The sequence below is a fragment of the Leptosomus discolor genome, chromosome 19, assembly GCF_034619465.1.
Source record: "Leptosomus discolor isolate bLepDis1 chromosome 19, bLepDis1.hap2, whole genome shotgun sequence".
Classification (NCBI taxonomy): domain Eukaryota; kingdom Metazoa; phylum Chordata; class Aves; order Leptosomiformes; family Leptosomidae; genus Leptosomus; species Leptosomus discolor.
This window is the reverse complement of record NC_141409.1, coordinates 12332153-12446107: the sequence shown is the minus strand read 5'-3', so window position 1 is coordinate 12446107 and position 113955 is coordinate 12332153. Positions and strand designations below refer to the sequence as shown.

The window sequence follows — 113955 nt, the reverse complement described above, 5'->3', positions numbered from 1 at the left end:
TGAAGGACTATCACTGTGCATTTAAAGTGGTATCTCATGTTGGAATAAGAGATACATTCTCTATTTTGTTAATTTATTTTTTAGAACATAATGACTGCTTTGGACGATAAACTGCTTGGTGAGAAGCTCCAGTATTATTACAGCAGCAGTGAGGGTGAGGATGAAGACAGTGAGAAAGAAGATAAAGAAGGGGAGAGCACCGTTCCTGAAAGCATTGGGGAAGTAGAACTTAGCAGCGATGGCAGTGCAGTCAACACAGGTATCGTCATATCAGACTAATGGTTTTGTAGATACTTTGTTTATTGGAAGATTCATGTGTTTTTCTAAAAATCCTTTTTCAAAATGAAAGTCCTGTTTTTATGCATGCTTTGAGCCTGATCATTTCCTCACGGTAGTCTGACCTTATTTTTAATAGCCAGTTCTTTAATGTTGGACTTCTCCTCTGAGAGACTTCAGCGTTGTGGCCAAAGCCGTTAGGCTTTGCGTACCAAGCGGAGGTGTACAGTGTGGGTGATGACACAGCGATGTCTCTCCTGTCAGCCACACCGTTGTTAACGGCTAACGGGTGGGTGCTGAACGCGTACCCGAGGAGTAGAGAGGAAGTGGCCAGGCTTTCCCAAAAGAGTGTTCTCTGCTGCCACTGACACAGTACAAGCCTGTGTGGATAACTGGTGTCATCCAGAGGGTACTTCTTACGATCTTAGGAAAGACTGGCCCTCTGTGTTTTATCAGTTTTCTCTAAGAATGATGAAAAATCTTCTTCCTTCACGTTTTTCGCCTGAAGGAAGAATGGCAGAATTATGGTACTAAACTGGCGTGCTTTGAGAGGACCGGGAAAGGTGGCTGCACTGGGCTGTCTGTAAGAACGAACACTGTCGTACGTCACAAGCTGTACAAGAGCGTTGGCGAACTGACCTGCGCTTTCCCGTCATTCTTTTTGTTCTTAGGAAAAGCCACGCCAACGGTAGGGGAATTCCTGGGGGCTGGTGGTTCTATTTCAAGAGCACAGATATTAATCTTTGGAATAATCTTTGGGATAGTTACGAGAGCAGCCTAGTTAGATAAAAACTTTAGTCTTCTTAGCAAAAAACCCCAGATACAAGCTCAAGGACACGTAAATGGTAAATTACTTCTTTTGTTTCATTTCAACACTTTGCGCCATATACAAACAGTTTATGACAGGGCCGCTGTTTTACTGCTGACGTACAATTTATTACTTGAATTTGAAATTATAGGTGTAATTTTACTACCCTTTTATACGAAATGCCTACATATTTAATTTCAGGTCCCAAAGGAGTCATCAATGACTGGCGAAGATTTAAGCAGTTGGAAACTGAACAGCGGCAGGAGCAGCGCAGAGAAATGGAACGACTCATTAAAAAGTTATCCATGACGTGTAGATCTCACTTAGATGAGGAGACCAACACGCAGAAGCAGAAAGAGCTTCAGGAAAAAATCAATGGAAAGGTACCGTGGCACAAAGGAGTTAAAATGCCACTTAAATGTTTAACGTTTTCAGTTTTGTCCTTTGTGTACGTGAAGGAGAGCTGTTATGTCAGCAGAGATGTGTCGTTTCTCCCTAGCAATCAGGAACACAGCAGCGGTCGGAGAGGTGCATTATAACTCTTTGCCAGGTGGTGTCAAGTTTAATTATTTTGCATTTTAGGGGTATTCCAGGACCACTGCGTTAGCCTGTGTTAAGAAATAAGCAATTCAGCTGCTATACTGAAGAAGCCCAGATCCTTCTCCCAGATTTCCCTTACCTGTTTATCAAATAAGTCAACTTCAGGGGATTAATACGAAATGTTGTACAGCAAACCCGTGAATACTGCCTCCCATGGCTAAATGAAGAGTTTAGGAGACCTTACTGATTTCGCATTTAGTAAGAGGATGTTGAGAATTTAACCTTGACTTTGAGCTCCAGAGACAGAAGGCGTTGGAAGTGGGGAATGGTTTTGATAACTGGGCTGTATAACTGGCTCTTACAGTTCCAGCGGAGAAGTTACTTCTTAGCAGGCAGTGTTTCTTGCTTTCACCTGAAAGTTGGCCACACTGTCCTATGCCTTGAGTGATGCAAATATGTTTAACGTAGCGCGTGAACAGACACGAAGTACATAAACCCCTGTTAGTTCTGGTTCTGCAGGCAGGATAATGCATTTGGTTGCCGCAAGACGTTAACTGAAAAACTAGGAGAGAAAGCTAATGGAAAAGGAGCTCGGCTTGGGTCGGTCACGGTATCCAAACCAGCGCTCGTGGCTTAGTGAAAGCACAGAGCCAACGGTCACGTGAATGAAAGCGGGAGCGTGGAGCAGCCCCTTGTGTTATTAGTGCAGCTTGTGGAAACTGGAATACCCGGGGCTGAAACGGCTGTTCCCGATGGACGTGGTTTCTAATTAGATCAAAATGGAGTGTCATACAGAGGGTTGCACTTTGCTGTTATTAAAGATGAGTGACCCACATAATCCTTTTGATTTCAATTCTCATTATATAAGTGACCCATATAGTGATGCAGATCCTTTTTTGTGTATCTTTGTATGTGTTTTTTAGATGACGTTACAAGAGTATAACATGATTCACAACGATGAAGATGACGAGGAGTTTTTACAGCGGTACAGGAAGCAGCGGATGGAGGAGATGCGGCAGCAGCTGTACAGCGGGCAGCAGTTCAAGCAGGTTTTTGAGATCACCAGCGGAGAAGCATTTTTGGACACGGTTGATAAAGAGCACAAGAGCACACTGATCATGATCCATATTTACGAAGATGATATCCCTGGCACCGAGTCCCTGAACGGCTGCATGATCTGCCTGGCCGCCGAGTACCCGGCAGTGAAATTTTGCCGAGTAAAGAGTTCGCTGATCGGTGCTAGTGCTCGCTTCACGAATAACGCGCTGCCGGCTTTGCTCATCTATAAGGCAGGTGAGCTCATCGGCAATTTCGTGCGAATCACTGACCAGCTCGGAGAAGATTTTTTTGCTGTAGACCTGGAGGCTTTTCTGCAGGAATGTGGTTTGCTTCCAGAAAAAGACCTAGTGCTCCTGACTTCCATACACAACGCTTCCGCTTGTTACAGTGAAGACAGCGACCTGGAAATAGACTGAGCCGCTCACAGCAAGGGCCCGTAGGTGTAGTTGTACTGTGGGGTGCTCTTGGCCTAGGGATTGTTCTCTTTCTTCCGTAGTGTGGGTATTTATCTTCCCCTTCATGCACTCCGACTTTGGCTTGTTACAAAGTTCGTTAAGTATAACATAAGGAATTCCTAACATTTTCTTAAATTAATTGAATGAAGTCCACAGTAAAACAGGCTTGCTTTCATGCAATTCAAATGTATTTTACTAAACATGAAGTACTAAAGCAATTCAGTAAGTTTAGGGAATTGTGTATTGTCACCTCTGTTCTCCAGGTCACTTAGATTTTATTTAAACGTTCTGTTTCAGATAGCTGTGTCTGGTCAGTCTCCTTACAGGTTTCCTGGAACAGTGTAATGTGAATGCCAGTTGGATTGAGGTGTGGCCACCTGCTCACTTAGACAAGAATTGAGACTGCAAATAAAGTCGTTTTTAAACGTTCAAGACTTTTATTAACCTGGAGCTGAACTGCTGCCAGTTAACAGTGTGAGGTCCCATCTTCTGTTCCCCGATTTGCAGTCCCCTTTTTGGAAGTACCTTCTTCTTCCAACACTTGTCATCACATTTTAGTTCCTTTCTCACAAATAACAGCAGCTTCTGACTTCATACTGAAAATTACTTTTCACCTGGAGAGAGTTCTTCCTTTAACCTTTCCTGAGACTTAAATGAGAAAATCTTCTTTCAGTTACAGCTCTTAATACATTCTTGGGTTTTAAAATACACACCCTTAGAGTTCATAGTAGGCACTTCAGCAGAAAATGATCTCTGCCTGTTAAGAGAGAGAGACTGTCTGTTATAAAAAGCTCCAGCATATGTACTGAATAGCAGCAAGAGGAATTTTGTTGGCAATATGCGGAATTAGGACTTGAATAACCTCAGAATTTCGTATCTCTCTAAAATTACTAAATCAGTGCTAAAGTTCGTTTCTGTCTGCCTTCGTATTGTCTGCCTTCATATTATCTGCCTCAGCTAGGTCATCAGATGTATTTTTACTCTTAACAACTCCTGAACCTGACAAGATGACTGGATGGCTCGGTGGGAAGGCGGCTTTGAGCCAAGAGACCAGGTCACCCATAGAGCTGGTCAGCAGCAGGCCCCTTTTTTCACAGCTGATTCTCTTCTCTGGAGCTCAATACCCGGTTTCTGCACAGAGGGTTCAGCAGGATCAAAGACATCGCCACCATCCTGGTTTTTCCTCTGATGACAGCTTTTTGGGAGCATGCTTTTTGTGCCACACATCAGTGGAGTTCATGAACAGGAAAAAAACAACTGTTGGGGTGGGGTGTGAAACCTCTGTGGAGGCTGCGATTCTTCCGTCTGTCCTTCGCAAGAAATAGCAAATGGCAAAGGCCTCCTCAAAAGCATCACCGCAGCTGTTTCAGTTGCTCAGATCTTAAAAGTTCTCATCTTCCCCAAAACCACAGGTGACTCCCACTGCTGGACACGGAACAAAAGCCATCCCGAGCCCGTGTGTCTGTGAACGTTACTGCTACCGAGCGCGGCAGCTGCCGGTTACGCTTCCCTCCTGCAGCACCTTTGTCGGTACCATTTGTCAGGGATTACATCTTCATTAAGCTGTGTTTGTTTGGTCTGTTTGCGCTCTACTTCCTTCAGGAATCAGATCACAATGTGTAAGTAACTTCCAGGGTTCCTGTTCCATGGAAGTTCCCCGTGCCTCCAGCCAGGCCGGTGCTACGTAGCCGTGAGGGCACCTGCGTTACGGCGTTAGAAGCCTTGCATAGCCGATGCAAGCGTGAAAACCTCCGATGATGATGCAAAGCGAGGCTTTCCTGGCCAGGTTGTGCTGTGGCCGAACTGCTCCAGCCGCGTGCCGAGCCCAAACGGGCGCGTTGGATGTGGGCACTGTGCTTGGTTGCGGTCGGGTCGTTCTCTGCGTGCTTAATTGGGTATTGCCGTATATCTGCTTTCTCGCACGTTACTTATTTTGCTTGTTATTTTTTAATTTTGAGGCAAATAGACTTATAGTTACCTAAATATATGACCCAAAGTAATGCTGTGTTTGATGATTAAATTTAATGGCAAGTTTTGTGTCAGGCCCTTTGGAACACCGGGAAGAAATGCCAATGTCTCTGTGTAAGCCCTGGTTTCTTCATGCGAATGGATCTTAGGACAGAAGAAGAATTTGTAATTGTATTTATTTGAACTGTGTTTTAAAAAGTAGTATAAGCAGAAAAATAAATGATTTGTAATTAAAAAATACTGAATTGGCACAAATTGGAGCTGTTTTAAGGAAGCTGGCAGAAATCCAGATTTTAAAATGTGGTAAGAGATTATTTCTTCTCAGAATTTCAGAAAAAAAAAGCCATTAAAGTTATATGAAATTAAATCATTGAGCATGGATATCAGCACATTTAAGAAAAAAAAATATCAAAGCAGCTGTTATTTATATTCAGGGTGAGATTCAGTGAAGTCTGTCTTGCAGACAGGGTGCATATTCGCATCATCATAAAACCTAGCTTGGAGAGGGGGCCGGGGGAGAGCTGGCTGCTTGAGTTGCTTTGAAGTTTTATTTTTATAAAGTGCTTTTTTTTGCCCCCGTGGCAGCAAAACTGTAATAGGATCAAAACCTCTGCTGCTGCTCCATGTTGGATGGCCTGCAGCAAGGTGACTCCTGGTTAGTAATCTCCAGCGCTCAGGTATGTCATTGAGGGTTGACAGTGCCAGGAGCAAAAAGGAAAGGAAAAAAGGTCACAATCCAAGTTATCATCAATCTGGAAGAATGTAATAAGCACAAGGGAGAAAGGGGTAGAGAGAAGATGTGCTATAGTGCTGCTTCTCGTGCTCGGCACAGGCAGCCCAAGCGTGAGGAGGAAGGGGAGGCTGGAGGTGCTGGCACTGCTGCTGGTGCTTCTGTCCCTCCTTCAAGCTAAATCCTTCCAAACCGACCAACTGGCAATTGTGTGCCCTAAAAAAAAAGCATTCTTAATGTGCAATAAACAATATAACAGAATAAAACTGATTTAGAATAGGTTAGTTACTAATTTGTAAGTGTCTGTCTCCTACCCATTCAATACAAATGAAACCCACAACTCCCAGACACTGTAACTGTAAATGTTTTGGCTGAAGCATTAGTCTTGCTTTATTTGTCTCATTTTAGACGTGATCCTGACCTGCAGATTAAGAATTGGGGTGTTTTGGTATGTACATAGGGGCGACTAAAGTGAAAATGAAATTGTATGAGCACCTACATAAAATAAACATGTTTTGAAACGTTCAACTTTGCATCAGGAGCGTCAGGTTCTTGGTTTGATCCGGGTGCCTCTCCTTCCCCCAAAGCCACTGCACTCTGCCACCGTCAGAGCTCGCAGCATCACAGAACGGTTTGGGTTGGAAGGGAGCTTAAAGATCGTCTAGTTCCAACCCCCAAACTTCCTTTAAGTTGATGCATTCCTGACGAATGGCTTGGTTTCGAATAAAGGGTGCTTTTTAATTGTGCCAAAGATGTTCCACCTCTTCTCTGAGGCAGCAGCTTCCCCAGCCCGTAGCACGGTTCTTGGCAGAAAGCCGATGGATTGTGAGTGGTTTTCAGTACTGCGCGGGGCTCTGGCGCGGCGGGCGGCAGAAACCAGTCCACTCCGAGGGCTGAAGGGGCTGCACCCTCGAATATTTTGTCACTAGACCTTCTCTTGCCTTGGCCAAGTGTTCTGCGTGCTGCTGGACACCAGCTGCGGTTGGGACAGGGTCGATTTGCCCAGCCGCTCTCCCTGGCCCCTGAGCCGCAGCGCCGTGTGCTCCTCCTGGAGGGGCTTCTCTCTGCTGGGCAGGCAGCGCTGCAGGGGCCTGGGCAGCAAACTGCGGAGAGGGGCGTCCCGAGGCAGGACGGGGCTGGGAACCCAGGGGGGCACCAGCCTGTGAGTTTGTGCCCCTTGACGTCTCCCGGTTGTTCCTTCCCCCACCTCCTCCCACCAGTAATTCTGCTTTTTTGTAGCGCATCTTGACGAAATCGGTCTGAGATACGAACACAGCGTGTGAAAGGCCAAGGGAGCCCTGGTGCAACGCGGCCGCGGTCACCTTGGCCCGTGCTGGCAGAGCTGTGCAGGCGTCGCTCACGCTTTAGCACCTTTCAGCTGCAATTCTGCCAGTATCTGAAAGCCACAAACTTTCTCAAATCTGTTCGCTTCAATGGGATAAGAGAGCTCAGAAGGAAAGCGGCTGATCCTGGAAAATAACGGTGTTTTATCACCTTTAAATGTTTTCAGCCATTTTTCACCAGTTGTAAGTCTAGAATACGTCTGTAAGTTAGCATGTGGTTAAGGTCTAACAAATAAGGCTTCCTCCTACTGAAATGGTATGTGCTCTGTCCTCGCTGTCTGTCCTTTTTCTGTCCCGTTTTCTATCAGCTACTTCTCAAACATAGCACAGACGTGCAGGCACGACCCAGCTGGGTTTGGCTCTTCTGCAGGTAGCGGCGCTCTGGTCGGTTTTGTGCGTCACCTCGGCTGCAGCCCGGTCTGGTGTACGCGATACACCCTTCAGAGCAAGTAGGTACATGCACCAACTCTAAGTCGTCTCTGTGTCTGATTTTAATCTTCAAGAAGTGCTATAAATAGGAGTTGGAAAAACACTTGTCATGTAGGTTACATTGCCTCGGGAAATGTTTTGTTTTGGAAAAAGCAGCCTACTGCAGAGAGGGCAGCCAGGAACGATGGTTTTTACAGGAGGGTGTAGTTCTGCATCTGAGAGGAGTGTAGAGTCACCTGGGTTTGTTCACCTTTGATGATGTTCCAACGTAAACAGCAGAATTTGGCCACAGAATGCGAATGCACGAGGAAACGCAGAGAACTGCTTGGTGAGGGCAGGAACGAAATCACGGCATGAGCTTATCGTGGGCGTTTAATCATGGGGCTGACCTGGGTGCCAGGCAATAAGGGGCAAGATTTAGGAAAGAAAAGTTTATACTGATTTTTTTTTTTTTTTTTTGGCCTCCAACTTCCTCGGACGGGGGATTGCTTTTCCATTCGGCCTTAGGGCCCTACTTATTTTTGCCACCGTGGGGTTTAGATAACTTTCCATCATGGATCTCGATCAGGTGCAGGGCTGGAGGGGTGCGGGCTGCCCGGAGAGGGAAACCCTGGAGCAGCTGTAGCCCAGCTGCAACCTCTGCCCTTCCCTCTAACCGTAGGGACCACCTGAGCATTGCAGACAATTGATTTTCCTTGTACGATCTGCTCCGGTCAGCAATAACCTCCTGCTTAGTAAATCATTGCTTAAGAGGTCGCACAACCACAGACGGATGATTTCATCGCTGCTCCTCGCGCCGCATGAGTGCAGGCAGCGCCATCCTCCCCCGTCCGTGTCCGTCCCCGCGCGGGCAAGCTGCAGCTGGGCTCCTCGGGGGCGCTTGTTTAAAAACTCAGAGGATGTCCTGCGAGCTGTGTTTACCGAGAGCTCAAACAAGAGCGCACGTCTGGCAGCACCCACCTCCGCACCGTCCCCAGAGCTCGCGGTGGCGGGGGGCACCCGGAGCCCTTGCCTTGGCTGGGTGACGCCGGTGGATGCCTCAGACCGAACACCGTGTTTGGAGGCAAACTGCTGTCCTGCCTCGGAGGCGGCTGCGCGTTGTGAGGGACGAGCTGGTGAGGATGTGAGCGATTTCTGCAAACCGCCGCGGCTGGAAGCCCAGCCAAGAAAATGCAAGGGCTCAGCGGTGCTGGGCTGGGGGAAGCTCCACGTGCAGGGCTGTGGGTCCCCATGCTCGGGGAGGAAGAGGTTTCAACAGCGTGTTGGGTGCTGCGCTGGGGTTGGTCCTACAAAGAAACAATTTCAAAGCTTTTCCCACCAGCAGGAGGGTGAGGTGCAGGAGGGAAATGCTTTGCTGTCCTGGACTGTGCCGTGGGGGAGCTGGTGGCACAGCTGGAAGAGACATCAGGTTTGCTGGTGTTGGCTCAGCTGAGCTAGTTCCTGGTGAAACATTCCTCCTTGGTGACAGAGAGCATCCAGGCAGCCCTCTGCGTGCCTGATGGGCTCTCGTACGCTTATCGGTTGGTACCAAAGCAGCGCTGGCAGCCTTCGATAGCTACAAACAAAAGCAGGATGTTTGTGGTCTAACTGAAACGAGCTGAGCTTGTGCCTTTAGCCAGACAGAGAAGGATGCTCGAGGCTGGAGTGGCTCAGCGCCGGGCAAGGGCAGTTGTACGCACGTTGTGGAAGCGTGCTTCGGCTGGCTGGAGACACGGGGCGCGTGGATCCCGGTGTGGATCTGAGACATGCTGACAGTCCTTGGATGACGCATTGCTCCCCATTTGCTGCTGTCTGCCTTTATTTTGAGTGTTGCGCTGCTGGCTGAGTGAGGGAAGCACAGTGAGGGTCATGGTCCTCGGGGGGGGGGGGGGGGGGGGGGAACAGCACAGGGTACAGCCGGTGGCAGGGCAGACCCTGGGGGAGAGACCCCCACTGCTGCCACGTAACAAGCTGTCGGGAGGTGTTGGTCGTTGTGGTACCTGGGCACAGCGTCACCGCTGCGTGCTGGGTTCCCGCCCCAGAAGGGGAAAGCTGGGGAAAGGAAAGTGTGGGGTGGGAAAGGACTGTGTCCTCCTCTTGGCTTTGCCACTCAGCGCTTCGGCGCTACACGGTGCTGTGGGCTGCACAGGAGCGGTAGGACTGGGGTCTCTACGTGCCAGGACGGCTGGGCAGGGCACAGGCAGGGCAGGGCCAACCCAGGTGAGCACACAGCAGGCAAACCTGCCCGCTGCGCCTTCGTGGGTTGGGGCTGCCTCTCTGCCTCCCTGTGTGCCGTTAGAAGACTGAAATCCAGATGATATCTGGTAAAACCACCTCATTTCTGAAAGGTTAAAGACAGTGACTGAGAAGGCTCTTGCCTTGGGGGTCCCTGCTTGCAGAAGTTCCCTTGCTATGACGTCCTCCTAATGCATCCCTGCCAAGGCACAAGCTCTTTAATTCTCCCTGGTTTAAAATTCCTGTAACACCTCCCTATAACCGGTTTTATTATTGCCTGGAAGCGCCTCACAACCCCCTCTTGAGGAATTTGGATCATGACATACTTGGTTTACCAGGGATAAAAAAATCAGCTGGTGCAACCAGAAATGATTGAAACTTCCAGGGCAGAAGGTGGGACATCACAGGATCATCACTCCCTCCCCAAATGGCCAACACCCCCATCCATCCTCGTGCCCTGCTAGGGAATGGCAACAGAGAGTACAGAGGGGGCTGCGTCTGCCTGGAGATGTCATGTCTGCCTTGGCCCCAGGTTTCGGGCCAGCGCCGTGGACCAGGACTCCCTGCCCTAGTTCTCCTCTTGCCTCCCATGGCTTTGTGTGGTGGGCAGACGAGCAGCCAGCAGTGCCCAGGGTGGACAACCCCACAAGGAGGGTCTGGCCGGGAGCAGCGCAGCCCCCATGGCCTCATGGCATGAAGTCACCCTGCCGGGTGGAAGTCCTGCCGGGATACGGCAGGAGCCCAGGAGCGGTCCCCTCCTCCGGCTCAGCACAGGAAGAAACCGCAGCCATCTGCTCTCTTACAGACTGTGGCCATTTCGTGCTCACAAAATACCGGGCCAGCAAGATTCACGTGTGGATAAAGACTTTATGGGACAGCAATACATCATGTTGGACGTAAGCGCTGTGTTGGCATCAGAGCAGCGCAGGGCTGTGGGGTGGTGGAGGGCAGCACAGCTCAGACCTTCACAGGAGACTCAAGCTCAGAGATCCCCCACCAAAGCACCTCCTAAGGAGGAGGGTTGCTCCATTGATTTCTTCTGATGCAGTCGGCAATGACATGGCACAGCACTGGTGGGCTCGGCCCGCGCCGGCTGCGTGGCCCAGCCGTGTCCCAGCAGGGACACCAGCCTTCCAGCAATGCTCCCAGGACTTCTCCTCTCCCTCAGCTCCTGCTGCCTCCTGAGTGTCCTGCCCTCTTGCAGGGCCTGGCGCTGGTGAGACAAAAGCTTGGAAACCAGCTGGAGGAAATCTGAGGAGTTTTTAAAATCATTTATTATTTTAAATGTCCATTTTCCTGGAGGTGAACCAGTATCTGATGGGGATCAAGGCCAGTGACGGTGGGTGCCAGCTATATGTCATTATGACGGTGAGGGTTGACATCTGCGTGTGTTTCTGGAGCAGGACAGAAGCGAGCTCTGTGTGCCTTGGGGACGCCATTTGCTGAGCTATTAACGAAGGAAGTGTAACGATCGTAGGATGGAAGAGGCTTCATCGCTGTTTGCACAGAAGTAGCATCTTGCTCCAAGCAGCCCAGCGTGGGCAGCCGGTGGTCCGTGCCCGAGCCCGAGCCAGCAGGAGGTCTGGGAGGTCTGACCTGATGCTCCTCCCCTGGTGTCCTCCCGCAGAGACGTTGCTTTGGTTCCTTCTTGGCTGTGCCTCAGTGATGCCCATCTGCTGGGCAGGCTGGGGTGGACGGTCCGGAGCGGCTGCAGAAGTGGATCAGGGCAGGTTCCTGCTGCAAGCTCAGCCACTGCTGGGCCAGCGTGACCACAGCAGCGTGTCCCGCACGTCCCTCTGCGTGCTGCCACCTGCCGCCTCTGCCTCCCTCGGGGAGCTCGGCGCCTTCACCCGGTGCAGCAGAGGAAGGACTGCGAGGGCTCCCCACGCTCTGCGCTCCTCTGTCCGGCGCAGGGAAGCTCTGCAGAAGAGGGGCTGCTGGTGGCCTGGTGCTGGAAAGCAGTGGGGGTGGAGGGTGACAAAGCGCAGGGGAGTCCAGAATGTCCCAGGGAGGCGGGCGTCCCCTGGGGAACCCCAAAGCTGGCTTAGTGCAAGGTATTCACTAGCAAGAGAATTCGTTCTGCTGAGGACAGCAGTGGCAGCCACGCTCCTGAGGCACTCAAGCTTTTCACAGAGCTGATACCAGCCTCTCCTTGGGGGCTGGTGTGGAGGACACCCAGGATGGGACCATCTTCTGTCCTGCTCGGCACAGGGGTGGGCAGGACCCTGTCTCCCCGCTGCTCCCTGCAGAAAGCAACAGGATATTCAGCGCGAGGCTGGGAGCTGGGCTCAGCCGGTGCCTGGGCAAGGGCAGTCTCTACCTGGGTGGGCTGTCCTGGTGCTAGAGCTCAGTAGATGATCCACCACCTCGAGGGCTGCCATTTTCTGCAGCATCCGGAACGTGAAACGCCACGTATGGGCACTTCTTCACGTTGAGGCACACGAGCTTTTCGAGCGATGCTGTCTTAACTATCTCGAAGCCAGTTGCTCCGCCAAATGTACTGGGTTTCCAGTACTCTGGGGAGCAGATGGGGTTTCCAAGAAGCCCCTTCAGGGAAAACGGAGCTCCGATCTCCACCATGCTTTCCCCAAAAATACCATTGGGTTGGGGTTTCTCGAGCAGCAAGCCCGGATAAAACTCCAGAGCATCAATGTCTCCATACAGCTCTTCCAGCTCTGACGCCTTCTCTTCCTCTCCTATATCAAGTGAACATCAGAGTGATTTTTTAGCAAGGGAATCACCCCCAGCAAGGACTGGTCTTGCTGTGAGTAACAGGAACACAACAGCTCCCACCACCCAGGCAGCAGTGAGCCTGGGTTCCAGGCCAGGCACTGCCCTCTGGACCACTCGTCCAGCCCTGCAGGAGGAAGGACCCCTGCAACCAAGGCATCAGCCCTGTCTGTCCCGGTGTGAGGGTCACAACTAGGCACGGCTTGGAAGGGCAGGAGTGGCTGCTCTGCTGAGCAAGCCCAGTGGTGGGGGAGCAGCTCGCGGTCTCGTACCCTGCCAGCAGGCGCAGAGCATCTGCACGGCCCCAGCGACGCCCCAAGAGCTCCTGTGGCAGCGCCGCAGCCCTACCTGTTAGCTCCTGGAAGGACTTGTAGGGCTTCATGCCAAACCTCTTCCGATACTCATTAAACGGCTGTAGCCTCAGCTCCCGGGATTCCTTGATGACCCCAACAGCCACCTTCAAGACATTGGCGTTGATGTTGTTTCCCCCACCGATCTGGAGGGTGAGAAGACAAGGAGGAGCACACGTAAGGCACAAGGCAGCACCAGCATCTGCTCCAGGGGAGCCACCGCGCCAAAGCATCCGTGTCCTGGGCAGGGCGTAATGGAGACCAGCAAGCCACCGCAGCAGCAAGAAGAGGAGGAATCACTGGACAGTGCCAAAACCCCAGCTGTAGAGCAGCTTGGGCTAAAGTCAGTCCTGTTCCCAGGGCAGGTCAGGGAATGGTGCACGAGAAGCCCCGGCTGGATGGTGACCCAGTGGCCTGGAAGGAGAGATTACGGGGATTTGGGGTCACAAGGAGAACCCAAACACCCAAAGAAGCAGCGGGTCTGTGCCTCAGCCTTGCTGCTTTGCCCAAGCAAGGAGGATCAGAAATGCAGATGTAATTGCTTAGAAGAAAACATCCATGTGATGGCAGCAAAGAACAGTGCCAGGCAAGCTGCTCCTGTGTCCAGGCTGCTCCACAGCCCGGTCTGGGCCAGGAGATCCCAGCTTTCCACAGGCTGCTGGCATCACCGGGATGTTTACTACAGAGAGCAACCGAATGGGGCTGCCAAGGCCCGGCCTTGCTACGGTGCTTGTGGGGAGGATTCCTGACACGGCTGCCAGGTGCTGCCCTGGGTGGAAGACTCTATGTGTGACATGAGACCCACTGCCAAACGGGGGTGTTCGTTACTGCTGTAATGGCACCGCCTTCACGGTACGCCCAGCATCCCTCCTGCGGTCCCACAGCTCCGGCACTGCCAGGGAGGGGAGAGCAGGACCTTACCCTTCCTGCAACCTGCTTGGAAAAGGACTCCACCAGTGCCTCCACGCCGTAGTCCATGAGCATGGAGGTGTTGTAGAGGAACTGTTCGTAGCTGTACTCTTCCCCCTGGATGACGAAGGCGTCGGGCATCAGCCCGTGCCAGTGATAGAGCTGGTTGAACTCCGCTGCGATGCGGTTCCGGTACTGGAACTGCGTCCCGAAGAGCAGCTCAGGGTCAAACTTGAGGCTCAGGTAGTACCCGCTGAGGTGCTGGACATAGTCTTCTATGACGATCTTAATGGTCTCCCCTGGCAGGAGGCGAGAGAAGCAGCCGTCAGCTGGCCGCAGCGGGAGCTCCTGGCTCTGTACCTGGACAGTGTTACCCACGTGCTACGGCAGCAGATCCCAGCACCCATCCACCACTGGGAGCTTTCTGACTCCAGGCTTGTTGAGTTGGTTAGGAATTTTTCAGGGAATGACAATTTTCACTGGCAAAGGTCAGGCTGACAAAACTGAAATGGCTTCTGAGGAGGCTGACCTTGACATGCTGCTTAGAGATAATGTGGTGACGCAGCTTTTTCCTGGATTTTGGTCAAAAAAGGCTTTTCATGAGATTATAGGAAATTTAGAATGAACATTAAAATGAACTAATTCAAAATTTGGATGAAATTATTCAAAATTAATTCTTTTGATGGACCAAAGCCAGTTTTTGCTATACGGACCAAAGCAAATGATCCCCAGAAGGCTGCCAAAGAAACTCCTCCAGCCTCTAAAGCCAGCCTGGCCACCAGCCTCAAACAGAGTCCAACCAATACCCAAGCCCTGGGAGCTTGCCCTGGCGGGTGGGCCATGGGGCTCCGTGGTGCCCATGCCCTGCGGCGCTGCCAGTCCTCACCGATGAGGATGAGACGAGCCGTCTGGAAGAGCTGCTCGTCGCTCCAGGTGGGATGTTCCCGTTTCAGGATGTCGCAGACCCGGTTGTGCTCGCGCAGCCAGAGCGTGGCGTACATGCTGAGCCCCGGCAGCAGCCCAAACACCTCCTGCCCCATCGCCAGCCGCTTCTCCTTGGGGATGGCAGATGGGTAGGCCATGTGGACTGGAGCATCGGTGACCGTGGGGGGGTACACCTCTCCATCCACCACCTTGGGGAGACAAGAACAGGATGGCAGAAAGGGAGGAGGGGAGAAAACCACCCTGGTAGCAGCCTGCTCGGCTGGGACCTGCCTCCTGACAGGCACCACGGCCCCTCTCCTGCAAGTACTGAGCAGGACGGTCACACCGCCCTCATACAGCCCTGACAGCGGGATGCCGGCTGCACTGAGAACAGCTCGACCCCAAAGCTCTTCCCTCCAGCCAGCAGCTGCTGAGGGGGGCTCTGGCAGCACTCCCCATGGAGCACCAGGGCTGGGGGCTCCTGATGCTCCTGGGAGTCTCCCCGATGTGCCAGAGGGACGTGGGCTTCCAATACCCCTGAAGCCCAGGACTGAGATGTTTCGGTCGTGCCGGGTGGTACCTGGAATTTCAGCTTCCCGTCTCTGAAGAGTCGCAGCTGGTGCTGCCGCTGCAGGTTGTCCCCGTACAAGTGCCCAAGATCCACCTGCCAGGAGAGCGCAGTGTCAAGGCTGCTCCGAAAGGCCGTGCATGCCCCGGTCCCCCTCCTCGCTCCGTGCACGCCCCCGCGCTCCCCTCACCCCGTGCCCCAGCGCCTTGGTGAAGCCGCGTCCCATCTTCCCGGATGTCTTGAAGAACTGGTGGGTGAAATGCTGGGCGAAGAAGGCAAACATCAGGTTGGTGCCTCGGGGATCAGCTTCAAACTTGTGCCGCAGCAGGAACCTCTCCGCCAGCAGCTGGGGGTCGGGGAGCTGCTGCTTCCCTGCGAAGGACGGAGGTTGAGCGCAGATGCCCCGCGCCGACACGGCTGGGTACCGGTGCTGGCTGTGGGGCTGTCGGGGAGCGCTGCCGTGTCTGCTGCAGCACCAGGCACCGACTCATCTGCATAGACACCCTACAGCCCTCTGGCGCAGGCTGTGACGTGCCCCAGCAGCTCAGCCTGAGCTGTCCCAGCAGCACTTTGGATGCCATCAGGTTCCTCCAGCCCATAGGGCCAGCTCGGGCAGGACATCGGTAGCACCTTGCACTGCTGGCTCAGGCACAGGTGGGTGGGAAACACCGAAGCTCCACCGGGTACGGACCCAGGGTGATGCTCCGGCGACTCAGCCCCATGGCACCACGCGGTGCCGGTCCCCCCGGGCCAGCCCCGTACCTTTGGTCCCCATGGGCGTTGGGCAGTTGTCTGGCACGGGCGGGAGGATGCGGGTGTAATAGCTGACGTTGGCGTAGGCCTCCCAGCTGATGTAGCCGTAGTCAGAGTTGAAAGTGGGGGGGCTGGGGATGAGGTTGGCACGAACTGAAAGGAGAGATGGGGGTCACCACTGCGGGGCCCGGGGCATCGGGCAGCACCTCGTAGGCTCTGCCCCCGGACCCTGCCCACCCGCTCGGTGCTGCCGGACGCCCTCCCCTCCCCCTCCAAAACCCAGAAAGGTACAGGCAGCCTCCGGAGGCACACAGGGGTCCCAGCCTTTGCTCCGAGCCTTTTAAAGCCCGCAGTTTGCTGCAGGAGAGGAGGGCTCACGCTAAGGCGCTAAGTGGATTCTTGGCTGACGAGTGAGATGACGACCACAAAGAAATGGTAAACCCAGCAGCTGGAGCCTTGCAAACGTGTCACTATGGCTCCAAGGGCTGGAACCTAAATATTTATGCGAAGTGATGAATGTGGGGACAGAAGTAACAAGGGCTGTATTTCCACAGGCTGCTTTCCGTGCGGCTGCTTAAGAGCCCCTTGGCCCAGGGAGCGCAGCGTGCCGGGTCGCTCGTGTTGTCCAGCTGGCTGGCAGCCCGGTGCGCCGCCGGGGAGGCAGGGGCCGCCAGCCCACCGACCCCCTGCGCCCCGCTGCCGCCTGGCCGGGCAGCCTCCTCCAGGCACGGTGATGGGGTGATGGGATGACTCTAGCCTGGTGCCCACGGGAGAGGCTCAACATCACTGCAGCCGTGCCACCCCCACCTCTGCTGATGCCTGGGGAGCCCCTGAGTCCTGCTGTAGCCCGAGACCCGCTGCAGCCCCTCACCTGTGAGCACGAGCCTCATGAGCGTGTCCCTGACGAAGGTGCCGTTGATAATGTCCCAAAACCACTTGAAGTGGGTCAGGATGAAGTGGTAGAAGGCAGGACTGGGCTTCAGCAGGTCATGGAGGCGCGTCCAGAGCTCGGCTGGGGGAGACAACCAGGCAAATCGCTCGCCCTGCTAACGAAGCCCGCTAACGGCCCTGGCCCACCCGCACCATCGCTGTGAGCACGTGCTGCAGGCACAGCACACGGTGCGGGGACCCGCAGGTGCCAGAGGTCCTCTGGGTGAGAGGGACTTACGGGTGGTGCAGTTGGCCCCGAAGTACCCCGTCCGCGTGCAGTCGCACTCATATCCTCCCAGGTCAACCCTCACGCACACCCCTTGGTGCTGGCAGGGGAAATAGCAGCAGGGGTTCACTGCGGAGAGAGAGAGAGATGTCACCGTCCATCCACGCTGCCCCCTCCCTTGGGGAAGTTCACGTTGTCTGAAACACTCGGGATTGCCAAAGGAACCACTTGCCCCCCCGCGGCCACGCACCGACGGGCTGTAGCTGCCGGGGCTGTGCCCTGCCCAGTGCCCCACGCTACCATGGGGACACATCACGGTGGTCTCCTGCGTGGCTGGGGCCATAGCTTCGTGCACAGGGGGATGCTGTGCCCCTGGAGCCCCAGCGTGGGACAAAGCAGTGGAAACACAGCACCGGTGTTAACAATAATGGCAATTGTCAGGGCTGAAGTTTGCTTTGGCAGGCGGCCCCTCCGCTCTCGCCACCCCGAGCGGATGAAAAGTGCTGACTGCCGGGCTTGCTCCCCCGGCTCCCGCCCAGCCCCTTCCTCTGCCCTCTTCGCACCCCAGCCTGCAAGTGCAAGATAAGGGCCCCTTCCCGCCTGCCCCACAGCGGCGGGACCCCATGGCACAGAGGGAGACCCCCCCCCCCCCCAATATAAAGCAGCTCCTGGCGCTGGGGCAGCACCAGGCAGCCATCCGTGCCAAGCCCCTCCGGTCCGCCCTGAGGCAGGCAGCGCTTTGTAACTCCACCATTCGCAGCCCCTCCAAGAGCAGCAAAACTCAGGGAACAAAGAGAACCGAGAGCCGGGGTGGCCAGAGACCCCTCTGCCTTTCACCAGCCCAGGGACTGGGCTGGCAAGTCGGATGTCCTCTGCTGCAGCTGCCTCCCAAAAAGCTCACTGGTGGCAACCTCAACCTCGCCGAGCTGGGTCGGTCCCTGCAGACCAGGGATGGAGCTTTTGTGCCGAGAGAATAAAAGTGCCAAGAGACAAGACCTCCTGGAGCACACCTGGCTGAGGGTTTCGGTGCAGGACAGCGGTCACCAGTCCTGCTGGGACGCACAGCGCTTAGGGACAGGGGTGCCACCAACACACAGTGCTCGACTCCAGTGTCACTGGCTGCAGGGATGGGGATGGGCAGCGCGCCCTGAGCACCAGAAGGGACCGAGAGCCGTTCCTGGTGTGCCCAGTGTCATGGCTGATGAAGGAAGGTCTCCCGGGTCCACTGGCTGCTCCACACGGTCAATGAGATCACCAGGCCCCCCCCCAGGTCGGACCTGTTTCAGATTCTTCTGGAATTTGGGAACAGGTTCCAATGCTGGGGTGGAGGGACAGGCATGCAGAATAGAAACCACATTTTTTCCAGAGGAAACTGCAGCTAAAAATTAACATCTCTGAAAAATAAAGCTAATTTTGCGAAGTTGCTCAGTCTCCCAGCCAGCCACAAACTTGGGGCAGGGCAGGGGCTGCCCGGGAGCCTGGAGCTTGGCCAGCAGCTCTGCCCTGGCTGCACTCAGCCTTGTGACCCCAAATCCCTCACATCACACGGGCTGGTTTGCGAGGACGTTTTCAGCTCCCAGCCCTTCCATCAGACCCCCTTTCCTCTCGGATCTCTTCATGTCTCCAGATGGGAGGCAGCAGGCGCATTCTTATTTATCTCAGATGAATTAAGGTCAGACCACCCATTTGTTTTTTTGCAAGACAGGAACTTTTGCAAAGGGGGCCATGTTGCAGTGCAGCTGGAGCATATTCCGGGCTGTTCCTGCGTCAGTAGCTCTGCACTCAACTGCGCTGCAAACTCTGCAAACACCCAAAAAAGCAGCCCCGTGCCATGCCCAGTGCAACCCAAGGGGATGTGGGGCTGCCACAGGTGCCACAGCCACGGGGCCAGGAGGATGCTCCATGCCGCGGGCTCTGGCACGGCAGCTCGTGTCCTGCCCCATCTCTCCAGCTGACGTGGGGAGTCAGGAGAAGTTCACTTTGCCGGGGCTCTCACCAGCGCGGGGCTCGATGGTACGTCGCGGCTGAGCACTCCTCCGAGGCAGGTTTGGCAGCATGCGCCGGGCTTGGCTGAGCCGCCTTCTCCTGTGGTTCACAGCAGTGTCAACCCCGCAGGGTCCCGGAGGTGGGGTGGGAGCGGCATGTTCCAGCCAAAAGGGTGGGAGGGGGATGGAGCGTGCCCCGGCCTGTGGCAGTAACCCCCCTCGCATCCTTTCGGAGCCTCCCTCCCGCAGCGGCTCCGTGCTTCTCCCCACCCTGGCCAGGAATCCTGCGTCGGCCCTGCCGGGATGGCTCCAGGTGTGGGGAGAGCTGCTGCCAGCCTCCGGGCTGGAGCACAGCCCCCTTCGTGACGGCAGAGCCGGTGAACATGCTCCATCACTGCTGAAAAATGCCAGATTTCGGGGACAACATCCGCTCTCTGAACCGCAGCCAAAGCAACCTGGGGTGAATCATGGCCGGGCTGGAGCCGGGCTTGCTCAACGGGACGTGGCTGCGCAGCCACAGGCTTTGAAGGCAATGAAAGGCTCACGCACTTGTTTTTCTGATTCAGGGAGGTTTCCTCGGGCCCGCGAGCTGTTCACAGCACACGCAGTGCAGCCAGATTGTCATCTGCAACCACTTCTGGCGGCACCATGAGCGAGAGCAGCGCGCCAGGGCTGCAGCTGCGTGCCACGTGGGGCTCGGCGATCCTCCTCCCTGCACCTGAGCCGGGCTGCCGGCCCCAAGGATGGGCTGGGGGCGGGCAGGCTGGAGCGGGGGGACGCAGCCCCAGGGCTCTCGGTGTGGCAGCAGGTTCCCCTGTTCAGCTGGGTTGAAGCTCCATCAGCCCCGCTGCAGAAAAGCTGTGCTGGAAGGAGGTGGTTGACCACGGGTGATGGAAACAGGCATGCATCAGAAGCGGCTCTGCCAGGGGTCCATGCCCGCCCTCGCTCAGTGGGATCCATGCCAGTCCTGCCCTCTGGCTGGAATTCGGGCAGACAGCGATGTTTGGGTGCCGCCGCACCTCCCGTTTGCCAGTGGGTGAAACGGCGAGAGCTGTGGCATGGCTGTGGACAGGGCGGTCAGGTTTATTGTGCAAGAACACTTGTAGAAAACTACAGCCCTGAAGGCAAGCCAGCAGCCAAGTGCAATATCTGCAGGGGAAACTGAGAAACACCATGGGACCAGCTTGGCTCCGCTCACGGCCAGAGGAAAATTCTACAGAGAGCAAACATCACAGCTCAGAGCCAGGGCACAGCCAGCATGGAATCAAGCAGAAGTGCTCTAAGCAGCAAACACCAAGTGAGCAGGAGATCCCAGCCTCAGCCCAACATCCTGTTATTTGGTCTTCGGGAGCAGATCCGAGGGCGAGATTAGGGCTGTGGTCCTCCTGGAGCAGCGCTGGGGAGGAGCGGGAGCCCAGCCACTCTGCTGACAGCGCCTCGGGGCACAGCGCAGTTCCCCTAATTCCTCAGTCAGGTATCTCCCTCCCTAATTAAGGCTTGGAAGAGAGCCGTCCTTTCATGTATATCCAGGTATCTTTTTTTGGTTTCCCCTCATGTAGTGAAATTTGCTTTGATCCTGGTGTGCTCCAGGGGCTGGTCATGGCTGCACCATCCCAACGTGCATTTATCCCAGCTGCTTCGGGCATGTGGGTCCCCAGTGGGTCCCCAGGCCCTGTCCTGTGCCCAGCAGGACACATGGATGCTGCTCCCCACTGTCCTCAGCCCCCAGGAGGAATGCCTCAGGGAGATGAGACCCATGCTGGGAGATGGCCAAGCCAGAGGAAGGACAACACAGCGGCTGTCCCTTGCCTGTCCCCACTACCCATGGTCCAGGCCAGAGGGTGACAGCCAGGTCCATCCCTTGGGGTCCCTCCTTTCACGCAGACATACCCAGTGGGCCCCACAGTGGGGTGCCTGCCACCTCCCCAGCACTGGCCCTCCTCCTGCAGCGCTCGCTCCTGCTCCTCCTGCTCTGTCTCTGCAGCCTGAGGCTGGGAAGCCCAAAGTGCTGCAGGGTGGCTTGGCCACACTGAGGGCACTCAGCCCCACTGTCCCCAGCGGGTGGACCTGCCACCTCCCGCCAGGTCGCACCCCAACTCCCGGAGTCCCCCGCAGAGCAGGCACGGCCGCCTTCTGTGCAGGCACGGCCATGGGGCCTCAGAGCAACCCCAGGCAGGGTTCCACTTTCATGGGGAATGCTGCTGAAACAGCAAAGTCCCCACCTCAGGGTCATTGCCTCTGCACAGGAACAGGACAGAGAAGTCCCCCCTTCTCCCTGCGGGACAGCTGTGGCGAGGGGGTGTGGGCAGTGGGAACGGCAACATGGGTCCCTCTGGCACTCAGCGCTGCCTGCTCAGCCCAAACCTGCTCGGTTCAGGGCGCTTCTCCCCTGGTCCCACTTCCCCTGCAACGTGCGTGGGGGGTGCCTGGTCAGCCCCACGCATTCAGCCTGTGCACATTTTGGGGGCTTTGGGGTTTGGGCATGTTGCTTCCCACAGCAGTGGGTAAAGCTGGGCAGGCTGCTGGAGACAGGGTCACCACCGTTTGCATCGCAGGCGGCCGGAGCCCCGCTGAGGGGCGCAGCCCATGTGCCTGGGCTGGTTTTGCTGAGGACATGACTTTAGCGAGGAACTGTAGAACCTGAAAAGTGCCACAAGCTTCACGCTGAGATGGTGTTTTCCTGCAGGGGGGAAGGTCATTTCACGGAAGAGGGATTGGAGTCAATGCACTGTGAAGAACCTGGAGGAAACTGCACTCCAGGGGCTGGGGACAGAGCTGATGGGATTCCAGACGTGGTTTTATTTTGCAACACGCTCCGTGGACGCCTGCCATCAGCACTGTTACTCCTCGACATTCCTGGGCGCACGGGCAGCCTGAGCCCACCGCCGCTGTGCCAGCATGCGGTGACCCGCTGCGGCACAGGGACACGGGATCAAAATGATGGCTCAGGCCACCGGAGCCTTCCCTGCTGCTCCCAGCCCTCCATCCTCACCCCCAACCTCCAGTTTCACCTGGTATGTGTTTGGGGAGAGCAGGGAAGGGCGCTGGCTGCCAGCACCCATGGGGATTGCCCCCCTTTCTTTCGAGAAGCCCCGTCCCAGCCGGGAGGCTGCAGGCAGCAGCTGGGTGCTGCCCCTCAACCTGGTGGCGGGGCCACCCTGGGGTGGCCACGGTCCTGTCCTGACCCCGGGTCTCGTGGGACGGCGGTGGGCTTGGCGGGACCCCAGCTCTGTTGTGCGGCCGCCCTCGGGCCCACGACGGCTCCTCCGGCCGCTGCGTGTGGTCCTCGCACGGCCCCCGCGGGAGGTGGAGGGGAAGTTTGTTATTTTTCATGGGTGATTTTGCTCGGCGGTCAGGCGTGACGGGCCAAACCCTCCAGCCCCGGGAGCTGCGGGGACGCTGCCTCAGGCGCTGCCCTCGGGGCTCCCGGTCGACGGTGCCACCGCTCCCGCCGGCTGCCCCTGCCCGCCCTGCCCGCCCTGCCCGCCCTGCCTGCCCTGCCCTCCGCCCCGGGCTCCTGCCGCCGGCCCCACGGCCGGCCCCCGGCAGCGGCGGCGGGGCGAGGACCAGCCCGGAGCGACGGGCACGATCCCGGTCGCCGGGACCCGCCGGAGCGCGGTGCCGCCCCGCAGCGCTGCTCAGGGGTTTGGGGGCAAACTCCCCCACCTCTCCCGGCGACCACCCCCACTCTGAACCTCCGGGGGTCCGGGTCTCCCAGTACTGGACCCTCCGGGACCGGGTTCCCACGCATCCCCCCGGTACCGGATCCCCCAGAGCCGGGTTCCCCCACGCTCCCCAGGTCCCCTCGGTGCCAGATCCCCCCCCCGGTGCGGGATGTCGCGGCGCCCCGCGGTACCGGCTCCCCTGGGTCTCTCTCCCTCCCTCCCGGTGCCGGCCCCCGCCCCGCGTACCGGAGCCGTCGGTCGCGGCGCTCCCGGGGGCGCAGAGCAGCACGGCGTGGGCGAGAAGCAGCCGCAGCCCGGACCGGGGCAGCCCCACGGCCGGCGGGGCCCGGGCCCGGCACCCACCACCCATGGCGAGAGGCAGCTCCGCCGCGTCCCGCCGCCGCTCCCGGCCCGGCCCCGCCGCCCCCGCCCCCGCCGCGCCTCCTCCCGCCCCCGACGGGACGGGGCCGCCTCCGACAGCTCGGCCCGACGCGGGGGGGGGGGGGGGGGCGGCTGCCCCGACCCGCGCACCCCCACCGGGGTCCCCGGACACGCCTTGAGCCCCGTGTTCCCCAGGAGCCACCTGCCCATCCCCGGGTCCCCCCGCGTCCCTCCCAGTCCCCACCTCCCCCGGCATCTCCATATCCATCTTCTGCTCCGCATGTCACCCAGCATTCCCATGCCCAAGCCCTGGTCCCCAAGTCCCCCTGGTCCTCACAACCCCCAGCATTCCCATGCCCATGCCCTCGTCCCCAGGTCCCCTGGTCCTCACAATCCCCAGCATCCCCACGCACATGTCCTCCAGCATCCCTGTGCCCACACCCTGGTCCTCATGTCCCCTGGCATTCCCATGCCCATGCCCCCACCCCCATATCACCCTAGTCCTCACATCCCCCAGCATCCCTGTGCTCGCACCCTGGTCTCCGTGTCCCTCAGGACCCCCATGCCTATGCCCTGACCCACAAGCCCCCTGCCTGGGTCCCCGTGCCCTGGGGTACCCTGTTACAGCTCAGGCAGCAGCACCATCCCCGCAGCGTGGCCACGGGCTGTGGGCCCAGCTCAGATTCCTCTGACCCCCTGTGGGAGGCTGCCCCAGCAGTGCTGCCCAGCTGGCGCCAGGAACTGGGCTGCCCACAGGCGCCAACAGCCACAAAAGCTGAGTTTATCAGCGAAACCATCGCTGGGTGTTTCCTGCCTGGCCACTTTGCCCCCCCCCAGTGCCAGCCTGCCGACAGCAGGGACAGGATCAGGCCAGCCCAGCCCAGGCAGGCACCAGCCACCCCGCAGGGGAGTGTGCCCAGCCGGGAGAGGCTCTGCGTGTGGGCAAGAGCACAATGGGCTGCACACCTTGCTGGGCCAGCCGCAGGACGGCCCTGAGCCTGGTGGCTGTGGCTGCTCGCCCTCTCCCACGCTGCTCTGCAGCAGCGGCGGAGACCTCGGCCATGGGCCTGGGTGTATTTCAAGATTATCTCGGGTTTTGCTGTCACCTCCTTGCAGAGCAGCAGGAAGCCCCGGCAGGGCTGGGGGGGTGCACGGTTCCTGCGTGGTTCCTGCGCTCTGTGTAGAAAGCGGCTGTGCGATGGGGACGGGGCAGGAGCGGGGCTGTGGGTGCAGGGGTCACACTGCAGGGCTTTGCTGGGTTTCAGCAGCAGGGAGGGAGGGTCTCTGCAGGGCGAGCGGCCTTCACAGGTGTCCAAAAATGAGCAAGGGCCTCGGATCCAGCTTCAACGGGCAAATGCATCGACACAAACATGAGCTCAGCGGGCTCTTGATGCGCTCTGGCAGGGTGGGGACACTGGCTGCCTCCCGATGATGAATACATGCTGGGAACGAGGGGCAGGTTTTGCTGTACGCATGCAGTTCGGTGTGGTCAGCGTGTGCTGGGGCCAGGGCTGCTCCTGCCTGCTGCAAATCTGCCCGCGGGCAGTGCCGTCCCGCTGGGCACTGCGCACCCGGCCGCTCGCCCTGTCCTCTGGCCTCCGAGAGGAAAAGTGGCTGAGCCGCTTGGCGGGGCACCAAATATAAAGCCATGGCAGGCTGGGAGTTCAGCGCAGAGGGACGGATTTCGGCAGGGCATCGGGATGGTTTCAGCAGGAGTGCAGGGGGGGGACGGTGTCAAACACCCGCCCAGGTGCTGCCCCGTCCCTCCCGCCCCGTCCCTGCGTGCTGCAGGGCTGCAGGAGCAGGGCAGCGACGAGTCCCCCCACCTGCTGCTGCCACCGGCCCCGTGGTGTTGCAGCCCCACAGAGAGCAAAGCGGTTTACTGTGCGGGTGTGCGTCTTTCCCTTCCATCCCCGCCGGCAGCACTGCCAGCCCCAGCTTGGGCCTTTCTCCTCCCTCCCCACACCCAATGCCCCGTGCTGTTGGCCGCAGCATTGGATCCTGGCAGAGCCTGACTCTCCCACACCCACCTGGGCCGGCCCTTGGGGATGTCCCAGCTCCAGGAAGGCTCCCGTGCTCGCAGCTCTGCTCTGAGCTGCTCTGCTCTTGTCAAATTTTAATAATCGTTCGCTTGCACAACACGGGAAACAGCCGCAACAGCTCCAAGGCCGGCTGTCTCGCCAGGGCTGCCGAAGAGCTGCCATGGAGGGGCTGCCCCCGAGCTGAAGGGCCTGACCATCCTGTGTACCCCCACCACTCTTGGTGTCTCCCCTGGTACCCAGACCCCTTGCTCCAGGTGCTTGCGCCACGTTGGGCTGCTTGGCACAAACCCAGCAGCTCCCAACCTCCCTACTGCCAGCCCCGGCTGCCAAAAAACCCATCCCCTTCATGATGGCTGCCTGTCTGAGCTGCAACCCAGGCTGTCTGTCCTTGTTTCCCAGGATAGGAGCCAGCACCGGGTCCCCAGATGAGTCCCTGTCCCCAGCCAGGGCAAGGGCAGGCGGTGCTGCCTGGGCATCGCGGTGGGACTGCGGCCTCGCAGCCTCCCTCTGGGCAAGCATGAGGCCACCCAGGGCATGTCCAGGGGTTTGCCAGGGGCTTGGCAGCGTGGGCGCTGGGTCCAGCCAGCAAACGCCCCGACACCGCTCTGTAGCAGCCAGGGGAAGCTCCAGCACGGTGCTTCCGAGCCCCAGGTCTGCATCACTGCCGCGGTCCTGGGGGAAGGCAGGAGGAAACCAGACAAGTGCAAAGGTTTCCTTTGGCCCGATGAAGCCCCTCAGAGGCTTGAGGGAGGCTCTCGTGGGGCACCAGCGCCAGCAGCTGCTGTCTCTGCGGCGTGCGCAGGGCAGGAGGAAGCGGTTGCTGGGCTGGTGCCAGCGCGGGGGAGCACCGAGCCGAGCCCGCTGGGTGCCGGCACCGCTCACGCCATGGCAGCTCACCCTGGCCGGGAGCATGGGCACCATGGGGCCCTGCACCAAGCACCGCGCAGGAGATCAATGGGCCAAGGTCCAGCCACGTCTGGTACCCCACCAGAGACTTCCCCCCTCCTCCCCGCTGCGGGGAGGGGGCTCTGTCCTCAGTGGTCCTGGCACAGGGCTGGGGGAGGCGAGTGGTGCAAGGGGTCTCCCCCAGCCTCTTGATCCCAGACCACGGCCTCACAGGCAGCCCCACTGTTACCAGTCACGGAGCCAGAGGTGGACTGTGCGTGTTCCCAAATTGCACAAACAGCCCAGAGTCTGCACTGGGAAAATAAGTTCACACCAGTGGCTTTGGAAAGAGGAAGAGCCTCCCTGGGGCCAGGGGGGGATGCGGGGCTGAGCGAGGTGTGGGTGCTGCTCCTCTGAGTGCCGGGCAGCAGCGGGGACGTGGCCTTGCCCTGGCTCCCAGGAGCGCTCCTTGCCGACCAGCTGCCGGTGGGACACGGCAGCAGGTTGGATGGCCGTGCCACAGAGGCAGCCCTGGGGTGGTCAGGCTTTGGCTGGATGGTTTCAGCCCTCAGCACCCAAAACCTTCTCGGAGGTGGCCAGAGCAGTTCCTGATGCCCCAAGGTCCTCCCTGCTCTCACCGTGCGGTGCCGGGGCCTCGCCATGCCTTGTGCCATGCTCTCGGTTGGCCCCGTGCTGGTCTCACGCCGCTCTTCCACTTTTGGCACCAGCGGCCGTAGGCGTGAGGGCTGTGGCTTTGCCCCTTTTCCTCCCGTGGCTTCCCTCCTCCTTCTGGAGGCATCGCCAGAGTTTTGCTTCCTTTTTCTTCCCCCGGCCAGTGCCGCGATGGGGATCCCACCCTGGCCCCGCTCCGGCTCTGGGTGTCTTGGCGCTGCCCTGGCGATGCGCCGGTGCCGGACCGCGGTCTCTGCCGAGAGGCGGCAGCGGAGCAGGATGGGTGCAGGAGCCACCGCGGGGGTCTTGCTCCGGTTTGGAACAGGGAGGGGAAGGGCGTTTTTTGGGGGTGCGCTGCAGCCGCGCTCGGGTGCACCCCAAGCCCCTCGGGCGGAGCCGCGGCTCTGCCCGCGCCACGCGAGGCCTGAGACACCGGTGAGAGGCCGCTGCCACGGCGTGACCCCCTCCCGGCCCCCCCCCCCCCCCCCGTGTGGACACCCCCGGGCAGGGCCCGGTGCGGGCGGAGGAGCCGGCGGGGCTGCGGGAGCCGGTGCTGCCGGCCGCGTCCTCCCGTAGGGAGGCAGCAAAACACCGTCTATGGCAGCGCGGCGCCGGCCGGGGCTGCGGGAGGCACTGGGAGGCACTGGGAGGCACTGGGAGGCACGAAGCGCCTCTGGTCCTGAGCTGCTCTGCTTTGGGCCGCCCCGCAGCTCCTCTGCGGCCCCCCCCGAGACCCCCTTGCCCCGGGTTTGGGGTGATGATGCCCTCCGTGAGCCTCCTTGCCACCGGGGCAGGACAGCGGGACACAAGAGCCTGCGGGGGGGTCGGCACCCGAAACTCCTTCCCCCGTGTTTTCCCAGGGGTGCTGGAGCCGTGGGGACACCCGGTGCCACGACCCCACAGCCGTGGGGCAGGGGGCGAGGGGGCAGCTCAGGGAGCCCACCCCGGGCAGGCGAAAGGCCTGCCCCAGCCTGGCTGGGAGCGGGGGTATGGGGCAACTGGGCAGGGGCACCCCCATGGCTCCCCCGTCCAGTGCTCTGGGGGTGGCCATGGTTGGGAGGAGTGTGTCCCCACCATCCCAGGGGACACACATGGCCCATGGAGCATCCCCTGGCCTGACCCATCCTTGAGCATCCCTGAGAGGCTCCTTGGGTGGGATGTGGCTCAGCAGGTGGACCCTTGCCCATGGGCTGTGGGGGTCTGGGCAGAGAACAGGGAAGCTAACCCCCTCGTTTTTCTACCTTAAGGTTAAGAGGCAACTGGTGACAAGTCTCCCATGGGAAATGTCCCCGATAGCCACAGGAACTTCACTCCAGCACAACAGCACACCAGATGCTGGTGGCTGGAGACCCTGCACAGAGCATCAGCCTGGTCCCGTCCGCTCCGTGCTGGGCTCAGGGGGACTGTGGGGGTGCAGGGCCAAGTGGGACAGCAGCTGGGCAGCCCAGGGAGTGAAGCTCTCCCCGACGGCCAAGCAGGGCTGGCGGCCCCTTCCCCAGCTCTGCCGGGCACAGCGGCAGAGGACCCAGAGTTTCCTCCGGCACAGGGAGCTGACAGATGCTGTTTGGGGGGCTACAAATCAGAGCTGAAAAGCCGGGGCTGGACAGGCTGTCTGGGAACTCGTAACCTGAGCCCCAGGAAAGGAGGACTCAGGAAAGTGCTTTCAGCAATCATATTCATCATCTTCAGCTCAGACTCATTAGGCTCGCGGAGCCCAGCCCCGCCACCGCCAACGCCTCCCGCACGCAGATAGAGCCGCCGGCTCAGACAAATAAATGCTTCCAGCTTCCCGGTGGATGCGGCAGGTCAGGGAGCATCTGATGCCAATTACCCGCGGTGTAGGGTTCCCCGGCCGTGCTCGCCAGCACCATGCAGCGAGGTGGTTCCTGCGCTCTGGCCCTCCCGTCCAGGTCTACCCCGGCCATGGGGGTGCTTGGCTGCCTACACAGCCCCTCCAGCTTGGGGCAGCCCTACAGGTCACCCTCTGCTCCCTGTGCCGGGAGCCACGGGGGCAGCCAAAGGGGGAGAATTTTCATCTCCTGTCACAGGGGGAAGAACAGCCCTGTGCCATCTGTGTTTTGGGCTCCTCCGTCCTAGGGTAAGGGACCAGTGCAGGGATCGCCCACTCGAGCATTTCAGGGGATGCTTGAAGGTCACCTCACTGCATGGCCGTCCCCACCATGGCTGGCTGTGCGAGCACTGGGCACCAGCGTGTCACTGCTGAGGCTTAACTCCCCCAGGTCATTTCCTCCCAGGCTGTCCCTGTCACACATGCTCACAGCATGGTGGGGCAGGGACCCTTCCTCCCTGCTCCCTGGGTGCAGGACTAAGGGTGCAGCAGGTTTGGAGCCATCCTGGCCAAGGTTCTGGCAGAGCCCCGGCCACTGGGCAGCCACTTCACCAAGCGGTGGGACGTGCGTTGGGGCTGTGCACCGCCGTGTGACACCACGTGGGTGCCCTGCGCCCTGCTACGCCCACCATGCGTGGGTCCCAGCACATCCCTGGGGTGGCACATCCCCATCTCAGGGTCCGAGCAGAGGGAAGCCGTGGGAGTCTCCATTGCGTTCAGGTCCAAAACTACAGCAGGGCATGGAAACCCACAGGCAGGGCTGGGAAGGGACCCCGGGGTCTGGGCGCCCACCCCAAGCGGTCACGGCAGCCATGCAGCCTTGCTGAGCGCTGCGGCGAAACGGGCGCAGGCATCTCTGCTCTCCCAGCGGCTCTTAGGGGCAGCTGCATGTTTCCACTTCTCCTGGCTCAGGCTGTCCTGGATGTCCTTAATTGCCCAAAGGTCGGCATCCCTGAGCCTGGGGCCACGTGTCGGAGGGACCCTGGGCAGGAACCTGACATGGACGCGAGTCATTCGGGATCAATGCTGGGGGCCAGGAAATTGCAACGGACATGAACCTAAATATGCTGCACGTCCCCCCCCCAGGTAATCAGGGGCCGGGCCAGATTCCGGCTGACAGCTTAAATGCCTTAATTCCTTGGCCGCTGTGGTTCGAGGGGGTCCCGTGTGTCGTGGGCTTCTCCCAAACGGTCTCTGAGCTGGAGGTTTGTCTGTAATTGGAGGCATGCTGCATTCCCCTGAAAGTAGCCAGGTCCCACTGGAGGGGGGCTGCGGGAAGGCAGCAATTTCCCTTATGGAATTATTTACCTGATTAGAGAGTTTATTTTATCAAAATTGCTTCAGAATGGGGCTGCTCGGTGTGTCCAGCGCAGGGAGCTCCCCGATGGGGCTGGCAGCCTGGAGACAGGTAATTTGTGTGGTTAATGGGACTAATCCACCAGGCAATTGCACCAATAGATTTCACGGCTGCAAAGTGCTCTGTTCCCGTTAATTAAAAATCTGTTAAGAAGATTAGCACGTAAAGGTATCAAAAGAAACCCAAGAGTTTCTTTCCCCACCGGCTTCCAAAGGTGAGTGTGGGAGTGCTGGATTGCTCACATTAGCACAAAAATTATTCTTTTAAAGGTAAGGGCTTTGCATCCAAAGTAACCGCTGACAGTTTTCCCCGACTTCCCTACCAAGAGGTCCTTTATGTTTAATTATAGTTTGTTTAAATTAGCCCTGATTGTTTGCGTGGAGTGTTAGCTTAAATATATTTTGAACGTGTGGTTCCCCTGTGCCCTGCCAGTGCGGTGCGAGGGGGGCAGCCTCCAGCCAAGCCCTGTGCCCCGGCAGGTGCCCCCGCCGTGGGGGTGATGCTCGGGGCCAACCGGGAGGAGACGGGGGTCTGGGGAGGTCCGAACTTGGCACCGCCTGGTTGAGACGGTCCCGCCAGCGCAGGAGCCGGGGATGGCGGTACCCACCATCGGCAGGGGCTCAGACGCCAAACCCAGCTCTGCGCTGCGGTGGGCACCTCCCTGGCTTGGTGGTCTGCCCAGACCCCACCAGCGGCTTCTCTGCTGGCAGGAACCCTGCGCCGTCACCACCTGCACCCCGTGGACACCCACCTCCCATCCCCACGCTGCCGCTGCCGGCCAGCCCGGCACTGCTCAGCCTCTCGCTCGGCGGCCGGTGCCACTCCTGGCCTTTGTCCACAGCCAGACACTGAGCAAAACAAAAGCAAATTCCCCGGCAGCTGAAGGTGCCATTTTTATGGCTCGGCTGAACGAGGAAGTATTTTTTGATCTCTTAAAAATCCTGAATATTATCTGACAGTTTATCTTGTTTCTCCGCATCCGTGTCTTTGCAGCAACGCCAGCTCATTTACATGTGTATTGCGCCTGCCTCCACGGGTGCTGAGGTCAATTGAAACTCAAGAAAAGAGGAGAAATTTATGCAAAACTGTTGATTGCATTTGTATGTAATGAAATCATCCAATATTCATCTGACTATAGACTCTAATCTGAAAGGAGAAGTGAAGGACATAAGAGTCACTGGAAAGCAATAATGAGCTTCTGTAGTGATTAAAAAAGCACTTGAGCTTTCTGAAAATCCAGCCAGAAATCGTGTCTAATCAACACGGAATATAGGAGGCAGAGATTACATTGATACATTTTGCAAAGCTCACTGTTGAAAATGTATGCGAGCTGTAAACTCTGACATGCCATCCATGGTCTGTTTTATACAAATCCGGGCGGCACACAATCAGCGCCCGGGCTCGTCCCTGGCACAAAGCAATCTTGGTGTCTCTACTCGATGACTCACAAGGAGCGCAATCACATCTATTTTGAAGAGCAATGTTGGTTTTTAACTATGTCGAGAGCTTCCAGCTTCCTCAGAGTTTTTCCTTCCTTTCGCCTCCGCTTCACGTTTCCCCGCGGCCATGGGGTTCATTCCGGGAGGCGGCGGGAGGCCGGCACCCGCCCCGGTCCCTGCCACAACCGCCTTGGTGCTTCTCCCCCGGTTCAGCGGCTCGGAGCCAACCGAATTGTCCCGGCAGAGCCGAGTGCGGCCGTCCAGGCGGCCTCGGAGAAGGGTGCGTGTCTCTGCCCGGGGTGTGATGAGCGGGGATGTGCACAGGGCTACCACTTGTGCCAAAGCGCACACCCCCTCAGGGACCACCAACCCACCAGGCCTTGGCAACGCTCACCAACCCGATGGCGCCCCAAATCTACAAGTGCTGTTGGGAGAGGGCTCCCAGCCAGCTGCGGAGACCAAACCGTTTGGTGGCCAAAGCGGCGTCACTGACCTCAGATCCACTTCACACCCAGCCCAACCATATTCTGGCCCACAGTCCCTTTCCCTCCTGGGTTATTCGGTGCAGCTGGAGCTCCTTCCCCACCCACCAGCAGCATCAGCTGCAGCTTCTTAATCAGCTCTGGGTGCAATCCAGCCTGGAACCAAGGGAGAGGTTCCTGCTGGTGCTGGTGGAGGAAGCTTTTTGGCGCAGAGAGGCCTTGTGCTGCAGCTCCCGGGGTGGAGCAGCAGGTGATTTGTGCAGCGAAAGGGAAAAGCGGGATCTGCCCAGATGTGCCAGCCGGCTGCGGTCGCAGTGAGTGTCCGTTCTGCTCTCTCTTCTCCTGAGCGCTTTACCGCGGCCCTTGGTTAGTGCCCGTGCTGTGGCAGGGAGGGGGTGGCCTTCTGGGCCAGCACGCTGCTGTGCGTGGTGGATGCCGCTGCAGTTCCCTGCAGCTGGTGCTTTTGTCCGTTTGTCCTGCAGCACAAGGTCCCCCGGCGAACAGGACGGGCTGTGGTGGCGCGGCTCTGCAGCCTCATGTGCCGCCTGCGCTGCTCTGCTGGTACCGGGGGGCAGAGCAGCATCCGCGGGTGCTGCGGCCACTCCTGGCTGGTGCAGAGCGTGGAGGTTGAGGTGAGGATGCAGGAAAATGGACTCCCCCAACCTTCCCCCGCCATGGGGCTGTCAGCTGCAGCCCCTCGGAGAGCAGGGCTCTGCCTTTCTTCACACTGAAAAGCTATTTTTGCGCCTAGCTTTCCCAGTATGGCCAGCTCTGGACCTGTCCCGGACCCCCTCCCACAGCCTCCCCAGGACACAGGGCACGGCTGCGTCGGGGACAGGCAGCTCCATTGGCAGCCTGGTGCTGGTGTGGTTGTACCACTATGGTTTTTAATTCACGTGAGGTGGAGTAAGATGCTACAGGGTAAGGAAGAGCAGCAAACACTTGGGAAATTCCTCCATGCAACAACCCCCTGCAGCTCTGCTGCCCGCCTCCACCAGCCCACCCCTCCGCTACCCCATTGCTGCTGCCTCCGAGATTTGGGGAATGGGAAGAAGCCGGAGAAGCTCCTGTGGGCAGCCCCAGCCCTGCCTGAGGCTGCACTGGTGGCTGCTTCTCCACCTGCCCTGGCTTAGAGCAACACCCAACTCAGCAGCCACCGTTCCTGGGCAGGTACCAGGGAAACCCTTCAAGCCCAGGCTGTTGCTGGGATGCTGAGGCTGCAACAACAGCAACCCCCCCCCCCCCCCCCCCAAAACCTAGTTGATAAATGTCAAAAGAAATACAGTAATCGGCTGAAAGCAATTTACCGAGCCATGTAACCGCCCTGGGCTCGCCATTTTCCTTTATTCATTTATCACGGTAAGTGCTTTGGCCAAAATACACAAAGCAGAGAAATTGTTGACATGTGGGGCCCTAGCAGAGCAAATCCTTCATCCTCCTCCCCCTCCCCACTGCACACAAACTAACTTTTTGGGAGTTGTTTATTTAAGGACTGCAGAGCACTCCGTGCTCTTTGAACCCAAATGCCTTGGGAGTGGGGCTGCGGGGCTGGCCACCACCTTCCCTCCTCTTGCCATCGCCCGAGGCTGCGGGGAGGCAGTTTGCTGCTGTTGGGAAGTACCTGCTGGTAATGAGGAGTTGAGCTGCACAACGTGCTCAGCACCTCATTCTGCTCCTACCTGCGCCGCCCGCTAAAATGTGGTGCCAGTGGCTTGTTCTGCAATTGGTCAGGGAGGGCAGATGCTGGTTTTACAAAGTTCCCGTGTTGGCTTTTGGTCTTCTCGGTCCTGGCTAAAACAGCCACGCTGGCAGCACTGGTTTCAGTTCTCTGCCCACAAAGCCTAGGGAAGCCCAGAGCCTGTCTCCCCAGCCCACCCTGCACCAGTCAGTGCCGAGCTCCCCCGTGCCTTCCCGGTGGCCAGGCTGCAGGTAACTGCTGGCCACCGCAAAGGGCAAACGCTTCTTTTGGGACACGTGTACCCAAGGGAACACACCAACCAAGAACTGGCTGTCCCAAGGCTGCTTCTCCACATCTCATTTTGACTTTATTTTAAGCAGAAATAAATGCTGAAGTTCACGGCAGGACAGCGCAGGTTTCCCTCGCGTGCAGCCCTCGCTTCTGGCCGGGCGCAACGGGGCTGGCGCGCCAGGCGAGCAGGGCAGTCGCTCCTCCTGCGCCTCAGCTTCTCTGCGGGAGCCCTTCCAGCAGCCTCCAGTCCTCCTTCCTGCAATTTGATTTTTAATCTTAGTCCACCCAATTCTGTTGACACCTGGAGGAAGACCAGCGAGGAGGGTTTCCCCCCTCCCTCCAGTGCAGCCCAAGGCGGGGAATCGGAGCAGCCGAAGCACAGAGCTGCGCTGGAGGTCTGGCAGAGCCGCCGCTGCCCATCGCTCGGGGCTGCTGACTCCAGGCAGGGGTGGCTCTGGGGTGTGTGGCAGTCCGTTCTTGCTCGAGAGGGGAGTGTGTCCATGGGGATGGCACTTATCCAAGCAGCTCCTTGGTCTTCGCTGCCAGCAGCTTGTCCATCTCCGCTGCAGTGCTGTCTGCCATTTGCTGGATCTGTGGCAACACAGCACAAGTCTGAGTCGTATGGTAGGTGACGCGAGACTTTGAAGTGAAAGGAGTGACTGGGTCACCTCCTGAAACAAAGCCTAAAGTCCTAATAGAACCCAAAACATTGCTGGGGCAATAATTGGCTCTTCCTGGGGGCTCCCACCAGCCCTCAGTGATTCTGTGCCAGTGAGAACAGGGACTGAAGAGAGACGCACACACAGACTCTGGGCCAAGCTTTGTAAGTGCTTTGGTCAGGTCCTTATTTAACAGAGCGACTTCAGGGGCAGGCAGTTAGGGACCTGCTGGTGTTGGCACCAGAGAAGAGAGGGCTTATCTCATCACCTCCTGCAACCTTTCCACTATTAGGACTATCTAGGTAATAGCAGAAGTGCAGCCTTAGTACACACTAAGAATTCACACACCAAGTAACAGATCTGTTTATTTCTTGTAAAAAGAAATAAATGGTGATTGTTAAAGCCCTGCCCAGGGATCAGGTCTCCTGGTAACACGGGATGGACATGGCAAGCATGTAAACGGGACCAAAATGTGCATGCATGTATTTGAGTGAGTGCAGATAAAGGCTGGAGCACATCAGGCACCAGCTTTACAGGACTGATTGAGACGCACTCGCTCCCAAGGTCCGAGGTATACGACGACGACCTTTCCTCATGCTGAAAAATTTGGGTACGAGCAAAAATTCGACTTGGGACGCTACCTCTGCAAATGCAGAAAATCATCTGTCTGCTCTGGGAGAACTGCTTCCCAACAGGATTCAGTTACAATAGCATGGCCATTTTTCCTGCTTGCACAAATGCTCTGTATATCAATGTTTATTTTTGTGAGCACACAGAGAACTGTCCCGAAGCATTTGCAATGTATCTAACTTTAGCTGTTAATAAACAAACAGCTAAAAAGTAATAGCCTGCCTTCGGAGGCATCAACTCAGCAAAACACTTAGGCTTGTGCCTGAGTTTATGCCCAAGTAATTGACTTTAGTGACATCTGCTCTTAGGGAATTAGGCATGTGCTTAAGTATTTTCCTGAATTGGAGCCAAAATCTCCTAACAGATAATCTTGCTAGCTTTTTCATTAATAACAAACTGGAGCAATCCTCATTAACACCAGCTGTTTTGCAGTGGCCAGGCACTGTGTAAATACTGGTAAAGCTCCCCAAGTTCAGCTCGTTTGTGCAACAATCCCTCGTAGTACAAAAGCTTTCGGGGAACGTTTTTCTTCCTTCGTCAGCTTACAATGCTTCATACCATACATTCGGCTTTGAGATCGAAGCCCCAAATCTCACAAAGAAAAAACAAATACAACAGCCATTGCTGACTCCAAAAATTCAGCCCAGGGCCACCCATTCCCCAGCCTGGTTCTCGGTGCTGGAGATTTGTCAGCATGGGCTGGGACAAACGCACCACTGAGGTGTGAAACATCATGATATGGTAGAAGAGGGAAAAAAAAAAAAAAATTACCTGCTTTTCAAGCAGCCAGATGGTATCTTCAGAAACTTTGTTCTTGAACTTCTTTACCTGGTTGATGCTTTTGCTTCGCACCTTTCTCAGGGCTTCTTTGGACTTGTTGGTGGACTGCTTGGCAAGCTTGGCCAGGCTCTCCCTGTGCTCTCTCGTCACCCTAGCAGCAAGGGGAAAGGAAAAATAACATCAAGTGTAGCACTTATTTTCTGTGAGGGACTTGGGGTAAATGCAGAGATCCTCTGCTGTGGCACCTCTCCGACTGGCCTCGGCAGAGCTGCCATGCAGCACTGAGCCGGGCTGCGCAGGGACACCTCAAAGCCGCCTGTGTTACCGGGGAGCTCGCTCCGCATGGAGGCCCTACGTCGCCAGGGCAGAGGGACTTAACGGCTCAGGGTGTGTTTTTATCTTGCTTTGGGCCACCTGAGCCACCGGCCACCTCTGCGCAGCACCGCCAGGGCAGCACACCCCAGTGGAGAACGTCTTGGGCCTGTTTTATAGTTGTCACGGCGGTGTCTGAAAGTCATGCTGAAGTTTCAGGCTTTCCTTTTTTTCTACTGCCAAAGCGTCTGCGGGAAAGGGGAAAGATCCAGATCCAGACCTGAGAGATGGAGCTGAAAAGGGTAATCCTGCAAAGCCAGGAGGAAACCTCCATCCCTTCCTGAAGCTCAGCATCGTCTCCCTGCAACTGAAGAGCCTTAAGCTACAGAGTTTGTTCCACTCAACCTTATTCCAGCTCATTACAACCAGGCTTTTCCACTCAGATGATCTGAACACCTAGTTTGACAAGAAGATGATGCTGGACATGGCTAGCCACAGGTAACTCGTCCCAGGAGAACCTCAGCTCCTCCGTCCTCCTGATGCGGGGCCAGTTACCGCTGTGGTGCCACGTGAAAATCCTCAACTTCCCATCCCAGAATTAAAAACTGCAGGTGATGAGGGAGCCTGGCCATCTGACTAAAGCACAGGAATGGCTGACGTGTCAGCTCAGCTCTGGTAATGCTCCAGCACCTACAGCTGACCACTGTCAACATCAACTGCTAGTGCTTAACAATAATATTTTAATTATTTTCATGGCTATTGAAGTTTCCAGACCGCCTCAAGAATGAAAAACCCCGGTGCACTCACTGAGACTCGCTAGCAAGAGAGCGCCCGTCTGCTCGCGGGAGATATTGCAAAATAAACATTTCACAGGAGTATTTAGAAACTGGCTGCAACAGCCTGGGTCACCAAAACACTGAGGCCAAGACTCTTCCTGCAGAGAGCTCAGGAAACGTGGGGTGAGGGCTCCGAGGGCAGCGCCAGCTCTGCCCCTGCGCGGGTGTGCGTTACGGGGAGGCTGTGGGTGTGCGTTACGGGGCACCCTCAGCCCTTCCCGAGCTCGGGCTCAGCCCAGCGAGTCGCACCCGTGCCGACACCTTCCCTCAGCAGCCAGGTCGCCCCCAGCAGACGTCTGTGGAAAAAGTTATCTGTGTTTCACGGCGCACGAGGGAACAGGCTTCCCAGAGCCGATGGGTAATGACAGCAGTTTGGGATCGCTAGAAAAGCCGGCAGACCTAGAAAGCAGCGACCCAGCCCTGGCACCCACAGTGCCCCCTCGCAGGCAGCAGCTCGGCCCCCCCCCCGCCCCCCAGCCCATCCTGCTCCCTGCGGAGGGACAGACGGAGGGAGGTGGCCAGTGAATTTCACATGGGGCAAGAGGGTTCTGGTCGGGGCGGGCTCGAGCCTGGACCGAACGCCTCCTTAGAAGTGAGCGGGGTGACTTGTCGGTTCCTCCGCATCCCAACATCGATGCCTTTAGGGCTTCTCGTGTTCGGTCTCCCCCGCCGGAGGTCCCGCGGCACATGCGAAACCAGCAAAGCCGGCTCACAAACAGGGGTCTGGGTGAGGTCAGGTTCTCAGGCAGCTTTTTTGGGGGGGGGCGGGGAGTCGATGCCGGCTGCTCCACTTGGAGGAGCGAGCTGGAAATCTCTCCCATCTCCTGCTGGGTGGCAAGGCAAGCTGGTCCGCAGCAGGGCTGCCTCAGCTGTGGGAGACCGAGCTCGCCGTCAGCTACTCGCCTCCCCGCTCCCGCTCGGCTTTTGCAAGGGTATCACTCGCCTGCTCGGGGCTGCCGAGCCTTTAAGGAAATGTTTTTGTTTATGCAGCGCTGCCAGATTTCCTATGCTTCTTGGCACGGGGTCACAGCTTTCGTGCCTCCTTGTCTGTCTTTATTAACACCAATTTCTTTTTATCACTGCGCAGCGCTGTGGAGTTTCTCAGCGGGTTTTATGTTCCAGCCAGACTGTGTGTAAATTCTCAGCAATGCTACCAACAATGCCAGAAACGGACACTTTTTTAAGCAGATGCTGTTTCTGGTTAAGGAATCCATCAACACAAGCCAGGCCCATGGTTTCTAAGGACAGTTGTTTAATCCTGCCCCCAGATCTGGGACTTTTAAGCTGCTCTTAGACGTGTTTTCTTTTCTGTCTCGTAACCACTGCCCCTACCCCCTCTTTAAAGCCAAAAAAAGCGTGAAGCAAAGGCGGGGAAGGGGCGCCAGAAGTGGGGAACAAGGTCAAGGTCCCTGCCTGTCGCCCCTTCTGCTCTCCCCCGGGGGAACGCCGCCCTCCCCAGCAGCCCAAGGAGCAGCGGGCTCAAGTCCTGCCGTTCCCCCAGGGATGGTCCTGCCCTGCCAGGATCAGGACGGAGCCAGGGCGTTCAGAAACGCACACCGCCCTGTGGGTAACGTCTCCTCTTTTTCTGCTTCCCCCAGCGCCCCGTGGTTTAAGCCCTGCAGCCCCTGGATGCTCCTCTCCCCCGGCACGGCAGGAGCGGACCCGCAGCGAGCACGACGCAGGGCACCTCTCGTCTCCAACGCAAGACGTTTATGTGGGTAAGAGTAATTTCTGTATCTCAAACGCTAGGAATTTCCTGTGAACGAGAGGGACCAGTTAAAGGCAAGTGGGCTTAACTAAATACTCTGCATGCATAATTGCAGATAAACATAGGGTGCAACGTATATTGCTCAACAAAAAGCATGCAAGAGACTTGTGATGCTGAGCGATCCGGAACAATGCAGCTCAGAAACAGCTTTGGTGGGGTTTTTTTTTTTTTTCAAACGCAATTTTTTTGGAGTCCTTTCTCCCCATAGTAGGTATCTTTGCATATTTCTTAAAGGGCAAAGGAAAAAAAGCTCACAATGAGTCATTAAACTTTCAAATGAGTCATCTGGCTTTCAGTAAAACATGTGTAAAAATATTACTAATTTACAAACAATATCCAGTGTAACACAATGGGTCCAAAAAAGATGAATCTAAAAATGAGGCAATACCATAAAAGACACAAGGTCAGGTCAAATTCGGCCACGAGATCAACCAATACAAATGTTCCCATGGCTGGTTCTCTTTCTTTTTTTATTCCTTTTTAAACCCCCAGAGAATACTTTTTATACAAATAAATATTGCCTATGCAGAGCTAGCAACACAAACAGGCGAATGCCTTGGGGAGCGGAGGGGATGCGAGCAGGCAGCAGAAGTAAACACGAACGAAAAGAGTGTATTTTTTCTGTTAAAACTGCAATGCAAAAACTAAACTAATGAAATGGAGTTTACTTCTCAGTATTTATTCTAAAATGCTCAGCTGAAACACTCTCCAGCACTGAAGCATAGCTGGACCTGCATAAGGCAAAATATGACACATGTGTCCAGCCAACAGGTCACACTAAAAAGTGTTTTTAGTAACAGGTAAGGACAATTTCGGTTTGATTTTACTTTTACTGTGCCTCCTTGTGAAACAACCAATTGCTGCAGAAACAACATTGTCTCTTAATTTCCGATTTGTTTGCTCATTTTGCACACCTGGCATACTTTTGCCAATCCCGCTGCATCTGTCTGTCATATATTCTTTCAAAAACATCTTCAGAGTTGGGAAAATGAAAAACTTAGAAAACTAAGAGCAGTAATTCAGGGATATAATAGTAAAGAGAGGCCTCTAGCAGAATTCGATTATTTCTGCCCCCCTCCCCCTTTGCATTAGAGGGTTCTAAGAGGCTGAAACCGCCTGCTTGTCTTTTTGATAAGTGGACGAAACTCTGAAAGACCCAGCCGCGTCACTACAGAGCGGGCGAGCAAGACTGGAGGTGCCTGTGAGGGCAGACCCGCGGGGTGCATCTCCCAGGCCAAAAACCTCTTTTAACTCGGGACTGCCTGGGCTGCCAACCAGCCAGGGAGAAAGCAGGCAGGAGCAGCTACCCTTACACACCAGAGGAACAAGGGAGCACACCAGGCAGATCTTCCCTGGGAAGAGAAGACTCGTTTTCACTCTGCAGCACCGCAAAAGATAGTGACAGACCATACACATGTGTTTAAAAACAGTATTTTTTTTCTTTTTAAAGATTGGGATTTGCAGTTTTGGAGTTTCCTCCCCTGCAATTCATATTCAAGGATGACCCAAGTGCCCATTAACAATCAAACCACTGTGCAGCAACCCAGGAGCCTCAGCAATTATGAAGATAATGGTGCCCTCCTCCTCCTCTGCCTCCTCTCCTGAGGAATGGGGGAAGGGCAGGGAGCACAGGGAAAAGAAAATCAGCAAATAGAATGATAATGTCATTCCCTCTCCCCGACAGCAACGGAAAGCTGCAATTATACTTCTCTGATCGAAATGCTAGGTAAAACTCCATAGGATTTTTAAAGTAGGTCTAAAGCCCAAGAAATGCTTGGTTCATCCTTCCTGGGAAGTCACCTGCTCGCGAAACGCAGCGCATGGGCAAGGTGTTTGCGGGCACGAAGCCGCCTCTACCCTTTGTGCGAGCTGTTTGCAGCACCCCAGCGCCACGTAACCCCAGGGTGCGAGACCCCAGGAACCCGTAAATTTTCCCCGCACCGCCCAAACCCCGGCAGAGCAGCGCAACGGCCCCCGTTCCAGGCCGTGCCTGCGCCAGCGAGCGGCGCAGCGCGGTACGAGCGGAGCTGCTGGGAGGGCTCGCCCCACACAAGGGCCAGCCCGGTCCCGGGCACCGCACACGTGTGCGCAGGGGGGGAGTCCTCGGAGGGCACCTCTCCAGCTTCACCTGACAGGAATCCCGTGCACAGGCAGACGCCCCAGCACGCTGCAGCCCAAAGCACGGATCTCAGCAGGGATCAGCAGGATCGCTCCAGAAGGGCTCTCCTGATCCAAACCGAAGCACCGAGGCGGTGCCTTGTCCAAGGGCTGGGAGACACCCGCGACGGGCGAGGGAAGCGATGCTCAGTCCTCAGCCAGGAGCAGCTTTTCTATCAGCCCTACACCAACATTTCCACGCAGCCATCAGACACACAATGCGTATTTCATGAGGGAGTGGATTTTTTTTTAGTCGAAGCTATGAGTTTCCTCCCTCTTTCCTTCATCACTTTCTTTTAGTGCTCTCTGCAGCAAGATGCTGTTCACCCCAAATGCTACTGGGGCGCTGCGGCGTTACTGCTGCTCCATGCTGGTGTCATGCAAGGAATTTACAGCAGGGCAGCAAAGAATCAGCCCCTGAATTAAGGCAATGCGGCTTCGAAAGCCTTTGGCTGTCTCTTGCAAAGTGCTGCAGGCAGCTGGGACCAAGTTTCCTCCGCAGGGGGAAGATAAAGAACAAGACCAACCGCCAGATGCCAAAATGGGGTGACCTAGAGCTCAGACACTTGGAAGAGGTTCCACCAGATGCTTTTTTAGGGGCTCAGGTGTTTTTTTCTGAACCCAAAATACCGCTATTTGGAAAGCAGCAGCGCCACAACATCACAGTGAGCGTGCAGGCTTGCCCTCTGAAGGGCGCTCACTGCAACCTGCCGCGTTATCTTGCACGATGATGAACTCAGGCAGCCATCAGTACTCACTTAGGAACTGGCACCCGAATTATTGTCCCATCTACTTCTGGGTTCAGGTTCATGCCGCTCTCCCTTATAGCCTTCGTAGCTGCAGCTGTGCTCTGTAAAACAGATCAAAAGGTAAAGGGAATTAGGAAATAATCATTCCCATATGCCAGAACTCTGTCAATAGTTGGCAATCCATCTCCATGGAACATGGAAACATTTACTTCTGTTACCAGTAAGACCAGGAAGTTACATTGGTGCGGAGAGCTTTGATCAAACCGAATGGGAAACTGCGACTGTGCTCAGTATCGGGGTAGGGGGGCACGAAGAGAGGGAGGGGGGAAGGGAAGCAACAACAAAAGAAAACCATTTTGCTGCTTTGAAACTATTCGAAGGGTTTGAGGCAACGCAGAGTGAAACCGCAACAAATTCCCAAGGCAGAGCCTGACTGTGGCGAAGGAGATGAAAGATTCTGAGCATTTAAAAATTCCAGTTGACTGTTTCCCACTAGAAATCACACAGTGCCAATTTAGAAACGTTAACTAACTTAACCACTTCAGCACTACAACCTAACCACATTACATCGGGGCAGTAGCAGCTGGCTGAGAAATAGCGCCCATGCCCAGCTCTGTGTTTATTTTACAGCTTATTACTTAGGATTAACTTCTCAAAACTCCCCCACCGCCGGCTGACACTCTGCTCTGCTTAAAAGGTGGGGTGCGCAGGTTTGCCTGGGAACTGCAAAGCGATTAAAAGGCTTCCTCCCCCACCCCAGGGCGCTGCTGTACCTTTGCAGAGTGTCGGGCTTTGCGGTTAAATCAGAGTTTGGCCGGGAGCTCCCGCAGGGCTCTGCCAGGTTGCGTCGTTCTTGACATTGACAAGAACAAGACCGAGCGAGCCCGTGCTCTTGTGGCACTCGCGTGGCATCTCCTACAAGGCGCATTGCTATTTCTGATTCTCCTTTCCATCATTAACTTTAGCTCCAGGCTGCTGCAGTCGACCGTATTTATGAAGTTCTGCTTTTGTCAACTGAGGCACAAACTAAAGCTCCGCGTATTCGTTTAGGTCTCTGACACGTGACACCACTGAGCGAAATGAATGCTCTGCCAGTGTGTCTTGTAAGACATAGCTGCTGTCCTCTGGAACACGACAAGGGCAGAGAAAATGTAACCAAGATGATCTCAGCACGTTAGGAATGTAAATGTGTTATTCTATGGACAATGTTTGCTCTGCAGGAAGGAAATGCTCAGTAAAAGCTGTGTTGTTTAACATACATATTGGAGGAGATAGAGAAAATACCGCAATATTGCCCCCATCCTCTTGCAGCCCATGAAATAAATAGCCATGCTTAAAAAAACACAGTCCTGTTTGGTTTTCTAACTCTCAGGCAAACAGAATTTGGCCCTGCGAGTCCTTTTCTACGACCACTTTCTTTCCCAGACTCTTCAGGCATTTTTATTTGCTTTTCAATGCCATGAAGTACTGACTATATGCTGTAAATAATGACACCAAGTAAACGTGTCTGTAATGGTTTTAAAGAGTTCAGTCTACCCACAGAACGGTTACAGCATGAAACAACTGCATTGAGAGAAGCAGTTCAAGCGAAGGATGGTCCTTTGGCTCAGGAAGCAAAGGTAGGCATCGCTGTATGGTGCGATACGTCATTTCTCAAGTGCCCATTTCTCAGCCTGAGCTCCTGCTCGGACACGGGCTGAGTCACGGGGTGACCTCCCCGGCCCTCTCAGCTCCGGCACTCCGAGGGACCTCGGCGCACTCGCTGATGAGGGGCCTTCGTTCTTCAAAGCCATTACACATGCTGGATAGGCTCTAAGAAACACTTAGGCATCAAGTGCCTTACACTGACCTCCTCTGAGACTTTGCTGACTTAATTAATTGGGGAAAGCCTTTGGAAAATAAATAGAGATAAGCTTTGGCAAACTTCCAGACCCGGAGCGGGATGAATAGCTAAGCTCACGCTCGTTACTGCTCTTATCTGCCCGGCTCTGGCTCCGTGAGCCGGCTGCAGGGGACCACTCGTGCTTGATCCTGAGGTGGGATTCAGATTTGCTGCCTCGTTTAGGGGCAAGTCTAACTAAGGGCTCTGCAGGAAATTATAGGCACGTGGCAGGTCAAAGCACCCAATTCGGGTTCTGACCTGCAGGCGCTGCCACGGGAGGAGCTCGCTAACCTCAGCAGTGCCCGAGCCAGGCCCTGGGGCAGCCCTTAGCGCAGGCCCAGCTTAGTCCTACCAGGGAGGCTTTTCTGAAGCTCGTAGGCTACATCAGCAGCTCCTTCCATGAGCTCTCAGGGCGTGTCACCGGCCCTGGTGACAAGCAAGTGAGTTTTAGAGGAGTTTGACGGTGTCGCCAGCACAAATAGAGACTATTCCAACTACCCGCCTGGTTCTGCGCACGGCCACGTCTCCAGGAGGAGCTGAAATGGCGCAAACACATGGGGGCAGATGCGGCATTGCTTCCACATGTGTCATTCAGGGGAACCAAAGGAGAGCGTGTGTGCCCTCAAGACTCCCCGATGCCGTAAAAGCACGGGAAATGGGGAGACCTGGCGGGGCACGGCCAACCCAGGCACCCGCTCCGCGAGACGCTCCGCGCTGCTTCTCACCCGAGCTCTTGCAGATCCAACCGCGGGGAAACCAGTCCCCCCAGGCAGACCCCTCATACCGCGGCATTCATCGGACACTGACCCTGTGCCGCCGCAGGCGAGACGCTCTGCGGGCCAGGCAGGGCGGGAGAGTCGCTCGCCCCGTGCAGTCGGTAGCAAAACGCCGCTTCTGTTTGGTGTCAGCCGCGAAGCGACACGCAGCCCTGCCAGAGCTCTCAGCCCTGCCGGGTTTGACCGATTCTGTCCAAACGTTCCTTCGCTCCGCATCGACCTGTTTGCTCGCGTGGTGATTATCTCCCCTCGCGATGTGGCCTTACCTCTGGAAAACTGGTCATGTTCACTATAATGAGCTGCGGTGACTTCTGTGAGATCTGCCCCAGCTGGTTCAGCGGAAACTTCCCATCTTTGGTCACCACGACGATGTGATCAAGGGCCCCTCGAAAGAACCAAACACAGGGGAGTTTCAGTATGGTATAGCAGCTCACAGCCACGGTGAAGAAAAATGCGTACGCAGTGTCCCACTTCCCTTCTGGTTGGCAAAATACAGATGTTACAAAAGAAAAAAAACAACCCATGTTTATTCAGACTTCAGGTGCTGTTTGTGTTTATGCATCCCCTGTGGTATTCGCAAGCAAAATATTTCAACGCTGCTCTAAAGCACAAAAACATGAAAACAACGCTCCTGTTTGGTTTTGTTACTAGAACAGGAAAACGAAGGAAGATTGTTAAGAATTAAAAAGAAATTGTTATTTTTTAATTCTTGGAACTTAAAAAAAAAAAAAAAAAAAAAATGTTGTTACAAAAATCAAGACAACTATTGTCTTTAACTTAGCAGTGTTCTCTTAATCCCCTCATTTTTTCTCCAGGTCCCAAGAGGAGGTGTTGTATGCTGCCTAATATAAAGTATTCAGTTTCTCCCTGAGCTACTCTTAATCCGCTCTCTAGTTTCTGCTGCAAAACGTTAACAGGCCAAAAGGCACATGGGACAAGAGGTACTTTATCAGTGCAATTAAAAAAAATACCTATGGTTAAAATAAATAGTTAAGAGACTGAGCAATGCTTTCCAACTCCATTAAAGACTGAAGTGCCCCTGCCAGAGCTGGGGTGGTGAATGACTCAAATTTGGTCATTGTTTAATGTTAAATTTTATCCCTGAAACTCGATACTACTTACAAATATGTATGTTCAGAGAGTTACAGTAACTGTAGCTTAGTCAAATATATTCACAGTTCTTCCTAAAACACAAAATTCGCTAAGTGAACGAGGCTTGTAAAGGTCACTAACCACAAAGACGCACAGCAAAAAAAAGTTTGTATATGCCAGACACCAGCCTGATGGCAATTTCCAAAAGGCTAATTTAATGGCAATTGGATTTTTCCTGCCCTACCGCACCATTAGCTGACAACCTGCTTCTTCATCACATCTGCAAACAGTTCGGTTAGACACTTTTGACATCTCCCACTTACAAAAGCTACTTCCAGGAAGCTATTAACAAAAATGGATTCTTCCTGGTCAAGCTCAGGGTGCAGAAAGCCTTTAGCTGGGGACGTCAGGGTTGTAGTAATTGGGTGCCCAGTGAACAACTCAATGAAGAGAAGATCAATTTTGAAAAAAATCAGTAATCTCCGTTACTAGGATTGGTATCCACATGTACAGGCAATAGAGCATCATACAAGACAGTTACCAACCTGGTGAGGTTCTAACACTGAGATTTCTGCTGAAGTCCTCTTTCAGAGCTTCTACCACTGCCTGCATGTCTTCATTGGTTTCCTCCAAATTGATAATGTCCTCAACTAGGGCAGCACTGATATTCACTCTGGCTTGGCTCTGCCCTTTACCTTTAGCTGAAGATTACACACAAAATTAACTTCTATTTCTGACAACAGGTAGTTGTTGCATTAGAAAGCAGAAAGAAGATATTAACCCCCCTGTTAGATTCAGAATTGAGTCTAAGATAACCCGAAGTAACCGTATTTTTTAAGGAGCAAATAGCCCAGCACTGGAGCGCAAAAGCCACAATATATTTGTCGGTGACGCTGCGTGCACCGACTCCAGCCCGGACGGTGACGATCGCTACCGACTGCCGCAGCGCAGCAGCAGCAGCTCCATGGGGAGGGCTGGGCTCCCTACACACTGCAACACCATCAGGCAAACCAGCTCCTCCAGAGCAGCGCTCTGCCTAAGTCGGAGCAATACTGGTAGAGGAGGTAAAAGGGGTTAAGAAGGGAAATTCTGGGGGGTTGCAAACACCAGGAAAAAGGCTGCTGCCGTTACCTTTTTTGGTAGCTAGCTCTCTGGTCAGCAGCATCTGACGGACACAGCGCCTGCAGCCATCCAGGAGTGGGGCTGGGCAGCCCGCGGGAGCCAGCGGCAGCCCCCGCATCATCGCAAACGAGGAACGATACAGGAGGGAAGGCAGATGACGGAAGCATCTCAGTGCCATGGCCATCGATTACAGCTCTCCTGTAACTCCCCTGGAAAAGAGAAAAGGCATGTTGTCCCCCGGGGTGCCAAAAAGAAAATGATTCGGGTCTTAGCTGTCCCTGTCAGTGCAAGGTGACAGCTGAGCAACGTGGGCAGCGGGTCTGGGCGCACTGCAGCGACCAACAGGTACGTTCAGAGGAGGGGGCTCGGCGGCAGCCAGCCCGCACCCACGGTGCCTGCGCAGCCTTGGCGCATCTGGCCAGAGGGGCACGGGCCTGTGACACAAAAGCCATGCCTGCTTAAGCAAGAAAAGCTCGTCAAAGCACCCGGTATTCGCACATTGGCTGAGCAGAAATGTTAATTTCTGTCACACGAGGTTTGAGGCCCCAAAACCCTCCCAAGCTCCCCCGAATTTACAGGGTTTGCTTCAACCCGGGCCGTTCGGCGCTCAGGGACGTTACGGCAGGTGCGGCTCCGCGGTGCTCGGAGCTGCAGAAACGCGGACGGAAAACCCGGTCCCTCCCGGAGAAGGGCGCGAACGGCTGCGGGCGCCGGGAAGCTGCCGCCGACGGCCACCGGCGGGACCGGCCGTCACCGGCGGGACCGGCCTCCCCCCGCCCTCTCGGCCGCGGGCTCCTCCCCGCCGCTCCGAGGACGCTCCCGGGGGCGCCCAACCCCCGCGCTGGGGCACGACGATCGTCCCCCCTTCCCCCCCCGCCGCCCTCGCCCGGTGGCGGCGGGGACCCCGCGGCCATCCCGGAGCCCCGCCGGGGCCGCCCTGCCCCGCCGCACGTGCGCACAGGCCCCGCCCACCGCGGCCACACCCTCCCCAGCGATGCCCCGCCCCTTTCGCTGACCCTACTGCCTATTAAGGCCACGCCCCTCGTCTGGCCACACCCACCACGGCTCCCGCGCGCCCCGCCGGTGCCTTGTCGAGGGCCGGGCTGCCCCGCCCGCCGGACCGGGCCCGGGAACCGGGGACCGCGAAGGGAAGGGAGGGGGAGGGCGGACGGGGGAGGGGGAGGGGGAGGGTGGGGGTGGCCGCCCGCCCGCCGCTTCGCTCACCGTCGCGCAGCCGTGCGCGCTCCAGCCAACGTCATCGGCGCGCGCGCCGCGGCGTGACGTTACTAAAACGGCGCCAAGGGCGTGGCGAGGCCTGCGCGAGGACGGAGCGGCCGTGGCCTGCGCGGTCCCGCGGTGTCATGGTGAGTGCGGCCTCGGGGCGGCCTCTTTTCCCCCCCCCCCGCCCCCCCTTCCCGGCCCCCGCCCGCGTCCCCCTCCCCGCTCTCACCGGTGCCCTCCGCAGAGCCATGGAGCCGGGGCGCCAGACGCTGCCGCTGGAGAACGCCTCCATCCTCTCCGAGGGCGCCCTGCAGGACGGGCACCGCCTCTGGATCGGCAACCTCGACCCCAAGATCACCGAGTGAGTGACTCGCGCCCTCCCGGTACCCCCCCCCCCCCCGTCAGCGGGCCCGCCTCCCCCGGACCCCCATTCCTCCGGGGCGCCGCCTCCCTCCCGCTACCCCGCCCCCAACAGTGATACCGCCCCCCCCTCGCCCCGTTACCCCCATCACCGGGGACATGTGCCCCCCCCAGATCAGCAGCGCAGCACCCCGGGCAGTGCTGCATCTCCCCTCCCTGGTGTGTGTGTGTCCCCGGACGCTGGCGTTCCTGCCCTGTCCCTCCCCAGCCCTGGCTGCCCCCGAGCGCTGCTCACCCTCCGGTGCTGGGGGCTCGCCCGGGTGTGGGAGGGCTGACAGTTTGGGGGGACCCGCGCTGGGGGTGCCCCCGTGCCCAGCAGAGCAGCGCAGGCTGGTGTGGCGCACCCAGCTCTTGCCTCTGCCCCTCAGCGAGGGGTGATGGTTGCCCCACTCCAGCAGATTTGCCCACTGGTGCCGGCTCCCACGGCGCTGCGTGAGCAGCCTTGTGTCTGCTCGGTGCCAGCGGGTGGCCTGGAGCGTGTGTGTGTGTGTGTGTATGTGGGGTGTCTCCACGGCCACGCTGACCCCTCGGACCAAGAGGCTCAGAGGCAGGTGCTTAACTACGGCAGATGGCGGTTCTGTGAGCCACTGCACCGGCTGGAAGCCCAGGGGTTGAAAACACAGAGCCGTAGAACACCAGATTGGGAGGAACCTCAAGGTCCAACCTTTCTTGGCAAAAGCATCTTTGTTTTCTAGGGAAACGTTAGAATTGTAGGTTTGAGACTTTCTGGGCGACCAAGAGCTTTGTTTTGCTATTTTGGTGGTGTCAGCAGTGGGATGTAGGTTGAACGGAGGAAAGTTACTCGAGTAACTGAGTAGTAGTGACAAAGGGTGCGGTGTGGCTGGCTGCTTATAGTGGACAAGTGCATACATCGAACGTGTGTGTGTGTATGCACTTCGTGTTTTCTCCAGGCTACAGATAATTATCTTCTGAGCAAACATAATATTTGAACAGCTAAATTGTGAAGGAAATATGACTTACTGTCCCGTATTTAGATACTGTGCTGAGAAAGCAGTAGGTCGTATTAAAAAAAAAAACAAACAAATAACAAACCCCAGACAATGCAGGGTTTATACACTTCTAAAAAACAAGCATTTTTGATTAACTATTGCTTATGTCTGCCATGGAATACTTTTTCCTCCTGCTTCTTTTTGTGTGTGTGCAGGTGCTAGGTTTTTATTCTAAATGTGGTTCATCTTAACAGAGCGGTTTTCTAACAGCCTCTAAATGGAATCATTAATGCATTGTGCTTTTCAGCCATTCAGCTTTGGGTGGTTTCTGCATTAATTACCATTCTTATCCCACAGCTACGTTACTCTGGTTTGTCTATGTTCACTGACCACATAAAATTAGATATAGGAGTTCTTGGGCATGTTGTTTGCTGAGTCCTTAAAGACTCAGGGAACTGGGTTAGTGTGCAGGGAAGAATAGTGGGTGTTTGTAAGTGCGTTAGATCCTTTGCTTCCTGGGGTGATCGTTGGTGGTGTTTTTAAAGACCCTTTCAGTCTAGGCTGTTCCTCTGAATCTAGGCCAGACAAGTTAATAGCTTTATGTGGCAAAATTTACCATTTTGATAGCTCGGGGGAAATGAGTTTTGTGGGTTGCAGTCAGCTCCTTGCATGGACAGGCTGTTCCTTTTCAAATAACCTATTGCAGCTGCATGAATTCAACGCTGTGGGTATGGACACGGCTGCCCTGGTACCCTTGCTGCCAGGGACTGTGTCCAGGGCAGCATTGCAGCTGTGGACAAGGGGCTTTATTCCCTAGAGTCGTCAAACCTAGACTGCTGCCGTGCTAGTGAATGTTTAAAGTTTGCCCAGTGATGAGTGACAGTGCTTGTTTCTTATTTCAGGCTTTATAATTCTGTGTCTTGCTTTTGGGTTTGCTTTAAAAGCGGCTATTCTCTCCTGCAAACCATATTGTAATCTCCATTTCCTTGTGAATAAAAAAGAACAGAAAGTTCCTTTTAACACATTGTCAGTGTAGAGAGAAAGAGTGCGGTTCTATGTCGGGTCAGTAAGTTTCTATAAATCACCTTGAGCCTTAACTTTCTTATCCTAAGGGCTTACATCTCTGCTCATAGTTGCTCATCTGAATTATCCCTGCTGAGGTTACTAATCACATGACTAAAAACATACACCTGAAAACTGAATAGCTGTTTCTTCATTTGCTGCTTTTATCTGGTTTTTAAAGTGTTGCCTCTGCAATTTCTGTGTTAGATTTGTTTAAGACAGAGTAAAGTTGATTGAGTTGTTAGCAGGGTTAATAACTGGCTGTGACTTTCTTGAGCAGAAATGAGTTCAGAAAGTCTTGAATTAATCCAAGACTTCCATTTAAGAGAGCAACCTATAGCTGCAATCAAGCGCTAGGGAGTTAATAGGTAACGTACACATTTGAGCACAAGCTGCAGCAGTAGGAATTTATAAATGTAGGGCTGCCCGCAAATTACAGCCTGCCGCTGCTGGCTGACGGGAGGTTGTTGCACTCACTGAGTGACTGTGACTCAGATGGGAGTCTCAAAGGACCTTGAACGCTGACGTACCCTGTGAACTGGGTCCTGATCCTGTGCAACCCACTCTGGGCGAACCCACTCTAGCAGGAGGGGCAGGATCCCCTCCAGAGGTCCCTTCCAGCCCCCACCACGCCGTGATTCTGTGACCCTGTTCTCCGCGCAGTTCTGATGCCGAACGGTCCCTGCTGCGGGGCCTGCCGTGGCAGTGCCCGAGGAGAGCGGCAGAGGGTTGGTGCTGGGTTTGGTATCGCTGGGCCAGGACGCCGTGGAGCGCCCTCGCCATCACCGCGAGCGTTGCCTGGTGTAGCGCTTGTCCCCCCCCCCCAGCTGCGCAGCAGGGCGGGAGGTGTGCTGGGGCACAACCCTTTGTCCCCGTCCCCTCTCAGTGCTCCCACCCTGTGGGGGGAAAAACCCGTCCTTTGGTTACGCCGCCCAAGCGGAGCAGGACTGCCGCCTCTGCCCGTTGCTGTTTGTAAAGCCTTTTGAGACTTTTCGACCCTTTGGGCAGGCAAACGTTTCATTTCCAGCCCCACAGTTACACATACACGTTATGTGGTTTCCAGTGGCCTTTGAATGACCATTCATTTTCCAGGGGTATGAAATAGCGGGTGTCCAACTTCCTTGGCTGCTCAGCCGCTTGTCTACGATCCCATCTTGATGAGTCTCACCTAGAAAACAATGTGTGCGAAGTTGTTGTTACAGACTCCTCCTGGCTCCCAGTGGGGCAAAATTCTTCGCCATAATAGGTTTCGCATGTGGCCCGGTCCCTCTGCGGTATCCTTGGGACAGCATTGTTCAGAGGAAGCCTTGCCTGGGTTTGAATAGCGCTCGGGGTGCCAGGAGGAAGAGCGGAGGAAAAGGAAATGGGGGAGCTGCTGGTTTGTCTCGCATTCACATCAGATGACAGGAAGTGGAAATTGAGGTTGGCTGCGGTGAGCTGCGCGGCGCGGTGGGGCCACATCTGTGCGAGTGACTTCCAAGCTCTGCGTAACCCAAGTTGTTGCCATAGTAAAGCTTTTTACATGTTCTCACTTACTTTTTTTTTTTTTAAAGGCTTCTGGTTTTCCGTGGCAGGTCTGCCTTCAGTACTGAAGTCCTCTTGGCTTGGAGAACTACTTGTCAAGTTACTGCTAATGCCTTCACTGTATTAACAATAACAAATCATAACCGCAGGCTGAAACTTTTAGGTATATGAGACTTTGGTTCTGAGCTGTTCCACGGAGAGTAGGTGACCTGCAGTTGTAAAAATGGCACGCGTGGGTGGTGGAAAATAGCATTTTCATCCTGTACGATCTAAGGATTTAACTAAAATAGATGACATTGGTTGCTTCTAGACGCTTAATGAAATTTGTTTTAAAGCAACAACCACCACTTTGCTGCTAAGAAAGTATTATTTAAATGCAGAGATTCTCAGGAAAAAAAAAAACAACCCACAAAGTATCCCTTTTAGCGGGGCAGCGGCAGGGTTTTGTTAGCGATGAGAATCATCGCTGCCCTTCCACTGCCCCTGTAACTGCCAAAAGGGGAGCAGCATTCCGGCGGTAAGGATGGTATTTGCATACTGCTGGAATTGCAAGTGCTTTTTGTAGCAATATGTTTACAGAAACAAGCCTGAGGTGCGTGTACATATTTTGGAGGCTCTGAAAGTTCAGCATGTGGGGTTTTCTATACATCACGTCTCCAAAGTTAGTGTTTTTACTTGTACATCTGTGACTGCTTGTTGGGTAGCTTGAGGTGCGGTGGTGAAACCCAGCTGGGGTGTAACCAGCTCCTTTTTTTTTTCTTTTTCTCCCTGCTCTTGCTTTCTGTCTCCCTTGCCTTTTGAGCAGAGGCTGAGGGTCCGTAGGCCTCTTGGAAGATCGTTTGCTTTGTCTTTATTCTGAAGGATGTAGGAAGCTTTCCATAATCAATTACAATGTGTTTATTCCCCTGGGAGATAACTTGGCCCTTCTGTGCCGCTCGTCTGAACGCTCGCAGCACCTTCACCTCTTTCAAAGTGCATATCCTGAATGTCCACCGTGACCCATCCTGTGAGATGACTCACATTCCTGGAACTTTCTTGCCTGGCTCCTGAAGCTTAACAAAGGGCTAAAGCCTTTTTCAAACATCCTATCAGGCTTTATTAGGAAAAATGTTGTCTGCCCTTCCTATTTGGACTGTCCCTAAAGTTGCCTGGTGCATTTGCCTGTCTGGGGCCACTACTGACCGTTCATGTCTGGACAGGCAAGGTTTCATCCAGCGCCTGGTGCTCCGTGTGTGCGTTGGGTTGTCCTGGTAGGCTTTGGGTTATCCTGGAGCACTGAGGGTCCTCTTGCAAGCTGAAAATTTGGCTTAGACTACGTGGCTTGCTGACGAATGCTGTGCAGCTGATCGGGAGAAGATGAGTCCTGGCTAAGATGCCCTTAGACAATTCTTAAATGCTAGGGATGGGGTCAGGCAGTGAAATGGAAACCAACACTTTTTGGGGTCAGCTAGTGGTGTTAAACACTCTGATCCCAGGGAACCGAAAAAAGCTGCAAAGACCTTCCAGGATTAGATGTGGCCTGTACAACAAATGTGCTCCTTATTTTAAGTTGCTCAAATACTAAGCAGACAGATTTACTCCGGCTTTCCCCAGTTTTATTGGAAACAGCACGCTCCCCGCTGGATGGCAGGAAGATAATTGGCTAAATAAGTGTCTGACTTTGATGTGCATGTTGCTGAAAAGCTGTCTGAGCTAGAAGCACTGGCAGATTTGGCCTGGATGATACGGAGGTCTGTCTGGTGGCTTTTTTTTTTTTTTTTTGCCTGGTCTACTGTCAATTCCTGGCTGCAGTTTGTTCTGCTTATTCTTCTGTCTTCCTGCTTCCCCAGCTCTGCCAGGCGCGTGGGAGGGCAACCGCATTTCTGTGCGATCCGGCCGTGTCCTTGTCAGTGCGCTGGCCCTGCTTGGCACGGGGAAAGGACGGGGCTGGCAGTGCTCCTGCAGGGAGAGGGAGGGCAGCAGGAACAGCGGGCATCCCGAGGGAGGCAGGGTGCTGCGGACTGTGGGCTAGGGCTGCTTGTGCAGGGAGAGGGCTACAGCGGATGGAGCTTCACGTCAGGGCTAGGGACGGGACGCAGACGATGTTTATGCTTGATAGTAGGTGTGGTTTGGAGAGGCAGGAGGCAAAGCCCTCCCACACCCCTAGGGAGCCATTGTATGGTTGTCCAAAAGCCAACTATTAATAGATCTTCTGCCCTTCAGCTGGCACCGCTGGGAGGGAAGCTTTGTGCCTTGGGGTTTTAGAGCGGTGGCTGATAGCACAGCTTGGAGCTGTGGGTGCTGAAGGGCTGCTGTACGGGGCGCCCGCCTCTGTGGGTGTGTGGGGATGTGTGTAGGACACAACTGAACTGCTTCTGTTACGGAGTGTAGAACGTGTGTGTGTGTGTGTGTGTGTGTGTTCGGGGGGGTTCCCCTCTGTCTCCTCACTTTCAAGGTGATGAAAGGTGTCATAAATGTCTTCTCTCCCCTTCAGATACCACCTTCTCAAACTCCTTCAGAAGTTTGGCAAAGTAAAGCAATTTGACTTTCTCTTTCACAAGTCGGGTGCTCTGGAGGGACAGCCCAGGGGTTACTGTTTTGTGAACTTTGAAACCAAACAGGTATGTAGCTTTTATCTAAAATTCTGATTTAAATGATGGGCTTCCTTCCCCATCTTTTTTTATGTCAATGTAAAGCTAAAAGAGGAAGGGATACATTAAATGTCTTGTCTGCACAAACCCACAGGCTCTAACAGCTCCACTCTGTGACAGCCACTTTGTGACTCCTCCTGGAAGGAGCCATAGTGATTTCCTTTCTCCTCTGCTGTCTTTTCCTGAATCCTGCTTTCTAATGCTGGTCAGAAAGGAGCAGTTCTTTGGTCCACTTCTGTAGTGAGCTCGTGGGGTTTTACCCTGGAGACGCTGTGGTCCACACAGAGCCTTGGATCAGCCTGCCAGCCCACCCGAAATCCAGGTCTGCTCTGAAGGCCTTCTGGTTTTCCTTTTGGCTTCATGAATGCGCAGACACCAGCTCGTGTGGTGCTGCCAGATGTACAACATGACACATCTGCAGCGTCCTGGGGTGAACTGTCCCTGCCTGTCCATCTGGGGTCTTAGCTCTTGTTACAAATCAAAATTTCAAGCCATGCTCAGCTGCAACATCGGAGTTGTAGTTATTTTGTCATAATTCTGTTAGAATCGTTCAAAAGTGAGGGTTTGGAGATTGCTTGTGGTTGTATGACCTCACCTTTTTGTTGTGCAATTGCCGGTCAGGGTGTCAGAAGAGCCCTGGCACGGTGTGTTTGCTCTAGGAAATTATTCATAGCGAGGTGGAACAGCGTTGCAACAAAAATCTTCGGCTTCTGTGAATCAAGTTTTATGGGAGTGTCCCAACACAGATTCCACTGCTGAGCCTAGAACGGGACCAGATGGGTAATGGCCCCCGTGCACACGAGCAGGACCTGCAGTAAGCACGTGGGTGTTAGAGACGCGTGGAAACGCTGTAATGAGTCACAGTATTTTCTAGAGAAACGCCTGTAGTATAAACCTCCCTCAGAATGCTGTTCCAGTGGCCTCTCTGTTTGGTATTTTCAAAACTCCTGATCGTTTTCCCCATTTCCTTCCCCAAAACAAGTGAAAGAATAAACCAACGAGGCTGGTAAGAGTCTGGTTACTCAGCTGTTGGAGTCTTCCAAAGATATTCCTGGAGTGGGATACGATGGGATAAACCTTCTCTGCTGTCGGTTAGCTGTACTTACAGAAGGCTGAGGAACAAAGAAAAAAGGCTCTTTACATCTGAGTCAGTTTTGACTAAAGACTTGGTTTGTTTATTGAACTGTCTTCCTGTGCAGGAAGCGGAGAAGGCGATCCAGTGTCTCAATGGGAAGCTGGCCCTTTCCAAGAAACTGGTGGTGCGGTGGGCCCACGCGCAAGTCAAGGTGAGCTGCTTGTTGTGAATAAGAACTGCCTTTCATTTGCAGAATTGAAAAACTTTAAGGAACAATTCTTATCAAGGCTGTCTTAGCCTGGCAAGATAATTTCAGTCTGTTCAAGGAAATAACTCCCGTAGAAGCGGCGCTGACAGTGTAACACTTCTTGTCCACCTAAACTGTGCTGGGTTAGCTGTGAGTCGGAATAGGGCGTTTACTGATGTTCTTTGTAAGGGAACGTCTGAGCAGAGCGGTGGGAAGAGATTACCTCTGTACGTGTCCAGGGTTTAACTTTTCCCAAACTTAGTGAGTGGTTGGCTGAAAGTTTGAATCCTTCCCTTTGTGGTTTTTACTCCCTTTTTGGATAGGAGATGCATGGAAATTCGCAGTTACCGAGTGCTCTATTACTTTGTTCTACTTCTGAAAGTACTTATGTGGCAGCAGCTCTAATTACTTCTGACTTTAAAGCGACACATTTCACATCTAAGCTAAATATCCTTTTATCACTTACTCTGTCACATAAAATACCAAGTTTTTAGTATTAGCTTAGGCAGTACCTTCTGGAACATCCTTGGTTTACATTTTTAAAATTCTTGTCTTCTTTCTCTTGCGATTATTGGCTGCCTGGTATTTGATAAAGCAATTTATTTTGAATAACTTTCTTTGTAGATAAATGGATTTTGGGGGAGGCAGGGAGAGGAAGCCGTTTGTTGCTGTTTTCGTTTGGGTAGTTAGCTTTTAGCGTGCGTTGATTATCCAACGAGCGGCTTTCTAACTTTTCTCTTACCCAGTATGCTAGCGCAACTGTTTTGGATGCTGAAACAACCGAAACAGGTATCTTTGTTAGAGGAGACCATGCTGTTTTAATTATTGGCTTCAAGGGCTCCAGGCTCTTGTCAGCACATCCAAGCTTGCGCAAATCCAGTCTCCATTTCCCTCAGCTCTGTAGCTACCAGAGCGCCACGTGCTTCCGGATGCCTGAAGAATGATCAGGCCGTAAAAGGAGTTTGAGCCAGAGGAGTGAGCGTCTGCTCCGCCGCGAGGTCGGCGGGGTAGCTCGGTGCTGGGCTGGCCAGGGTATGGCGAAGAACACACATAAACAGCCCTTTGGTTTGCCTGGCGCGCTCTGATCAGTGCGTGGAAAGATTTCACACCACCAAACTTTTGCTTATTGTAACGAGTGTTTATTTTAGACAATACCAGCACCATGCTAAGTAGTTTTAAAATGAGTGGCCAAGGCTTACCAGACCCTGTCGGACTGAGCTGCTCTGCTGAAAAACAAACCTGACTTTATGCCAAGCGAAATAAGGAAGCAGAGTGCTGTGAATAGTTCAGGAGGCCCGTTGCCCACAGATGACAGACTTGCAAGCTGCTTTCTACAGAAAGGAGGTGGTTCCTAACTGGTCTTTTTTATTATTATTATTCCTTTTTTTTTTTTCTTTTATCCCAGCACTGCACAATTTTGTGCAGTCGTGTGCTTGGGTTACCTTCTGACTCTGCAAATATCTGTATAAAGAGCATAGCAATACAGTGCAGCTTAAAATTTACTGTCTTTGCTTCATGCCTTCTGTAGAGGGGGACCAGAAGCAGTAAGACAGGATAAGGTTTAAGGATCCGTAGTACAATGCACGTAAGCGTTCGGTATCAGAGTCTACGTTCTGTGTCAGTGCTAAACAAATGTTATGGCTGGGACTTGTTCCAGTGTTTGGCCACCAAAATCATTCCTAGCAAAAGCTTCACAAAGTCTGAGGTGATGTTAACCCGACTTTCAAGGGTGTCTGTGGGCAAATGCTCCTTTATTTGTAATTCCGGCTGACTTCAGTCCTTGGTCTCTTGTTCGCAGAGATATGATCACAATAAAAACGAGAAGATCCTTCCAATCAGTCTGGAGCCGTCTTCCAGCACGGAGCCGCCCCAGTCTAACCTAAGGTAGGAGAAGGGGTGGGCGAGAGGCGAGCAAAGCGTGGGAGTGGCAGGGAGCTAACTTCTTCAGTTTCAGTAAGATCTAGGGTGGTTGGCGTTGTGTTTGTGCTAAAATCCAAAGGTGGCAGAAGAGCTGTTTTTAAAAGGGCAGGGTGCTGCAAAGTTGCTCATTTGATGGGGGACGCTTCAGACTCGGAGGTTCATTTTCTCGTGTGTGAAGCTACTAGGGCAGTAGGAAGGAAGGGGGTCAGGAGAGGAACTGGGAATGTGTAACGTTCCAGCTCCTTTGGCCAGAATGTGCTTTGTGCTTCTTGATGTGGATTTCAGTGAGAGTTTTTGTACTGTACTAATGTGATTAAGCAAAATGCTTATGAGCAAGAGTTTCTACTGTAGTGGCAAAAGATTAAAACAAAATCGCAGGTGGCACTTCACAAAACTAATTTATTTTTCTTTTGCTGGTGTTGGGGCTGGTAGGTCTTCTCTGCGGGATGCGGTTAAAGCCTCCAGCCCCTCCGTTTACCTGAAGCGTGCAGCGCCGCTTTGCTCATTCACAGTTCTGTTGAAAGGGGATGTGATAGTCCCCTGTGTTCTGTCGGTGGAGCCCTGTAAGGAAGCAGGACTGGGGATAATTAATTTGCCTCCAGATAAAATGAGCGTGGGATTCAGAAGTAACAACGTTAGGAAGTGATGAGCAAGAGAGACTTGAGTCCTGCAGATATTTAGCTATGTTAGTGGCACAAAGGAGGTGTTCTAGTGAGGATGGGTGCTGCAAGAAGCCACAGCAGAGAAGGGAACATTCCTCTGGCTGTAGGGAATGGAGGACAGCGAAAAACAAAAGTCCTAGGAATTTGGGGTGTAACCTAGGATGGCTTCTCCTCTTGGGATAAACCCTGCTAATGCTGAAATAATGTTTCTTCCTGACCTAATTAGAGTCTGGGGTTTTCCCATCCCGAGAGGTCTTGTAGCTGGGAGGAAGTCTGGCTTTCATTTCTCTGCTGTTTCCAGCAGCCTCGTCTGAGCTGCGCTCTGCTGCCCATGCTCAGACCTCTCGAAATGACATCACTTTCCATGAAGTAGGGAGCCTCGTGGTGTACTTGTGTCGCTCGGTGTCCTCAGGAAAGTGCTGAGTAGGTGCAAGGACCGTGATTCTGTGGTGCTGTGAGAGATCTTGGGGGAGCAAATCCGTGCTGAGGACGGCAATGAAATAGCGAGGGCTTTCAGCAGTGGGTTCCTGCCTCCCAACTCCACGCTGCTCGTGAGTGCAGCGGTGGGGGCTGCCCGGCCCCTCCTCGTGTGACTGGGTGTTTGCGTGTCGTCGGAATCTCTGGGTTGCTGTAGTCTGATTCCGTGTGAAGATCAAGCTCAATTTCTCTTCTGCTTTCCCTCTTTCCAGTGTCAGTGCGAAAATAAAGGCCATTGAAGCCAAGCTGAAAATGATGGCAGAAAACCCAGATGCAGAGTACCCTGCAGCACCTGTTTACTCTTACTTCAAACCACCGGATAAGAAAAGGACTACTCCTTATTCCAGAGCTGCCTGGAAGTCTAGAAGATGATGCTTATGAAGGGATAATGGTAGCAAGAAACACTGCTTTGTATACCTGGAGTCCTCCAATGCTTTTGTACTTTGTAGAGTGAGAAGGATGCGGCCACCTGAGCACGCCACCGCTGTACGTGGCACAGCGCTTTGTGGCGCCTTGGGTGGTCTGCTGAATGCTCCTTGCTGCCAGTGCAGCCTCACAGCTGAAGGCTGTTCAGCAAAGTAGGTTCCCTTCAAAGCCTCTGATGAACAGGCAGACAACCTCTTGTTAGTGTGCATTCATTAGCAAGATTAGAAACAGTAACCAGCGCATGGAGTAAAGCACATCCAAAAATACTCCATTTAACTGATTACTTTTTAAAGTATTTTTGAACAACAAGTATTCCAATTCGTGTTTTTAATGGAGGGGAAGCACTTGGTTTTGATTAACATTCTGTAGTTACCATGGAAAACTTTTTCATCTCAATAAAACTCATTTTAAATAGGTTTTGCAACACTTTTAGTAACTGTGCATGCAATATTTTATATGCACCAAAGCAAAATTATTTTGCCTTTCCCTTTGCAAACTTTAAGGTGTTACTTTATGGTGTGATAACCTTAAGATAATGACAGAGCACGAGTGTTTTCAGAGTCATCTAGGCTGTAGGTCTGTGCCTGCATGTAGGAGTTAGTGTATTGAGGTCTGCGCTGTGCCCTCAGCCTGGAGCAGCAGTGGCATATCTAATGTTTGCGTTCCGTAATCCCCTTCAGGGGTAGCTCTTCACAAACCAGATGTGACAGCGTGAGAACGGCGCTGCAGCCTCCCAGACATCTGTCAAGCACGTGACCTCAGCGTTTGCCCACCAGCCAGCCCAACTTGTGGTGTTCGCTGGCGGGTAGAGGTGGTCGGTCGCCTCTCGGTGACAAGTGGCGAAGCGGCTCTGCTGCCTGCGGAGGTTTCCCTGCTCCGGGCACTCCGCGTGCAAGTCCGTTGGGTGGCGTTTTGCTTAAACCGTTGGATCTGCAGCACGTTGTTCTCCCGAAATGTTACCTGCAAAGCTGAAATCAGGAAAACAACACTGTCTGGCAGCGATTCCTCCTTAGTACGCCCAGCGCTGGGACTGTGTGTGCAAGGGGGCTGTTGGTGTGTGCTCACGGCCCAGAGGGGCTGGCCTGATTTTGCTGAGGTCTTGCTCTCCCGAGTCCTGTCGGTGGTGAATCCTTACCTCATCCGTCACTCTTGAATTGCTTCCCCCAGCTTGTTAATGGTGGCCTCAAATGGGAGGAGGAAAATAAATTTTAGGCAACCCCCCGGTTTCTGTCCGTGGGTGTTGCTCCTGGGCATCGTGAGGTGAGGTTTGTGCTCCTGCCTCCGAGCAGAGCGCGCGTCCTGCTGCCGAGCCGAGCCTCCGGAACGGAGCCGTGCGTGTCTGTGGTGGATGGATTGTTAAAAGCCCGAGTTGTTCAAAAGTAGGTCTTGTGCTGTTAAATATTTGCTTTCTAGTTTTTTGGGTACCTGAGTGAAGAGAAAAGTAGTATCGTTGGGAGTTTGTACCCCTGTGAATGTCAATAACAACCCGTTTACACTCCTCTGTGAACAGCCTGTGTTTTGTTCTTGCGTGGTCTAACGTTTGTAGTCCTTGGGATCTGTGTCTGTTATTGAGGACAGCCATCAATTCTATTTCTATTAGGAACTTAGAAAATACCGATATTCAAATTGGGTATGTGGTTGTGTTCCCACCAGAAACGTGCTTTGGTGTTTATTTGTATTTAAATACAATTTGTTGAAATTCTTACGGCTCTAAATAAACGGTTAAAATGGATGTTTTCCTCCAGGAAAGTGAGGGTGGCGAGCAGGAAGTGCGGGTGGTAAGTGCTTGGCATCAGCTGCAGTCCACTGATACAAATCTGGGTACAATAGCATCAGTCTTTTTTTCTGTTCTTTCTTTCAATTTATTTTTTTTTTGCGCTGCCACAGTCACTAACAGAAGTGCCTTGTCTGTCCTTCGGCCAGGCTCAGACCTGGGGGAGCGTTACTGCAGGTCAGTGTTTGTGTCGGTCGCTCCCGCTGCCGCCAGCCTGGCAGGCGCTCGTGCTGCCTGCGCTTCCCAGGAATGCTGCGGCTTCCCGAAGGCCCCGAGCCCCTTCAGCAGCTGCCGGCGATAGCGCAGCAAAACCAGGGAGTTTCTAACCCCGGAGCTGGGAGGAGGTAAATGCTCAGTAATTTTTTTTTTTTCCCATGAGCATCAGCTCTGGGCCTTTGCACACCAACCGTCACAAAATAGGGTTGAAGCGCACTGGGAAGCGCGGCATCGCTTTGGTGGAGGATGCGGCTGGCTCTGAAGCCGTGAGTACCGAGGTTGGCAGGCTGGCAGTGGGAAGCAGAGCTGAGCTTGGTGCCTGGCTCCCCCGAGGAGTTGTCTGGGTGTCGATTCTTAACCTCTGGTGTAGGGTCCTCTCCCCTTAGGGGTGTCTTTGCCTCCCCTGTGTGTCCAGCAAACCCCTGGGGGCGAGGTGGGGCACCAAGGATGGTGTTCACTGTGTCCATGATGGGGGTTTTCCTCAGCAATCTTCCTGCCTGTGGTGAGACCCTGTCACCCAGGACAGGTGTGAAATCATGCCTTCACCTGCGGGAACATATGCCCAACTCCAGATCTCGGGGTTCTGGCTGGGTTGCTCAGTGACACGTAGGCTCCTTGTTGCTGCTTCTTGCGAGCTCCAGCACTGGTGGAGGGAGCACGGGGAGGGTAAGAAAGGGGATGAAGTTGGTGCTGATACCCACTGACTCCACCGCTTGGCATCCCCCAGGTGCTGCGCTGGCAGTGTTCCTGGTGCAGGCAGCAGCTCTGTCACTCCCCTTTGGAGACCTGCCTGCTCTCAGCAGACAGCGAGGGCAGGAGATCGACTGCCCACAGGGCCAAGACTTGATCCCCAGGCTAGGGAAAGGCAGAGGCTGGGCTGAAGTCACCCTGTTCTGACTTTGCGGGGCCCAGAGCGCCTGATCTGTAATTAGGAGAGCAGAGAGAGCCGTCAGCGTTACTGCGTTGTGATGTGCCGAGGCGGTCACAGCCCTGCATCGCTCTGATGCAAACAAAACCCGTGTCGCCCTGCTCCGACCAGCGCTGCGTAGGGGGGCAGACAGCTTTCATGGCTGCGTCCGTGAAAACTCCTACATGTTTCTGCTGGAGCAGTCGGAGCTAATTCAGACCCTGCCAGCGTGGACGAGCTGTTTAAATTGTCCTTTCTCAGCACCGCTCCTCCGCACTTGTCCGTGTCCCCCAACTGCTCTGCCTCGGCGGAGCCAAGGACGGATGGGCCTTGGGCTGAGTTTCCTGGGGGTTTCTCGGGCTTTCTTGCAGCCTCAATGTTTGAACCTAATGTCTTGTATTTATTCTAAAATGGCTTTCATCTGATTTCCCTCTCGGTTAACAATTTAGCTGTCAAAATCAATAACGGCAAGGATCCATCCCCGGCCGCCATCAGCTCACGTTACCGTCCTGCAATTACCCCGTGGTGGAACCGCTGCCGGGGCTTTGCCGGGGAATTATCAGGTTACTAATGAAGCCCGGGCAGAGGCGGGCGGCCAGACGCCGCGGCGGTGGGTGCGATCCCCGCTGCCGCACCCGATCCCGCCCCGCGGGCAGCCGAGGGGGGTCCGCGGCCGAGGCCGGTCCCGGCGGTGCGGGGCGGTGCTGCCCCGGGGCCGGCCCGGCCCGTGCGCCCCGTCGGGGCGGGCAGCGCCCGTGCGGCGGCAGAGCGGGGGGGGGGAGGACCGGGCCGGACCGGGCCATCCCCACCCCCGTGCCCCCCGCTCCTCCGCCGCGCCCGCGGGCGGTGCCGCTGCCAGTGCCGGTGCCGCCGCCGCCGCAGGTAGCGGGGCCCGGCGGGGCGGGCGGCCCCCGGGGCGCGGCGGGGGGGCGCCGCTTCCTGCCCGGCCCGCGGCCGCCCCCGGCGGGGGAGCGGGGCCGGCGCGGCTCCCCGCCCTTCCTGCCGCGGCCGCGGGACGCGCCGCCCGCGGGCACGGAGCGCGGCGGCGGGCGGAGCGGGGCGCGCCCGCCCCATGCACCGGAGCCATGAGGGCGGGCAGCCCCGGGGCCCGGGCCGCTGCGCCCCGGCCGGCGCCGAGGCGGGCAAGGTGAGCGTTGCTGCCGCTGCTGCTGCCGCCGCCGTCGGGGCCGGGAGCGGGGCCGGGTACCCCGGGGTGGGCGCAGGCCGGGCCGGTACCGGAGCTGGAGCAGGGGCCGGGCTGGGGCCGCTCGCTGCCTCCCGCGCTCGAGGGGAGGATTTTCCATCCCGGCGTTTTCTGGGGCGTTTTGTGCTCCGGCGGAGGGAGAGGGGGAAGAATTTCGATTTTTAATTACTACCATTAAAAAAATCAAATTTGCAATTCTTTGGGTGGCCTGATGGATTCCCTGATTGACAGCCGGAATTGACACTCTGGGTACCTCTTATCTCGGGCATTTACGGCAATTTCTAATTGCAGGTAGTTTGTGGGGTTTTTTCAGCGCTTTGGCTCGCATGGGAACCGAGCGATTACTTCAAGAGGCCCGGGTTAAGTGCAGGCAGGGAGAGAATTCAATCCACATTCAAATTGCTTCATTAAAGAGACGCAGCTTTTGTTGCAAAGGATTTAAATGGCCACTAGAAAGTTCTTATTTATTGTTTTGAGGCGGTTTATATAGGGTGCCCCGCGCTCGCCCGGCGCATGGAGCCGCAGCCTCCCTCTCCCGCTCTCTCCCGCAAGGTGATGCCGCCGGAGCCGCTGCCCAAGGGGAGCGCACGCTGCCTCGACCCGCACACCCGCGCCATGGTAAGCGGGGCCGGGGGCTGCGGGGACCGGCCGGGATCCGTCGGGCCGAGGGGCTGCGGGGACCGGCCGGGATCCGTCGGGCCGAGGGGCTGCGGGAACCGGCCGGGCCGGGGATGCCGGGGGCTGCGGGAACCGGCTGGGATCCGCCGGGCCGGGGTCTGCGGGGACCCGTCGGGACGCTTCGGGTCGGGGCTGCGGGGGACGGCGAGACTCCGTCTAACGGCCCCGCGGCGGCTCTGCCCGCAGTCGCAGCCCGACGGGGAGCCGCTGCCCGGCGCCCTGGAGAAGGAGGACGCCCGCTCAGCGCCCAGCACGCCTTCCACCCCGTCCGTCTGCTCCCCGCCATCCTCCTCTTCCTCCACGCCGTCGGCCGGCAAGAACGTCTGCTCCAGCTGCGGGCTGGAGATCCTCGACCGGTACCTGCTCAAGGTGAGCGGCGGGGGGCGGCTGGCGGTGGCGGGGGGCGGCGGGTGGCCCCGGGTCTCAGCCCCCTTCTCTGCCGCAGGTGAATAACCTCATCTGGCACGTCCGCTGCCTGGAGTGCTCCGTGTGCCGCACCTCGCTGCGGCAGCAGCACAGCTGCTACATCAAGAACAAGGAGATCTTCTGCAAGATGGACTACTTCAGGTAGGGGAGAGGGGATGGGGGGGGCAGCTCCGGCTCCGGGAGGGGGGGGCTCAGCGTCCTCGCCGGCCGCCGAGGGGCCGGGTCCGCTCCGGCGCTGGCGGGGAGAAGGGTTGAAAAAGCCGCCGGGCTCCCCCGGAGGAGAAGCGTCCCCTCGGGGCACGGGGAGGAAGGAGATTTGGGGTGCAGCTGCACCACCTCCCGGAGGGGTTCCTGACCCCCCACCCCCCCACACCCCTCATGCCGGGGTTCCCTTGTCCCCCAGCCGGGGCTGTGCGGGCCGCCCCGAGCTCCGGCACCGCGGCGGGAGCCTCTCGGCTGCGCGGGAGTTGCGCGGTGGGGAATTGTCCCCTCTTTTGGGGAAATGCCGGTTGAACGGCATCGCCCCGGCTTCTGCCGGGAGGGTAAACGCGTACCGAGCGGTCTGCGGTGCCGAACGGCTCTTGGAAACCTCTGTCTGCGATGTAGCGTCACGAATACCGGAGCGTCCGTGGCGGGAGGGTGTTAAAGAACCGAAACAAATTACCGGCGGCGTAAACCCCTGCGGCCGGGCTGGGACTCGCCGGGTGCCCTTGGGTTCCGTCCGGACCTGCATCCCCCGGGGGCGCGTGTCCTGCAGGGAGGCTGTTTCTAGTTTCGGCAGTCTTTTTGCGATAAACCTTAAACGACGAATTTTCCCCAAAAAGAGTGGCATGAGGGGATGGAGGATCCTGAGCTCCTCGCTGGGGTTTAACTCGACATCAGAGCCCCCCGCTCTGACTTTCCCCATCCCACCGGGATGAAGGAATAGGGTTTGCCCCGGGAGGAAGGGGAATCAGGGCCAGGAAATGAGAATGACCCCGGCGGGGGGCTCGGCAGCGTCCTGCCGCCGCGGCGGAGCGGGTCGGGGCTGCCTCCGCGGACCACGCTGCCGTGGGCAGGGCGGGCTCGGAGGGAAATAGCTTTGAGATTTCACCAGTGGTTTTCACCGAGAGGGTCTCCAAATACTCGGTCATTCGCGGCTCAGCCCCCGGCCCCGCCGGGCTCCGTGCCGCCGCGGGGTGCGCGGCTCCCCGGGCTCCCGGAGGCGGGTGCGGGGGCTGCTGAGAGCCGGATCAGTCCCCGAGGGGCCGCGGTGCTGCGCGTCCTGCCCGGTTGGCGTTAGGATGATTACGATTTTTTTTTTTTTTTTTTTTTGGATTGCTATTTTTTTGGTGATTTCACCGAAATCTCCTTCAATCTCGACAGAAAGGTTTAGGGAAGTCCGCGATGCCGTTGTGCTGCTTCGGGGCACTTTCAGCGTTTTCATTAATTAATAACCATTAATGATTTTCGGTTTGTTTGGGGTTTTTGTTATTTTATTTTATTTTATTTTAATTTGTTTTATTTTATTTTTGTTTTCCAAGAGTGGTCCTTTTCAAACGCGGTTTTTAAAGTAGCCCCTGGATCTCTAAATTGCCTTCGAGCAAACACGGCGGATAACATCTTTCTCAAATAAGCCCGTTTATCTGGAAACCCCCCAGCAGCACCCCGGCTCCCGGCGGAGGCAGCGGGCTCTGCGCGGGGTCTCTGCCCGCCGGGCTCCGGGGCTGCCAAAGGAAAACTAAAACGAAAATCGCTGAAAGCGCCGCAGGACGCTCCCAGTTCCGGGCCGGCTGGTTCGGGGGGCTCCCAGCCCGTGCTTAGCACTCGCCTTTTGCACAAAAAGCAAAGGGTTTTTTCGGCCGTTAGTTGTGGTTTATGTGGTGAAACGCGGTGCGGCGGCAGCGCTCGGAACAGGGCGGGCGCGGGGCCGCCCTGCTCCCCTCGGTCCGCCCCAGCCACCGGGTCCCCGGGGCTCGCTGCGACCCTCGGCCGAACCCCGGGCCGGCCCCGATGGGGGGCAGCGGGCGGGGGGCGCTCCCGCCGTCCCCGAGGGGCAGCCGCGGCGGAGCCCGCCGGGATGAGCCGCCGTCGGTGCCGGTCTGCGGCCGGGAGCCGCTCGCCAGGGCCGGGGCGGGTCGGGGCAAAACCCCCTCGGCTTCCCCCTGGCACGTCCAGCTCGGGGACCGCTCGCCTGGCCCTGGTCCCCTGCTTCTGCGCCCTCCCGACCCCCGGGAGCCTCCTGTCCCCCAGCCTGGTGAGCCTGGGACAGCCGGACCCGGCGCTCGGCAAAGGACAAATCTGAGTCTTGAGATGTTTTTCGGTTTTGTTTTTTATTTATTTTATTTTATTTATTTATTATTTACTGGAAATGAAGTATGTGGTTTTGGTTTTGGTTTTGTTTTTTTTAAGAAGAAGCAAAGCAGTAAAACCCATCCTCACATGTCTCACATGTCCGCGGGTCTCTGGAGCCAGAGCAGGTGGGAAGGGGCGGCGAGATGTGCTCTGCGTGCGGCACACGGTGGCTTTTATCGCACCAGCGCTAATTCCCCCACAGCCGGGGCTGGGGGAGCCGTCAGGCGTGGGGCCCTCCCCGGGCACTGCCCCACAGCCCGATGGTGAGAGCCTTTAGGCCTGGTCTGCCCGACCTTCCCTTCGCCGTTCACGTGAGGGGCTGTGTAAGTCCTGGCGCTGCCGCGGCTCCACGGCCTCGTGTGCCTTTTTAAGCAAACGTTGCTGTTTCCTGTGTCTTGTCAAATAATTGCATTTGGCATCCAGGGCTCCAGCGCTTCGAGGAGAACCAAATTAAAATTGGAGCTCATTGAGCAGAACATTGTGTTCCCGGGTGATGCGAGGGCTGCTCACGGCCAAGCTCCCACGGCTCTGGTTGCAGGGAGGCCCGGTGTGATTCCTGCAGCACCCCGCTGCGACCCCCGTGGCTCCTTGCCTCACTGAGCAGCCTTTGGGCATATAAGCGTGGGATCATCGGCCCCAGTGGGTGTCCCTGGAGGCCGGGACAGCAAAGGAGGTGGGCCAGCTCCTGCAGATCGGCTGTGGCCTGCATGGCCTGCCTCGCCCCTCGTTGTCTTGCCCCACTGGGATGTTGCTCCTGCTTGAGCACCGCTGTAGCTCGGAGTTGTGTGAGGGTGGACTCGCTGCGGCGACCCGCTGCTGGTCTGCTGGGCGATTTGGGGTGATGTCTGGAAGCCGCAGCTCACTCCAAGGGCTTGTCTTAGGGGCTTCCTACAGGGAGGACCCAGGAGGGGCTGTGGGTGGCCCTGGGTGCTGGGTGTCGCTTGCCCTGTCCCCACAGGTGGGGGTGGACAGCAGGGCTCAGGGAGCTGCAGCACCCGGGTACAAGCGGCGTGTGAGAGCCAGGACGCACCAGGGCGTCCTCCCGCCTCTGCTCTTCCCGCGCCCCAGATGTTGCGGCCGCCCCTGGGGGAGGCGGGATGAGTCTTTCTGGGATGAGTCTTTCCTGGTAATGCTGTTGGCAGTTTCCCTCTCCCAGCACTAACGGTCACGGAGAGCCAGCAGCACCCACTCACCTCACCACAAACCACAGGCGCGGGGCATGAGCCGACGGCTCCGGCAGATGTTGGTGATGCCCTGGCTTGTGCTGCAGTGCTGGGCTCAGGGAAAGCCTCCGGCTCTGCCTTTCCTGCTGCCGTGTGGCCCTGTCCCCATCCCCATCCCCGCCAGGTGGGTGGCAGGAGCTACAGGGTGCCCCTCGCCTGGTGCCCTGCAGCCCCCAGCGAATCGGGCTCTTCGGGCTCTCCCTGCCCTGCGAGCTCGGTGAATTAAAGTCTATTTTATTTTCGAGCCGTTGTTCCCCGTGGCAGCAGGTCAGGGCAGCCCCCTCGCAGGAATTTCTCTCTCTGTTCCCGCGTTGCTGGTCCCTGCGGTGACAGTCCGTGTTGGGTGACAGCGGGTGCCCGTGCCCAGCCCCAGCTCAGCCTGGTTCCTGCAGGACCTGATCGCTGCGGTTGGTGCCGGGGGCAGACGCTGGCCAAGAGCTGCCGGCGCAGCATCAGCGGTTGCCAGCGCCGCAGCCTGTGCGGCTCCTGTGCCCGCTGCCGGGCCTTGGCTTCTCGTCGGGTGCTGCTTGTGCCATGGCTCTGCAGGGGACAGTGGCATCAGCCCTTGCCTGCGCTGGCACTGCCGCCCCGGGAGCCCCCACGCCCTCGGCAGCCCCTGCCCTGCTCCCTGGGAAGTGCCACCAACCTGGGGGTCCTGGGGGCACACCGTGCTGGGGGTCTGCGGCCACCTGGGTGTCTCCTCCAGCTCCCAGCTGGTGTGTGATGGGGGTGTGTGACCTTTCCTGCGCGGTGCCCTCTGCCTCAGTTTCCCCTCGGTCCCGGAGGCATCAGGATGTGCCTGTCCCCGTGCTGTGTTCCCCCCTCCCCACAGCAGGCTGTGATTCGAGCAGGGAGCAGCGATTACCACGTGCTATTAGCTCGGTGAGCCTGCCCCTCGTCTGATACCGTTCAGCAAGTACAACTGTTTACATAGCACATCGTTCAAAGAATTCGATTTACAGGAATGATCTTTACTTCAAAATAAAAAATTAATACAGTTCTTTTGTTTGTGCGTTTGTATAAACTAGCTGGCACAAAGTCAGTTTACAATGTTCCCATCTGAAGTAAATTAGTGAAGTCTCTTAGCTAAGTCTCTGTATAATTTCAGCACAGAAATGTCCTCTCTAAAGCAGCTTTTTTTTTTTTTTTTTTTTTTTTTTTTTTTTTCTGGTCAGCTATGGTCAGGCTGAAAAATTTAAACCTTTCTTTTCCTCCCAAATAGTTTTGCAATTAGTAATTCCAGCACATGATGGTCTTTCTGCATCTCGCTGAGCCTGCGGTGGGCGGCAGCTCTGTGGCGTGGTCTTGGGCACGGGCAGAGTGTGTTGGCTGCGGTGGGCTGACCCGGGCTGGGGCCGGGGGCTGCTCTGGCCGACCGAACCCGAGGGGCTTGTGGTGCGGGGTGTCTCCTGCCGCTTGGTGCGATCGTCTCTTCTCGGTGTTTCGCGCCTGCCCTGAGAGATGCTGGAGCTGCTCGGGCAGAGGTGGCAGTGGCTCCGCTCCCCGGCCAGCGTGGGCATCGGCGGTGGTGGGGAACCGAGTGGGAGCCCCTGGGGAGCCCGAGGCGGTGGTGGAGGATGCGCTGGGGGTGTGCTGGGAAGCAACTGGGGCTGTGTTGGAGCCAGAATCGGCTCTGCGGTGACAGAGGAGACGCTCGCATCTCCCCCGCTGCTCTTGCTGCTGCTTGCTGCTCATTGCATTTATTTTTTTAAGCAGCAGTGATGCTAAAATGCAGAAACCAAACCAAGGCCGTGCCTGACCCTGCCTGCGCTGCAGGCAGCAGCACCTCCTGGCAGGCGCTGGCCGAGGGGTGCAGGGCCGTGGGGGCCACGTCTGCTGCTCCCCATGAATCGCCCGCCCTTGGCCGGCGGCATCCTGGCAGAAATGGGGTTTTGCAGAAGCACGTGCAAACCCCCAGCGTGGGGATCGTGGCCGTCTCTTTGCCTCTCCATTGCGCTGAGCTACTTTGCAGCATAACTCGCTTAAGCGTGAGCATCCTCCTCTTGCAGCGAGGAGCCTCCTCGCAGGAGGAAAAAGCAGATGCATGCGCCCGTCCGTGCGAGGAGAAAAAACACATGTTTTGATTTATGGCAACGGGAGAGAACCGGCTCTGACACAGTTTCCATCCGAGTCTCACGCTGGCTGTTATCAAAACAAAAAGCCCACGGGCTCGGAGGCTGATTCATGGCGCTGCGTCACCTCAGCCCCTTGGCCGCGTCTGGCGCCGTGAGGCCACGGCGAGTCACGCCCTGCTCCTGCCCGCACCGCTGCCCGGCCGCGGCAGAGCGGCACCAGCGGGGTGGTTTCGCCGCAGCTCTTTCCTTGCACGGGTGTTGTGGGGTTTGGGCTGGACGGGGCGAGCGACGGGGCCGGCAGCAGTGCCCGCACCCCGGCGTCGTGCTGCCTGCCCTCTCTGCCTGCCCTCACCCTGCCTCTTCTCCTCCCGCAGCCGGTTTGGTACCAAGTGCGCCCGCTGCGGCAGGCAGATCTACGCCAGCGACTGGGTGCGGCGAGCGCGGGGCAACGCCTACCACCTCGCCTGCTTCGCCTGCTTCTCCTGCAAGCGGCAGCTCTCCACCGGCGAGGAGTTCGGCTTGGTGGAGGAGAAGGTGCTGTGCCGGATTCACTACGACACCATGATCGAGAACCTCAAGCGAGCGGCAGAAAACGGTACGCAGCCCCGACGCCGCGGTTGTGGCTTTGCCCCCGGGACCGGGCAGGGCTGCCCCTGTCCCCTGTGCTGCCACCCATCACGGGGTGCCAGGGTGGGTCCTGTTGTCAACAAAAGGGGGTAATGGGTGGTCCTGGGGGGAGCTCGACTGCAAGGCCCTGGGCTGGCAGAGGGCTCATGGGGGTGGCCAACGTGCTGGCAGCACCCGCGGCTCGTGGCAGACCCGTGTGTCGAGGACAAGCCCGCCGGTCCCGCGCGGCCCGGCGTAGAGTGCGCGAGGAAGCCGCTGGGATTTTGGGGCTGTGAGTCATAAATCTAGAAGGTGGGAAAGCTGGCGATCCGACAAAACCTTCCCATCATTTTCCACCCGTCCTGCCCGCCCGGGGATGTGCCGCTCCCAGCTGGGCCGTGCCGCCGCTGTCGCCGCCGCGGCGCGCTGCGAGCAGTCGGCCAGCCTCTGCTTTCCCAGTCGAGTCGGTGACGCCGAGGTCACGCAGAGCCACAGCTCCCGTCCCCTTGAGCTCAGCCCCATCCTTCTGCACGGCAGCGGCCGGGGAGATGCTTGGAGGGATGAATCGGTGGGGTTAGTCCGACGTAGTGCGCAGGGAGGCCAGGCAGTGCAGAGGGGCTGTCCTGCGTTGGAAAGCATCTGAGATACGTTGATACGGGGGCAACCACAGCTCAGGGGAGCAGGGAACCTTCTGGGCTTGGCGCCGAAGGAGCTGGGCCATGCCCAGGGCGGGGGGAAGCCTGGCCGGGTCCTGCCCGTGGGCTGGGGCTGAGGCTGATTTCGTTTCCCTTGTGCCCACGGGGAGCGATGGCTGTGGTGGCTGCGAGGCTGTTTGCTTTTATCATGTGCTTTTATTCCTATGGACCCCCCTGCTTGGGACCCTCCCGGGGCTGGGGCTGTGCTGGGGCATCGCCCCTGGCCAGGAGTGGGGCTCCAGCCCTCTGTGCCCCTCACTGGTGCTTGGTGGGCATGAGCAACCAAATGCCATGCCCTGGCCCGTGCAGCACGTGGAAACTATTAACAACCTGACACGAAATTAATCAGTGTTCCTGTTTACAGTGTTTGAGTCAGAGGATGAAACCAGAGTGCCCGGTTGGGCTGGGAGGGTCCCGGCTCGGGACGTGGCTTGCGGCGCGTTGGTTCATGTGGTCGGCTGCTGCAGGGGTGTGAGCGAGGCGGTGGGGAGCAGGGATGGAAGGGGAGAAGCCGCACGGCCTGGAGGAGCAGGCTAGTGCGAGGGTGGCAGGGTCTGGTGCCGGGGAGGCGGGGGGAGTCCTGCAGAGCTGTTACCCCAGCCAAGGGCTGGGGCAGTGGGTTTTCCAGAGCTTGTCAGGACCTGCTGGTGTGGGCTGAGCCCCACGGTGTCAGGCAGTGTTGGGGCATGTGGCGGGTGTCCTGCATGGGTACCTGTGGCCAAGCGTCCCCTGGTTTTGGGAAGGGGATGGGATCGCTTTGGAGAGCTGCAGTTGCTGTGGAGTTGGAGGGCCATGCTCTCCCTCTCCAGTAATTACCCAGCAATTTCTTCTGCACATGAGGTTTTACATATAAGAAAAATAAACAGATGTTGCTGAAGTCAGAGTCCCATTCATCATCCTAAAAGAACAAGTCAAACTATATGAGAAAGTCCTTCAACTCAAGCCAAGACAATCACAGCTCGGTCCAGCTTGCAGAGCGAGTGCCGGGTTGTGCAGGCGCATCCTGGGAGCGGGGCGAGGGCCAGCCCCGCTCAGGCATCCTCCCTCATCCATCACTCATCGGTGCTTCACCCACACTGCCCAGAGCGTCCGGGCGTGACACGGGCTGCAGCAGCGACCCCGGTGAGGAACAAGGAACCCCATCTCCAGCTGCCCTCCCTGCAGCCTCCATAGCTGTGTGGGCATGACTGGGCTCGCCCAAACACCGTACCTGGGGAGTGGGTGAACCATCCCCTCCCAGCACATCCTCCTTTAGTGCGGCCGCTGCCCGGAGCCTGGGCACCACGCTGCAGGGGGTCACCGGCAACCCAAGTCCATGGAGATGGGGCTGCTCCTGCCACTGCTCTGGGACCCAGGAGGAGGAGGTCAGGGTGGATTTGAAGGATTTGGGGCCAAGGAGCACAAAGCCTGTTGAAACACTCTGGGCAAATGAAATGACTGATGGAGGCAGTGCCCGCAGGGGAGGACAAGGTCACGGGGAGCAGCATGGGGCAGGAGTGATGGATGTCGGTGAGCCCGGTGGAGGCAGGGTCCCCTTCTGAGCTGCTTGCTGGAAGACACAGCCAAGTGGTGACCGTGAGTCAGGGCTAGCAGGACATCCTTACTTTCCTTCACACACCACCTTGATATCCACCTTCTTGCTGCCATCTGCCCCTCCCTCATTCTCCGTGGCTTCCACCAACTTGCTGCATTTTTCTTAACTCAATGGTAAACTCCTCAGGGCTGGTGGCATCTCCTTCCCGGTGTGTCGAGGGGCTCAGCAGCCTGGGGCAGCTCACGAGTAGCGGTGCCGGCTCCGCTCTTTCTGCTCGCAGCAAGGGATGCTGTGGGTGCCCCATGCCGCGATGCCAGGCGCGTTGTCCCCCGGCCGAGCGGCCGTTGCGTGCAGGGGCGGCGGGCAGGGGGCTTTCTGACCTGTGGCACGTGGGGCTTCTCTCTCGTAGGCAATGGGATCACGCTGGAGGGGGCTGTGCCCTCGGAGCAGGACAGCCAGCCGAAGCCGGCCAAGAGGGCCCGCACCTCCTTCACCGCCGAGCAGCTGCAGGTAGCGGGGCTGGGCCGGGGGGGCTGGAGGGGCTGCGGCTCCCCGGCCTCATCCTGACCCCCTCCTCTCCTCTCCCCTGCAGGTCATGCAGGCACAGTTTGCTCAGGACAACAACCCCGACGCACAAACGCTTCAGAAGCTGGCGGACATGACGGGGCTCAGTCGCAGAGTCATTCAGGTGAGGGGCGGGCAGGGGTGGGCAGGGTGCAGGCACCATCGTCGGAGCGGCGCCGAGGAAAGGGGCAGAGGGGGTGCACCAAAAGGCTGGTACTAGGTAGGGCTCAGGTCCCTGTAGCCCCTCACTCCCTCCCACACATCGACCCTGGGACTTGCAGCATCCAGCAGCTTCGTGCTGCCTCACCGGTGCATCGGCTTCGCCGGCTCCTGTAGCACTGTCCTCTCTCTGTCTTGCTCGTGGGTTTTCTATTTGTTTTTCCCTCTTATGATGCAATGAAAGTAAAAAAAAAAAAGCCGCTGTACAGCCCCTGCCGGGGCTGTATAAATCGCCGGGTGGGAAAGCTGGCGTTAGCAGGCGGTCCCAGAGCTCTGTGCTCTGCCCTGACAGCAGGCACGGGCAGCACGGGCGCTTCCCCGGCAGTCAGCAGCCCTCCCCGCCGTGAGCAGGCAATGTTGGCTCGCTTTGGTAAGCACTGGGATCGAGAATTTTAAAGAAAAAGGGATTTTGCAGACCCAGGGGGACGTGGCGGCAGGGAAGTCCCCACGCTTGTGCTGTTTGGGAGAGGAGGGAGAGCAGAGCTGTAGGGACTGAGAGAAATGCCCCCTCTGCAACTCCCAGCTCGCCGTCTCCACGGACTGCCCAGCTTCGCCCCTCGGTGACATTCGTACTCTTCACTTTAATGTTCTGCTGACAGACTTTCTGCATACAATAAAAACACGAGTGATTAAAATAAATTTGGAGCTTTCATGCCGGATTGTTTTGCCAATGACACATTTGAATTTCATGTGTGAAAATCTGGCTCGGGCCTCAGTTATGGAGATTCTTCATTTAGCTAAAGATCAAGCAGCCTGCACACTGGGCTATTTTTTATGCGGATATTTTTTAAAGGCACTTTGAACAGGAAACAATTTGTCAAATGCTTACGACTGTTTCCTTCTCTGTGGTCCAGCATGCTCGGCCTCAGAGAGGTGATCTTCACTCAGCCTCGGAGAAGATTTTTTTTTACTTCCAGCTATATTTCAAAAATTAAAGCATAAGAAAGAAATTACCACATTAGCATAAAAAAACCACCCCTTTCCATGCATGTTTTAACTTTGGAATATAATCCCCTAACTATTCCTTTAATTAAAGCAGTGAGATATGGTCAGAGTGCTCATACCTGCTGCTTCTACGGACCAGGGCTGTATCTCACCACAGCACCCTCCTTTCTCATCTTTAATGTTCTGCTGATGTGGTTTTCGAATACAATAAACCACAAGTGATTAAAATAATACTGTTTTCATCGTCCCTAAAGTCACATCTTCTCCAGTCTAAGCTTTTACTCGGTTTTGTCTCCCCTTGTCTCTCGCCTTGCCAATGCTCACGCGTTTCCCAGCTGATCTCAGCCATGCTTTTAGGCCAGGCTAGCTGGAGTTGAAGGTTAAAATCTAAATAAGACCTTGAAAGGCACTCCCATCGTTGGCAGTGGAAGCCGTGCAGGGACAAAGCTTTGCCTATGCAGGGATGGATGAACCCAGCCAAAGTTCGGGTGCGGGGGGTGTTTCTGCCTGGCCGCTCCCCCGGCCGGCACGGTGCTTTACCAAGGGCTTTCACAGCCCTTTGAGCTCAGGGAGCAGCTTGCTGTGAGAATTATTTTAGTGTGGAGGGGAATAGTGTGATCGTTACGGTGAGTTTCTGCATCACCTAGTCAGGGTGTTTCACTCAGTGACTCCTGCAACAAGCGTGGAAGTTTTAATTACCCTAATAAAGAACGGTGTTGGGTTTGACCAAGACAAATCAATTGTAGAGATGCCACTTCAGGCACCCTAATGTCTATATGGTCTTGAGGCAAAACTCTTGCTCTAGCCAGTGTAAAACAAAGCTATGGAAGGTGGTGGAATGCTGGTGAGGTATTTCAGCGTGCAGATTTTGCTATTTGATGCCTTTTTTTTTTAAATACTTACACCCATCACAGGGTCTTGGTGAAAGACCACACTTCAGTCCCACTGATTCTCCATTGACCCGGGGTTTGCTGCTTTTCTTTCAGGTTTGGTTTCAAAACTGCAGAGCCCGCCATAAAAAACACACCCCCCAGCACACAGTGCCACCCTCGGGAGCACCCCCGTCCCGCATCCCTTCCTCGCTCTCCGATGACATTCACTACTCGCCCTTCAGCAGCCCGGAGCGGGCCCGGATGGTGACGCTGCACGGATACATAGAAAGTAAGTGCCGGCTCGCGGGGCTCTGGCCGCAGGGTGCTCGGGGACGGCAGGGCAGCGGGGTGCTCCCCGGGAGCAGCAGGGCACAGGGCGCTGTCAAAAACGCCCTGGTACTGTGCGTGCGTGGCTGGTGCAGATGCTGCTCCTCCTCCTCCTCCTCCTTGTAGTCCGATGAACTTTGTCTTTGGGATTTTCTGAAGGGCCATTTACGAGGAAACCCCAGAAGAGAGGAGGAGGGGAGAGGGGGCTGGTGCAGCCTCTCTCTCCATACCTCATCCCCAGGGAAGTCACTGTCCGGGTTTTACCTGACTGGTGCGCTGCCCTCCTTGTGTTTTCTTTGTCATGGAGAAGAGGCGGGAATGTGCCGGGTTGAGCTCGGTGGTGAGGTGGTCTCCTTTCTGCTCAGAAGATCGGAGTTGCTTTGTCTAACAGTTGCCAAGTGCTGGTGAATCATTTGCGAGCGGTGGGCAGCTTTGGTCATGCCTGGATGGAGGTTTTGGCTCCGTGACACTCGCGAGGCTTCTCCCCTCCCTTGCCCACACGGGCTGTAGTAAACCCCGTGGCTCCTGCTGTGCCCCTGCCTGATCCGCTGGGCACCTTCTCTTCCCGAGCTGCTCCCTGGTGGAAGCCTGACCGTGCCGGTTGGAGGGCGTGTGTTGTTTGCAGTAACAGAGGCTGAAGCCTCTTCTCATCCACAGGTCAGGTACAGTGTGGACAAGTGCACTGTAGACTTCCCTACACTGCTCCACCAGTGCACCTCAAAGCAGACATGGAAGGACCACTATCTAATAGGGGTGAGAAGGTAATTGTAGTCCCGGCTTTGGGGCCAAACCTCAACTGTAGCAAAGATTTTTGTGTGTAACATCATTGCCACTGCCGTCTCTCGTCAGCATCACTGCTTCTCCATGATCTCTGGCAGCTGCCGCCCACTCATGTGTCTTTTCTTAGTTTTGGTGGCCCCGGGTTGATGTACCAAGTGTTGGTCAAAATGGCATCGCTATGTTCTTCACTAAATACCCCTCGTGGTTGTGATGTGCTGGGGTGCTGTGCCTGCATTCACTGAAGGCTTTTGACATCCTCCTCCCTGAACTCCTCTCTCTGGTTTCTCCCCTTCCCCTGTGCAATGAGCTCCGTCCTCCTGCTCCGTTCCTCAGCTGTCTGAACACATTGTCAGAGCAAACAGTGACCGGCTGTTAAAAACAGAGCAGGGGGAACCTTTAGCATGTGCTAACTTTCCAGTTTTCCACGAGTTAATAAGAAAGTTTCATTTCTTGGGGATTCCAGTATTGCTCAAAAAAATAACAACTGGCTGTTACAATATGTGAAGTAGGAATGTTATTTCACAATGTCTGGCCAGGAAACAATATTGCATATTGATATTTTTCTCTTCAGCACTTAAAGTATCTGTCTGTTCTAACATTCAGCTTATTTCTGAAACGTGCTTAGGCTTATAAGATTTTATTTAGGATCCCAGTTTAAGTGACTTCATTTTGAGGAAACACTGAGCCTTTGGCAACTCTTACTGGTTTTAGCTTTTGTCCTTACTGGGAGAAGTTCTCAGCATCTCTCTTTTCAAATCTCTCTCTGTTCAGTGCAGCAATGGTAGCTTATTGAGCTCTGTTTCGATAAGCGCAAGCAGGGGCACAGCACAGTTGCTTTTTCAGTCTAAGTGCTACCATTTTGTCATGATATCTGCACAGCAAGCTGGAGAGTTTATAGAAAATATTATACAGTCCTGGTGCTGTCATCCAGAGAAACTTCACTGCAGCGAGTAGCTCCTGTGATTTAAACACAATTACTTGCTCGCAGCTGTTGCAGAACTGGGTTCTCAGGACATGGAGCTGCCCCCAACCAGCTCCTTTTCCAAACGACCACTTGCCTGTTGAATTCCTGAAACCTGAAGCAGCCTCTTTTTCCACATCGAAATTTTTTTAAAAGCAGTGATAGCTGAGATCCTGGGGAAACACATGTAAACGCTGAATCTCTGTTTCCCTCTGCATGTGGGGAGCACAGCCCCGCTCCTCTCGGGGTACCCAGCGCAGTGGCTGTGGGAGAACTGAGTTGTGCCCAGCTCAGCGGCTGCTCCCGCTGACTGCTGGCAAGGACAGACGCTGTATTTGCAGAGCAGCGGGGTGTAGCTCTTTGAGGGAAGCCTGTGCTGATTGACAAGCGAGGTGGATAGAGTTGGTAGTGTGATAGAGAAGGACCGTTGGTAACAGTCTTCATTTTTCTTGGTAGCCACAAATAAATGGGATACTGGTTTCAGTGTGTTGCCCAGTATGATGCGGTTTCGCAGCTAAAGGTGTGCCCGGAGGCTGCACCCCTCTCTCGGGCTGTGCGCTCCCACAGTCCCGTTACCTCCTGCCTGGGCTCTGTTCCCCGGCCGGCTCCGTCCCGCGGGCAGGGCTGGCAGCTCCCGGGCAGACCGCTGGTGGTTCCAGAGAGGGTCCTTCCGCGGGGCAGCCCCTGCCACAGCAGGGCACGTGGCTGTTGTGTCGGTCCCCCGAAACCACCCCCCCATTGCGAGGGCTGCCTGCCTCTGCAAGGAGCTAACGCTGGGTTCCCGTTTTTCTCACTAGGTCATCCTCTTTCAGTACTGACTGCGCGAACTCTTCCTCATCTGCCCATGGCGCTACCAGCACCACTGCCCCTCAGCCGCTGAAACGCAGCGTCCAGCCCAAGGCAACTGTTATCAGTCATGCAGGAGAAACTCAGATCCAGCATTCTCAGTTACTTCCATTGACCAGCACCTAACAGCCACTATTATTTCTCCAGCGACACTCTGTGTATGTGTGTGTTGAGTGCAGAGTTACATTTTTCACTTGTTTCTTGTGGACTTGTAGAATGACCGTGAGTCTCTCCAAAACAATGCCAGACACAGTCAAATTAGTGACTCTGCTGTGCTTGCAAATCTTGCTCCCAAACCCATGGGAATATGAACAAACCAGAACATGCTGAGTCTCGGAGGGGGGGGGGGGTTGATGATCACCTCTGAACATAAAGGAAGGAGGAATTTTCATGGTTTGGCCTGATTCTCTTTTTTGCACCAGTGAAGCGCTGTCGGTTCCCGGACATCCCTCCTTATTTCCACTTGCACGTGTGAAATCTGAAATGGGCTTTTTGGCTCGGCAACTTGATATATACACAGACCTTCCTGAGCCAAACTCGCGGGTAGCTGAGACTCCACTAAGTGGAAAACACAATGCCAGCTGGAAATAGGCAGTTTTTCTTCCTCCTCAAAGTGCTTTAGAATCACATGTCCTTTGATCACTCTAAGGTAAGTAAATCTTAGTGGTTTTCCCCCCGTTTTATAGGAGGGGAAACCAAGATGTCCTAAACTGAGAGGAACCATGGGGGTTGGTGGCAGAGCCAGGTTTAGCACCCTGAAGTTTTTGATCGCTGACTTGTTCTTAGAACACTGAATATCTTTCTCACAGCCATCTGCCAAATCTTCTTCTTTTTTTTTTTTATTTTTTATTTTTTACTCTTGGTCTTTATTAACAAGCTACTTTATTTCCTTGGAGTCGTATTGGATCACAAAGGGGTGATTTCAGAATGTACCTACACAAAACTCTCAGACACTCTGTACTCTGGGACTGGGAGATCCTCAATGGAAGCTGGCTGTAAAGGTGTAGGAATGTTCTGCCCTGGTTTGGACCCAAGTTCAGTCAGTGGAAACAGTGGGGTAGAAACCGGAGACCAGCTGAAAAGGTGAAAACCACAGTAAGGCCAGCAGGAACAGTCACTAGCTGAGTGGACAGCAAGGTGACAGCATATTCCTTTACCTGGCAGCGCCGCTCTGATTCCCTCGGCCCTCCCGTGGCTCTCCCTTGCTGGAGTACGGCTGTTGCTCCTGCCAAGTTCTCGGACGAAGGCGCAGCCCAGGACTGCTGCCGGCGGGGCAGGCACCGCAGGGCTCGTTGCAACAGCAAAGGAAGCGCTCAGCAGTCTGGCCCCGATCAGGAAAAAAACTCCGAAATGATCCTTCATTGACGGTAATAACAGAAAGTAAACAAGCGACCTCTGCCAGCCCTTCCCGGTTTGCGCCAAGCCAAGCGCAGGTCCGTCACGAAACCTCTCTCCACACAAGCCCACGGGTCTGTCTCGCTGCTATGTGTCTGTGAGGCCGCGTTTCCAAGAATGTGAAAGCCTACTATGAGCCACAGGGAGTGCGTAACGTGACTGAACTGTGCCTGAGGAACAGAAGACAGGAATCCATCCCTTACATAACTTGTTTTTAATTCAAACTGCAGATAATGGGCGTTTTTCTCTCTGGGAGATCCTGGATCAATCTCCACCATCGGCTGGGTGAGCAGCCATCCCACCGGCTTGGCCAGCCCGTGTTGCACAGGCAGCAAGCCAGCCTTCCGCTGACCGTGCCCCCGAGCTCTGCGCAACACGGGTGGCCCGACGCACGGCTCCGGCTACCTGCGAGGCACGCTCGCCGCTCTGACCGCGCGGGGAGTGGCGGAAGGAGGTGCGGGTGTCTGCTGAGGTGGCCGCCGAGATCTCTGGGTTTGAGAAGTAACTGGGTACCACCGTGCATTGACATTTGTTGGAACAAATTATATATATGTGTGTGTGTGTGTGTGTGTATACATACATATACACACACACGTACCTCTGTGTGTGTGTATATTAAAAGAAATACAGAAAGAGAGAGTGATGGTAACACCTTGGACAGTCAGGCCAGTATTCTGTCTAATTGCAGCCAGCAGCCAGCAGCTCTATCCCCAATTTAAAATCACGTTTGAAAGGAGAAAGGAAATTAAGTCCACAAAGTATTATTGTCACCTCCTGACGTGCGAATAACCATTTCCAGGGTGTAGCCAGCGACAAGGCACTCCCACACGCCTGACCTGGCAGGAACCACCGCCGCAGAGGTGTCCCCTCGGCGAGGGGACAGTCACCACTTGCACCCATTGCAGTCACTTTTGTCCTTGTCCGTGGCAATGCGTGGAGGACGGGCGTTCGCTTTGCCGGCTGTTGGGGGAGCGTTAGTAACCGCGAGGTGGAGGTGGGCGGCTGCGTCCGCCTGCGACAGCCTTGAGACGCTGGCAGGGGTCGGCAGGGTCACCGGGGCCGAGTTTCTTCTCCATTTGTGCTTGCGCATCCTAATGATCGTTTAGTTGTGGAATTGGTGCCGTAAATGAACGGGTAGTTATTTCATTTAAGACTGAAGGAGAGACTTCAGGCTGTAACTTGACCTGACATCCCACAGAACTTGAGATTTCCACAACGGTTTTGTTGAGGGAGAAAGTGGTTTGATGCGTTTCTCTTCTGTCTCAGCGGTGCAATGAAAAGGGAACTGTTAAATATGTATCTGCTAAATACCAGCTCCGTTACCGATCAAAAAAAGCCCCACTTGTGAAATGTACTGTATCTCAATGTTTCCGTAACCGATACCACTGACAGGGCGGGAGGGCAAAGCAGAGGGCCGAGGGAGCGCGGGTGCTTCTCTCCGGTGGAAGTGGACTCGTCGCTCCCCGTGGGGCAAACTGCCCCGCGCAGACTCTGCTCCGGGGCACCTTCCCCCACAAGTAGCCAGGAGCAGCTTTGCTAATTCAGAAATCAGGCTCTGTTTATATTAAGCCCAAATTGTTTGCAAAAAAAACTGGAAGCAATTCAGCTTGTGCAGTTTTAGAGCTAATTATGTGTATGGAAAATACTCAACTGTACCAAGAATGTAAGAAATCCTCTAATTTATTCAATACATTGTTTCACAACATATTTCACACTGACTGTTGCCACTGAACCAAACCTTATCTCAGGTCATTTGCATTCATCTCCTGTCTGTAGATTAAAAAAAAAAAATAAAATTAAAATCATTCTCATTTTCTTAGTTTATTCAGTAATTGCCAAATGGGTTCTGGTGCAGCAATGCAGACTCCACGTACTAAACTTTTCCAGTTGCTATTTACAAAGCCTTTTGCGGACAAAATCCAACAAAGAGAGCCAGCGAAAGGCTTTTCACTCAAGTTTAATAAGGTAACTAAATATGGCTAGGGTCTGAAAGTGGAATGGTTTACAGTTTTATTGCCAATTCTTGGTTTTTTTCGGCTCATGCTGGTTAACCCCAATGCCCGAGCTAAAGGTGCTTACACAAATTACTAGTTGGGACGGGGGAATGGGAACCAGTCCTGCACTACTATCAGTGATATATCTGTAGGATGGCAACTATAGACACATCAGTTTTATTTCATCCACCAATCATTTTGTTGTAGCATGTTGCAATTCTGCATGTCTTGGCTACAATGGTTAAAAAAAAATTTTCTCTGAATGAGTGGAAAGTCAAGACTAATATTTATTTTAAAAAAGTAAAACTAAATTGTAAGCACTTTTTTGTAAAACCAATGTCTGTTTTGTTACATACTTTTAATGTTGTGCTTTGTAAATGTCTTATTTGTGTAATAAATAAAGTTAATGCAAGTAGAAGTGCTGGCACTTACATCCAGAAAATGATGTAATTCCATTTTATTTTATTTTTAAATACTTTCTGGCTTACTAATCAAGCAGCAACCCACCCAGTTTTCCTCTTTTATTATTTTGTTAAACTCTGGCTTCAGGAGAGTTCAACAAACGTTCGTAGTAAATGGATATAATTTCCTAGTTAGCAAACCAGTCATTAAAGAATACCTCTGGTGTACATTATTACAATGATCAATCAATATCAAAGTACTGAGCAATAAGAGAGGAAAGGAATTCACCAGGACAGCTAACTAAAATCTGGCAAAATAATGTTGATTAAGATGGATTTGAATGACTTCAACCCCGATTCTGAGGCACTCTTTTTAACAAATTGTTTTCAGGCTTAATAACGTTTATATATACTGCTCTACACACCTCTCAGGAATATTATTGTGAGTACAGTCTGGGTTTTTTCCATGGCTTTTTCTCAGCATGACTGATTAAATGATTATTTCCATTTTTGTTTGTGCTGACAAAGATGACAAAAAGATTATATTCCTGTAGGGGGAAAGGGTGAGACAAATTCCCGAGGACAAATTAGATTTATTGTGAATCAGATTACCTGCTTGGGAATATTACTGTCTAGCAAAAACTGTTTTCACGGTTTGGGTTTTTGTTCAATTGCTTCATCCCAAGCTTTCCGGCAGGCCCGAACAATCCATTCGTGCTCATCGTCATCTAAAAGGGAGATAAAGAGAACGCCAAAGATCACCATGTCAGAGCGGCTCTTTGCCTCACCAGGGTCCAGCTCAAACAAGCAATTTTTCCTTTGAGAAATAAATCCATTTTTAGCCATTGGCATCTCTTAGAACACGTATTTTTGTTTCTTTAAAAGATTATGTGCTGTAGCGTTGGAATTTGTCAGGACAGGAGGTACTGGATCTGTGGCCATGACTGATTGTTCGTCTGTTTGATAAGATTAGCTTGGGCAGAACCGAGGTTTACACGTACAGATATTATTTTTTGACTTTTCTGGCAGGAGATGTGTGGGAGATATGTTGAAACTATCAGAAATGAAGATACTAATTTTTTAGTTGCTGTTTTTGAAATGTACTTTATGACAGGTATCGATAAACTGATATAGTAGCTGATAGACATATTTTAGACCATCTTCTGTGTCTCTTGTTAGTATTCATGTCTGTCATATTTATTCTCAGAGCATAATGGCAGTGTGGAAAGAAAAAAAAAAAAGAATCAAAGACAATATAGGAAAAACCAACTGTCCAGCAAAGTTTGAATAGAAATTTTGTGTAAAATGTAAAGTTGTGGCTTCTTAATTCCAGGGATTTGAACAGTCTTGTCTCCAAAAACTGTTCTGCAGCCTTTTCTTTAGTGTTTGTGTAGGTGAAGAGTGATCTGTCTAGTAGACCAGGAAAAACAAACTTCAAAAAGCCTTGAAAAAAAAAAAATCAAAGTATTACTTAAAACCATACCTGTATTTATTTTTATATAAATGAAATATATCAGAGCTGCTTTTTGTGTTTACCACTGTTTTAACAAACTCATATTAGCTGCTTGTGATGCGTGTTGCTGACCTGACCCTATCTAAATTTTAAGGGGTTTCTGGCAGCCCTTATTACCTGAAAGAACAGACGATTGTGAGAAGGATGGAGGCGAGGGGGCTGCAATCCTGGTCCTGTGACCATCGCTTGGTGCAGCGCACTCCCCGTTTATTGACACAGCTGCCCTGCACAGCTGAGCGCCCTGCTTAGACGGGTCAAAACAGACCGAGAAAGAAGCGTGCCGCTTGCAAGGAGCCAAATTCTCGTGGAGATCTTTTGACCGCGGAGTTGTGGCTTTAAGTCAAAGCCACGTAGTAGCAGTTGAAACGCAGAAGGTAGGAAGGTCCTGGGAATGAACTTGTGCTCATCTAGGAAGGGAAAGTTCACAGAAGGGGATGTGACGAACTTTGTCCGATGCACAAGTCTTCGCGCTTGGGGGTTAATCGTATCGATGGCAGGGGGTGTTGAATCACGTCAGCCTGGTCTTTCCTGCTTTTTTTCTTCCTTTTTTTTTTTTTTTTTCCTCATGCCACCCTCCCCTTTCTCTCATTCTTGGCCGTGTGAGTTGAGTGCACGCCTCTGCTCCCCGGAAGGTGCTGCTCACACGCAGCTCTGTTGGCATCCTGGCGAAAGCAGCCTTAAGCAAAGCACGTGCCAAGGCATTTGCCCCTTGTCTGAACGGCAGCACTCGTCTGCCACCCTTGAGAACTGGTAGTCAGAAGAGCCTGTGACTCACGGGAGGTTTTCCCCAAGAGCCTGCTCTCCAGTTTGCTCTTTGCACACAGTCACTGGTTTCCAGACAAAGTGCTTGCTTGTGCCTGCTGGCCCTCTTCTCAGTTCCCACTCGAGGGTGCTGGCGTGCAAAAGCTCCGTTTTGGTGGTGAGCACCCACCTTTGAGCAGCACCCCAGTGACCGTCAACGGGTTGGAGAACACACTTCTGCTGCCATTGTTCCAACAGCTCAGCCTGTAGGCTTGCTTTAATGACTGAAAAAATGGTTACTGTTCGGATAGAATAGCTAAATTCAGCTCTTTCTGTGTTTCACTGACATGCTCTCTTTTCTGTTCCCCGTGCCTATGAATCAATAGGTCCATAACAAAATACCCGGCTAACGGCACATTTTTATTTGGGTATAAACTAGGAGAAAATAAATGCTTAAAAATATGCTAAAAGGCAAATTAAAAAGATGAGCACTGATTCTTGCTTAAACACCACGCAGTCCTTACAGAGGCAGAGATTCCACTGAGGGCTGCGACAGGAATGCAAATGTGGTCCTTAAGCTTTCTTAAAAACAACATCAAAGCCATAATCAATGTGCTGGCTTTTGTTCTATGCACTAGGTGTTCCAGCACGGGAACAACATGATCACGTGAGCCGCGGCTATAGCAGATATTGTCCAGCCTGGGTAGCTCTGCGATTTCAGCTGGAATCGCCTTAACTAAAAAAAAAAAAACAACAAACCAGTTTCTCTGAGCTTGTAATAATTGCATGAAAATGAAACTTTGCCTATTTCCGCCATGGTGAAGGAATAAACAAAACTTATAGGTGCTATACATCACCGCTACCTAGCCTGGATTTGGGTACAGACATGGCTCACCTGAAATGAGCCGCCTGCCTTCCTAGTGAGAGACCTGCAGCGCTCGCTTAGCCGCGCACCAAGGGTACCAGCACTGAGAAAGGCAGATGCTAATTCGGCTTCACATTACAGGTTTCCAGCACCTACCTGGTTTGCCTAGGTTGTTTCCTTCTGCACCTGGGAAGCACACCAGGCAGGTTGCTCTAAGGATTTTAGCCTCCCTGCACCCCTCCCAAAATGTCTCGGTTCATGCAGTGATCCAACCCCATGCGTGTTCACAAGCGCTGCTTAACTCGCATGTAGCTTAATCAGACGGAAAAAATGAATGAGCTCTATGAATTTCAACTTTTCATATGAAAAGCAAAAATAGATGCAGTGACTCAGTATTCCGAAAAATAACCTAAAGCAAATCCCTGGAACTGCCATCCCTCCCAGGCGTAGCGTGTTACTGCTCCTTGCTGTAGGCAAGGGGAAATGAAAGAATGGATCCAACACAGCGAGGAGAACCACAAACCCAGGGATGAGAATGGCTCCAGGGCTAGCTGTGTGAGAAGAGGCAGGGAAATATTAGAATGTAAAGAGTTAAGCTATGGTAAAACATACTTTTGCTACACTAAAGAAGACTGGTTGATAATTACTGTAGTTTTAGGGCTATTTGAATCAGTGCAGCTGCAACCTCTTCAGTAGTAACCCCTGAAACAAGACAAACTGGGTTTATTGTACTGAACAAGTCTTAAAGCTCCTCCCTGATTGTTAGTAATTGGCAGCAATGGACTTAACAGCCTCTTGACTACCCTTTTTACACTCTACCTGACTGTGCAGCTAACAATTTAAATCACAGATGCCGATCCTTCTTTGTGGCAGCTGCTTGTTAACTACACGTTCCTCTTTTTCTGTCACTGGCTGCTTCCATAACCCTGCAACACCAGGGTTAGATTGGAGAATCACATTTCATCAATATTTAAAATGGAATTAAACCTTGAAGTTTGATTAATGCTACCGGATAGTGAGTTGTAATTACTATTTTGCAAATTGCAATTGTTTGAATATGTTAATATGATTGTCTAAGCACATCTTCACCTTCAGAAGTAATTTTCCCTTTAAAAAAGATTTGAAAAAAATACAAACTCTTTAATCAGTGGTAAATTATCACCCTGTGCACAATTAGGTAGTATGGGGTTCTTCATCTTGTCTGCTAAATTTTATGTCAGCATATTTATCTTTAAAAGTTTACCCATTTTTTTAGATTTTCCTCAGTAGCATAAACATTCATGGAACTGACTTTGCTGAAACAGGACTAACCATGTTGATATTTGAAGGTAAAGAAAAATAGCTTTGTCTGAATATTTTATTGCAATCTGGTGTATCCCTGTTCAGTTAGTAAATGTTAACAAGTTCTTTCTTCCAAAGTTAGTGAAATACAATGATTATTATCATGACATATCATTGAAATCTTGCAACAGAGAGAGAGAGAGAGAGAGAGATCGATCTTAACGGATAAGCCGTTGGAATATATGTAAGTATTGATTGATTCTTTTGAATTATTTTCTTGTGTCTCAATCAAAAATAAGTTCCGTTTTCTAGCACCCATAACATGTATTTTTAATGTTGTGAGTCAGATCCTCAGCCAGCTCAAACTGGCATAGCTTCTCTTTTATCTTTACAATTAACTCAGGATGCTTTCATTAAGCAGGCAGAGGCATATGGAGCCACCCTGGCAGCCACCTGCACGACTGATCCCCAGAAACGGCACCTGCCCCCAGTAGCTGGGTGCAAGTCCTACTGATCTCCTGTGGGACACTGCCTACACAGTCAACAGGTCAGTCTGGATAGAGTCTTTTTGGGCAAATAAGACCCAACTATATCTGCTGGTCGTACTGTGTTCCTGTAAGTAGCCCATTTCAAAATTAGTTCTTCTCAACAAACATTCCTTTGAAAGTTTCTCCCTTGTTTCGGGTGGCTTTAGGGGAAGCTCCAAACGCCAGCAAAGCCCAAACAGGTGTCTGTCAAAAATGCAGGTGTATTCCACGGTGATCTCAAACTGCAGCCCACTTAAATCAGTGGATTTCTGCTCAGCATCTCTGCAAAAATGAAACCATTTGTCTAATTTTCAACGTTCAGTCTAAAAGTAGTGGCAGAAGGGACTTCCCCAACTCCACACTCCAGATTTCTCTCAACTGGGATTAGAAACAGCTGAAAACTCAGGGTGGGCTTGCTTCAGGGTGCTTCCAAGGGATGACTTGAAAATACACTGTAATTTAGGTGCATTTAATCTTCCTATATTAAAGGCATATTGCAAAGTTTAGAATTATTTGCTTCTAGCTATTGCACTTCTGCGTTGCTCAGACCTCAGCTGTGAGAGACTTCTTAGGACTCTGCATGCCTATGTGTCTGCCCTGACGCAGAGCGGAGCCGGCCAGCACACAGCAGTATTGTCGTGTAGGCGGCTGGATTTGCTCTCTTAACGAATGCTTTCCCGGGAAATCACCTAGAGGTGGGCAGGAAGGTGTACTGCCTTGAAACTGCAACACTTAGTGGCTTATGCAGGTTAAAAAAATAAAACCCTACATTGTTCACCTTGTCTGACTCTGTGTTAGGTCTCCATACCGCACTTGGTGGTTGTAGGCGTTGCTGGTGTCCTAAAGGCTTTGTCTGCGCTGGAGGGCTGACCCACTCCCCGCTGCACTCCACAGTGCAGATCCTTGGCTCCCTCCGCTGCCCAAAGGCAAGTTGGGAGCAGACGTGAGCGGGCATCGTCCCTTCGTTCGCTCTTGCTTTTGTTCGAGGCCACGTGAGCAAGGAGGGAGGTAGATGTGCCCTGGCATGTGCTTCCTCCAGGACAACCAGAGGCTCACAGCTCCGGCAGGCACACGGCCACGTGGTAAGAGCAGCCTTTCGCGGCTACGGCTTGTAAGAGGGTGTGTTTACAACAGACAATCCTTGAACAAGAGCTGCGTTTCCTCTCCGTTTGCAGAGGGCCAAGCACACACAGACCATTGTAAACAACAACATCACTTAATTCTTTCGCGTGCCTGTCTCCTCCCATCACCCGCAGTGCGTTTTATCATCTTCTTCCACTGCGCAATCACAATCCCCTGTGATAGCATCTCAGCCATGCATTCTGCCTGGCACACCCCTTTCATTTCCACTGCCCCCTCCGGGTCCCTAGCACCACTTTCCTTGCTACACCTGACCCCACCAACATCAAGGCTGGCAAGAAAATGGAAAATATGTTTTCAATTAACCTTTGCTTCCACCCACAAATTCTCACCCTTCCATTTACTTTTAATTACCGTAATTCCAAAATGGCCCCCAAATGAACTTTCCATCTCTTGTAAAACTTGTTTTCACACGAACTGTATAGTTAAATATAAGGGCCTGTAAGACTTGTGTATAATCTACTTAATGGATTCACAATAGGATGGCTAGCACACAAACAAAGTTGTTATTCTTGGCATGCAGCTATTTGGAACTGAAACTTTCACAGTTTTCAAAAGATAAGTATTTTAAGACCAGGAAACCACAAGGAACAATATAGCTGCAAAAGCTATAGCTACTGAAATGACTGTAGTAAATTACATCATGATGCGTATATTAATATTATAATTGTTGGCTATAGTCTTGGATATAAATCATATTGGTTCATAATCTATTTTACTAAATGAATAATATTTTATATTAAAACATGTAACACAAATTTAATCTAAAAATATTTTCTTGGTTACATGGATGAGAATTCTCCAACCATCTCTGTCACCTGAGTAGACTTTGAGAGTGAGAAAGACATAATAAGTACACATTTTGCAATGGCATTCAAAATGTACCTGATCTTGACACCTTTCTGCATAAAAAGATACGAAAAGAGCGTATGATGGGTAGGAGAATTGGTCCAACATTTTAAAAAGTGTTTAGGGTAGAGTAAGAATAGACATGAAGCTACTTCTCCTAGGGGTCTGGGATCTTCTCTTTAAATGAAGCAGACTCAATTTCCTTCAAACATCTTCGCTTCTATACTCGTTCATTTGCCTTGCCCGCTCAGCAGTCCCCAGTTTGATACTCAACGTTCTGCCTCTCCTCCTTCTAAGATTTGGCTCCCCAACTAATTTATTTGTTAAGCGTTGGAGATTATTTAGGTCCCAAGCTCTCACAGCAGGACAAAAGCTATCTACCTAACTGAAAAATTATGTGGGAGACGCTCGGAGATCCAGATGAAAGAGCTACATATAAAATACAAGTTCTGACTTCCCTCTTAATGTAATATTTTTCAAATCTTGTGACTATCATAGAAGCAGTGAGCTTAGAAATCGCACACCAGCAAACTGGAATTGTATAAACGTGGGCAGAAAAGCTATGTCCTGGGGCTAGACAGGAGAGAAGAACGGATATGGGAGATAGAGGAGACAAGACTGAAAGGTGAATTTGTATGGGCTTGCGTAGAGCCTTGTGGGCAAAGAAAACAAGCCGGGTGCCATGGCAGAGAGAGAAAACATTTGCTGCGAGGGTGTTGTGGAGGAATACGAACCAAAGAGGCCAGAAAGAGGAGTTAGCAGTAAAAAAGGACAAGCACTCCAGCTGTTGCAAGAAAAGCAAAGGGCTACTCATATTCGTATGCTCTGCTTGTGTAAACGGAGAGCAGTATTGGCTCTGTGTTACAAACCCTGTTTTCAGACATAAGTTTGTCAGCCCAAGTAAAGAGAAACAGATCAATGGATTGCAATAAATGGCATTTAACATAAAAATGAGTAAAATTTACAATTCAGTTAACTCGTTAAATGTTAAAAAATCAGCAAACAATAGACACAATTTGTTTTGTTCAGAGCCCAGAGGTAGAGACTAAATCCTCTAAATTAATTTCTGCAAAAGCTGGGGTTTTTTTCCAAACAGGTCTGGATCCTATTCGTTGTAGAATATACTGATTACCAACTATTTTTAAGAGCTTTACACAAACATTATTTCTTTTGTTGTGTGAAATGCAGAATCAGCCATCTGGCAAATGCCCCAGAGCTAAAATCTTTTACATGACATATAATTCAAAATGATTAAATATACAACAGAAAATAGCTATAGCATTGCACTTAAAATAGCATGAACTTTTACTGCCGATCAAAACTGATTTCTTTAGCTTAACAAGTATCCAAAGAACAATTATTTGAAGAGCTTTTAAGAGTTTCAATGTGTAGGCACTAAACCTCATCTAAATTCAGTATCTTAAGTCAAATAAAAAAGAAACAAATGTACAAAAGATTAAATGGTCCTGCGTTATAAGTAGACATTTAAATCTATGGGAAGCTAAATTCATTTGAACAAAACTACTATATTCCCTCTCTATGTGTATTGCTGGGGCTTTCCTCTCCATTGCTAAGGGCATCTGCCAAAACAACTCTTACATTCTTAGGCAATGACTAGGGACTAGCCTGGAATCAGACTGTTCGTCCACTCCCTCCATCATCAGAACGGGCAATTTCAAAGAAGACCAGGGAATAAAGCTCCGTGCATGATCCCTAAGTGCAGTCAATCTTTTTTTCCTGCACCACAGTCGACTTTAACTTAAACTTGCTGTCTTTCTTCCAGAAATACTCCAGGCCTGAAAAATTGCCAGGTCCTCATCCCACACCCAGTTCTCCAGTAGTTTATGAGAAAGAGCACGCAAACATCTGCATGTGTTTGGGGTACACGAGGGTAGGTGCAGAAATATTACCCCGCGTAATTATTGAGTGGTTATGGCTCTGTTTCTCAACTACATTTTTCAGACAAGTCAAAGTCTACATTTCCCAAAAAAGCACTTGGTGCAAGTCAGATCTGAGTTGTGAAACAGAAAAGTCTAAATGTAGCAGATTTATCTCACGGCTTTGCATACTTGGATAAACCCGAAATGGATGAATACATCGCTGCTGACGTTCCAAAAAATTTTGCTTCTAAATTCTTTCAGATCAAGCCTGAGAACCTTCATCCCGAGGTAACAATGTGAGGAAACTCTAAGTCTGTGATTACTAAGGCTTAGAATTAAAATGGCTTTGCACCCTTGCCTGTGCAGTTGGCTCAGCCTCACAACCAAGGAACCTCAGACGTTCTAACCCCAGACTTTTCTAAAATCTATAATAAAATAACATTCTTGAATCTTGACCTTTTCGGCTCATCACATTTCCTGAAGCAGCAGGATTTTTCCTGCTGCTTTTTACAAGACTTTCAGGCTTGTAGCAATCCTAAACTGATTGCTGGCTGGTTTGGGATTGCAGCAACACCAAAACCTCTCCTCAAAACCTCTCCTCTCAACAAGACACTTGTCCTTGTTTTCTGGGCCTAATCCCGCTCTTAATAACATGCATGTTAATTCAGTTACTTGACTGAGCTTTTAGTGTAAAAGCAGGCTTTCTGTCTTCCTGCTCTTGATGGTATAATGAAGAGATGCATACATTTCAGGTAATGTTGACTGCAGTACAGAAAGCTACCCTATGCACCGTACACATACTAATTAAACCTGAAGATGGAATATCAAAATAGTAGCACAAATATTCTCATGTTACAAAGAGCAAAAGCATGTTTTATGTTATTTAAGCCATCCTTGGGAGAACCACAGGAGAAACAGGGCAATTTTCATCAGAAGTATCTTTGCTTTTCATCAAAAGAGAGGTGACCCAGGCAATCTCCTATAATCTTTACCATCCCGGTATAACAAAATTTCTATTTTTGGCAGTAGTTTCTCTTTGAAAGCTATGGGCTTCTCTGATATTCAGGCGTCCTAAAGCCTGAATGTCACAGCTCTTCTTGTACCTCCCTGCTTTGCATTAAACATAACATCATACATTTTCTACTTTTCACTGAAAAATTGGGAAATCTTCCCATCTTTCTATTGACCAAACTCTGTTTCAAAGGTGCCAGGAGTCCTATTTCTGGAAAAAAAAAAGAAAAAAAGTAATACTCCTAGTGAAACAGGAGTCTAGTCCCAGTATCTATTCAAAATAAACAACGTATCTTCTTACAAATGAGCATTCCCATTCTTATTTATGTGTCCAATTTTGCGTACTTCGCAATAGTGGGGGAAAAAAAAAAAAAAAGAAAGATTGAAGAACACATGGAGAATCAAGAGAAATTTGAGCGTCCCCAAGGAAACAGAGGTTTAGGGACGGAGTAATAACTGCAAGATTGTAATGAGAGTTTGGAAAACGTTGCTAGATAAAAACGCGTAACAAAACTGTTGCTGTCGTTTCGTTCCCTGGGCCTGATTATGTTTTCATGATGGGCCTTTGCACCGCTTCAACAGTAAGAGCTCTTTAAGTAAATGAGTATCAGACCTCCGCGCTAGTGAAACGCGAGGCTTGCCAAATCTAACGGGAGTCTCCGCGGTACTCTACGTCCACTCCTCTTGACAAAGAAGTGGTGGAAGCAAGCTCAGTAGTTCCAAATGGCGCTTCTTCCCCTCTGGAACGGTACCTGGACGCTGCCAGTTTGGAGGCAAGTCAGTGCCAAGGCTGTACGCTTCCTTGCCCTCTTTCACAAACAGCCAAGAAACAATCAGAAATCGCTTCATAATAGGGCCAGGGTGAAAGGTGAGGACTGGAGTATTCTGAAAGCCTGCTGCCAGACCTGAGGAAGATAGTGTCATTTTGGTAAACCTGTCAAGCTGTTGTAAGAACTTCCTGAATGCTTCCTACCATCTGCTTTTGATGCTTTCAAGACTTGGCTGGAAGCCTGGAGGTTTTCCTGCTCCTTCCTGCCCAACCTATAATGGAGTAATCCTGGATCTGTTCCCTGTCATCCCAGCCTCTTCCTCAGTTTCTTCTGCTTACAGCTGGGGTTTTTTAATTATTTTTTTTTTCTTTACTGCAGTGGCCTTGTGCCCTGAATCATCTCTCCTGGGGCGGTAGGAGTTCCTCTGATGTTGAACAAGTGCCGGGTTTTTCAATTGTGTTCATGTTCTTGAGAGGAAGGGTCTGGCCTACACGACACATTCCTTCTTCACACTCACATCAACAAGTTTAACTTTGTGTCCAGGGCTCTCAATGGAACAGCCACACAAAGCCCATCTCCAACGGCTCCGTCAGGCTGCACGCTGCGCTGCTCTGGGTAGCGAATATTGATTGATACAATTTGTAGGGTTTGAGATAAATGTCGTAAAGGACAATGAGTTCAAAGAACAGATTAAAAAACAATAAATTGAATTCCAAGGCGTTCCCTCCTGTACTAATCTGTGTAGGTTCCTGTGTTTTTGGAAAGCATGTTGCTTATCTTCCTCATCAGTAGGCCCACTGCATTCCAGTATTTTGGATCAATGCCATTTGTAATAATCTAGATCAGTTTTTATTCAACGTTTATAAAACAGGCCATGTATCATAGGGTATATTTTATAGCAGATGGTATCTCCAATTCATTTACCCCCCCCCCTTCACTTCCCTCCTCCAATATCACAGCGCATACTCATAAAAGCTCTTGAAAGTAGAGCTGAGCAGAATTTTTTTCAACAAATAGTAAATTTGCTGAAAAATGGAGTTTCCAAGCAACAAAACTGTTAAACTGTGGCACGCTGAAAATGAAATGTTCCGTCTTCTAGAAACACCAGGTCTTGCAATTTGGACATTTGGGAAAAAAAAAAAAAAGTGTGTGGGGGTGGGTGGTTGCTTTCAGAAATCGTTTTCATTAAAAAAAAAAAAAAATTGCACTAAAAAAGTGATAAACACAAAGGTTAAATAGCCAAACACAAAGTGTTTGTTTCAGATCAGATTGTATTTTTTTTGAGTTATCCCAGTGTCAACCGTTTGGGGATCTTCTGTGTGGTTTTAATTTGAAAAGTTTCTCTTTCGGCTTGAACTGATTTGCCCTAAGGCTTATTAACTTGGAGACTCATCTACAAGACCCAATATTTGCCAGACTGTACTCAAGCACAGCTCTACGAGGTGACAAGAAAGCTTCCTGTTCAGCAAGGCATTTAAACATAGCCCTAAGACTCATTTCCATAAAATGGAGTATTCTAACATATAGAGATAAGCACGTGCTTAAGCACTTTGCTGGTTTACAGCACAGAGTTTATGAGCTTTCAGGATCAATGATGTACACCTTACAACCGCGCCCTTGCTTGAGATCATCATGTAAGAGACTGAAGATTTTCCTGAGATTAACATACCAAATGGTAATAAAATATATTTATTCATATCTGCTTGGGAATACGTCATCGTAATTTTTCCCAAATATGATTTATACAACTCTGGGGATACATAAATCACCAGTAAACAAGTTAAAAATATTTAAGCTCAGTGGTAACAGAACCAAATCATGGACTTTTTTTATGTTTTAGCTTTAATCACGCATCCTAGAAGACAGGACAAATACACTCAGTTTACGTTGCAGAAGTTAATCATACCTGCATTTCTCAGAAACCTGAGTTCGTAGTCAACAATAACTCTGGTTTCAGGATTATAGAATCCATCACCACAGTCGTAACAACCTTCTGGGATTTTTCTGGGAGGATCCAGATTTGTAAGCTGAGAAATGCCTGAAGAAAAAAACACAAAGGGTTTGCTCTATTTTGCCTTGTTGGGTTTTTTTCCCATTCTCCGTGGCATTTGGTGTAAGAACAATGCTGTGATCTTACAATAAGTTTTATAACACATTTTGCCAATTTTGTAGATGGGGAAAATGAGAATGGAAAAGTCCATCCACAAAAAGTGTGTGATAAAAAGATATCACTTTGATTTCCTCATTCACGGTCCTGTGATTCAGCCCACTAAGGTAACATTATGAATATGACCCCGAACTCCAAAATGCGGCCAGGAGAGTCTTGCTGGCCTCACGGAACAACTACATGTCATCGCTAAAATATTCTATGTTTAAAGAAGGGTATTTTATGTAGAACATTAGGTGTTTTACTCACTTTTTCCTTATAAATATTTTCACCTTTAGCCTACAGACAAAAAATAACATTATAAAAGTCTTAGCAAAAATATTGGGCACAAATGTTTATTTTTTGATATCTACTAAAAAGCTACATGGGACAGACAAATTCAAACTTTATTCGATGGTCTGGATGTAAATTAATTGCTCTTGCTCAACTTTTCTATATTAGAAGCGCACTGCTAATGCAGTGAAGGCAAAATGTATAAAAGGGTTAATCAGGATGTTGAAGGCTGTGGCTAACAAAGCCCTGTCCTGTGGGTCATCACGCCAGAGGAGACCACGCTGTGGATGCAACGCTGCATCCCGCGCGGCGCTGGTGGAAGGTGGTGTCAGCACTCTTCTGGCAGCGTCGTATGGTCTGGTCCTGAAATTAGCCAGAGCCTTTCTGCTCCATGTAGCCGAATTAATCTTTCTTAAGCAAAGTTGTTAGTTTAATTCCTTCCAGACTCTGAGGATCGCAAATGCAATTCAGTACCTGCTGGTTTAAGACCAGAGCAGATTTCTGTGTAAAATCTTCTGTCGTAGCCGTCACAGTAATGCCATTTTTTATCTTTGTATTCGAGACCATCTGCAAAAGTGTATTTCCCCTGCAAAACATGTCCGAGCGCAGAGTTAATAAACATGATGGATGGATGGAGTACGCACAAGGCGAGCGTTCCCACTGCCAGCCCTGCGCTTCGGCCCAGCCGAGCGAGTGGCGGGTTCAGCTCGGGCTTAAGCAGCGCTGGGAACCGCATCTGCGGGATGCCCGGCCACGAGCAGCCTCCCCCTCACGCCACCGAGGGGATGAAAAATGGGCTTGGCACGGAAATCCGCTTATTTCACCTCAAAACCTGCCTCGCAGTGTGGGCCGCTCGGCGGAGGCCCCTCGGGGTGAGCGCCCCCCCCCCTCCACCCCCCCCCCGGGCTACCTGCGTGGGCACCCCGCGGTGCCAGACCGCCCGGTATCTGCCGCCGTTGGGGAACAGCAGCTCTCCCTCGCCGTCGAACATCCCGTCCCGCAGCGCTCCCCGGTACTCGGTGCCCGTGGGCAGCGTGTAGGAGCCCTGTCCCTCCATCCTGCAAGAGACACGGCGGTTGGGGGGGGGGGGGGGGGGGCGGGCAGCCCCCCGCGCCCCGCCGGGCCCACCTGCCGCGCACGGTGCCCCCGCTGTAGCGCCCGCCCGTCCCCTCCATGGCGGCCGGGCGCGGCGTCGTCACCATGGCAACGCCGCGGGGGGGGGGGGGGGGGACACACACACATACACACACACGGACGGACGCCAAGCTCCACCTCCCGCGGCCGCCGCGCATGCGCGCTCCCCGCCCCCTCTGCCGGCGGCGCATGCGCGGGGGGCGGGCGGGCGCTGAGGGGAGCTCAAGGAGAGCGGCGCCGCCGCCATGCCGGGCTCCGTGCAGGTGCCCTCGCTGGAGGAGCTCGACGTGCAGGAGGTGAGTGAGGGCCCGCCGGGCCCTTCCCCCGCGGGGGCAGCGCCGTGGCGGACCGCCCCCATTGCGGCTCTGCCCCGCTGCAGGTGGCAGTGAGCTCGGCCGTGCTGAAGGCCGCGGCCCACCACTACGGCTCGCAGTGCGACCGCCCCAACAAGGAGTTCATGCTCTGCCGCTGGGAGGAGAAGGACCCGCGGAGGTGCCTGCGGGAGGGCCGCCAGGTCAACCAGTGCGCCCTCGACTTCTTCAGGTGAGCGGGGGTCCCTCCCCCTCCCTCCCCAGCCAGGCTCCCCCGGCGGCCGCCCGCTTCCCAGCGCTGCGGAGGGCGCCCGGGCCGGCGGAGGCCCTCGTCTGCCCTGGAGGTGAAGGTGTTTCGGGACACCTCCCGGCGTAGCGTGCCCTTGGCGAGCTTTGTTATTCGAGCGCTGGTAGTCACTCGGTTTGACTAACAACGTCACTGCCGTCACAGCCTTCAAAGTCTTTATCCTTGCTTCTTAAACGTTAACTCTTAGGGATGGAAGCCATGCCTGTTTCGTTTTATTTATTTAGACGTGAATTTATCCTTGCATCTGAAGCTCCGTGACGTCTGCTCCAGAGTAGGTGGTTCAGGTGTTTGAGCAAAAGGATGCTGGGGGGTGGTGGAAGGCTTGCTGCTTCTGCTCCTTGCCTTCTGAAATCCAGGGAACCGACCGAAGCTTTGCGCTGCCTGTGCCCTGTTTCACTGTGAACGCTCGAGTAGATACAGCATTTGCTTCTGGTGACCAAAGATGTAGATGCCAGGCGTGTGCCAGTATCGGGTTCTGAAGTTGCCAGTAAGAGGCCTGGCTTGATTAGCTCAAAGCGTGTCCATTTCCAGTACAGCAGCTAGTAATCAGAAACCTCTGTTCTGAGCATGTCTTCTTGAGTGTAAGACACCAGATTAACGTGGAAGCAGTGTATAACGTACACTAGGATATTTGGCAGAGCAGGGATCTCGTATGGAGGAGTTGTGTTCATCTGCCCAGCAAGAATACCTTCTGCCTGTTAGTTAAGTTACTGCTGTCCCTGCTTGTAGCTACAGGGTTACAAATTTTACTGGTATTGGTATCACGTTCTGTTTATGATGCTTCAAACACTGACTTCTTTGAAGACTTAAATGTTTGCAAGAACTTAGAACTACGAAAGCTGCTTTGTCCTAAGTTGAGGTTTGAATGAGTGAGAGAGAAAATCGTTAAAATGATAACACTTGCTGGCAGTTTTCTTTCTTTCTTTCTTAATCTTTTCTCTTACAGGAAGATTAAGGCACACTGTGTGGAGCCCTTCACCGAGTACTGGACGTGCATCGACTACACCAACCTGCAGGAGTTCCGCCGGTGCCGAAAGCAGCAGGCGGCGTTCGATAACTGTGTGCTGGACAAGTTGGGTTGGGTGAGGCCGGATCTGGGCGAGCTCTCTAAGGTAACTTCATGCCATTTTGGTGGCATAGCCAGATTCTTCTCTCCCTTCTTACGGACATTTTGTCAAGACCAGGTCTCAAACTTCCCCTGGCCAGAAGGTGATTCATGAACTCAACACTGGAAGCTTGTGGGCTTTATAGAATCAGGACTCTGTCAGCGTTCCCCAGGGTTGCTTTCCCAGGAGACTTGCGCTTGTCTTGGACAATGACATTTACTCTTGTTTTTTGCTTTTCCTGGAGCAGAGACCTTTCCTTCAGGAGTGAAGCTCACACACACACATAGAACTACTCTGTAGTTATGAGTGATGTGTCCTTCCCCTCTGTTTTTTCTAGAAGTGCTCTGGAGACAGGAGCTCTCCTCAGATCGACACTGTGTCCTTAGTGTCCTTTGGTACTTCTTGGTAGTTCTTCCTGTAACTTCTGACCCAATCCAGCTTTTCCATTAAATGCTGTGAGAAGTTGTATCACCTCTTCTTTTTTCTTTCCAGGTTACGAAAGTGAAGACAGACCGCCCTATGCCTGAGAATGCCTATCACTCCAGGCCTAGACCGGAGCCCAATCCACCCATTGAAGGCGAGCTGAAGCCTTCTCCGTTTGGCAGCAGGCTCTTTTTCTGGTCCTGGTAAAGCGGGCACTGTGCTGTGACTCACGTGCTGGGATGTATCGCTTGTGAATGTAAATTGTCCAGTATGCGTTGGGTAGAACTTTAATGATTAAAGAACCCCAAACTGATGGATGGCTTAGCAATTCTTTAATTTGCACATCATAGCAGCTGAAAAACCTGTGTTTCCCTGTTTTGCACAGTGCTCTCTGCAGCTGTGCAGCCCTTAGGACCTTGTCAGAGATGAGAGTAATGTCCCCGAGTCTTTGACTGCTGCTTTGATCGATCAGAAACTGGCGTGAGACTTGTATCCGCACCGAGAACGTGCCACGTGGGTCAAAGGAACTTGGAGAACAAACCAGTCGCTAATGACTTCCCTCAGTCTTGCAACTGATAATTCCTTCTGTAGAGGTTTCACCGAAGGTCTGCCTTGGAGCAAGGGTTTAGTTGAATCGGTGGCTCTTGCTAGGTGTGAGGCCAGGACTGTTTCTGACAAAGATCCTTGTTCTACTTACCAGCTACTCATTCCTCACGCAGCTGAGTTAGCGGCTTCTATTTTTCTGGGTTTTATGGGGGGAATGTGAGCTACTTCGTCAGAAAAAATCACACTGAATTTTCAGCGCCTTTAAGGAAAAAATATCTCATAAAGGATCTTCTGTCCCATTAAGCAGTGTAAGAAGGTGGCTTGTGTTCTGTCCCAAGGCCCTGGCTTGAGGGGTTTGGGGCAGATCCTTCTGTTGTTTCACTGTGATATTCTTTTTGATAGAGGAGTAAGTCAGCTTTCTTTAACTTCTCTTTTCTACAATACCTAAAAGTCGTGTGTTGCCTCGGAAGCAGATCTGCTCTCTTGTCCCTTGCACTCAACAGCAAGAACCTTACTACCAAGGTCAGAAAAAAGAACGCACGTTTTCACAAAGCCAGGCGCAGCTTAGCTTGCTCTGGGACAGATTGTGTAGCCTGAACCGCAGCAAAGACTTGATGAGTGCTTTGCTCCTTGAGTGGCCTCGCGGTTATCTGGAGCTTCACCATCTCCTTGTTTGGGGTAGGATTAAACTAATGGGTCTGTAGCTGCAGCACGTGTTTCTGATCCGTGGAGCTAGAGGAAAAATGGTGTAACGTCTAAACGGGGCTCGTGCGCTGTGTGGGCTCATGGGTTCTTGCTGGGGTGGGTTGACTGAAGCTCCGAGCAGGTGCTGCAGCATCCCTGGTTGTGTTTTGGTGTGCGTATCGTGCTGTCTTGGCAGCCCCGCTGCTCGCTCTGTGAGGTGGGGTGCACCTTTGCAGCTTCTCCTCGCAGAGCGCTGCTGGCGTTTCAGAGCAGCCACGTGTTGCTGAAGGAAGAGCTCCCCTTCTCTGCAGAGACTGAAATGAGGACAAGCTTGAGGTCTAATTACATTCAGCTGAGTGAGTGAAATGAGGTTTGGCCAAGTAAAGGATAAATTTTTCTGGGATGTTAACACATGTCACATCTGATCTTTTGTTGCTGACCCACTCCAATAATTAGACAACCTCACAGAAAGACTTTTTAGATATTACCTACTGTGTTTTGCTAGTAACTTACTCTGTTTTGCTAATAACTTACTATTGTCAGCATAACGTATGAAACATTGCACTGCTGAACATCTGCTTTTGTATAAACAGGCATGGGCATTCCTGTAGTCAGCCCCTCATCATAATTAAAGAGTATTTTTCCCATTACACTGCTTCTGAAAAGAATGACAGGCATAAATAGGGGGCAGGGTTTTTTAAACAGCCTTTTACAAACCCAACCCTTAAGTTGGCTCGTACTGTAAGCAAAAAAACCCCAGTGATTTATGCTGCAGGCTCAAAGGTTTAAGGTTGTTCATCTGTTTCATGGCAGCTGAATCTCTTGGGTCAGGGGTGGTTGATCCAGTAATGATGCACTGACCACGTTTGAAAGTCAGAATTAACGATCTGCTCACCTGGATTCCCTCTTCATCTTCAAGCAGGAGTGGGCAGGTGAATGTACAAAAGGGAACAGCAGAGCAGGACAATGAAGTGATTAAGTAGAGTTCAGCTGTACTGCGAGCACTTCTTTCATTAACCTCTTCGAGATAATTGCTTCTTGTCTGTCTCTTGGCCGAATCCTGCGAAAAAGGGTTGCCAGAGCTCTGTTTCTCGGTGCTTCGGACAGTGCCTGTGAGTAGCTATTGCTGTTCAAAATCGTTGTGTGGCTTTACTCAAACTTAGGTGCCCCCTTCGGACCTGTAACGTTTTCTTGGAAACTTCAGAATGTCAAGATTGAGTAAAGGCCGTAAAAGTATTTTTGAGGAATGTATCTTGACAGTTTTTGGCAGATGGGGAGCAGATGCCTGCAGATTCCACACGGATGTTTTACTGGCCATGGGAGAAGCGTTGTTTCTTGTGTTGTAGGCTCTTAGCTCTGCCGGAGCTTCTAATCACGTGTGGCAAATTAGCCAATTATTAAGGCAGTGCCATTGTAGCTTGCCACACCGTGGGTTAGACTGGGCAGAACCGGCTCTGTGCTTTCAGAGTGTGGATGGAAGAGTGAAATCCTGGTCTGACTTCTAGTGCCAGTAAGGTGGGAGTGTGCATTTCTGGGGCAGCAGGACTGCGTGGCGCTGGCACAGCAGCATCCTTCTGAAGAGAAAGTCCCCCCTGCAAGACATCTGGCAGCTGGGCACGCCCTGGTCTCGAAGGGCTCTGCTTAACTCCCGAGGCAAAAGGGCTGGAGAAGCTGTTCCCTTGGCCGAAAAGGCCGGGAGTCCCACAGCAACTCCCGCTCTGCTGGTAGCCACCAAATCTGAGCAAATGCTGGGAAGTGAGTGGTTTTACTTTGCTCTCTTGCCACTCATAATTCCGTTGCATGTCCTATTATCCGTATTATCATCCCAGATAAAGAGACTCCCAGGAGTCAGATCAGATGGAACCAGCCTTTCAGGCATCTGTGAGCTGCGCCTGGCTAGGGCAAAAACCATCCATGGACTCCTCTTCCTCTGCCTTCGGTTGCCATACGGTTCCAGCACGGATAAATAAGGTAATTTCCCCCACCCCGAGTCGTAAGAAAAGAAAACCCTGTGTCTTTATAGCAAGGATTCATGATTTTAAAGAACCTTTACCTTCAGAACAAGGACACTCCTGTAAAGCTGGAGAAGAAATTTGGAGCTCTGGGTAACTTTGTAAAATCCTTTTGGAAGCTTGCTGTGCGCTCTGGTGCTGGAAGTGTTTTGAAACCAGAATCCATCTGGGTATTAACAGGAGATTTAAGACTCCCTCTTGTGGCTGCACTAAGCTGGTCTCGGGCAACTGTGCGGGGATTTTGCCATCATGACAGTCCGAAGGCTACTTCAGTATTGCTGATAGAAACTTGATCAGATCTTTTGTCTTTGCTACAAAATTCACTTGAACGTTGTCTCAACTTGATTTTTTTTTTTCCTGTGTATAAAAACTCCTGAACTGAGTATGAAGTGAGAAGAGGAAGAAAAATGGTTTGAAAACGTTCTGATCACCTCAGATTACGTGGCTGAAGGAAGTTAAGGCAGAGCTGAAGTAGATGGAGGTGGTGGGGAAATCCCGGTGTCAATTGTATTTGTCTCTCCGAATCCAGGCGGGGTGTCCCTGGCGCTGTGGAGGACAGGGTGGTTCTGAACCCACAGGGCCAGCGCTAGCAGCGTGTGACAGGCGAACACAGGCAGCAGGTTCACTGCAGTATTTAACTGCACGTAAAAGCACGTTATTTCTCTTTATTAGGAATAGACATGACCCAAATGAATGGTCTTAATAATGCAACCTTGCCCTTCTGGCGATCGTTTTATGGCTTTTCGTGTGAGCCCTTCCAGCTGGGGACTTGAGCTGAGTCTGCTCGAAGACACTTTCTGCGTGGTTGAGTGTGGTACAAAGAATTCTTTGGCAAAGGGAGAAAATCTGAGGAAAAATACAGAACGGCAGCCTAGCAGCAGAAAGGCTGCGGCGTCATTTTGGCTATCGCGGCAGCACGTCGGCCTGGCCAGCAGATGCTGAAGGGGGGGTGGCTCCCAGACCCCAAGGCAGGTCAGCAGCACCGCTCACTCCATGGTGCCGGAGTTATTCCTGATTTTGGTTGGTTTCTGCTTCAACCCCAAGTTTCTCCGCTCCCCGACGCGTGTCGCAAAAGCTTTGGCGAGCCTTCCCCCCCGCAGGGGCGCGGGTTCCTCTTGCGCGCGGTGTCTGCGCTTGGTGAGAGCAACGCAGCCGGAGCGGGCGATGAGGAGAGCGGCGCTGCCCGTGCGCCCGGCGTCTGCCTGCCTGCTTGAGGGCTGCCCCCGGCTGTCACAGGGCTGGGACAGGAGCAGGAGCTTTTTGGGACCTGAAGAGCTTTGCTGTGCCTGACCGGACCCAGCAATAAGGGCTCAAAGAAAAGAAAGGAGAGCGTTTAATGAGGTAAAAGCTCTTCTGCCTTGCCTGCATCCCAAGCATCTCCCCGTTGCTGCTGCCCTCGCTGCCTGTGAAATAGCTTAGATCACGTTTGTTCAGGCATCTGCCGCAGACAAAAGGATTCCAACCTGCGTGTTCCTGCGCTCTTGGCAAGTGCAGATGGTTCGAGGGAGCGTTTGGTTCACGCTGCGTTCTGCGGCACAAAATGGTGAACAGCTTTTGCTGTTTCGATAGGGTTTAAGATTAATTTCTCCCCTCTCACCGGGGGAAATGAGGGCTGGGAAGAACGGCCGTGCCTGTTGCTTTGTTAAGCTTGGCTTTGGCTTCGACTCTGGCACCGAGAAAGGAAATAAAATACAGGGAAGGGGAGCTTTAGAAAAGAGCTATGGGTCTGCTCCCAAGTTGATAGGTTGAACGGTACAAAACACTGACTCCGAGGCATTGCTCTAGTGTTTGTAAAATCAGCATGGCAGCTCCGTTAAGGGCTATGAGTCACCCCGAGGGTGGTTCAGCTCTTTAGAAGTCGTAGCGCAGCCTTCTGCTGCCATGCGGACGGCAGCGAGCGTTTTAATGGAGGCAGAACTACCCCTTGGGTGAGCGCCCTGTCTGACCTCCGCCTTGTTCTTGCCGCCTCCCGTTTGCAGCTGTGCCGAGAGCGGGGCCTGACCTGTCTTTGGGAGAAAAGGGCTGGATGGAGCCCTTCGACGTGGATCACATCCAGTGTAACCCTCTGCCCCCCCCCCCCGGCGCCCCTCCTGTCCCTGGCCCGCAGCGCTCTCCAGGCTCCTGCGTCGGAGCTCTGCCCGGCTGCTCCTGCGGGACGCGGTCAGGTGTGGCCCGACTTGGCTCTGGTTTTCAGGAAGCCGCTGACAGCGGGCCTGACCCGGGCCATGTGCAGGCAGCGGGAGGCTCTGCTTGTCCCCAGGCGCGGCCTCGGGCGCTCGTGGCCAGCCTGCGCTCCAGGCTAAACAGAGGAAGGTGAGGGTCAGCAGCCGAGAGCTCTGCCCAAGACGCAGGAAGCACATTTTGGCAGAGGAAAGAAATACAATACAAGCGGGGAGGGAAACTCAGCTTCCATCCAACCCCCTCCAAGAAGCTTTTGGCTCCCTACGGCTGCTGGAGTCTTTACTATCAGTTATTGGGCTCTTTATTGTTCCAGGCTTTCGTGTGTTTGTTTTCTGTCTTTTACACCGGCGTGTTGCAGAGGGGGAAGAACGGAGCAATACGGACCGGAGGGTAGAGCCCTGCGCTGGAGAACAGGCAACCGGCTTCCCTTTCCTGCCTGTCACTATCTCATTGTGTGGCCTTGGGGCATGTCACTTCCCTCTCTGCCCCGGCTCCTCTGGGCGATGGGGTGGTTCCACCCAGCAGAGCGCTCTCGGCTTGTTTACCCTCTTTGTCCTTGTGAAGGGCCTTGGAGGAGCCTTAGGGGAAGCTCTGCCTGGCCCCGGCGGGCACAGACCCATCCCTCGAGGGGAGCCGCAGCCCAAACGCCGTTCTCCTTCCCCAGAGCACGCAGCGGGGGCCACACACCGCGAGGGCGTGCGGGTGGGGAGAGGAGCGGTGGGCGCGTCACCCTGCCCTCGTCGCTCAGCCTGGCAGCTGCCTGCTCGCGGGGACTCTTTCCCCTACAGACTCTGCCCTCTAAGCACACCAGCAGGCAGCTCTGCGGTCGGGAAGGCGGCTGGAGATCGCGCTCTCTGAGAGGTGGCAGAGGAGAAGTGTCACTCCCAGCAGTCTTGGAAGGGTATTTCCCAATTTCGAGCGCCACGGGTCTCTCCTGCCTTTCAGAGATCGTTAAGGGCAGCACCCTGCTTTCGGGTGCTCTTCGCAGCGATGCGTGGAAGCGGCTGCACACAGGGGTAAAGGGACGAGGGAGGCGCTTTTGGGAGCGAAAGTCCCCGAAACACACGCAGCACCAGTGCACGGCGCTCGTCCTGGCAAACCCTGCTCTGCTCCCCATCATCGCTTGCTCGGAGCCTTTGTTTCTTCTAACCATGAGTGAAACCAGTTGTGGGATGTTGTGTTCAGGGCATGACATAATCCTAGTCTGGGACTCCACTGGAGGAATCCTTTTGAAGATTTACTAGTCTGGCTAATTACAATAAAACTATGAAGGTGCTGCGCTCTAAATGATTAACAGTTAATAAGTGGAGGTTTCTGCTTTCTTGTGGTTTGGGTTTGTTTTTTTTTTTTTTGCTAGGAAACAAACCAGAGCAGTTCTGGCTACACCAGTCACGTTTTCTTTTAGGAAGGAGGGGTCTGTCAGAGACACGCTGACACGTTTTCACAAAGCCACTGTCCATCTCTGTTGCTGGTAGCCGATAATTTGATTAAAAATACAAGTCACTTCCTTGCTCCTTTCTCTGTATGTGGCTTCTCTGCGTTTCTTTAAGCTTGAGCAGTGACAAGAGCCTGCAGGATTTACTTGCTGTTCGTTGACATTTTCACTTTCTGGTGCGCATCCGTACGTTACCCTGTAGAGTTCAGCTTGTGCCAACCGGGGAGGGGCGCTTTGGGGAAAGGCAGCGATAGCCGGCAGTGCCCCTTCCACCCTCGATCCCTCCCACGACGCCCACATTAACAATGGGCTTAAAAATTCTGAATTTGAGTATCTACTTCCACGTACAGCCCCGTTCAGCTGTTGTTACCCTTAAAACGTTCGCTGTCCATTCCAGCATCTTTATCGTATTTTTGAGAGGACGCGTCGACGCGTGCCACCTGCCCGAAGTCGGCAGCGTCGCGTTCTCTGCCGCGGGCGGGTCTGCTGCGCCTCGGGGTTCGTGCTGCCTCTGCGCCGCCATCGCTGAAAGCTGGTGGGTGGAGGTAGCAGCGTGACACCCCCGAGACTGAAGCTGTGGAGAACTTTGGTAACTTCAAGCCCCGTCTTGGGGTTTCTTTCAGCCCCCACAGGCCAACTGCCCCATGGATCTATGGAGGAGAAAGGCCAAACCCCACAGGCGCTGCTGGAGCCCTCTTGTCCACCTGTCTCCAACATTTCCAGAGTACCAGCAGCTCCCGAGGAGCAACTGGAGCTACTGGGTCCTGGCCCTGGGCCGAGCCCGTTGGCGGGATGTGGGTGGCTGGGTCCTGGTGTGGCCGGCAAAGCGCTGTCGGAACAAAACTGAATTGAAGTGATTCTTTTCCTCTCCCCTTGGCCTGCGAGGAAATCTTTTTCCATTTACTATAAAACATGGTCGTTAATAGTGCTGAAGTGTTCTACGTATTTTAAATAAACATGAGTGGATTTGAGCCCAGGAGGACATGAAAGAATGCAGCATTTGCAGGGTACCGGCCCGGCACACATGTCAGCAATTTGGCTGCCTTGTGTACTTTGGCTTTTAAAAAAGCATTTAAAAGTAAACAAATGAAGGAAAATCTGGCAGCTGGATTTCAAAGTAAATTGCTTTCAGCTGATATACCCCGTTTCCAGCTTGCTTGGGTAGTATCAAGCCATACACATCCAGCGAGAAGAGCAAGCGGCCAAGGAGAAGAGCGGGGGTGGGAGAGAGAACAAAAGCAGGGAAGTTCTGTGGATTTAATTCTTCCATTTCCTTCCTTTGCACCAAACACTCCCTGCCTGTCACTGCCCTCGTGTCAGACGGGCAGGTTAACGCTTCAGACAGCAAAGTGTGCTCCATCTTCTTCTCTCGGCCCCTGCTCTGCCAAGCTCTGCCTCCCTTCCACCGGGCCTGGAGCAGGGATGGGATGGGATGGGATGGGATGGGATGGGATGGGATGGGATGGGATGGGATGGGATGGGATGGGATGGGATGGGATGGGATGGGAGTAGCATCCCTAGGACGGCGTTAGCTGGCAGAGCTGAGCCTGACACTCGGCTGTGACCTGCAGCGGTGCTTGAGATGCTCTGTCAAACACTCATCCCTGTTGCTGCCCCCGCCGGGGGTGGGGAGAGCCCCATCCCGCAGCCCTATGTAGGACATGGCCCCAGAGACCAGTGGGACGAATCTGTCCCTTGAGGGGTCCGCACGGGCGTGGGCCAAGGTGCTGCTCCCCCAGCACTGCCAGCCCGGGGAGGGCATCACCCCTCCGCCGGCGGAGGGAAGCGGAGCTGGAAACGGCAGAGATAACAGAGTCGTCAGAGGAGCGCGGGCTGTGGCGAGGCCCCGCGCCTCCGGAAGGGCCTGGTGCGTCCCCCGAAGGAGGGGACTCAGCAAATGCTGACAGATAATAGCGAGGTCCCAGGCTGGACAAAGAGGGGAGGTTGCTGAGGTCACGCTTTGGCTCAGCGTTGGGATCCTTCTGCTTTGACTCGCGTTTCCTCAAGTTTATAAAACTTTCTGCGGGTTGGTTCGGTGGAAAAGGGCAGAGGAAACTGGTGGGTCTTAAATCCTGGCGGCATGGGGCCGGGGCAGGGCTGCTCCGAGCCCTCCGGCAGACCCTGCACGCACGGCAAACGCGCCCGGGGCTGCGAGCGGTGCACGCCGCAAGCTCGGGGTAAGGGCAGCAGCCACCAAGCGTCCCTTAGGGGCTCCCAGCAGTGACCCGAGGTCCTGCTGCAGCACGGGAACCCCCGGGGGTGCGATGCTGCAGGCAGGGCCGCCCTGGCCTCAGCACCCCTACAGAGCCCGATCGACGAGCCTGAGCAGAGCACAGAAAGCCTCTGGGGTGGCCTCGGCGCGAGCACGATGGCTCACGGCGCGGTGGGACGGTGCCTATAGCTGGTGGGACCTGCCGTGCCGGGCTGCACGGGGAGCCACGGCATTTGCCCGTTTCTTCGGGAGCCGAGGCTGTGCCGCAGCCGATGCCGTGCTCGCAGCGTGCCACGGTGCCGCCCCGGTGCGGCAGGGCCCCTCGAGCACCCACGAGCCAGGGAGGGAGGCGGGCAGCAGCGAAGCAGAGAGCGTCCCTGCACCTTGCAGTGAGAGCCGGCTCTGCTCCCTCGCCGCGGCTGCGGCTGCGGACACGGCTCTGCGTGATGCTGCGTGCAAGGGAGCGGTTAGTTGGCGTGAGCCCTTCTCAAGGCTCTTCTCCCCCCTGGTACTCAGCAAAGGAGCTCCCTGCCCTGGCTCAGGACTCAACCTCCGGGCTCCTGGCAGTGCGGAGGTGCTGCCAGCTGTAACCTCCGAGGTGAAACATTCCGGGTGAGCAACGCCGAAGGCAGGAGGCAGCCGGGGCTCAGCCAGCATCCTCGGCACACGCTGCTGCGATCGAAGCCAGCGGGGCTGGCTGTGCCCACGCTCCGGCACGGCGCTCATTATCCCTTGGCACAGGAGGGCCCTGGCACCGGTGTCGGGAGCTGGCAGCGCCCGCACGCACCTGCCAGCACCAACGAGGTCACCGGCAATTTCTTGGCGCTCGTTAATGTGATGGAAAGTCATTTTTTTGGGCCTTTTCACCTCTGCCACCCACGTGGGCTGCAGCACCGTGCCCTGGCCAGCAGCAGACAGGGCTGCTGCAGCCTGGGAGGCGTGTCTGCACCCTCTGGGTCCCACCAGCTTTTAATTGTTCCCCAGATGTTATTTCTGAGAGTGACGCCGCCAAGCGAGGCCCCCACCCCATCTCCCACAAGTCGCAGGGTGCGGGGTCTCCTCCACGCTGGGACCAGCCGCCCCGCGGCTGCACCGGCTCTGGGAAACTGGGTACCTCCGTGGCACACGGTCCCCGGGGACAGCTTTGCTTCGCCTCATTCACACGGGGATGCCCGGCTTTTGCTGCCTGCTCTGGCTGAAGCAAAACCTGGAGGTAACCACCTTCGCATTCTCCGCACTGGAGGGTTGGGTTTGGTCCCAAAGCCCCGATGGGCAAATACAGCTGTGGTGGGCGGATGGAGGGCATTGGGAACTAAAATCCCTGAGGTGGGGTTGATGTAAGTGTGGACATCTCCAGCTGACCCAGCTGCTCTGGGTCCTGTTACCCAGAGGTGACAGAGGGTCCAGCAAGTACATCTCAAGCAGCCAAGGGTTTGATTTCTCTCCTCCTGACGGGGTTTCACCCAGGAGCTGGTACAAGGTCAGTGTTGGGTCCAGCTGAGCTGCCCCATCACTGCCTGAAGGTGCCAGCATCCACCAGGGGCAGGGGGAGCAGGACCCCAGGGCCAAAGAGGAGCAGCAGCACTGGGGTGTTCCCGCTGCTCCCACCACCAGCTGACCTCAGCGGGGCTCGGGGGCAGCCGTGATGGGGGACTCTGAGTGCAGGCAGCTGCCCACAGCACCGGGCAGGGGGCTGGGGAGGGCTCCCCGGCCGGGGGCTCCGGGGAAGTGGCGGCGCAGGGGATTTGCTTCACGTTGGGGAGCGGCTGCGGGTACGAGGTGGGGACCGCTGCAGGCCTCCTTCGGTGGGATGGCAGCAACCCCCTCTGAAGACAGTTGCTCTGGGTGTCCCTGTGATTAACGGGAAGAATATGTAAATGTATATGGCCGTTGCCATGGCTACGGCAGAATCCCGGCTGGTGCTGGGGAAGGCAGAGCCCCCGGCCCAGCCCGGGTCAGGATTTGCATTCCCAGCGCAGCGGCACCCCGCACACCCCACGATGCTGCTGCGGGAGCAGCCAGGCTCTGTCTATCCCCCTGCCACCACCGCGTCCCCAGCGCGGGCAGGGGGACAGTCCCCCAGCACGCCGTCCCGCTGCTCGCCATCCTGCGGCCACCAGCTCCTGCATGGCAGCATCAATCCGGGGCACTGCAGCCTCTCGCCAAGGTGGGGGCACCCCCAGCCTGGGATCCCCAGGGAGCAAACACCCTCACAGGAGGGGTGTCCCTCCCGTCCCATGGTCGTGTCTTGTCATGCAGCAGCAGAAACCTGGGTGCAACCAGGAGATGGATGGGGATGGGGATGCCCAATATGCCCATGACCCTCCTCTTCCAGGTGCACCAAACGCCCAGGACCACCCAGCGCAGCTCACACCTGGCCAAGGAGAAGCCCTGCCCAGCAGCTTGTTTCTGGCTGATCCTATAAAGCTGGGAGAGAAAAGGGGCTTCACCTGTATAGAGCCTGTGGAGCCTCCTGCCTGCCTGGAGCTCTGGTGAGTGCTGTGGGTTCAAGGTTGTACCCCGGGTCGGGCTGTGTCACTCGTGGCTGTCACGAGCCCTGGCAGGAGCCCGTGGGCATCGTGGGTGCTGTTGGCAAGTACTTGTGCCCGTGCACAAGCCCTGTCCCCCGGGACCTGCCGGGTGGCTGCAGCCAGAGGGTGAGGCTGAAACCCATGGGTGTTCAAGCACTCACAACCAAGAAGTTCCTGGTTACCTGTTTGCACTTCTCCTTCCCCACGTGGGGTGAGCAGAGGGGGGTTAAAACTCTGTAAAAGAGACCAGTTATTGCTGTAAGCGAGAAACATGGGAGGGGTGAGAGCTGACTGAGCCTGCACCCGGCGTAACTCGCACTGTGGAGAGCGTTGCCAGACCGTGGTCCTTCTGGTGATGAGGGTTGCTCAGGGATAGGTTTCATGCTGAAAGTGTTTGTCTTCATATTTATTCTCGAGCTATTTTGCAAACTTGACTTGAAGCAAGACTGTGGATTGCCACTCCCAAACCAAAGCCCCTCCAGGCATGGCTGGGCAGGAGCCCCCAGAGGTGCCAGCACAGCCCGTGGCTGTCCCTGCACGGGCTGGGTGCAGAGAGCAGCAGGGGCGTGGGGAACCCCAGGGGCGTGGGGACCCCTGGTCCTGCAGCCCCCTCCCTGGCTGGCCCCGGGTTTCTCCGCTGTTGGAGGGCTCGGCCGTCACCGATGGAAGGCGAGTGCAGCCGGGCTCTCTGTCTGCTATTTCCTTATAATTTAAGAGCCTTCCTCACATTAATCTTTTTATTTTTATTTTGACAAATGTATGTTTCCAGGAAGTTGCTGAGGTCAAAGCAGCATCTGTTGCTCGTTATTTTGGGGGATGCAGAGGGTCTTTGTGAGGGTTTCCAAAGCAACAAGGAATTAAGTGGTTTGTAAAGCGGAGAGCAGGAATGAGGAACGGGCTGGGGCTTCCCGAAAGGCGGCTGAAGATGCTGATGAAAATCAGATCAGCTCGTCTCTGTTTTCTTGGAAACTTGATCTATTTTTCTTGTACAACTGTCAGCCCGACTCCCGTATTTCAAGTGCTTGGCCACCACAAGCTCTGCATTTTGGCACTGGGATTAGCGTGGCCCCGGTCAGGCTTGCTTTCCCCTGGCCTGTGCCGGGTTGTGCTGTGCCAGCAGGGAGGACACAGGCTCTGCGGGATGGGAGTGGAGCAAAGCTTTTGGGAGCAGCAGTTCAGGTCCCCTGGTGCAGCTCTGGCTGGGGGACACGGGCTGGAGACCCCCAGGATGGTCACCAGCGCCCCCCTCCCCCAACCTGGGGACATCCCTTGTCCCCCAAAATCACACCACAAACTGCCCAGCACATCCCACGGGGCGGGGGTGGTGGCAAAAGCTGCTTTTTCTTTCAAAACAACCCGAGGAGGGTTCGGTGCCAAGGCGAGGGCTGCGAGGAGCCCAGGAGATTTATCGCTGAGGAAATACTTTCTCCAGCGAGGGCTGACGGCCGCAGCAGGAACAATGGGAGATTCGCAACGTGAACAAAGCTGATTTCGTTCTTCTTTTTATCAATGCGTTTTCCGTGCGGAGCCTCCCTTCCTGGAAGTGGGAGATGCAGCTTCCCCCGCTCGCCGGCCGTGTAATCAGCAGGAATGGCCATATCCTGGCTGGGAAGCGAGCTGTGAAACGCTGTCACCCGCTGTGATTTATGAGCCCGTGGCAGCGGCCAGCGGCGGGGCTGGCCCGGGGACGAGGTGCCAGGGCGCGTGCAATATCCACGTATTCTTTCTCCTCCTCGCCGGGTCCCCGGGGAGCTGCCAGAGGAAGTTAATGGATTAGACACACACGTTCCACTTGATTTTTATTTTTTTATTGCCGTGTCTTTCCAAATGCCTTTAGCAGACGCGGGAGCACAATGGGGTTGGGCGGTGAGCATCCCGGCCGGGCAGGCAGCGGGGCAGCAGCCTGCCTGGAAAGGTCAATACGGAGAGTGTTTGCCTGGGGACGTGGGGACAGCCTGTCCTGAGCGGGTACAGTCCTTCCCTGCTGGGGAGGGCTCCCAGGGTCGGTGCTCAGCACCGGCTCGGAGGGGCAGAGTTAAGGTGACTCCGGCTCCTCTGCAGCCGGTGCTGACCGACAGCCTCGGGGCATCGCGGCACCTCGCCCGCGGGGTTATCGGCACCCGTCCGACGCAGCTGGCACCGAGCGGGTCTCTTGCCGTGCCCGGAGCTGCGATGTCCTTCCCGGGGGGGCTCACGCCTGTGAAAGCTTCGCTCCCGGGCTCACGCTCCTGCCACACCGCATTACGCAATCCTTGCCCGATACCGGGAATATGAAATAATTATTCCAAGTGATCAGATTTTAATTATGCAACACAGAGGATGATTATTGTACGCCAAATTGGTGCCGAGTGCTTAGTTATGTATATGCCAAATTTAGTCTATACTATTATACCCAGTGGGTGGCCTTAGACAATCAGGAAGTAATTAGTTTTGCTGGAGGTTGTTCGCCTGCCTGGTTCGCTGTGCTGTCTGGGGAGCGTCTTGCTGCGCTCTGTGAATACCGCGGGCTTTGAGTTCAATACCGTCTTTTTGTGACAAGCTAATAAGCTGTCTGCATGGCGGCCTGTAATTAGCGCTGTCGATATTCATTTGGAAACGGAGACCGCGCTGAGCGGCTCTGCCGACGGCGCTTCCCTTTGTCGAGGCTCTCGGCCGGTCCCACCTCGCCTCCGAGGAGCGGTGATGGGCACGGAGGGATGGGGGTGCGCTTCTGTGTGTGCGGCACCCTCGGGTCCCCGTGGAGGAAAGCACCCAGCCATGAGGGGGCTGAGCCCCTGAGGCCGAAACCTGCCCCCCTGCCCACCTCCCTGCCAGCCTGGCCCCGTCCCTCACGGGGGGCACCTGCCATCAGCCCCGGGTGAGGGGTGTCCCTCAGCGTCTTGTCTTGTGGTGCCGGCCAGGAAGGCTGAGCCGGCGTGGGGTGTGCGGTGTAGGGCAGACGGGGACGTGCAGGGCGCTTCGGCTGGGGTGGCCATCCCCTCCCCAGAGCCGTGGGCTGCTCTTGGGGAGCCTCAAGCGTTGCTGGGGGTGCCAAGGTGCTGTGTGGTCCCGCCTTTCCAGCCAGCCTGATCCTGCAGGGTCCGGGCTCATCTGTTGGGGTCTCACATGCAGAATTGCTGGGGGGCCTGGGGCTACGTTGGCTGGGAAGCCACTGGGGCATTGCCCCCCTGGCACGCTGTTTGCAGCCGGTCAGTGCTGTGGGGCACTGGGAACCGGCCGCCTCTGCAAGAATGGCCCAGATCTGCCGGGTGGGAATTGTCTGAAGTACGGAGCAACTTTTACCTCTGTTACACAAAGGAAACTTTCCTCCTCTTTTTGTCGGAGATGCTCACTCCATTGAGATGATTGGCATACTGGAGAGCTGAGAAACTAAATTGTTTATACACTAATGAATAGAAGCTTGATTGCAAGATCCTGTTTGGAAAATTATAGTGCTGAATTGAAGCTGTACAATTACATCCAAAATGCTGCATATTCATTTCATCTGCTTTGCATAGAGATTAACAAGCGAGCCCTAAAGCAGACTCTGAAATTAAAGCTAACACCAGATTTAGTCACAGGTTACAAACTAAATGGCATTGTTTGATGGATATGAATCTTTACCACCTGCCTGCCTGATGATTGCTAGCAGCTTACCAGACAGCAAAGGAAAAAGTTTCTTCCCATGAAGGAAGCATAATAAGACGCTGGGCTGGAAGTGCCCCCTCCCTGCGTGGGCAGCCCCCCAGGCAGATGTCTGCAGTGGGCCTGGGGAAAGGGCTCCCT

At 54.0% G+C, this 113955-nt stretch overlaps 7 protein-coding genes across 8 annotated transcripts; 4 read left to right on the top strand and 3 right to left on the bottom strand.

Moving 5' to 3' along the window:
- The first annotated feature begins 90 nt into the window (after positions 1-90).
- Positions 91-3311, top strand: PDCL (phosducin like). Its single transcript, XM_009946641.2, has 3 exons — positions 91-259; positions 1286-1467; positions 2548-3311. The coding sequence occupies exons 1-3, from the start codon at positions 91-93 to the stop codon at positions 3097-3099; spliced, it is 903 nt and encodes a 300-aa protein (XP_009944943.1). The 3' UTR covers positions 3100-3311.
- Positions 3312-12162: 8851 nt separating this feature from the next.
- PTGS1 (prostaglandin-endoperoxide synthase 1) lies at positions 12163-23232 on the bottom strand. The gene is made up of 10 exons (XM_086475572.1): positions 23109-23232; positions 17225-17341; positions 16928-17068; positions 16066-16209; positions 15494-15675; positions 15316-15399; positions 14698-14944; positions 13824-14110; positions 12901-13048; positions 12163-12518 (listed from the first exon to the last, which is right to left on the bottom strand). The coding sequence occupies exons 1-10, from the start codon at positions 23230-23232 to the stop codon at positions 12163-12165; spliced, it is 1830 nt and encodes a 609-aa protein (XP_086331698.1).
- A 10953-nt stretch (positions 23233-34185) lies between these two features.
- MRRF (mitochondrial ribosome recycling factor) lies at positions 34186-46885 on the bottom strand. Its single transcript, XM_086475735.1, has 6 exons — positions 46711-46885; positions 46125-46280; positions 44754-44872; positions 41839-41930; positions 35999-36158; positions 34186-34529 (listed from the first exon to the last, which is right to left on the bottom strand). Exons 1-6 carry the CDS (start codon positions 46883-46885, stop codon positions 34452-34454), a joined length of 780 nt encoding a protein of 259 aa, XP_086331861.1. The 3' UTR covers positions 34186-34451.
- A 1156-nt stretch (positions 46886-48041) lies between these two features.
- RBM18 (RNA binding motif protein 18) lies at positions 48042-60813 on the top strand. The gene is made up of 6 exons (XM_086475669.1): positions 48042-48065; positions 48167-48283; positions 54352-54478; positions 55708-55794; positions 57629-57714; positions 59102-60813. Exons 2-6 carry the CDS (start codon positions 48171-48173, stop codon positions 59259-59261), a joined length of 573 nt encoding a protein of 190 aa, XP_086331795.1. The 5' UTR covers positions 48042-48065; positions 48167-48170; the 3' UTR covers positions 59262-60813.
- Positions 60814-63284: 2471 nt separating this feature from the next.
- LHX6 (LIM homeobox 6) lies at positions 63285-78535 on the top strand. Of its 2 annotated transcripts, none has more exons than XM_086475667.1 (10): positions 63285-63359; positions 63894-64034; positions 64281-64463; positions 64540-64661; positions 70527-70747; positions 73397-73497; positions 73580-73675; positions 75702-75876; positions 76572-76667; positions 78453-78535. In XM_086475667.1, exons 1-10 carry the CDS (start codon positions 63285-63287, stop codon positions 78533-78535), a joined length of 1293 nt encoding a protein of 430 aa, XP_086331793.1. The 2 variants fall into 2 exon arrangements, with proteins under 2 accessions (XP_086331793.1, XP_086331794.1); XM_086475668.1 differs by having other exon boundaries at positions 76572-76675; positions 78453-78473.
- Positions 78536-82939: 4404 nt separating this feature from the next.
- On the bottom strand, positions 82940-96510 carry MORN5 (MORN repeat containing 5). The gene is made up of 5 exons (XM_086475837.1): positions 96437-96510; positions 96219-96366; positions 95783-95894; positions 94775-94906; positions 82940-83019 (listed from the first exon to the last, which is right to left on the bottom strand). The coding sequence occupies exons 1-5, from the start codon at positions 96508-96510 to the stop codon at positions 82940-82942; spliced, it is 546 nt and encodes a 181-aa protein (XP_086331963.1).
- A 170-nt stretch (positions 96511-96680) lies between these two features.
- NDUFA8 (NADH:ubiquinone oxidoreductase subunit A8) lies at positions 96681-98902 on the top strand. The gene is made up of 4 exons (XM_086475712.1): positions 96681-96738; positions 96822-96985; positions 98007-98172; positions 98659-98902. Exons 1-4 carry the CDS (start codon positions 96688-96690, stop codon positions 98794-98796), a joined length of 519 nt encoding a protein of 172 aa, XP_086331838.1. The 5' UTR covers positions 96681-96687; the 3' UTR covers positions 98797-98902.
- The last annotated feature ends 15053 nt before the right edge of the window (positions 98903-113955 follow it).

Excerpts from the sequence above, each read along its gene's own strand:
- PDCL (XM_009946641.2), top strand. The coding sequence starts at position 91 with ATGACTGCTTTGGACGATAAACTGCTTGGTGAGAAGCTCCAGTATTAT. Across the intron at positions 260-1,285 it reads TGGCAGTGCAGTCAACACAG|GTCCCAAAGGAGTCATCAAT; the intron begins GTATCGTCATAT and ends ATTTAATTTCAG. Across the intron at positions 1,468-2,547 it reads AGGAAAAAATCAATGGAAAG|ATGACGTTACAAGAGTATAA; the intron begins GTACCGTGGCAC and ends TGTGTTTTTTAG.
- PTGS1 (XM_086475572.1), bottom strand. The coding sequence starts at position 23,232 with ATGGGTGGTGGGTGCCGGGCCCGGGCCCCGCCGGCCGTGGGGCTGCCC. Across the intron at positions 14,945-15,315 it reads ACGGGAAGCTGAAATTCCAG|GTGGTGGATGGAGAGGTGTA; the intron begins GTACCACCCGGC and ends TGTCTCCCCAAG. Across the intron at positions 14,111-14,697 it reads GGCTCGTCTCATCCTCATCG|GGGAGACCATTAAGATCGTC; the intron begins GTGAGGACTGGC and ends GCCTCCTGCCAG.
- MRRF (XM_086475735.1), bottom strand. The coding sequence starts at position 46,885 with ATGGCCATGGCACTGAGATGCTTCCGTCATCTGCCTTCCCTCCTGTAT. Across the intron at positions 41,931-44,753 it reads ACATGACCAGTTTTCCAGAG|AGCACAGCTGCAGCTACGAA; the intron begins GTAAGGCCACAT and ends TCTGTTTTACAG. Across the intron at positions 36,159-41,838 it reads ATTCGGGTGCCAGTTCCTAA|GGTGACGAGAGAGCACAGGG; the intron begins GTGAGTACTGAT and ends CCTTGCTGCTAG.
- RBM18 (XM_086475669.1), top strand. The coding sequence starts at position 48,171 with ATGGAGCCGGGGCGCCAGACGCTGCCGCTGGAGAACGCCTCCATCCTC. Across the intron at positions 54,479-55,707 it reads TGAACTTTGAAACCAAACAG|GAAGCGGAGAAGGCGATCCA; the intron begins GTATGTAGCTTT and ends CTTCCTGTGCAG. Across the intron at positions 57,715-59,101 it reads CCGCCCCAGTCTAACCTAAG|TGTCAGTGCGAAAATAAAGG; the intron begins GTAGGAGAAGGG and ends CCCTCTTTCCAG.
- LHX6 (XM_086475667.1), top strand. The coding sequence starts at position 63,285 with ATGCACCGGAGCCATGAGGGCGGGCAGCCCCGGGGCCCGGGCCGCTGC. Across the intron at positions 63,360-63,893 it reads CCGGCGCCGAGGCGGGCAAG|GCGGTTTATATAGGGTGCCC; the intron begins GTGAGCGTTGCT and ends TATTGTTTTGAG. Across the intron at positions 70,748-73,396 it reads CAAGCGAGCGGCAGAAAACG|GCAATGGGATCACGCTGGAG; the intron begins GTACGCAGCCCC and ends TCTCTCTCGTAG.
- MORN5 (XM_086475837.1), bottom strand. The coding sequence starts at position 96,510 with ATGGTGACGACGCCGCGCCCGGCCGCCATGGAGGGGACGGGCGGGCGC. Across the intron at positions 96,367-96,436 it reads GGGGGCACCGTGCGCGGCAG|GATGGAGGGACAGGGCTCCT; the intron begins GTGGGCCCGGCG and ends TGTCTCTTGCAG. Across the intron at positions 94,907-95,782 it reads CTCTGGTCTTAAACCAGCAG|GCATTTCTCAGCTTACAAAT; the intron begins GTACTGAATTGC and ends TTTTTTCTTCAG.
- NDUFA8 (XM_086475712.1), top strand. The coding sequence starts at position 96,688 with ATGCCGGGCTCCGTGCAGGTGCCCTCGCTGGAGGAGCTCGACGTGCAG. Across the intron at positions 96,739-96,821 it reads AGGAGCTCGACGTGCAGGAG|GTGGCAGTGAGCTCGGCCGT; the intron begins GTGAGTGAGGGC and ends GCCCCGCTGCAG. Across the intron at positions 96,986-98,006 it reads TGCGCCCTCGACTTCTTCAG|GAAGATTAAGGCACACTGTG; the intron begins GTGAGCGGGGGT and ends TTTCTCTTACAG.